This window comes from Aythya fuligula, chromosome 4 (genome assembly GCF_009819795.1).
Source record: "Aythya fuligula isolate bAytFul2 chromosome 4, bAytFul2.pri, whole genome shotgun sequence".
Lineage (NCBI taxonomy): Eukaryota > Metazoa > Chordata > Aves > Anseriformes > Anatidae > Aythya > Aythya fuligula.
The window spans coordinates 37,154,084-37,298,262 of NC_045562.1; positions in this window are offsets into that span (position 1 = coordinate 37,154,084).

Consider the following 144,179-nt stretch of genomic DNA (forward strand, 5'->3'; position numbering starts at 1 on the left):
CTCAAAGATTTTAGGAAGTCATTGCCCCTAGCAATTTCTTGTACTAGTTCTTTAAAAATGATGGGATCCTTCTAGCACCTGCATCCTGATTTTATACACTCCAATCTTTTTTTTTTTTTTTTTTTTTTTTTTTCCTACCATTTGTCTTATCGCTTCTTTGTTTTATGCAAGTAATCCCTAGCATTTAATTCGCTGTGTTTCTGATTTGTGTGCATGGGCATGTAAGGCAGACCAAAAATGCTAGCTGTTTCAAGCTCGCTGTTCCTTTACTTCCCAGCGTGACTATTCGGGTGCTGAAAACTTCCTGCGAGCTGCTGTGCACTGTCAGATCCTATGAGCCCAACTACAGCTGAACCCCATTAATGACAGTAGGACTTGCGATGCACAGCGCTTCCCTGGAGATGCAGGGTGCCCTGCCTAAGAGCTGCTCAGATTTTAGTGCTCTACTAGACCATGTTTTCCTAGTAAACCTTTTTCCCCCCCTCCTTTTTGCCTTTTAGCTACGTCTGTTTCATTCTGCTTCAGTATTTTCCCCTGCTGGATTTTAATGCGAGAATAATGGCACTACAAGCAAGGAGCAACAGGAGAAATGCCTCTCTCAGCCAGGGCCTGCTCATTTGCTTTGGCAATGCCGTCTGCCTTCAAATTCCTGATTGTCTCCCCCATTGGTCAACACATGGACAAAATTACCTCACCTCTACCTGTTTTTTTTTCTGCTGAAGGATGACCTATTGTTCTCAGTCCAACCCCACATTTATTTGATTTCTGTTTTACTGTGGGAAAGATCCCAGAAAATTTTAGAGAAGAGAATTCTCCCAACAGTCTTAGGCATAGCAGCCTGTTTGCGTTTGTCACCACAGGGTTATATGCTCATGCCTTGGTCATGGTTGGATAGTTAAGCACCCTCCACTGTGCAGATGTGCTCTTTGGCTCTTCTCCAGAGCCCTCCCTGCAAAGAGGAAGGTCTCATCTGTAAAAAACGGGAGCAGCTGATGAAAAAGGAGGCCAAATACACTGATAAGAATATCCATAAAGTTGCATGTGTTTTAAAGGAATTTGCTAAACAGGACAACCAGAGTCAGGTTTGTACACAGCAATGTCCAGTGATTGCCAGATTTCTATTTCCAGCCTCTAGCACTGATTATACACTTCTGTTATTCTTGTTAAATATCATACTTGAATGGCCCCAGGGAAATCCATAATCTGAAACTTTAGGAATGCTGAACACAGAAGCATGAATATGGACATGAAAGCAGGCACTCGGAGGAGAAAAGTGCTTACCTTTACGTGGCCATCTTGGACTTACAGCTAGGTTTATCTCATTCTCACAAAATCTGTTTGCCCATTTGGCGTAGGTAGTTGCATGGAAAATGTGGCAAGAATATTCTATAAAGATGTCATTCTTTCAGTAAAATAGAGCTTTGGGAAACCTGGTGATTGATGATTAATACAGCTCATTAAATAAAAACTCCAGCTGAGCTGGCTTATTGGTGAAAAATGTTTAATAGCAAGCTAATGCTCCAAAAAATATTGTTTTCTAAGAAGCTGGGAGCCCAAAGGAGTAAAAGGTCCAAAAAAAAAAAAAAAAAAAATTGTTGTCCTTAAGATTATGTATGTTTGGCTGTGAAACCTTGAAGACTTGGACTATTGAGAAGGTACAGTTGTCACCTTGTACATTGTCATTTGGTATTTTTTGAACCACTGGATTTTTAGAAATAAAAACGAGGCTTGGGGTGGTGGTGGGAATCCCTAATTAATCAGAAAGCCTCGCTTTGCAGGTTAACTGCTGTGAGGACATTTTCTGTGTCTAGGTAATGCCAGAGTAAAATTTAAGGTGAAATTTCCCTTAAGACTCTTTCTCTGCTGGTAGCCTCCTTTTTTCTGGTCCTTTCTCTGGCAGCCTGCTGCCTTTTCCTCAGTATTTCCCTTCTCTCTTTAATCCCTTTCTACCTCTGATTTTGTGTGAGCTATCTGAAAGTGCATGGTACCTGAAGGCTTATGTTCAAATATCCCTTTAAACAAATATTGCTGAGTTCTGAGTTAGACTTGAAAATACAGGAGTTGAAACGGCCAAATAGTTCTGTGTTTTGGAATGAAAAAAAAAAATATTCTCACAGCTAGTGATACTATGTGAAAACCAGTCTTTTATTTTTTCCCCAATAGCTCGGCTACTTAGGGATTTACTTAAGGTTCTGTTTTTTATTGTGTGGAGGTAAAGCACAGTTTAAGGGGGATCAGATGCACACAAGAGGAAATGTGAAGATAGAAAAAAGAATGCTATGAAATGCATGAAGAAAATACTGAAAAAAATAGGAAGAGCTTTCTACAAGACTTCTAAAATGTATAAGCAAATATGCACAGCTGTTAAAAATGAACTTTCAAATTTAGAACTGTAATGGGGACCTGGGCTGAAGGATATAAGAGCAGAAATAATTTGAAAGGGAAAAATATTTCCCTTTAAAATAAAAGGGAGAATATATTTCCCTAAAAATAAAAGGGAAAAACAACAACAACAACATAAAACATGCTTTAAAAATGGCACCAAATCAATAAATGAAATATCCTGGGACAATTTCAAGAAGTCCAGGTTGTTTACCGAGTCCCAGTGACTAGCATGTATTTTCACTTGCTGAAATTTCTACAATGCAAGTACATAGCAAAAAATGTTTTGTTTTTACCTTTCTACATTAAGAATTTATTGAATGGATTCAGCATTTGCTAAGTACCCATTGGTAATCCTGTTCAAGCAGTATTATTTTTTGCTAGAGATCTGAATTGTTTAGCTGGTGAGTTCTTGCTTTGGGCTTGTTCTCCAGACACTGACTTTATGCAGAGGGACCTCTGCATGCCAGGTGACTGTGGCAGGGTTGAGAAGAGTGCACGGTCTGTATGCTTGTTTGGTAGGCAAAACCAGTTAAGCTTGGGTGTCTAATATGCATGGTGACACTTTGCTCAAAAATCTGAACATTGTATGTAGGTGTCCAGCTAGGATGCTAGATAGAAAAGGGTTTTGTTCACAAATGAAGGCAGAATAAAATGAGGAGGAGATCAGCTTTTATACCACAATGCTGCTCGTCTCTGCAGCAATTACAATGTGATGGACTGTAGGGCAGCAGCGAATGCACCCTTTGGAAATCAGTGCTGATTTCCTTTATACATGATTGTGTGCGGCGTAACGTCCTCGTCTGTCTCTGAGGCAGGGGTGAGACCTGTGAGATGGGAAGCAGCAAACAGGCCGGAGATGGGAGTCACTGGAGGAATCCCAGTGGAGGCTGCCCTGCTCGTGAGTCAGAGGTCTGCACTTCACCTACACCTACCCTATTTACAAGAAATTCCGTCCCTGCCTGCCTTATCTCCTGCACTTATCTTGGTGCATTTACCAATGAAAACAAAGAATAATAATCTCTGTAATGTGTGAAGTGCTTTGAAGTCTTTTCTGACCTAGAGGATCAGAGTGTTTAGTGCCTATTCCTGTGATGGGCCTCTGGTACTTAAACATGCAGCAGTGAGTCAGAAGAATCAATTTGGTGCTTCTGCGAGGGCCATAATTCATCCTCCCTGATTGAAATAATCAAGGATGCAGAGGCGGCTCTCTGCTTCTGAGTAAACACTCCTTTTATGTTGCTTTAACACAAATACCTGACACTAAGTGGGGATACACAAAAGGAAGTCAGGCTGCAGGCTTTTTCCTGAAGTAGGTGTTTTGTGATGGATTAATGGCGAATCACGATACATTATTTATCAGATAATAAGTGTGATAATTGTTCTTATTTATCATGAGTCTCGCTCAGCTCATTCTCCTGTCATTCCTTCAGTCAAGCTGCCCCTGGGGATTCACCAGATGAAAACCGGCCGAAAGGTCATGCCAACAATTTTTAGTCATAATGGCATGCTGATTACCTCCTAATTGAAAAGTGTAAACTACAGGCACTGTAAGTAATGCAAGTGACCCCTGTCCTCACAACACCACGTGGAGGGCCCCTGCCTGTCTCAGCCAGCCACAGAGAACAGGGGAAGAAGCAAACCTTTTCCTCATCACGGGAACATGACATTGATGTATAGATAAAACATTATGGAAGCAATACAGATATGTTTGGGACTCAATTCTGAGGTGCACGTTAGCACAGCCTTTTGAACATCAGTCAAAAACTCAGCTCTTTTTGTTGGCAAGGTGTGAGGATAATTATTGCAGTTTTGCTGCCTCTGTATTTATGCTTCTTGTCACAAGGAAGTGCAAAAAGAGCCACGTGCCAGGCAAGCTCATAACTCTAAGAGTGGAAGAAAAAAGCAGAATCCATGTAAAATATTTTCAAAAATTATTTTGTCAAAAAGCACAAATTACAATGCAGGGAACTCACGGATTTTATTCTTTTATATCTCTAAGGTATTCTGGCAGCGTGATGTTAATACAAAACTCTAACATGCTGCCTATGAATGAATGCAGCATTGCCATTACTTGGTTCTACAGTTTCTCCTCAAAGCCCGTACTAACTGTGCAGTGTCTTTTTCTCCTAAATGATGTTTTCCCCCAGATTCTTATCACGTATTCTTCTTATACCTCTCTTGTTGTCAGCCCCACAGTTCTTTATTTGGGATTGGTCTGACTAGAGTCTGCAAACAGCAAGTTTTTACGTTGCAGCTGTATAATCTTTGGCACATACCTTACATTATTTTGTCTCCCAACCTTACAAATAAAATTAATACATAAAGGAGTATAAAATACATGTCTCTATATAGGTACAAAAGGAGTGTCAAACTGAAGAAAGCATTTCTGAGCAACAGATAGAGCAGCCCACCTGTGATTCCTAATCTGTGGTGTTCCCCTTGAAAATACCGTGTAACTGCTGGCCAGCGTTAACCTCACTGAACTGATAAATTCACATCCTCACACCAAAATGATTTCCTCTGGATTTACTCTTGGAAGCCTGAGAAATACTCTGAGCATACCAAGCCTCAGAAGTAAGTCACCCTAGTGCCAGAATAACTATAAGGCAGCATGTCGACTACACAGTTTTTATTAAGCAAAGTTCCCGAGATCAGCTATTAGGACACAGTAGGCCTGTTTTCTTCTGCCTGGGTTATTCATCAAGGTATCTCCCCTCTTTTAAAATATTAGAAGAGCTTCAAGTTACCCAGACTAGGGAGAGCAGATGATTTAATGCATGCAGCGGTGACTCCTGTTTCTATTTAGAATAGGCCTGAATAAATATTATGGCTAAGCAGCATAAAACAGCTGTTCCACACTGTGGGTTTTTTATTACACTTCATGAGCAATGCTTTGTACACCACAGATCTTATCTGAGTGGAATTTAATTTTATTGGCTTTATACATTCACAAGGCAGTTGTCTACATTTGTGTTAGTTTGCCTTTCCAAGGAAAATAGGTGCTCTTTACTTAACTTTCTTTAGATGCCTTCTTTAGTATGAATTTAATTGTGCCATAGAGACGTGCCTGCTTAATTGTCATTGATTTTGATAGGAGTCTGGTCAACCAGGTCAGATACTGATGTTGAAATATGATCAGATGAATCCCAATCTTTTAGTCCAAAGTAAGTGCATCTTGTAAAGAAATGAGAATGACATTTAGATGGCTATAGGATTCATACTTTCCTATTTTTCCAGGAAAAAAAAAAAAAAGAAAAAAGAATTATTTGAATAATGGAACTATGTCTGAGTTTCAGATGTAGAAGTTGTTCAAGGTCAGTTACACTTCTTCATTGGCAAGGCAGTTTGGTCCTTTTTAACCACCAGTTTTAATATTTTGCAAAGCTTTATACTCTACAATTTTTTTTTTTTTTTTTTTTTTTTTTTTTTTAAGACACTTTCTGCAAGGAAAATCAAATGGTTGAACAGAGCCCACTCTATGTAATGGCTTCCAGGTGTGGTCACAACCACAAATGATCTGGTCAAGATTAGCAGCCATTTACTCCTGAGAAGCAGTGCCTGGCCTTGTGTACTCCTAGTTCATTGCAGAGAGGAAATATAACAGGTAATTCTAAACCACAGTAGAGATTACCAGCAGCATATAAAATAAAATTATGAGGTTTCTCTCAATGTGATTCCTAGTATTTAATCATGTTGGGAACATGCCTGTTACCCATTGCCACCTCTTAGCTGAGACTGGTAGCGTTCCAGGGGCAGGTCAGCGGCTTTTTTGAGGTACATTAATATTATTCCCTGTAACAGGGTGCTTTGTCCTCAGATTGCTGGGAGCCTAAGGGGATGTGTTTTGATAGCAGAGTGCAAACTTGTACCACTTTGAATTCACATTTCAGAAAAAAGATGAGTGGCGTAAACTGAGTCTGTTCTAAGATTATTTTTTTTTAATGTATGAACAAGTTAGAGGATTTTATCAGTAGCCCATGAAACAGAAAATAGGATTTTTGACAAAGTGACTACAAATTTATGTCTCTTCTGAATTCTTTTTGTAGACTGACTAGTAAAGAAAATAGATCCTGCAGGTATTTGAGCTGACATCTAATTTGTTTTAGCAATAATGTCCATATTTACAACTAAATCCTTCTGAGAATAAGTGGATCTGTCCTGTTGACTCTTGGTTTAGATTAGGATTAGCAAACACAACACTTGTTAACCTTAATGTGTTTATTTCTGATCAATGAAATTACTGAAGAATCTTGTAGGCCAACTCTAGTACAAATCAAGCTGCAAACTCAATCTCTTTTACTTCAGAAAACACAGAATATCTATTTACCTTCTTTTTCTTAAAATACAGTTGAAGCAGATATCTGGAAATTTCATAACTGAGAAAGCTCTGAGGGGCTGCAGCTGCTAAGGTGGCTTTATAACTTTATTTCACATTTCAGTATTTCTTGAGCACGCTGATTAAAATACACAAAATTCATTTGCTATACATGCTACTATGTAGCTCAAATCAGTACTTTTCCATGTGTTATCACTTTAGTGCTGTTATGTTGATACAATTCATTTGCTCCCGTTCTTCATTACTATGCAGTAATGGACTTAAAAATAAATAAATAAATAAAGTCTGGGACATAACCCTGCCAGAGCCCCCAGGCCTGTGGGCAGAGCTCTGTAAATTGTCACAGCTCCATTGCCTTCAAATGGCTAAATGTTAATGCCTCCCACAGCTGAAGGTTATCTGCCTGCTGTGAGATACACCAAGAGCTTTTTATTTATTTATTTATTTTCCAGTGGCTTATTCTCTGCAGTGAATGTAATAGCAGCCTTAAGGACCGCATCCAGCTGACCTAAATTTGGTAGGGCCTCTTTGGTCGTTGCCTCCCTGAGCTTGGGTGATGCATCCAGCTCTCAGGGCGAAAGCATGTTAGTGGTTCCTATCTGAAAGCAGGGACTTACAGCTACTTGTTGCTGGCTTCACTAGCAGCAGTCAGTAGCCCAAATTCAGGGTGTGACTTGGAATTGTGCTGTGGGAGCTCTTAAAACATCAAAGGTACCTTACATCTGTGCTTTCCTTAATAGGTAGTATACCTTAGTGATATCAGCTGGTGTAAACAAAAATTGTCTGTAAGTAAAAGCTATGTTTTATTTATTTATTTTTAGTGGATTGTGTGACTCAGTGAAGAATCATGCAGAATAAGGAAAATGGATGTAATGCTTTGTTAAGGTGTAAGTGTTGCCTGGTATTCTCTGCTAAGCAGCTGCATTGTAACAGCAGTTGTTGGATCCCTTGAGTTTCAGAAAAACCTGGATTATTACGAGATAATGCCTTATCTCTGAACTGATCCAAGTTCAAAGGCATGCCCTTCTATTTTGTGTCTCTTGAAAAGTTAATGATATCTCTCTGTGAAAGAGCTACGTGAACTGAGCAAGAGAGATGTATTAATGTAAGCTGGAAATGTAAGGAACAATGTCTTCTTGAAGGTAAATGTGTTACTAATGCATTTGTTCTCCTGCTTCACTTACCTCCAGTAGCTCATCTTTAGTCTCAGAGAGAGCACAAACATTACACGTTACAGACCACAGACGGTTGTAGGCACTCAGCACCTCTAAAACCTTTCCCTTTTTATCTTGCAAACATTAAAGGTAATATAAAGGTGACCTTCAAACTTGGATTTAAGCCTGAAGTAATTTCCAAGCTATTTGGTTTTAAAACCAGCTCTCAGACTGATTTGCCCTTTCTGTTGTTTGTTAATGTCTCTGGGGGATTGGGGATGGGGTGGAAGGACTGTATGGCCAGGCAGAAAAGCCTCCACATCATGAGTCCTGTGAAGAGGTTTGGCTTCTGCTCCATGTGTATGGTCTGAGAGAAGAAGGCAGGAATGAGCTGAAAAAAGGGCTTGAAACTAGAGTTGATGTGGATCTGAGCACAGCTGCAGGGAGTGTAAAGGCTTGCACATTAATGCTGAGAATCAACTACTGTGCTTGGACCTGTGTTTGTACAGGACAAATTTTCTCCAGTCCTGCTTAAGGGGCAACCTCAAATCCCAGTGACTTGGGTTTTGTGTGCATTTTCAGAAACATACTGTCAGGACAAATTTATTATATTTACAATAGACAGTTCAAACTAGAGGAGCGTAAATGCATGATGTGAATGCAATTTACTGTGTTGTTTAGCTTGATAGACCTGTGACTTTTAGAAAACCCAGGGACCGGTGAGTGTCAAACAGATCAGTTGGCATTGTGAGCTCATGTTTTGGATGGCTGAGAGATTTTTTAGGATCAGGAGGAATTTCTAAGCAAAGTTTGGTTTTGATCACATTCTGTTCTGGGTTTTCAGTGTCCTTTTAAGCTGTTCTTCCTCTTATCTCCAAACCCTGCTTCGAGTCCTCAGAGTCCCCAACCAAAGGGCAGTTGGCATTTCAAGCCAGTCTGTTTCATCCCAATGCTAATCAGCCCGGCCTCCTCCAGGTGAATTAGGTAGAAACATGTCTTTGTGAAAAACGTGGGTTGTTTTGATAACTAGGGCTTGTGAACAAAAATGGGGTGCTCTGAATCTAGCAGATCCAGGATTATGCTTATGGTTGGCACTGCCTCTAAGGTGGTGTTGTATCACGTTTGACACTGTTGTAGGTGTATCAGACAAACTGCGAAGAAGAGGAAGTTTCTCATATCATTTTTAATAGTGCAGTAAGTTAGAGGAAAATGTAAATTTCCCATATTTAATGAGAAGTCTGGCAGTGAGTGAGAACCTGAGATTTTCCCTTGTGCCGTACAGTCTGCTGGTAAGTTGGGACCATAGTTGTTAGACATAAGCTGATGGAGACGCCGATAGCAAACAACAGGGGAAGGTGTGCTGATTTGTCACTAGAGAGATAACTCCAAATAAATAGAAGCTGAACCAAACTCCTTATCAGCACTTTCCTTCCAGTCTCGGTGAGAAAGGGCTTTTCTTTTTAAGCATAACATCATGCGCATACAGACCAAATAATGAGAAGACAAGCGGTCCTTGGTTGTATGGGGGAAAAACTATCTCAAGCTGAGTTGCATGCAGGTGGATTTGCACTTTCTACTCTATCAACACAACCATTTAAACCTCACCAGGATTTAGCTTTTACTACTCTATATTGCTGCAGCTATCCTCATGGAAACTGCTTCTGCCTGTTTTGTCATAAGGATCAATCGCTGTGCTTACGTTTTTGTTGGAGTGGTCATGTTTGGCTGAAGGACTACTGATGTCTCAGTGGGATCTGCAGAGGTCTGTGCCCATCTCTCCCTGTCTGTAGAAACAGGCTTCCATGCTTATTATGGAAGGAAATGATTGCAGCCTATATTCCTTTGCAGTATGCTTAGGCTGAAGTTAATCTTTGCAAATCTAATGAGGGGTTCGGTGGAATAGGAAGGATGGGAACTTAACTGATTCCCTCTAAATGAGCTTAGTAACAACCAGGAGTTCTGCACATGTATCACATTGCCTTCAAGTGTCAGGCAGCTTTAAGCTTTGGTAGTGGGGTAAAGCTTTTCTGGAAGCTACGTTGTTTGATTGGAGATGCTTGCTTGCTGTTCTCGAGGAGTTATGTGTGAGGGGGAAAGAGCCTCAAAATTGCTGAAAGCCAGTGTTAGAGGTTAATGTGTCTTTCTGCACAAACCTGTGATAATTACTGGTGAAAAGGGAAGATGACCATGGCAAAGAATTGTACCTGCCTCTCATGAGCAACATGCTTGGTCTGCAGTGAGAAGATATAAGAAACTAAGTTTTGTGCTTCTGCATGAAAAGTGCACCAAAAAGACAAAAGCTGAAGTTTGGGGGGAACGTGTAATTTAAATAACCAAATTCAGACATCTGTCTTACAGTATTGAGGCTCTGTTATTACTTTCATACTTGACGGTGCATGCCTCTTTGCTTTCCTGTACTTAGGAACTACTTTAAAAATTTGTTTTTGAAACTGTAATTGCTTGTGTTAGAGGAAACTTTATTTATCTCTTCCCTAGTTACCGAAATAGACTAGCTTACCAAAGATAACACTGAGGGCTTGCATTTCCATAGTGTCCTCTCTTCCAAAGGATGCAGGTCACTGATGGGTTATAGCCATCCCATGGCTGTAATGGGAAGCCATGACACGTAGCAGCCAGCCAGCTATACTCACTGGCAGGTGTTTATAGCTATAACTCACTTTTCTATCACCTGATTCAGAACAGAAAGGTTCCTACCATGCATGTGGCAGGACAAAGTCTGGAAATAAAAAAAAAAACAAACAACAAAACTGTTCTGAAAGTATGGAAGGAGTATATAGGTAGGTAGCATGCAATTACTTAGCTGGCATTGAGTTGAGTGCTGCCCCTGTAAGAGCCAACGTTTCACTGACGTATAGGCTTTTTAGCTATGCATGGTTTTGGACGTGTCCCTCATATAATCTAAGTCTATTTTGTGCTGTGGTCTTTCTCCTCTGCCTCTCATACATAAGCTGCCTTTGGCTTTGGCACTAACAGCAGCATAAGTTAATCAAATTCCACGCAATTTCACCCTTTTGTGTGATGTTTCGCTTGAGAGCAGGCTTTGGGGTATGAGAGATTGATACAGCATGTGCACAATTTCAGGGAGAGAAGGGGGAAAATCAGGACAGACTGATAAGTGACCCAGCTAACCTCCCTCCCAGTATACAACCCCTGCTTTTTTCTTCAATACACTCTCTTTCAAAGCAATCTCAGTCTTTCATCAGAGCTTTCCAGTGCACTCCCAATGGGTTTACATAAATCTCACTGTTCTTGCTCTCTTTTTTCCCCCTCCCCCCAAGTCCGTGTGTTTCCATTTCTTTAAATCTTTTATCCTCAGGTTGCTACCGATGGCAATACGGATTACCTATCGGCACCTCCAAATATTTCACAAAGTCCTTGCCTGTTCTCACCCTGCAGAGCTTACAGGCACAGATGTGATGAAAGAAATTTGAAAGGCACAGCTAGGCAATCCTGAGCCAGGCTGAGTGCATTCCCCTTTTTACAGCTTATTGCTTTCTGGATGTTTCTTTTGACCGGTCATCAATCATTGTGGTGGTAACTCTGAAGTTATTCCTGAAATATCTGTTCCTCTGATAAAACTTAACAATAGCACATACAGTGCAAGAAAAGAAAGGCGTTTGGGGCTTCAAGTTAAACAAGGGCTTTGTTCTGACTCTTGTCCACCCCTATCCCCCTCCCTTTTTTTTAAAGTGAAAGATTTTCCTCAGCAGGACCCCACTAGTTAGCCTACGAGAGACCTCTATGTGCATAAGTGGTGATCAGAAGCAGCAGAGAAGCAGGTCTGAAGACAAATGGGGTGCACACAACCTCCTACAAGAGAGCTCCAGGGCATGGAAGAGAAAAGCAGGATGCCAGCTTAGAGCTTCCTTTCAGCTGCCAAACCTTACCTTTCCTGGGAAGTTTTTTAGAGTGCTTCAACTCTGAAAGCGCCTGGTGAGCCCAGCAGCAGAGGCAGATCGCTGCCTGAGCGATGGAACAGGCCCTGGTGCAACCTTTCAAAAGGCAAAGAAGAATAAGGAGCTCCGTGCAGCCCAGCTGTCCCTTCTAGGGCTCAGAGGCACCGTGTGAGAGCTTGTGGTTACCTCTGGATGCATCAGGGGCAGTGGGGTGGCTGGTATGAGGCAGTAATTTGAGGGACTTTATCCTTCAGGAGGTGCTGCAATCCCAGGTGTTTGCTTAAACACTTTCCCTCTGAGCTGTATTCATTTTTTTATGGGGTGAGAGGTAGAAGTGAGTAAAAATAACTCCTGTCTTTACCCTGTTCCTGTATTGGTAGGGCTCTTCTCAGAGCTTTGATTTGCTCCTTTCCTTTGCTTGGATTATTTCCATTTTAAGGCCTTGGACGCTTAGAAGTGAATCACCCTTGTAATTGAGCTGCAAGCTGTGAGCCTTTCTCCGTTCTTTGATTAATCTGGCCCATTGATCAGAATCATTTTTGGGAAACTCTGGAAGCTTCTGAGTTGCTCTTGGTGTTTAAGATGTTCCCGTGCTTTTGATTAACTCAAATAAAAGAGTCCTGGCAGGACTGATGGATTCTTTTGCCCCAGTAGTGATGCTGGCAGTTCATTCTTGTCCATCATCTCGATGCTTTGCAAAGAACTTGCAAATGAAGAAGTTTTTATTACCGGTGGATAGAAAGGCAAGGGAAATGGGTCTAGATTAGTCAGACTTCAGTGGCTATTTGCAGCAAAAGGCAGAAAAGTTCAACAACCAGATTAGAAGTGGAAAAAAAAAGATTCTTCAGATGCCAAAGAATCCAGTCATCCGTCCTTAACCTCTAGAGTAAAACTCATCTCTAGAGTAAATACAGGAGTTACGCCAGGGATTGAGTTAGCTGCAAATTTACAAGAGGCAGCTCTCAGCAGATTGACATTGCACAAAAGTTTCCTATAGAGCCCACAGTAATTTATCTATGAAGAAATTGCCAGGCTTTGTAGCTCTTTAAAAGTTCAGACTACCTCATTTTTGCTGGAAATTGTTTGTTTAGCGTCTTTAGTTCTACTTGTCCGAGTAGTCGTTCACATGACGCAGATCTTGTGGTGGTGGTTGGCGGTATAAAAAATACCTAGGTAGAAAGGTTTAGTTTGCCACGGTTTCATTGTAAGAGAACTTAAGCTTACAATGGATCTGGCATCAAAATGGGCAGGAAAAAATGGGCATAAATTGCAATGGAGGAAATCTGGATAAAATATTAGGGAAAACTTTGTGAAGATAATGATGGTCAGAGCACTGGGAAAAAACATTGTGGCCTCTGCCTTTCTGGAGGCTTCCAGGATGGGGTTTGAGAAATATTTGTAGGGAATAACATGGGTGTAGTGCAATTGTCCTTGGGGCAGGAGCCTGCAGCCAGTGCCTCAGTGTTCCCTTGCAGCTCTGTGTCTCGCAGAAACCTGGCAGTGAGAAGGCAGTGAGCCTGCTGCAGGTTTGCTCAGCTCAAGTGGAAGAAAGGAGAAAAGGCACTGAGGTTTGTTTGTGTGCTTTCTTGTCTGCCTCAAGGCATTGGCAGTGTGCATTTCCTGCATTTAGGATCAATAGGAAGGACACATACAAAAGTCTTAATTCTCCTTTCATTTTAGTTAACCACAAAAAAGGTCAGTTTATTTTCATACATGCGTACTAAGCCATAAGTTACATTTTTGTAGCTTTAGCTAAATGCAGTGCTCTAGGCTGTCATATGAAAAGATCATTTAGGATTAAAGGTAGTGTATATTTTTATTTGCCCAATCCCAGGCACAAGCAATTAGACACGTGTGATTTCTTGCTCAAAAATAAGCTGAAAAAGATAACTGCAGGCATTTCTGGGAACTCTTGAATGGCAGTGCCATATGCTGTGCTTATATTGGAATAGAAAATAAATACATTTCCCTGCCACATTTCTCAGATTATTTTGGGTGATAAACTGTGGGAGATCAGTAAATGCCTATTACTGATTAACGCTATCAGGAGTGCTACAGGAGCAATTCCCAGCGCCCTGGGGAAGGGAGTGCTTGGGGGGCCCCCAGAGCACTGGGAAGGGGACGCTGTCCAGTCCTGCTTTCTGTGTTTATCTGCTGGTACCAGGTGGTAGTGCAGGACCAGGTCTCCTACCACACCAGCTCAGGTGGCTTTATGGGGGAAGGTGGGCAGGATAAAGACTTTTACATCTTCCTCTTGTGATTCTGTGCCACCGGTCTGTGAGGCGCAGGCTTTTGTGTCTCCCGATGATGCAGTTGCAGCTCTCTCTCTCCATCTGTACAACCATCACCATCTGCTAAATGGTACGTTTTTGTTTAGGATTTGGGCAGAAGAGCTTTTGAGGTGTGTTTGGCTCCATAGGGAGGCTTCTAAAGAACCATACCTGTTTTTCAGGCTGTCCAAGGTCAGAACTGGATAGGATTTTTGAGATCACTGGCATCTAGCATGTATTTATGGTTCTGGCATTAAAGCAGATTACATTAGTCTGTTATTTCCCTTGTTTTCTTGCATTTATGCTGTTTACTTATTGCTTTTCGCTGCCTGGGCAAGTTCAGTAACTGTGTGCAGTATGCTGGCTTCAGTAGTTAATGATTTATTTGTTTTAAAGACAACTTTTCTTACAGTGTTCTCTTTCTCCTGGAAAGCATTCTGCTAGTATAGATGAATATTGATTGATTGTATTTGTAAGGCTGAGAGAACAGATTTGCTTGGGATTCATTTGGCTCTCTAAACTATACTGTGGACCTTGTACATTATCTCATCAGCAGGCAAAACCACTTCTCCTGCATCTTCCAACCTGAGATAAGGGTTGGACTTTCTTTTTGGTTTACGCTCCTGAGCATCAGATTTACTACTGCCATAAAAAGGGTTTACTCAGTGTGCCCAGTGGAGCAGTGTCTACCAGAGGTTAATCCAGTGGTGAACATCCTCTGTAGTGTGTTTGTGGCAGCACAGATCTTACGGATTTCTGCTTTCTTCCTTGTCTGTGGTACTCCCGTTTTAAATGATGAAAGAGGATTTTAAACCTGTGCAGAAAATGGCATCTTTGCTGAGGGCACAGTAGATCACGCAATTTATAGCACATATCTGCTGCAGGCTTGTTAAGCCTGGGAGTTGCCTACTGGAAAGGAAAACTGCCCTTCCTTACGGGGTGTTGCAACAGCTGAGTCAGCAGGTAGGGTTGAACTTGCAAGTCCCCAGGATTTATGAAAGAGAGGGCTGCCAAGATGCAGCCATTCATCAAGGGCCTTCCACTTTTTTTTTTTTTTTTTTTTTTTTCCTTCCATAACCATCTATTTGAATAAAACTTCAGTTTTGTATTAGATTAGGTTTTACCATTGTCACCAGGTTTTACAAAATGGGTTATGGAAGCTTAGCGGAGGGGGTTATTAAGGTGTACATGAGTAACCACAAATTTACAGGCTGTGCTTTCTGTGGGTTAGTTTGCTATTTGTGAGATCATGAGAGCAAATATATATGTTAGTGTATTAATAGGCAAAATAACTAAAAACGTTACAACCTGTACAGATTCTCTTGTCACTGGGTCTTTTTACCTTCCTTCTGCAGTACTGCCTTGTCAACTGTACTTTTTGTTTTGTATTTCTTCCACTCCGTTTGCCTGAAGGCCTGTCTTAAAACAACAAGAGAAGCAGAGTGGTTGCTTTCTGTGTAAGAAATGTTCTGTTTTTAAATAGAATTTCAAGAATCGTAATGTGTTCTGTGAATGATGGAGCTATCGTTCCCTGAGATAAAGCGTCATTTCTTTTAGCATAGAAAAGAGAAAACAAAAGAAAGGTCTCTGCAGTCTGTTACTCTGACATCTTACTTACTATTAAACCAAGTTACGTGTCTAGGCTAAGCTAGGTGTTGTCACTCCCTCAGTAGTAAATGAAGAGAGAGAAGCACCTGAAGGGCTTGGTCCATCTAAAGAGAGGTTTCTAAGACACAATGCGCTTTTGGAACAGCTTCTTCCAGTGACTACAGACAGAGCTCAAACAGTTGATGAAAAGTAAATGCCTTTTAAATGGTTAGGATCAGTTGGATAAATCCAACGCTCGTTATGAGAGTGCTCTCATCTGGGAAAGTCGAAATAAACAAAATCATTTCATTTAAACTTCCTATGAGAATTGTGACTTCTGAGCAAAATCAAACTCTGAAACATATGTTTGAAATGATCTTTGTTTGGGAATTGTTTTGCAATGTGTCCTTTTCCAGTGTAATGTGAGCCTTCTGTGGTATGGTATGTGAGACAGCTTGGAGAATCTGAGTTATAATTGGGGAATAAGGGCAGGAAATAACCAGGTGGTTCTTTATTTAAATAAAACATTGAAGTAGTGTATGGAGGGGGTGCTTGTATATTTTGTGTCTTCTCTGTTTTATTGGTGGAAAACTGAGACATGCCATGGAAAAAGACTTTGGGTTTAAAAGCAAAAAACCTTAGTTTTCTGTCATGATGGTTTAGATATTTTTTTTCTTTTTTTTTTTTTTTTCTTTTCAGTCTGCCTTACAGATTTCTGTCTATCTGGAATACAAGTAGTGTGGTTTGTTTGTTAAGGTATGAACTCAGGCATGTGTGACTGACTCTTAATTCCAGGAGTTTGCAAAGAAAGAGTGAGGCTAGGTAATGTATGTCTGGGTGAAAGATGACGAGCTCTGTGTTGTAGGTCTGAATGTTTTGTTTTTTTCTCTTCTTTTGTCTGTAACTTTAGAAGAGCACGATGGCTCTCAATATACATCACTCTGCTGGTCTCTGTTAAGGAAGAAACTTGGTGGTGAGCTCATATGGGTCAGTCCTGATGACACAAGTCAACAAGCAGGCACTGGCTGGTTCAGGCAACCTGCTGAAGATGAAACGAAAGAGAGCACACAGAGAAACAATTCCCATGCAAGGAACTTTGCTGCTCAGCTAGGATTATGGAGGAAACAAAACTGCTCTGTAATCTGCCATAATTGCAGCAAACCAGGCTAGCGGTTCTTCCCACCTTTCATCCTTTTGTGAGGACTTTGCTTAGCAGAGACACTGTGCCTGTGATGCACAAAAAGAGAAGTGTCATCGGGCTGCTCTGTGGCCATTGTGCCTGTGACAGACCCATCAGAACATGTGTCTGCAATAAATGTGAGCCACAGACAACTTAATTAAAAAAAAAAAAATAAAGAAAAGAAATGCCAGCATCTGGGCAGTTTGATGCTCAGCTTTACTGGAGCTTAGGGATGTTGGATCTCCTGTTCCACGTAATTGTATAAACAGACTTCATCATCTCCTCCCCAAGCAGGTCCTCTAAAGGTAGTGCAGATGAGTGAAGCATTGAAGGGTGGCAAACCTATGACTTTCCATCTCTCTCTTTTTTTCCCTTTTTTCCCTTTTTGTAATGAATAGGGGTGTTGTCAGCTGCCTGCATTGTGTTCATCACTGTCAGGGCTGGCAGTGTAACAGATAACTGGATGGATTCAAGGCCACCCAGGGAATGGAGCCTGACAGGACCTCATTCATCACTTCCATTTCAGAGGTCTCTATGGAAGAGCTGGCATCAAAGAAGTAATCAAGGCTCACAGGACCATGTGGGGGTTTGGGAGGAGTGCTCTGCATTGCAAACAAACCGAGCTGTCAAATCTGTTTTGTAAATGAAGTGTTTTTCTGGAGACTGTGTTTATAACTGTCACCCTAAGCATACTCCCCATAATATACAACTACTGTGGCAGCCCAGGGCCACAACCTGGTCTATTCCCAGCTTCCAGAAAAAAAAAAAAAATAAAATTGCAATCGCAGGGAGAAGTTAAAAAGCTGTGTGTGGGGAGGTGGGGGCGTTTAAAATATGGTTCATCCTAATGGTTTGTTTTATCAGGTGGCCTCTCTATCTTCGGTTCTGGTCTTGGCACCCGAGCCCCATTCATCTCATGTAATTGGCCCACTAAGCATGATGCCTTGCCTTCTGCAGGCCAGGCACATGGTGCAATTTGCCACCGGCTATGTGAACTTCGTGACAGCAAATGAGTTTGCCCTAAAGATAAAAAATATCCAAGGGGACAAAGGGAAGGCATTTGTCAGCAGTGAGAGGCTAGTACTGATAGCCCTTCCATATGAAATGATGCCAAAAGCTTTAGGTTTCCAGCGTGACAACAGGTGAGCTGTCTGCTCAGCCTGGTGACTGCTCACCTCTCAGTCTCTCCTGACAGGCAGGATAGGTAGCTCTCTGCACATACAGCACACAAGGAAGGAGGAGTTCATGAAAGGAAGAGTGTCTGTACTAAAATTTTATGGTACACTTAACTACTTTGGACTGGCAGAGTAGAAACTTCCTATTGGATTACCATTTTTATTATTAAATACTGTAAAACACTTACTGTGACTTATGCTTCTTAGAAATTATGTGTGTGCGCTAAGAATAGCTTTACATAATGCAGTGGATATTTTCTTTTAAGTTGCTAAGTTTTTTTCTGAGTCCTAAGCTCTCTTGAGGCAGCAAAAGCTTAGTAAATCCTGGAAATAATACTGATTGAATGCAGCTTTAGATGACAGAATGAAACAAGCAGAGGTAGTGCAAGGCCTTCCCCTGCTTCAGTAGCCTGGGTTACACTCGGTGTTGGCTGCCCAAACTGTTCCTAAAGGACAACCCATGGCAAAACATTTGCCACACTGAGAATTTCATAAGATGGCAATGATCTTTATTCGTACAGCACTTTTCACCCAGGAGAAAAACACAGCGCTTCACAAAGCGATTTTTACAAGCTGTACACCACTGAAAAACAAGCTCCTCCAGGACGAAATACATCAGCTGCTTCACAGCAGCACCACTGCATGAATAAAATAATAAAGCTATTTGGAGAGGAGTTAATGGCTGCCATCGAGCCAGTCGGTGACTGACAGGCAGCAGTAGGTTTTGCTGAAGGTGATGGGTGTCCTGAACTCCTCCATTTCAGGAGAAGAGAGGGTGCAATTCAGTGTCCCTTTGCACAGCGAAAGCTGGAGGGAGCAGTGAGCCCTCCCGTGGTAACAGGCTGGGTGGTGAGGGGCTCCTCAGATGCTGAGGAAGGAGGTTGATAAAGGAGGTGAAACAGGGTGGGGAGGTGATAGCCCACCAGCTACATTGACACATCTCGGTCTCATTCACCTCAGAGCTTTGTCTTTGACATCCTCAGCACCAGACAGTGCCAACGATCTTTGCAGACAAAGGAGATTTCACCAAAGACTACCTGTATGCATACAGCTCCCCTTTGCAGGCTAGGAAATGACCTGACAAGTCTTGCAAGATGAACTAGGTACTCAGGCCAAGGGGTTAATAATCTAGTTCAGTGAAGTGGTGCCAAGACAATTGGAGCCACGGAGGCTGAGGAGGCTAAATTTCTGTGAAAAGTGTTAAGATATTTTATATGTCTCAGCTATCTGCAACTTCTCCTTCACATGTATTTTTGGAATGCTACCTCTGGAGACAAATCATCTCCTTTTCCTGGGTGGTGGAAGGATGCTTCGGTGCAGAGAAGTGCGCTGCTGACCAGACCTCCTCCAGAACCTGACCTGCTTCCCAGAGGTAACTTTTTTTTTTTTTTTTTTTTAATTTCACTAACTCTGATTGTACATCAGCTTCAGCAGTCAGATGGTGAGAACTTAAGAAGATTTAACAACATGTAGAATGTGAATTTGCTCAACTGAAGAACTACTTGCAAAATTCAGACACAATTGGATTTGGTTCTCAAAGTGGGGGGTATTCAGACCCAATGTTGTAATTTAGGACCATCTTTTGTTTACAGTTGTACTTATTACTGCCATGAAAACTTCAGAAATTTTCTGTGGTACAGTGGAAGTCTCAGTGAGAATCACCGTGTGAAGGTCAAAAGGAACATTAGAGAAATTTGGAGGCATGTTAGGGTCTGAGAGGAAAAAAAGAACTGTGAGTAGATTGAAAAAGAACATTGGAGAACTATATTGGGTCTTGTAGTGAAGGACACGGATTCCTAGTTAGTGGTTTCTGTGACCATGTCACTGTTAAATGAACAGCTGGACCAGCTGCTATATAGTAAAAAAAAAAAAAAAAAAAAAAAAAAAAAGAAAAAGTCTAATTTGCAGTTATGATACTATAAAAATCTTGTAATCCCTCACTTCCAATTGCCACATGAACATGTCTTTTTGGTATGAATAATTGGGTTCACTGCTACATAAGAAATAAGAAATGCATGTATTTCATTTTATTCAACATGGTTGACCCTGGAGATGTTCACAAAATGTGTCAAGCTATGCAAATCAAGTCAAAATAAATATAGTAGAATCAGATGTTTAGAATTTGTTTAAAAGCAAAAACAAAACAAAAACAAACAAACAAACACAACAGTGTAACGGAGAAATCTGGATGCACATGTTGACCTTGGCCTGTGACTTGAAGATGAGTCTGGTTCTGGCCATATCATGTTGCCTGAGAACTGAGGTTGCTCCACAGAAAGCAGCTATCCCAATCATGCAACTCCATGAAAAAAATGGAAGCAACATCTTCAGTATGTTGTAGGAGTTATTTTTGTAAGGGCATGGGAGTCCCACATCTGATAAGTGTGTTAGCCTTACAGAATTTGAAAACAAGTAGATGTTTTGGATTAGGTAACATACTTGTTCTTCATGTTATGTAACCAAGAAAATCAAAACTTCAGTTGCTTTGCTAGTATTTGGAAATTCTCCTCTGTAAAGAGCCTGTCCTCCATTTCGGTATCCTTATTTCCTCTAATGCTGAGATCAACTACACTTGGATGAAATTATAAACCAAGAGGAAAGGTGAGGACAGAATTGCAAATCAGGGATGAACGCTTTGAGGTTACAAAGCAGAGGGAGGAAAACAAAGTCTTTGCTCCTCTTTATTGCAGTAGAGCCTGGAGCTGTGCTTGTGCAGAAATAGAAGCACAAAACAGAAAAAGCAAGTTGTCAGTTACCAGCAACTTGTTATGGAACTGGATTTGATATTTATAGTACATGGAATGGAAGGGGGAAAAGAGAAGCTTTTTTTTTTTTTTCTACTGCAGAAGGCAGACCTGATGGTGTTGAAGGTCATGCAACTTTGCAGTCTCTCTTATGTAGTAAGTAATGAGCAACCAACTTGGGGGGAAAAAAAAAAGACTTTTTATCTCATTAAGAAAACAGTGCGATCTAATTAGCATAGCCTGTTTTTAATTAGTATGTAAGATCAGCTATGGTAATGAAAGGGAAACAAGAAAGCTGGACAGAAGTTTACTGGGGTTCAACTGTGCAAAAATAATTATGATAGAGCAGCTCCTAAAACATAAATAATTTGAAGCAATTCCTTTTGATAAACGGTATACTAAAGATCTGCAAAATGGTAATGAATGGTAACAGCTGAAATAGATGTCAAGGCATGTTTGCCTTCATCAAAGGGGTAATAGAATTATTTATGTTTTCTGGCATCTGTAATTTTTACCTATTGAAGCTGAAGAAAAAATTGTAGCTCCTAAACTATAATTGCAAATATGGTATTTCTGCTGTAATTAATTTTTCTGATTGTGGCTGAAACAGGCTATTCCTTGTGATACGTCTGATACAAGCAGCCTCAGCTGAAGGAGGCAGCTCTTGTAGGTGATGACTCTTTGTGGTCTTTAAAAAGAAATCTCCCCTCTCGTAGCCTTGGCGGTGTTGTGCTTCCTGTAGGTGCTATTGTGTAGTGCGAGAATAGTCTTTCAGCTATTGTGGTTTTAAAGCCAGCTGAGGAAAGGGTTAGAGAGCATGGTGCTAAACCCCTGCAGTGCCCATTGTTAGTGGTGCCCTGGCGCTATTCCAAGGGACAATTGGGCCCTGTGACAAAGTGATTTTGCCAGGTGGTGCTGAGGAGGGATCTGCAAAAAAAACATTTCTGACTTCTGTACCAGCTGCTACAGCACTGCACAAGGGATCTCTGATGGACAAAAATGACCTTTAGGGCATGGTGAGGCTCTACTGTCAACAACCTCCCCATGTAGTACAAACTCTGTGCCAACTAGCATGCTTCATCAGTGCTTGTGTGGCAGCAAAACCTTGTGGGTATGGGCTATCCAGGCCACTGTGTCAAACCACTTCCTTGTTGCCTTTCAGCAGTCTTCGTTTTTAATGTTATGGTATGGATCGATCCTCTTCCTTCACATTTGTTTTCACCACAGGCACGGTAGGTGGTTTCATTTCAGCTGTTATTTACAGGGTAGTCCAGTAGAGGGAATAGGCTGGACTCTCAAAAGTGTGTCAGTGGCAGCTAAATAATGAAAGGTGGTGGCTTGAGTATCTGTGGCTGAGCAGTAAACACAAAAATAACATCAGTCCATGGCAGGATTTGTACTTGCTCTCTTCTCTGCTGCCAGCCAGGCTTTTGGACCCTCTACGCACCATGTGAAAGCAGTATCTGGTTGTCCTGGTTCATTTCTTTTAAACCTTTTGGTTTAGAAAGGGAGGAATTGCTTGCAGAGGGAGTGGGGAAGGAAGAGAAGAGGGAGCACGTTCAGCAGAACAGAAGATAGGAAAAGTCTGAGACTAAACATAATTCAAGGCAGAGGCTTTAAGGTGCTCCATGAGTTCAAGGTGATAGCCTCTACTGCTGAGAACCAATCCTCTGATTTTTATTTTTTGTCTCCAAATACTCTTACTGCATGATGAATAGGGACTCTGCCTAAATTAATGCCTAACTAAAGTCAGTGCAGCTCTCCTGTTTCCTGATAATGTGTTTTTAAAGTGCCTATAGCTGGCAGATCTGGGATGCTGCAAACATAATAGAAATAAAACTGGACTCAGTGGCCTAGAACATCAAGCTCTCCAACGACCATCACCACAAAAAGGAAAACAGGCAAAACAGTCTGGGGAACTATGAGCACTTGAAAAGAGCCAAAGCAGGATAAGAAGGTGCTGTTCTGATGCAGCAAACAGACAATTCAGAGGGAAATTTAGGACAGAGAAGAAAATAAATGGCAGTTGCAGTCACATTGGCCTAGGGATCCTGTTACTCAAGTACTTTAGGGCTAACTATTAAGGGCTTTCATGTGCTATCAGCAAGACGTTGTGTCAATACGCCTCGTATTGGTGTACTGCCAATTCTTTCTGGATAACATGGAAAGTGAAGTATGCATTTATAAGTGTCAGGAGATAAACCTTGATTTCCAAGTTATGTTTATGTTTTTCCATTAAAATTTGTCATCGGATTCATCTGTTACATAAACATAAATATGGGAACACAGTGAGCTGGGCCATCAATACATTTCATGGTAACATTGACATCATAACCCACAGGCATTTTGCTCTTGCGGTTTATTTTGCTAGTCCCAGAACTGTGGGAAGTATTTATGGTCTTCACGATTCACCGATTATATTTATAATCACTAGAAAGACTCATTTGTATTTGGTAAGAAGATTTTTTTTTTTTTTTTTTTTTTTAAGATTTATTATTTTTATTTCTCCAGACTACAGCTTGAATTAAAGCTAAAGTTCAGCAATTTATAAGTGCTTTTCTGTCATACACCCAAATAGGATTCACCTTCCACTGTGGTGGGAGATCTGTTAGTATCCTGAGCAGGTCTGAATACTCTGGCAGTGGCTGAGCTGGGAGAGGAGGAGAGCTGGGTGGTTTGTTTGATGTAGTCAACAGTGTGTGAAAGAAATACTGCATGCTCAAGGTCACGCTCGCAACCCTGTATCACATAGCATGAGCAGCGTCATTTGAAATCTTATGTGACGGCTGAAGCTGCCAGAAATAAAAGAAGATGCTCCGGAATAGCATTGGTTCAACTTTATTCCTCAGCTGTCAGAGATTTCTGTGCTTATGAAACCCTTTGGGCCTCCCCTTCCCCATCTGGCTCTGTGTTGGTCCCCTAGCAAGTGTGTTGGGGTGGCTGTAAGCTGCTTGCCTTGGAGGGCTCACTGTCACGTAACTTCAAATAATTCCCCAGGATGGAGGTGCTTGTGTTTCCCTGCAGTGAGTTAGAGCTGGAGGCCTGGAGGGCTCAGGCAACTTCAGTGGGTTTTGGATGGTATCTTCACCTTTCTCTATCTGAATTACTTTCTTTGTTCAGGGTACACTTTCACCAAAGTTAGTCTTCGTCTTTCATGGGGTCACTGTCATGTACTGACCTGAATATGCTGGTTTGCTTCTGCAGTACAGGATATAGCAGAAAGTGTAGTAAATAAAAGGAAATGTTTGTCCTTGGAAAGGAGTCTTCTCACTTGATGCTAAAGCAGCCATTGCTCTGCTTTCATTCAGTTTGACTTTTGGGAAAGAATGATGCTGTTCAAGGAGGTTTCCTCCGTGAAGCCAACAATAAGGAGTTCCCACCTTGGGAGAATAGGCTACAGGAAAGGGGTGTAAATAAAACACAAATGAGATGGGGCCCCAACCCCTCAGTTTGAAACCCAGGTTAGTAACAGGAACTTCACTGGAGAGATTCCTGACCATGCAAGGGTGTAATCTACATTTAAAACAAAATCTGGAAAAAGAGAGACAAAACTTCTGTTACTATGTATGGCTTTGCCATGCCCCATTTTCCACCTGCCCTAGTGCCCACCAGCTCGGAGAGAAGTTTTTTTCAGTTAGCAGGTGTTCAGGGGGAGCTGCCATTCTTTGCTTCTTCTTATATAGACTTTGTTCTTTCTTTGCCATGTTTTGATCTCGATGGCTGGGTTAGCTGCACTCTTGATTAAAAAAATATATATTTTTGTGTAGGTACAAAATGTCTCGGCATTGCTGAGGTGTGTGAGAAGAATAGTGTCAGCTGATTTTTTTTTCCTGCTTCTCAAGCCAATCTGTTCCTTTGAGCTGGCAAGCAAGAAAGAACACAGCTCTTCAGAACCTGTTCTTCCTAAGTAATAATAATTAAGAAATGCTTTTGCTGCACTGTATTTGCCTAGTAATTTTACCTTTGTTAATTCTAAGAGCAAACCCTCTAGTGGCATTAGTGATCCTGAACATAAGAAGGATTTATACCAAAATCCCAGTTCTTAATCTCATGCAGTCTGAAGCGTTTAATGTTTGATGAGGTTTGTTTTCTGAAGTTTGATATCTGTGCCTCTGGGAGTTTAAGCGGTGTAGTCCCTTCAAAATTAGGAATTTAGAGAATTAGGTCACAATGCAGACAGCACGTTTTCTACAACTCTTATTTTCTTCACCTTGTGCTGTCCTATATAAATCCATGTAAAGTAGTTGCGAAGAGCCTTCTTCATTGCTAAAAAGAGGATTTTTATTATTCTTTTTTTAAAGTTAGAATATCTAAGGTGTGAAAATCCCAAAGTGAAAACACAAGGAAGGTGAGGCTTCTTAGCTTTAGCACATACTAAGGAAAGAAAATTGACCTGTGTTTGGGTAAATAGTGTTGATCTCCCCTACTTTTAATGTTTTCATCTTCCTTCTGTAGTAAAACCAACTTACTCTACCTTTGCACAGGTAAAAATTGATCCATGGTGAGCGAATGTTCCTGGTTAGCTACTGCTGACATAGCATACCAAATGTAATCTCCACAGAAACCTGTTCTTGAGGCTTGGGTCCGAATCTGCTTTGCCCCCTCATTCTGCATAGTAATCTGAAGAAATTTGGTACAAGGATGGCTGGTGTTGTGCTGATTACTGGCACAAATGTCTGCATGTCTCCCAGGAGAGGGAAGAATGTGCTCCTTTATTTCTTTCTGCCTATTCAGGTCTCTCACTCACTAATTAGCCTGAGCATTCTCCTCACCTTTGCGCACTTACCCTCTTGATTACCCTGCTGCAGCCTTCCAGCCTGAGCCTTTACGTTTCAGTGCAATGTTTTTCCTTATAACTCAGACTGACCGCTGTTTGAGGTTGACAGGGCTATTTAGTACGTGCATGCTTGGGGTTGCCTAGAAGGCATTGCATTTTGGATCAGAAAAGTTCCGGAGGGTGTGTAATGAAACATTAAGCTAGATAAAACCAACGCTTTCCCCTTAGATATGGGAAAGTTTTCGTCAGGAGGAGGTTTTTAGCTACTACAAACAGATTGGTGTAAGTCATCAATGAGAATTAAAGATAAAGTCTCGGAATATATGACTATAGAGCTCCTGGTCTGAGAGGAGGTGTCTAGTTTTCTGATTGTTGTAACCTGGGGGGAAAAAAATAAATAACTTCAACATATCCAGATTTGCTGCTATCATGGCTCTGACTGGGACTTCTGGTTTAGCAGATGCTGTCAGCCTAAGAGCCTGATAGCCCTTTTTCTTTGTGCAAGTCATACACTGAGGACTGCAACCCTACGGCTGCTTTGCTCTCAGCCATGTTATTAACTCTGGTGGCACGTCTCCTGTTTTACGTGATGTTCATGACTGCTCTTCAGACTCGATTCTCCTGCTCTTTAAATGATGTAATTATTGCAGTAATGTTTGGGTTGTGAGGTGCGAAGATTGCGAAGAGGTATTTACAATCTATTGAATGCTCTATTAAAAAAAAAATAATATAAAATGTTGTCTGTAGAAACAAGAACATTCAAGACAAACTTTTTTTCTATAATCTCTCTTGAGGAATAAGATACCAGTTGCCTGGGTGTCTTGCTGTGTTCTGAGGAGAGAAAAAAAAAACAAAACATTACAATGAAAGTAAAAACAATAAAACCAAACCCAGTAGCAGTTAGTACATGGATTTAAAAGGTGCCAGTATTTTGGTACAAATTTGCAACCAAAAGGGTTGAAGTGTGCCTGGCTGAAATTGTGAACATTGTTCTCTTATCCCACTTAACTAAGCTATTTCTAAGTGAACAAAACAATTTTGAGATTAAAGGTATCCTGTGATGTATATATGGGAGTTAGCACAATGTGAGGGACTGATCTGAGTTGTATGAAACCTAAGAGGGGCTCATTTGCTTAGTCCAGAGAAGTTATTCCATCCTAACAGCAGCGTTAAGACTAATAAATGAACTAATACTAAGGATCTTAACAGCTTCTGCTAAAAAGCATAAACTACATTTTCCTGGAAATGAGAATAAATCAATGTGATAGACAAATTCAAAGATTTATTTTAAACTGAAAACGTAGTGCTTTAATCTGTGATTATGTGCATATTTTATTTTATTTTTTTTTCAGAATGAGTATAATGACTTGCCTCTGCTCAAGTTAACTTCATTTTCCTGGTGGTGCTGAATTCAGTAGCTGCTGCTTCTCAGCTCAGGCTAAAGGCTTTTTGCTCCCTCTTTGAGGGAGGTGATGAGTGGGTTTCTCACATGAGACCAGAAAAAGTGGGGAAAAGATGAAGGCTGTACAAAGAGTCTACTGTCTTCCTCCATCTAGAGACCTTCTACATTGTTTTCCTTCTAGACATTTAACAAAGAAGGCAGCCACACCCTCGATAAGCTTTAACAGTACTCAAAATGTGCTCCTGTGATCTTTCCTTCCTCGAGTGTCTTTGTGTTTGCCTTGTTAGCTGTCTCTTCTCATGAGTCGTTGATCTGTGAGTAGGTGTGCAACAAAGTTCACTGTAATTACAGGGACTTCATCGTATGACAGGATGTTATCAGAACATTGCTAACATGAGAATTTAATGCCTTTCTACTGTTTTGCTTTGTAAAGTTTCATCAGGGTTTAAGACAGCACCTATCTCAAATGTTCCATACTCTTACATAGAGTTTTAAATAGAAATGAAGCATAAATAGGTATAAATGTAAGTTAATATTAAAATTGTTAATAGTAGTTAAACGTCAGCTCTTTCACAATACTTTGAACAGGTACCTCATGCCTTCTACGTTTAGTATTGTGGCTCTTTCAAAGTTTCAGAGCTTTAACCTTAGATGGCCTCCTGTATTAGTTGCCACTTACAATGCAGTCATGCTGGTGATTACAAGCATTTATCTAGTTTTGATATCAAGAAACTGCTATATGTAATCCTCTCTTTAGATGAAAAATATTTGCAAAATGGTCTTCAAGAAATTAAACCACCTTTAAATTTCTAAGGAGGAAATGAAAGTTTTCATGTTTAAACAGATAAAAAACAATTTAGAAGTAATAAAGAACTCCATCAAATCATTTTATATATGAATTTCCTTCTTTGATATTAGAATAAGGAACATTTTAGAACAATTACAAAAGACTTTTTTGTGTGTGCAAACTTTTATTGGGATTTAAATAAGGTTTTCCTGTGAAAAGTTGAGACACTTCTCAACTTACTACTTGAACATCAACTCTGGTGAAATATGGATTTCCACTCAAACACCCCCTTTGAAGTATTCTGAGTACAATGCAATCTCTTTTAATAGCCCAAAAGGGCTTTTCTAAAGTGTCTTATCAAATTTGTTTTTCAGAAATAAAATTCTATTTGTACCAAACTTACATCTGAAAATAATCTCTCATCATGCCCTGGTTGTGCATAAGATAATTTTGTTTTTCCTTTTTTTTTCCTTTCTTTTTTTTTTCCCAAAACTGTGTTTGTTGATTTATTTGTCACTTGCAGTAAAAGAGCCTTATACGATATACACCTTAAAAGATGAATGTCATCTTTCAGAATGCACTAGAAGAACAGATAATATAAAAGGTTAAAATAGAAATTATCTGCTATGAGAGTTTCTCTCTACACTATTTGTTATGGCTGCTAAGTCTCATCTTCTGATGTGTGAGGTGATCTTTAAGAGCAAAAGGAGAAATCTCCAGGAGTGCCCTTAATTTTCCTGATCATTTTGTTAACCAGAACATATAATTGCAGACATCAGCGAAGATTGTGCCATCTCTCACCATCTGTGTATAATTGTGGATAACCTATTAAGAGTGCAGCAGTGGCAATTACAGGTGGGACTGGAAGCTTTACTTTTTACTAGGGTTGTCTAGCATTTCCCATTATAAGACTATTTTCTGTTCAATTTAATAACTTTCTAGGATTTGAACTCATGTTCCATGCTGGGTGACTGCCTCCAGCTCGTGTGTGTGTGATTTTTTTATTTTTTTGAAAAGGAGTGAAAATGCTTTTTCTTAAGGAAATAATTATAGTGCCCCTTTTCCCTTAGAGGCATGGCATTTTCCCTCTTTCCTCAGCCCTCCAGAGTCCTTCAGAGCAGAACTCATACAACATTGTGCAGGAGGTCTCCCTTCCTGAGCAGGGTATTTTTGTTGTGCTGGTTAAAGCCCTGCATGTTCGGGCCACATTGCAAGCCTCAAAAACCCGGAGAACTTGCTGTGGCTTTACAGCCCAAACCTCAGAAGGTTGGGGTGCCCATGGGCCACTGATGGCCAGCAATCCATGAGTGAGCATGGCCAGGGACATGTGTCCAGGCTCTGTACTACGACTCTCAGAGGAGGGTATAAAAGGGAGGGTATATCTTTAGCTATAAAAGAGCAGGATGAAGGCGCCCTTCTGGTTTCTCATGACAAGGGCACAGTGTTTGCTTCCTGAAATCCTGTCTGTCTTGTGACGTGTTTGACACCTCCTCTGTAACTGCTGTTGGGGTATGAGAAATGACAATCTTTGACTCTTGTGTTTTTTCTCCTGAAGTGATCATCTATCCAATTCAAGGGATGCACAATGGAGGCAGAATTTGTTTTGCCAGCAATATTCCTTTTGTTCCCAGATTTTTTTTTTTTTTTTGTGTCTCTACATTCTCTGAGATGTTACAGAGGAATGCCTGGTTACAGCAGTTCCTAGGCTTGCCCCCTGTAGATGAAGATGGTTGCTCAGGTCCAGAGATCAGAAGAGAATGAGGAGAACCATACGGCCACTTATTGTCACATGGCAAGAGTCTTCAAAGGAAGCAAGGGCTGTACTGAAATTCTGTTTTCTTTGCTTATCCTACATGCTGGTTGCCTGCAATACATAGAAATGTCTAGCTAGTTGTGAGCTGTTCACCTGTTAGTGTAATTCAGTAGCACAGCCAATAACTGTTAACTTTCTATGCCTCAGGTTGCAGCACCTAGAAAATGCAAGCCTGGTTAATGCTCTTCCTGTACCAAGGACTTCATATTCCTCCCTGTGAAACAAAATATGCACTTACTAAACCCTACAATTTTATGTTGCTTAATTTCCATTGGTAATAGTGAAAACAAATAATTTAAGTGTGATTATAGAACTCAGTCTGCAGCATGTATTATTCATGACTCACCAGCACTCTTCTCTCCTTCCTTGCTGTGCTAATGTGGCCAGTCCATAAGTTGTGATATTTGGCAAACAATCTGTACGTGGTCTGCTTTGAGCTTTATGGTCTGCATTATGTGCCGTGTTACTTGGAGCCATTTGCAACGCAGCCGGAAATCGGATGAAAACAATTTCTCTGTGTGTAAAGGAGAACTGTAGAGTCGACTTGTTTTTCAGGACATCTGCTGTTTGCCAGGAGTGCGGGGAGCTCAGTAGCTAAGGATGGAGCCCAGGTCTGGTGCTGCCCCCAGGCCAGCAGCCCGCTTTGTCCACTGCTGTACAGCTGGAGAGGTCTCAGGTAGGTCTGTGCCCCAGGTGGGAGCAGCAGCTCAGCACCACCTAGGATCAGTCCCTGCAAGGCTGGTTCTGCCCTGAGTCACACGTGCTGCCCACGGTTCCCGATTGCGCTAGGGGGGAGCGGGGACTAGTGAGGAATGAACTGAGCAGGGGAGTAAATAATGAAGGCAACGACTTGCAGGTCTTGTGTGCTGACATGTACAATTTGCCTTGTGCGCTGAACATGTACCTATGTAACTAGGTTCTTGTTGAAAGTGATTTAGTTAGCTGGTAGTTCGAGTGTGGGCACTTTGCAAGAGATTAAAGTGCAGTTAATATCTGAAATGAATTAAGTTTGCTAGGAGCCAGAGCCATAAGATTAGACCCAAACAGGGATCTCTCCTAGAATGCCAATCTAAGGGAAATACAGTGAAACTTACTCCATACTAGCACGCCTTAATTTAAAGCTTTCACACTGCTGGAGCAAGTGGTACATGAGGCTTTGAAGTAAAGAAAACACATAACAACTGGTGGAGGTGATTACTGGCTTTTCATCGTCTATTGATGGTTATATAAGGCTGGTCCCTGGCAGTCCAATAGAATGGGCTGAAAACTCTGTAAATACTTATTCATAATGTCTGCCTGGTATCTAGAGATAGTTCAGCAGAAAGAGAGAATTTCCTCAGCTCTTTCAGACTGTGCTATAGCATGGTGTTGTAATGTGGATATATGGGACTCTTGGGGGAAAAAACACTTTTTTCTTATTTCTTGTTGGATGCTCTGGACTGTGGGGAAAATACTCCTTCCCTGCCCCTCCTATTTCTTCTGCAGTTCAGAGCCAGTGAGGCTGCATAAGCAATACATCTGGGGATTGTTCTGGGTGAGAATAGATCGGACGTGAGCTCTGATATCTAATAATTTAGGGGTGTGTGTGTATATACACACACACACACACACACACACACACATATATATATATATAAAATATACACTTACACAAGCTGAAAAGCTGTCATTCTGGAGCCAGATGGCATGACATCTCTCCTACCTAGTGCTGAGCTGTGCCAGGTGGGCAGGAGGGTCGACCAGCAATAGCACCCTGGGGAGCAGCAGAGTGCCCTGGCCTAGCCTGCCTCTCTCCTTCCTTCCTCCCGTGCCCCTTTGTTAGCTCAGGCTTTCTGCAGGAGCTCACCCTCACTGCCTGTGCTCTAGAGAGATCTGCCACTGTGGGAGTTAGGTGGGGTATTTCCAGCTGTGCTTTTTCACACTCCAACCCCTACAGATAGCATTTCAACCCTTAGCTTGTTGCCTTCATTTCATGTGAAAGCCAGAAATTCTGCTTTAACTACTTAATTGGCTTAAAAGTGAAATAAATGGTGTTTTGTTGGCAGGCAGTTTTATGCTGTGTTTACTTCTTTCCCAGACATTTTACACTAGTGAACTGGCCTGATGATTTTTTTTTTTAAGTGTGTTGAATCACAGTTGCTTGTTTCTGTATACCAGTCAGGATATGACAGTTTTAGAAAAGGTTCCTTGGAGCACTGCATTTCTCCTTCTCTTTGGCTTTCTTCCCTAACAGTAGCAAAGAGTTATCTTTGCTATCTCAGTTAACTGTGCTAACAGCAATCCTCAGTACATATTAAATTTGGATTGCCCAATTCCTTTGAAGTGCTATTAGGGTAATAACAGTGAGTCTGTAAATAGACTCCCTGGTCAGTACAGTTTCTTCCTCACTGAACACTGGCCAGGTCATAGCCACTTACCTGAGGCAGTAACAAAAAGTTTTGAGGTATTTTGACACTCTGTGAAGCCAGCACAGTTTAGGATATCCTAGCCTGTCTCTCCTGATTTTCTGAAACCTCAACCAAATTGCTATCAAGGTTCCACTAAAATAAATTTTATACTTGCTAAGGTCAGAAACAGGAAGAAGCTGGTTTCACTCACGATACCAGTTCTTGATTGAAAAGAACAGCTCATGTTTTGTATCTGTAATCCCTTCTCTTCCTTTCTGCCCACTTCAACTTGTTTCAACTCAGTTGTTCTGACTTTTTCTTACATATGTAAAAATGTTTTGGGGTTATGCAATTTGCATGTGGGCACCAGACTTGAGTGAATTACAGGTAACAAAAATGATCAAGTAGTAATAGTAAATTTGACTCCTGGATTCTTCATAGTGGCTGCACAACTGTCATTTTTTTTTAATTTTAAGACCTCCTTCTGCTGTTACCCGCTTTAATCTACCCAGACATTTGCTCCTACCAAAATCTGCTCATCCAAAACATGTTCCTGACAGTACTTTTTGGGAGTTGCTGAATGACAATGGATAGAAGGGTTAATTTTTAAGTGTTTCTGAATGTCATTTTTCAGATGATAGACACCTTAAAATCAAAATGGATTCATCATTATGCACCACAACCATTGCTTCCCTAAATAAAAATGAGTAAGTCACCAAAATTAATCACTGAATTACTTGGTATTTTAAATAGACCACAGTCATGTAGGTATGGGTTAAATGAGTGGGTTTCCAGAATAATGTTTTTTATTATGTCTTTGTCAGTCAGGGCAATTTATTCTGGCATTGTTGTCAGAGGAGAGAGCGTGAATAGGGTCACCCTAGAGTATGAAGTAGTCACTCATGTCTATCAATCACAGATCTAAGCACATTTAAACTTGCTCGAGAAGTTCATTCTCCTGCTCAGGATTTATCTGATTCTTAATGCAGAAGCACTTTAAATACCAAAATGTATATAGAGCTCCATCATGTACCTAATTAATCTTTCATGCTCTCCTGTAGCTGCTTTGCAGCTGTTTCCAAGAGATTGCTCTGCACAAGGCTTGGGCTGTGTGGAAGAGCCTAGGAAGGGATGCTGCGCTTTCCTGAAAGGAAATGGAATTTGTTCATCATTTCTGGGTTAAAATAAATTAAAAAAAAAAAAAAAAAAAAAAAAAAAAAAAGAGAGAGGAAGACTTTGGGTGCATGGGGACGATGAAACATAGCAGAGAAAACCAGGCTGCTTTTATATTGTGTCCCAAAACCTTGATGAGAAGACTTGGGGAATTATGGTGTCGGAGATGAGCAGTTGTTGGTCTCGCTCACGTCCGATTTGACATTATTCAGCCTCCTCCGCTTCAGTTTATGAGGCTGCTGGTGCTGGAAGGTGGCTTTATGAATGCTGACTGGAATGTCACCTTGGGTTTCAGCAGCGGCCAGCTTAGCGTGGCAGGCATAGTCAGTGCCCATGATGATACCAGAAGTCTGCCTCTGGGTCTACGTGGGGCTTGAGTCCCCTTAGCAGCTTCTGCAGTGGAGAGAGCTAACGGTGCCACTAATCTGTGCAGTCCTGTACTGATCCCTGTCCCCAGAGACATTGAGCCTTGGTCCTCCTGATGGTTTTCCTCTCTTCTGCTCCTCTGCTAAGCCTCGTGAGCTCTTCTCACCCTGCGTGGGGCTGGCTGAGGAAAGGATGTGCATATTCTGTTTCTATTCAACTCCTGGGAAGCTATCCTTCATTATCGGTGCCTCCTAATGACTTGCTGTTGCTGGTTCAGGAACGTGGCAGAGGTGCCTAAATGATGCGGCCCATGATACCTGTGCTGACCCTGCTGTCGTAGGCTACAGACTATCCTGCCAGGGCTTTCAAACTGTGACAGCCCTGATGTAAGGGCAGAGCATGATATTTTCCACTCACAAGCCCTGAAGTGGTTGCTGTTTCAGTCTGGAGTTGAAAGTGTGATAATTTTGTTTGCAACTAAACGTAACTATGGGTGCACGATAACCGGCACTTGTGCAACACGTCTTAATCATTGTGTGTGTATGGGGGGGAATGGGAGTAAATGAAATAACAGCTTGCTTTTAAAATATGTGGACTTTTAAATATCCGTGTGCCATTAATATTACTGTCATTTATTAGGTAGATTATTATTATTATTATTATTTATTATTATTATTATTATTATTTTCAAAGGGAATTTGTTTGTCTTGTTGCACTGGCCCCAGCAGTGTGTGGTCCCTGTTTCCAAGGTGAGGAAGGTCAGCAAGACTGCTGAGTGATGTGGTAATTCATGAGTGATGGAGAAGATGAACTGCCTGGTCCTGCCCACTCACCTCCATCCTTTAGACAGAGATTGACTCTAGGACATGCAAGGGCTGCCAAGTAGTTAACCTGCTGGAAAAAAAAAAAAAAAAAGTGCAGCTGCAAACAAATGAACTGCCTTTGGAGAAAACATCTTAATGCTTCCTTAATTACACCCCTGTAGGGTATGCACATCTTAATAGCCAGCAGTGTCCACATGGAGATGGCAATTCAAACTTAACTCTTGCAAAGTTGCAGACAGAACGGATAAATAACCCCTTTACTGTAGTTTTTGAGAAGTCTTGAGGGAGAAGAAATTGAAATGGATTGGAGAAATGGGGTCTAAAGCGTCCGATATTATTCTCTTACATTTCCTTTCTGCCCCCACCACAATAGCGATATGCGGTATAAAATCATCTTACTGAACAGATTCTCACAGCTTGTCTATTTGCATGGGAATTTTTTTTTTACAAATTATTTCAGCAAAGCTGTACTAGAAAATTGCCTTTTGTGAACAATTCTCTTCCAGTGCAAACACATCTGCATGAGGAGGCAAATACAACTAGATTTATTTAAATCCCTGCTTATGGCTACACTAATATCTGTCCCGCTTTGGGCAAGACTGAATGGATATCAGATTTTCAGATGAAATGCAGAAGTTAAGGAAAGGGTGATTACTGAAGTTATGTATACTGGTTTTCCCTTTCATGTCTCTGTTATAAGCAATATAATCTCCTGTCATGTATTCAAGTATGGGAAAATGTAACAATTTGTCTAAGCCCTCAAACTATGTAATTTGAAAGCGTTTCAGGTTGCAGATAATAAAAAAGAGATGCTTTTGCCTGAATCTGTCCAGATTTTGCCTTCAAGTCACTGAAATATGCCTACATGAGGTACTGCTGTACTGCCTTCTGACAGCTGGCTAAGTGGCTTTTGAGCAGAGAACCACCAGTTTTCTTGCACCTCAGGCAGTTACATGTTAGGCCCAATATTTAGTGATATCTGAGTATATAATTAGGTGGCACGGTGAGGATTTCTCCTTCTGTTTATGTGCAAGTAGGAGAGATTTAACCTGGAAGCAGTAGGATATGGAGTTATGGGAACCTGACAGCGAAGCAGGTTTTCTGCTTCAACAGATGCTCAGCAGGCTGTTTATTTGGGTCCTGTGCCTTGGGACCCAACTGTACTCTGCAGTTTCTTTTGCCTGAGGTGCTGCAGTACTGGCTGGCTCTTTATTTGGTGGTTTGCACACTGCCATCAATGACATGGGACCAAGCAGTCTGGATGCCTTGGGGTCTGAGGGCTTGTCCCTATCCCCCCTTTCTCATCTTTCCTAACTCTCGCTCAGATTCCCGGGTGGACCAGTAAAAAATTGACTTTTTGTTGAAGAAAATGAAAAGCCGAAGGGGGAAAGATGTTCTTGGATCAAGTATTATCTTTGTGAACTCCTTCATTTTGGAAATGTTTTCGCTTTTAAGTATTTACACTTGAGTGCATTTTTAAATGAAATGTTTCCAAACAGTTAGATGGTGTCAAATTGAAAAGCTTTAAACATAAGACATATTTTCAGCCAAAATGAGTTGCCAGATTTGGCATTAAAATAATCAGTAGTTTCAGTTGCCTTAAATTCATGCTTTTCAAGAGCACAATACATGGGGTTGAAATACTGCCTGGAAATGTGCCCTGATGACTTCTGCATAGCCGTCTTCGAGGGCCCATTCTGGGACAGCATGTGGCCTTTTGGGCAAAATTGTCAGAAAAGCCCCAAGGTTGATGTGAACAAAGATTCAGAAAAGATTGTGTTTGTGCTAACACAAGATTTTAGCATGTCCAGCAAAACTGTAACCCCCTTCTTCAGTTCCCTTGTTGGTTTTGCATGTCCTTCACATGAGTGCCCTGTAAAGACCATGCATTTCTGCCTGCAGAAAACTCATCAGCTCTGACTCAGTTTCTGGTTGTTGTAAGTGTAAATACTGAGGGTGGGGACAAGGTGTATCTCAGCTGTTCCGGAGAACACTTGGTAACACCCTGTGTACCTAAGAGAACCTTGAGATCCTTTTCCTTACAGCAGTTCTTTTCTGTGTAAGTATTGTCATAGTTTGAACATTCTTTTTATCAAAATCATTAGCAATTTGTTTTTTCTCCTTTGTTAAAAATGATACAGGCATGCCCTTTGCCCAGGGCAGCAGAGTTTTAACCTCAAAAGGCAGAAAAGCCAGTAACTGAATATTTATAGTGACTCTGCTATTGCTACAACTGGGATATACATATTTACTAGAGAGGCAGGGAAGTATAAGGCCTGGACAGAAGTAGTATGTATGAGGCAGCGGTCAGCATCTCTGCTGCTATCGTCTGGGAAAAAGTTCTTCAAGAAGAAGCAAAGATTAGTCAAGACTGGAGAGATTAATTTTATAGTCCAGACGAGGACTCTCCTGGCTTTTCAGTGACTGGAACACGGTTTTCAGCTTGGCTCATTTCTTTTAAAGACAATGACGATAGGTAGGAACAAAACTTGCATCAGGCTGCACGTGGCATGCCAGGCTACACTGGTTATGTCTTTTCAAGCGTTGCCCAGAGGAAAGATGCTGGTGTCAAAAGTTTATTTTATTTTTTTTTTCTCATCTTCAAAAGAAGAACTCCAGGTAGGTGCAGTCAGCAAAGGATGATCACTGCTGAACCGCAAATTAGATTGGAGTGACTCTGAGTAGGCTTTGTAAATTATACAGCTAAGACTGAGAGCTTCAGTAAACCCTTCAAATTTAATTTGAATGTGGCAGTCATCAGTGGATGAAAGATTTCAGGACATCTGAGCTTTAATTCTTTTATTTATTTATTTATTTTTTAAGGAAATGAAAGAGAGGGAAAGAGAGGCTCCCATCACAATAACGTAAAACATTGGCCTTCGATAGGTTATTCAGAGCAGTTGACACATTAAAATGAATGTAATATCAGTATTATAATCAAGGCACATAAGCCTCAGAACAGTGCGGGCTCACTTTTTTCCCTCTGACTCATTATTTATACAAATCTGCACTGCCATTCTGCAGTGCTTACTACAGAAATACTGGTTTCCCTTGTAGTGCTGGCTCTCAGCCTTTTGCATGCTAATGCAATATTCTATTTCTAACTTGACGGTAATAGATTAGCAAATACATGAGGCTATCATTTCTCTGCTAATGTGATTCCAGCCATGCAGAAAACTTGAGGTTTGTCTTAAACAGGCCAACTTCTGAGCATTTTTCATATGAAATTCAATTTAAATAATTTCTAATTTAAGTGTCTACTTTGTTTTCTGCCTTTCATTTATTTTTCTTCCCAGAAAACTGGAAAGAGTTTGCATTAATGGGGGGTGGAGGGAAGTTCTGTTTGCCTTAGTCAGCTAATTGTTTCAACCTTTGTTATCCTCTCCTTGAAGGTGAGGTGTATTTTAAGTTCTGCATGAAAGAGATGTCTTGATTAGAACAGGAGAGCTTCAGCCCCCTTCTGGAGGGCGGATGGACACTTCTGCTGTTGTTTTGCTTTTGGCTCTTGTTCTTTCTGGTATATCTGCACAGATGGTGGTGCAGTCCAAGAACCTGACAAAGAAACGTGTGTACCAGACCCCAATTATATTGTAATTCCCCATGTTTTCAAATACTGAGTTGTGGGCAGCATTGTGAAACTCTTCATGTATGGCCTGCTGGGCTGACGGAACTGTAACTCTGAGAAATTGAAGTAATTTTATTCTTGTTTTCAAAGTGAAAGAAGAAGGGAGAAAGCTATTGAAAGGTCTTCTAAGAGGGCTATTTTGTTGAAGTAATCAAACCAGGACTGCAGAGCTCCTTAAGTGCCACAGTGTGGGATGTGCACAGGGTATTAATAATGCCTCTTTCTGGCCTTCAAGCCCTGGCTATAGAAAGCAGCATACCTGACTTTCCCTGCCTGGTTCCCAGGTACCAAAGCACTTGTGAGCAAATGCCACCTGCTTCCTACCACTGAGTCACAAAGAGGCTGTGAGAAGGGGAGTTTCTGGTGACATGCTGGCCCGAGTGACCACTGCTTTCTTGCTTCCTCCCAGGGATGGGATCTGGACGATCCAGTGGTGCCCAGTGCTGCCAGTGGTCAGGGAGGGAGTCCTGGCACAGAGACAAGTTGAGGGTGGTTATTACTTGTTTCTGTGTTGCGTGACCTGGAAATGCTGTGTCACAGTCTGAAGCCTTTGGGTTGTTTTGGCAGAACAGGATGGTGACATGTAGGATGATATTGAAATTTGGGATAGGCTTAGGATGTGAAGGGGAGGATAGTCCTTCTGATTCTTTTTTTTTCAGGCGCAGAGCAGACACCACAGTTACAAGTCAGACATTTAGAATCCAATCCTTTTCCTGCTTTGCGTTTTATAGCTTTTAGACTTTGCACTTCTATAGTTAATTTTTTCATCAAGGATTGCTTATGCTGAGGAAAAATTGCATTTTTAAAATGTATATCTATTTGCTCTGGGCTAATCTCAGGATGAGATACAATAGCTTAGGGATCTGGGAAATAAGATATTAGTCAATGCTATCTTTCAGTTCCTTTATATGGCATAAGCAGATTCACTTCACTCGTAAAATATCCTCATACACTTGTATTTTAAAGATGATTTTCTTTTTGTCTGTCTATTTCTATTATTCACATTGCTTTGATATCTGCATGTCAAAGCATTCCAGAGAAAAATCACCTTACAGCTGAGAGCAAGTGTGGAACATTTTAGCTCAAAAAGAGAATTTTTCATTAAGATATAAATAAATAAGAGTATGGATTATATTTGAAGGTAGGTCTTATTTATTCAGCATCTACAGCTGTGGTTGTGTTTTACAGAATAATGTAAAATGTATCCCTTTGTTTTATAGAACAGTTTCTCTTTGCCTCTGTAGACATCAACAGTTGGAGTGAATAACATTAATTTGATCCTGTCTCTTTTCACATTTATGGGAGCTTTTCCATTGACTACAATGAAGCCAGAAGCTGTTCTAATATGTTTTAACTTAGGTGTCAGACAGAGTTTAAACCTGAGTAAAGCTGTTTTCTGCCAGAGCTGTATTACTTTATTTTTCACTTATGTGTGGTTCTCCGGTGTGTAATGGGATGTTTATCCAGACTTCCAGGTGCCTGCATGAGAGTTAGAGAAACAAGAGCTGTCTGATCTTACCCTTCCCCTCTGGAAAGGTCTCTCTCCCTATGCAAAGCATGGTAAGAAAGGTTTCCTTCTATAGGTCAAACTCCAGCCCTGGTGGGTCTCCATAAAACTGCTCTGGAAATCACCCTGTTGGGGGGCCACATGTACTTGCTAGGATGCTTCCAAAAACTAGCAGGGCTTCAGCATTGTCAGAACCAGAAGAGCAGGATTCATTACAAATCTTGTTTCTGTGTTCTAGGGAAGGAGTTTAAACTTGAGGCATTTTGGTTACTGAAAGACTTCCAGTCTCTAAAAGGCGAGAGTTTTTTAGAATCAAAATAAACTTCCCTGGAGTGCTTGCAGGCCTAAGGTCTCATATCTTGTCTCTCAGATGGAGAAGTGGATTGAGGCTTGACTTGAAATGTTAATATCACAACTGAGAAGGCTGCTGCATCATTCAGTCTGACTCCAGAGGGAAAAGACCAATCACTTTAGAGTTAAGATGCATGAGTGAGAGAGTGCACATGGGCCAGGAATGATTGACATCAAGAGAGAGTTTTTTTTTGCTCCACTGGTTGGTACCTGAGAAGCTCCCTAGGCTTAGAATAAATAAGGGTCACTGAAGAACACTACTCAAGGCTGCTGCTGGCACATAATCTATGGGTATGATAACGAATTTCCATGCTCTGGAGAATGGGATGCTAAATTTAAACTGTTTAAGCCATGAACAGGTTTATACAACAGTGGCTTCCTTTTAGCTAGCAGCTGTGTAGGATCTTCCATGAAATTTGCTGGAAAGAGTAGGTTAAATAATAGTTTAAAAAACAAACAAAGCAAAACAAAACAAAACAACCACCAGCAATATCCTACTCTCCACAAGCAGTCACCACATAATTTAGGCAATTGAACCTGTCATTCCAGTTCCTAATCTGATAGTGCAGTGGGAATCCTGCACTGATGTAGCCAGGCAGCCAGGGTATGGTTTGGGGAGTCTGGATTTATTATTGGGTTATGTTCAATAAAACATGTCAGAGTAGATTTCTGTTCAGGAGGTGATATGTAGGCCTAACTCTGGGTTTTGTAGCTATTCCATGAAACAGTTTCTTGAAAGAGTCTTAAAAACTTAATGCAGTTAAGGTTTTGCTCAGCCAATTTATGGCGTCTCCAAAAATAAATACGGTTTCAATAGAACGATGACTCCCTTGAGAGCTGAATTCATCCGTCTTGAAATTTAGTTTTGAAACGAGAGCTGACAATTGCTTCAACAGCCAAAGTGTCTTTGGTTTAGGCTGAGGACAGTCACCGTGTGACTTTTCCTTTCTAGGCTACGTAAGGCAGAAGGTCACAGGGAGGAGGACTGTTTCTTTCCAGCATCAGAGCTGGCACTAGTTCTCGTTGTGAATACAAAGAGAATTTCCTATCTTGGCTTTGGCAATGCCAGTGGCAGGCTGTGTAATTAATATGTACCAGGGCTACTGGGAGGGGGAGTAGCATGGAGGAGAACTGAAAGATAATAGTGTCAAAGCCCTGAAGAGTCACCCAGTGCACGAGTGGTATCTGTCTGAATGAAATGTCTTTATTTGGTAATTCCATAGTGGAATGGTATTTTGGGTGTCAGCTGTATGGCCAGCAAGGCACCAAGCTGCTAGGCAGGCATAAAATGCAAATCAGGGCTGCTATCTAGCTTTGTTTGGCTAACTTGAATCTCTTTGATGAATACATACTGCTTTTTCATCATGTTTCTTCTAAGAAGAATGTCTATGTTTTTTTCTTAAATTGGAAATAGTCGTATTGACAGATATTAATGATCACATAAGAGACTCATTTTAGCTATTGTGCTAAAGTGATTTTTGAAAAAATCAGCTCCTGAAGCCTAAGTTTTCCAGTGTTATTACTTGAACTTGAATCTCAAAGGCTTGAAACTCTGAAGCAGCATCTGGTTTGATTTAAAAATAAATAAAAGTTAAAAGTCGAATCTGCTTGTTTCTCAAGTTCTCTGATAGTAGCTCCAAAAAAAATCCCCTATCACCTCCTATAAAGAGGTCTTGGAAGGCTTTAATGTCAAGCTCTACAAAGTACATTGCTTACAAAATACCGTATTCTGTTGCTATAATAATTTGGTTTCCACATCAGCGTTTAAGAATTTATTTTCAGAATTGTCTGCAGAGGAGTGAATGAAAAAGCAAAAACAAGATTTTTCATGCTTATTTTAACATATATGAAAGTAGGAATTAAAGCATTCCTTTAATATTAATGATGTTTGCTGCTTTGCTGGCAACATGTAAGTATCAAAATACATAGATTCTCTTTTATGCCTGGATTTCTGATCATGCTGAGAAACTATTGTACTGCTTGTGCACCAGAGAGGAACATACACGTACGCATCCCATGCGACTAGGAAGAAAGGGTTTGTGGGTTCTCTAGCATTCCCAATGCTGTTAAACCAACCTCTTGTGGCACCGTGCTGTGTGTGTTGTCATCAGAGGAGGTGGCCAGCTTTATAGCAGCTTGTTACGGAGAGGACTTAATAGCTTAAAGTATACCCAAATCACTTTTGAATTAAGTGAAATCATATTTCTTAGTAATTTCATATATATTGAACTCTTCATGTTGAAGTGCTTCCTCAGTAGGATTCTAGGATGACCACGACAGTTATGTTACTAGGGCAAAAGCGCAGCACCCTGAGTTATAGAACTGCTATCACAACGTTATGATAACTGGTAGCACTGCTTATGCATTTTAATTTTGCTATATTTCTGAAGAGCAATCATACTTAGAAGGGGGGTTACCAAGGCACTGCGTAAGGCATAATTCCACGCCTAAATTCTATAGTAAGATCTTGCAGTTTTGGTTCAGTTTTGGCACGCTGGGGCTCTTTTTACATATCTTAAAGAAGTGTGCCTATTTTTCAACTGCTGGAAGTAGTTTGTGCCAGACAGAAATCAAGCCTAAACAGTCTCTGTCATGGTTAGATCTACGGCTCTGTACCCAGCGTATGGACTAAGAATAGTGGTGCTGAGCCCAGTCGCCTTTGTGTGCTTTATTTGTTGAGTGTTGCATTAGCGATATATTCAATCCACTCTTTGCCTGGTATTCGAAGCATGGAACTAGACACTCCCTGGAAGTGGATTTTCTTTTTTGAAATGACAGCCAATTTACAGTAATTAATGTGATAAGGACAGCAGCTGTAGCAGTCTCTAATTCCTTAATCTTAGAGTAAGAGCTAGAAATGGATTAGTTAGAGATAAATATAGCTTATGGCGTTTTCTCCTGAGAACAAGCCCTTTAAAAATACTGCATTCTTGTAGCAGGACTGGCCAGTGGTGATGAAAGCAATTTTCCTTTGCTGGAGGGAATTATCCATGCTGGACTGAATGGAAAGAATAAATGTTGGCTTACTTTGAAGAAGGCAAATACAATTTTGACTGGAGGCAGTGAAGATAGTTTTGTGGGCTGATCTCGAGAGTGCCTTTGCCCCAGTAAGAAGGGTGTCTAGGTTCTGTCTGGTGTGCAAGGGCTTAATGCACATGTCAGCCAGCGACTGGGAAACTGGAGGAGAAGAAATTGGGGAAGGGATACTGCTGTTGGTGTTTCTGCTGAGAGGCTTTTTTGTCCTTCTTGTCCTTCAGTGCTTGAAGAAGTGAACAGGAAACATCACAAGCATAAGGTGAAGAATATTTTTAATTAACCAGAATGTGTATATTCCCAATTCATGTATGTTTCCAAAGGTCACATAGGATTTTTTCCTCCATTAAAGAAATCATCATTGTATTCATAAGTGAAACTCACTTCCAGAACCTGTTGGAATTGTTTAAATGAAATGTACTATGAAAGAGAAGTCCTAAACTGACTCTAATTGAGGTACTTAGACACACCTTGACTTAATCATTTGCAACCCCAGTGTATTTAAACGTCTAATCTGGAGGACAAGCTAATTTGATCTCTTTACTCTTATGACCTTTGCTGAGACAACCAAGAAGACTGTTGGAAAGTGCTCGGACTGTTTCATCTAGGGGGCGTTGTCCCCTAGAGACTAGTCTGAGGTTGTTATCTCTGACAGATGAGATCAGATTAATTTTTGGTTGCTGGATGAAGTATTAAAGCAGGTTCAAACCAAACCAATTTCTGGTAGTTTTTAAGAAGGCCATGATTTTAAAATCCTTGCTAATTGAAAATAAATTAGATCCTTAAAAGTTGCTGTGCAGTTAACCTGGTTTATTATCCTTCCCAAAAGCACAACATCCACTTGCCAGAAAATAGCTAATAATTTAGTGTGCATAGACTTGCTAATGGTAAAGCTTTGCATTGGTCTGCGCTGACCTTTCTGTCTGATTTAAAGTCTGTTGTGAAAGAGCTCTGAGGAGAATCCCCACATCTTTCACTGCAAAGGTGAAAGCTTTGATGTGAGTGCTCAAGTTAAAGGATGCTGTGGGGGGAAAAATGAACAGCTAATTCCCTGGTGAGGTTGGCTGGGAAAAAAAAAAGAAAGCCTCTATTGAGCACAGCCGTGTCAGGGTGTTATGGATGTTAAATATAATTTTTGTGGTGGTGTTGTTTTGGAATTGTAGTTTTGGAAACTGAGAGAGAGCTGCTGAGGAAAATCAGCATATGTTTTAACCTATTTCCTGTTAATGGTGTGGGGAGCTTGTTGGTGTCCCACCAGAGATGTGCTAAACCTTTGAGGAAGTCCTTTCCTGGCATTTGAGATCCCCTCCTGTTGCATCCATTTGCAAGCCAGGTGTGCTAGCATCCAGCAGACTCCACATCTCCCATGTCCTGTCTGCTTTCCAGCGGGCTGCTGGGGCATTGCAGAGCCACCAAGGAGAGCTCTGTGTGGTCTCTGGTCACTGACGAAGTGTCCTGTGCACAGCAATGTGTTTGCACCTTCCTGCTGAGTCTGGGAGGAGAGGTGGCTGACTGCGCTCCAGAAGGGCAACTCTTCATCACCTGCACTTCAGGTGATCACAGTGTAGGTCTTGCTTCAAGTGGTGCTGTAAAACTGTTCTGTCGAGGTGGGATTGGCACCTTATGTGAGCAGGTACTTTCCTGCACGTTTCCTTGCCATATTGTGCCTTTTCATTGCTGAATTTGGCCATTTCTTTGAGATGAGATACATCAGTATCTCATATCTTAGAAGTGAATTGATTTTTTTCCCTAGTTCCTGTTCAATAAGAACTTTAACAAAACTTTCAGGAAGAAGAGGTGTATTTTCATTGCTCAAGTGTGCTGGAGCGCTTTTCAGCTATTTCCAGCCTGATGGTGTTTGTGAAAAGTTACGAAGCTGCTGTTCTCACTCATGTGGAGTAATAGTTTTGCAGAAATCAGCTGGACTATTATTGAGGCAAAATACCACTCAGCATGAGGAAGGCTGGTAGGGGGAGGCGATGTGCAGCACAGAGCTTTAGGTAGTGCTTATAATAACCACACTGTTTGTTCTCCACACTGGTGTCTGTGCTGTGACAGGGCACTGGAGCATCAGTGATTGAAAAATTGATGGCATGTGGCGATGTGTATGTTGGCCAGCTCTGAGGATGTATTTGTCATGGTGTGCCTGTTCTGTGAAGCAGCAATGAAGCAGTTAAGATAGATGGGAATCGTGTGGCTAAAAATCCCGCATTTACTTTGAAAACTCATCCAAGGTGCTTACAGACCGTTTTTATTGCTGTCCCTCAGGATTTGTGCACAGTTTCTGGAAAACACAGTGTATGCTGCTGATAGAGATATGTCTCCTTTTTCTGCCATCCAAATGCCAAACAAAGAGGAATGGAAACCAAATGGAAGCAGAGTGCTTTTGTTCGTGAACTGAAAAATTTATGGATATTTGTAAAAATGCAGAAGAACTTGGTCTGCTGCTGAGAAGCAAAGATAAGAAGTAGAACCTGTCACTGGCAGGGTATTTTGGGGTCAGCTTCAGGCAGGGTGCGTCAATCCCTGGATGCCCACGTGGTGAGTAGATTCCTGCCTAAACAATGGGCCTGAGGTGCCTCCTTTTTAACGTGCCTTTGACTTGACAGAGCTGGTCATTACTTTGGATGATGGAGGGTTCACGGACTGTCTCAGCTGAGTAATAAATAATGAGTCTGATTTCACTGGGACAGAGCATCTGGGCTCATGATTAAAAAACAAGTGCTGCTATTATATATTTTTGGAGTTACTTAATTGCGAATACTTAAGCAGAAACTCAGTTCCTTCACTGCACAGAAGACTGTTGTGTTTGAAACAAGTTATTAGCTTCTGAAAACATAGACTTTATCTTCATTTAGAACTGCCTATCCAGTGCAGCAGCCCTCTCCCCTTGCATCCCTGGGCCCTGTGTGGCTGCTTTTGGGAGTCTTGCTGCAGTTCTAATCTCGGTGACCTTTTGGAAGGCAGAAGGGGGAGGTTTCACTTCCCTCTGACAACTTGGAAGAGGTTGAATGAGATTTATTGGAATCACTTGCTCTGCTATTGCTCTTCCTCCTTCCATATCAGTATTGTGCTTCCCTTTTCCCCGTCTTCCTTCCTCATCAGTGTTTGCCAAGGATGTCCTTGGGGCTTCTTAAATTTATTTTTGAGAATCAGAGTGGGAACTTTTTGCAGGAGATTTTACAAAATGCAACAACCGGAGGAAAAAATAAACAAATTGTGGCCAGTGAGCTCTTCCAGAACAATCACTGCTGTTTGCAGGTTACATCAGAGAATGGTCATTTGTTGGTGTGCTCAGTAATTTGTAAGTAACAATTAGCAATGTCAGGTTGTCCTAAAGCTTGCCTGGCTGTTACCTGGACTTAGAAGTACAGAGTCCAGTATATATGTATTGTTTTTATTTAAGTATTTTTGCATGTGTGTATAGGCATATCAGATAGGGCTGAATCCATGTCTCCAGTTATACTGTAACCAAAGCCACACTTGGTATTCCTGGATATTGTAATTATGAGGTCAATGAATTACTACTGGATGCCTTCTAAGTCTGTGTAATGCCTTTTATAATCAAGTACACACAGTGCTCTTGCAGCTGCGATTGTCTGAAGTGAAGAAAGGCTTGTAGAAAGAGATTTGGCTTTTTATTAGCTGGAAAAATCAGAGAAGCTTTCAGATACTTATGCCAGCTACATTTTTTTTTTTTTTGCTTCTGTTTCAGCAAGAAGGTCAAAGTAATCAAAGTATCTAAAAAGCACATCACAGTAATGTCTTGAATGTTAGTAGAAATCTGATTGTGTGGACTCCAGGAGCAATCATTTTGTATTGAGCAATACTTCCTGCATCACCAGGTAAATATCCTTTGGATCTTGGCTCTTCGTTTTCACAAATGTAAGAACATTTTTAAGCCTTATTGGGACAGCCTGGGGGAGGCTGACTGGAGGGACATGAATTTAATGTGAATGGAGGCACTTCTAATGCTAATATACCTTCTACAGCATCAGTAATAAATGCTGGAATAGGGCGTTGCTGGCAAGTTTATAATGACAGGCTGCAGCAGTGTCGTCTTCTGTTGCCATTATGATCTGGTCCCGCTAACTGGGCTGGAGTGCTTTAAGACTCCGTGCTTTCTTTGAATTATGGCCTTTGCTTCTCGACTCTTCAGGAATCTTTCATTGCTGCCTCTCTCGACATCTATTTGCAGCTTCACCATTGCAATGAAAGGGATCAACAAACACAGAGAAAATTAAAGAGGCCATTGCATTAGAACACGTAACTATTCACAAAATATATTGGGCTATAAAATTGGTTACTTGTTTTCATTACAAGGACTCCATGGCTAATATTATATTATACAAATTAGACCATTCTTTTAACAATGACTGTAATGGGGATGATGTACTGAAAGCCTTAGTTTGTTCTTCTAACAGCATCAATATTGAAAGTTTATGTCCTCCTCTTAATAGCTCTTTTACTAAACAGAACTTACATTTGAGGCCCAAAGACTTCTTTAATTGCACTGTGCTAATTAGAAATGACGCGTTAGTAGGAGTTTTACAGACGCTATGCAGCTGGCCACAGGAGGGCTACTTGCAACATAGCATGAGTTCAGTAATGTGGCACTTCCAGATTATGATGGGTATAAAAATTACTTTTCTAAGTTGTGCCAAAGCAGGCTTTTTGGAGGGAAGGATAAAGTTCTGAGGAAAGCAAACTTAATTATTCTAATCTGAAGAGGTTAAATTGATGATGATGGCTTTTTGGGGAGGGGCCAAGAGAAGAGGGAAGAAAATCAGGTTACAAAGTGAGAACAGCTAAGGAACAAAGAAGAATACTAGGGTGGTGTAGGGAGTGAGGACTGAAAAGGTTATAGTTGCTAAAGGTATGATCTGCTAGTGTTCAGAGATTATCTTTTTGGGCATATTCCCCTTTGCTTTTTTCTTATGTGAAAGAGCACATCTCATGCAAGAAAAGGTATTTATTTTTTTTTGTTTGTTTTTGCATTGTGCTGACTTGGTTGCTGCTTTCCATCTAGTTGGACCGGATGGATTTATGTTTATTTTGGCTGAAATTCACCAGTTAAATACTTACTGTTTGGTGACTGATGTCTACCAGCAGTGCTGAGGTCTGATCAATTTTAACTTCTCTTTCCACTGTACTTGGTGGTCCAAGTGATGAGAAGGCTGTTTTTGCATGTAGCAATTTATTATCCTGATGTTTACATATTTTAAATCAAATCCTGCATGTGGGTTCAGATGTAGATGCACGCGTAGGCTTCTGGTAAGAAACGAGGATAAATGTGCATTCTACTAAAAAGTGAAATGCCTAAGATCTCACATTTTCATGCAAAAACGCTGTGATACCTTAATTCTCTATTCCAGAAGAGCCTTCAGATCTGCCATCACTGTTCTGGTTGCTTGGGATGCAGGCCATGTCCAGTTATTGTGGGGAGCTCTAACAACTGACAAAACCTTTATCTAAACCTCCATATGGCACATCACCGAAGTACCTAGACATGTGCACTTTTGTCTTTGGTCATTTCGTACAGAAAATACAATTAGGCTTGGCTGTCAGACAGATGAAATCTGTCACATTCCTCCTGTAGGAGCTGAACTTGGTCCAGCCCAATAAATAGGAAGAATACTCGCCCATAAAATTGCAAGTGGCGCCTGTGATTTCAATGCACGTGGTCTAAGATTCTGTGGAATCTGGCACATGCCAATTTCTGGCTGAACAGCCTGTTTCTGGGATCAGCGCTGCTTCCCTGCTCCGCCACACTAAAAACCCTTGCAATAAAGCTGCAGATGGCTTTGCCACACCTTCCCTAAAAGGGCAGTTTCCTACAGAAAGTGGGACTTTGTAGCTTTCTGAGGAAGAATCTTACCATCGAGATTTGCTCAAATCGCCTTACTAGAAAAACCTTATGAAGTGATTTGCTTTGTATTACTCCTTCTTGCATCTTCATAGTTTTTAACATGCCCTGCCTGCCGTAGACGTGTCAAAGAGGAGACAAAAATTACGACTCAGTCAGAAGTTTCATAATGTCTTGTTTTCCTGTTCCTGAGTTTTCCAGCAGCAGGTCATATTTCACAGAGCCATTTGTTATTTGCAGTGGTTGAAATCGGGCTGATGTTGGACAGACTTGTTACCCTCAGGTGAGCAGTCACAGGTAACTGCGTGCTGGGAGCTGTGCCTTGGGTTAGGTGGGGATTTGGGCTGTGTGGAGCTGAGCCCATTTCTTGGCTGCCTGGTTGTTATGTTATGGCCCCTCTTTCAAGGATGGAGGGCTCCAGATGCCCTTTACTGACAGCTATGGGGGAAAGCTTGCAGAATAATTATCACCAGTGGTATAACGGACAGTATATCATTGTCTTCTTTCACGTTATTTCTGACAAAATGCCTTTAGGTGTGCGTGTGACAATTTTATTTTCAAAAGGGCGCAGCCTTTTATCACGGCATTTCTCAGGGCAGCAGCTTGTGTATTAGAGCATCTGCCAGGGGGAATTGAGGTATTGCCTGTATTTTTCTTGACACAACACTGTATTTCATACTGTAAACCTAACAAGTAGGTGGAATTAACTGATCTTTGCTTGTACCATGGCTATGTGTTATCACACTTGATTATCACCTGTGTGCACAAAATCCATTTTGTAAAGTTGTCCTTTAGGACGCTGTATGTCAACAAAACATTAAATGCTCTTTTCTTGTCCTGTCCTGTACAAATACTGTATGATGGTTACCAACTGCTTGAGTTTACTGGTCTGTCTTCTGTTTCCATCTCTACAATTGTCCTGCTATTGCAAACAATTTAGTAATTGTGCTGTCTGGTCCCAGTGGTTTCAGTACTGCATGTTGTTCATTTAACTAATTGCATGGAGCCCTGACTCTAGCTGAGAGAACAATGGTGCATTAAATCAATAGTATCACACGTGGGGGTATTTGCTCTATCTGTCAAGTGTACTTTCCAAACACTGCTCCTCACCTTGTGTTGTGGCTGCCAGAGCCAGCCAGTTCTGTGCTCCACCAGCACAGTGAATCACAGAATAATAAAGATTGGAAGAGACCTTTAGGTTCCTCTGGTCCAACCATCACTCTACCACCAATACCACCCACTAAACCATGTCCCTAAGCACCAGGTCCAACCTTTCCTTGAACACCCACAGGGATAGTGATGCCACCACCTCCCTGGACAACCTGTCCCAGTGCCTGACTGCTCTTTCTGAGAAGAAATGTCTCCTAAATGTGAGCTCTCTGGGTTGTGACAGGAAGTGGTGTGCTAAGGACCCTGTGCTCAACAGGCTTGGGACCACATTTGCTGCTGCCTGCTGCTGGGCATGAGGCTGTGTTTGTGTGAGCAAGGTCTTCAGGAGAGGGGTGGTGATCACTGGACACTTCTGCAGTCTTGGGAGAACTTGCTCATGGTGTTGTTGGTCCCTGCTTCAGATTTATTTTCTTCTTTGCATCCTGGTCACTTAATGGTCAACTGTCCGTATTTTTTAATTCTAGGGAGCTAGCTGGGAGGAGGAGTTGCTAAAGAACTGCTCCTTAGAGGCTTTCACGGGCACCAGCTTTACAGCTTATTTCTGAGCAGATAAGTGCCTGGACTACAGGCAATAGCTGCTACTGTTAGGGTCAAAAGAGCATTACCCAGTGGGGGGGCACTGCCAATGGGCTGAATGGGCATGAATTTGTATTGCTGTCCCAATTCTAGGTATTCAAGACTGAAGTCTCCTGGAAAAACAGTCAGAGGTGAAGCATTACTTCTGTGTGTTGATGTGTATGCTCTGTGGAAATAAAGCTTTGCTTTTCAGGTGCTGTTAATATTTTCCTAAAATTCTATTCAGTAATAAGAACATTAAAAAAAAAATGTTTTAAAGAACTACTTTCTTTTTTAGCATTCTGTTCTTGTTGCTCAGCATTCATGTTTTTGACAGTAGTCTTGAATTGTAAATATCTTCATTTGCAACGCTTCTTTTCAGTATGAGGCATGTCACTTTGACAGGAGGTCATTCAGGACTTTCATATTGCATCAAGGAGTCCAAGATTAATCTAAAAAGGTGTCTAGAAATAATTTAAGTGAAATACATCTCAGGTACTATCAAGGTAAAAGTCAAACAATGGCAGGATGCTGTACGCCAGTGACACATGCAGGGCGGGTAGTTAATTCACAGGCTTTGTCTAGTACTTTATCCAGTTTATAACAGAGCATACTGAAACTGAAAGGCAGCTCCCAGTAATCATTTGAAGTCTTTGCTACTTTACAGAAACAGCTTCAGCAAAACTGAGAGGCTGGGAGAACAGTTCAGTAGCAGATTGAATACAGGGCAAGTGTAAGTGTAGGACTGTAATGGACTATCTAGGACACTAAGTCCTGTACCAGGAATCTTAGGCAGCTGTATAGTAAGCAAAATCATATGTTTCTAGAACGGTTTCTCTGATAAGTGTGCTTCACATTTTGCCTTGAAGTCTGTTTTCTGTTTTTTTTTTTTTTTTTTTTTTTTTTTTTTTTTTTTTTCTCCTTTCTTTTCCCTTTATAGCTGTAACTGAAGTCTTTTGACTTACAGTGAAACTGAGCTGATGGCTTCTCCCCCATCAGGAAGACACTTGCAAACAATTGCTCTCCTGTGCCTCTCTTGCTGCTGGAAACATTTTTAAAGATTAGTAGTCTACAGTGCCATTTCAAGATTCAGACATTCATTCCATGCACCATTACCCATGGAAGAAGGAAAAATAGACTATTATAACTGTAAGTGAAATACTCTAAGCTAATGGACAGTATAAGAGATGTGTACTTTGCACATACACTCTATTGGTTTAGAAAGAGAGTGCATGACTTTGACATGCCTTCCTCTAATGGAAAAGCAGTTAATAACATAGAATATTCTTCCTCGGAAGAGACGTGATTGTCACCCACCTATCTTACGTGGGAAGAACAGGTTTGTGAGAGAGAAATATATTTAGGCTCAGTTAAGAGACTTCATGACACTAGAGAGCTAGTAGTAAAGTATAGTAGAGCCATTTGCTTTTTACTGCTGACCAATCAAGATGGAAAATGTATGAATTGAAAGTCCTTGCTAAACAGCAACAAGAAAAGATCTCTCCAGTGTGATAATTGTAAGTAGTGGAGAGGGTGCTCTTGTGATTTTTCTGCCTACAGTCTCTCTTGGTTTTATATGCTAGCTTTTGAGGCAGTAGCATGGATTTCATACACACATCTGTGTTTATATATACATACACACATATATATATAACTATATATAAAAATATACAAAACTTTGTAAACAAAAAGGAGGGTCAACTGTCAAATAACTTGCTTGGCTACATTCATATCTGTTGTGTGAGATTTGCTTTCATATCATGAGCCTTTCTTTCCAAAGCTCCTCTTAGATTTTTTCTGCTTAATTCACATGAAAGCCACCCAGTTCCATCTTTTGAATACTGTTTTTAGTTGACAAAGCTTCAGTCCTATGCAAACTTTTCCCCTCTGTCTCATGCTACAAACGAAGCTAATCTTTCTGAGCAGTGCTTAGAAGTGTCTGCTTTTAACTAACACAGTATGTGTCAGGAGAGTACGACTAAAAGGCTTTATGTGACTGGGGCCTATCTGCAAACTGTTTCAGTCTTCAACTATACTGTTTCTTTTCTTTACTTACCTGCTTGTTGATGACCACAGTTTATGCACGTTCTGTCTCTTTCTAAAGATGTTGGAACTGAACTCAGTTTTCTCCTGGTGCTGTATACAAGGATATTCCTGGAGGCATTCAGTCTGCTTTGGACTGGACCCAAAAGATGTAAATAACTATGTCCTCCTTGCAGAAGGGAGATATAAAGGAAACGAGATGCATAGTTTTCATGCAAAATTTTTATTCCACAGATTCTTTGTAGTGCCCTTTCTAGGGCAATCTATAGATATAATCATATACCCTGAATTTCCAAAACTTTGTCTGACCTTACTAATGACTGAAAAGCTTAAAAAGCCTTTGGGTCAAAATAACTCTTCTAGAATTAAATAGTGACATTTTGAAAAGGCACAGGTGTTTGAATTGCTGTTTGAATTTTCATTTTCTTTTAGATTCTCTGCACACTACTCAGAAAATTCTCCTTGATCTAATTACCAGCTTTTCCTTAAATGTTCACAGTCTGCCCAAATCCGTGTCTTTCTCCTACTTATCCTGATTTATTTCAATCCCTTTCTCCGTCTCTTAAGGTGCCTTGGTCCTTGGTTCACTTCCTTGCCAACTGTAAATCTTCTTGTTCTTCAGTTCCATTTCCTTCCTAAAAGATTTTGGTCCTCTGGTTCCTCTCCTTGTCCTGACCAGGTACTTCTGGATGTCTCAATTATTTCTCCAACAAATCCTTTACTACCTTGTGATGTTGCATCTGTAAGAGAAGGATGCCTCGGCAGGTCACTAGTTTTCTCTGCTGGGTTTTCTCTGACTACTAAAGATTTTGCATGGTCTTATCTTTCTTTGAGTCAGTGGGCTGTCGGCTCCATGGCTTACTTAATGCTAGGCACACTTCAGATCTCTGCTAGTATGAAAAGAGCAATTGACTCAACTCAGATTGCCATGCCATGCTGGGATCTAGACAGTTTTTAGCGAAAGTAATGTGGAGATGGGGACTGTCTTGTACAAGGGAGGGATGGCTTTAGTCCAGTGCACGTAGAGGAACTAGCTTGTGTGATAGCTGGTTGGAGAAAGTGGTTCAATAAACATGATTAATAATGATACTTTTATCATACAAAATGGAATAGCTGTTCTGACATAATATGAAAAACTGTCTGGCTTGCAAACTTTATCATTGTATTTAATTGATAAGCATGGTAGGAATACTGATCATAAAACAGCAGGCTGTAGCCTCTGAGATCCCTATGAAGTATATTAATGAATTGTGACATAAATTATGTTCTTTTTAAAATTTTGTTATACATTATAACTCCAATTATTATTTGGACTTAAACAAACAAAAACAACACAAAACAGAAATAACCCCAAACCAATAAAACCCCATGCATACAGAACTTTATAAAGTACATAAATTTTGTTTCATTTTGCTTCCTTTGAAATCAGTTGGAAAATTCCTATTGACTGTGATAGGAGCAGAGGTTTTTGCTGCACTGAATGCATTTGAAAATTCCTTTATTTGTATCTATAGTTAGTGTTTAGGGAAAAGCCTAGGAATGCTAAGATCTAAGGATGTGGTTGTGTCATCTTTATCTGATGTGGAAGGGGCTTTCTTCTAAGTGAATGGAAGATTAAAGTTATCTTTGATATTGGCTTTATTGCAAATCATAAGGTTATTAATTAAATGGCCAAGACTTATTAATGATGAGAGAATTATTAATTAACAGAGAATTATAGCTTCATCAGGTTGTTCTCTTCTGGATCTGAATTGTAATGCCTCCTAACTTTGACATGGGCATTACCAGCTTAAGCCTGTCTATGTTTAAAAAAAAAAAAAAAAAAAAAAAATTTGATTATTTCTGTAAGCCTAATTGTTTTCAGAGTTATTTAATTTTAGCTGAACAAATTGTAGTAAGGTAGGAGGGTGTTTGTGGAAGGTAAGGAGAGGGAAGCTTTGTGGCATGGCTTACTTGAGCATTGACCTTTAATTTCTTGAAATGTCAAAATATTGGGGACTAGAACATGGCACTGTCTAACTCTGGTAATAGACCAAAAAGCTTTTGGCTTATGCCATAAACATGCATGTGTGGCAGACCAAACAAAAGAGTTAATGTACCTTCAGATTTACTCACAACTCTTAAAACACTGATGTGCTGTTCTCCCTTTGACTACTGCCCCTGCAATCCCCTTTGCTGGTTATCAGCTGCTTCCTCTGAGCGTGGCAGGTCTCCCTTACCACTGCTGCTCAGCCAGGAGGCTTGGGCAGTTGCTCTCACTCATACGGTCATCTTTGGTCAGCAGCCTCCCTCAGGAGGTATCTGCTTCCCTGCCCTGGAGCCACGCTGGTGCCCTGAATCTCAGAGAGATGCCAGCACACCGTGTGTTCATCTTCCATCCCAGCGGGATCACCCACAAGGGCGGTAGCAGAGTTGTTGTCATGTTTGCTTAAGTGCATTGCCTATGGCTGCTCCAGAAGTCAAGAGTTAGATTCCTTAAACACAGGTCTAAGTCCTGTGTCTAAGACTTCTCACTAGTGGTTAGGCTGAATGCACACTCCCTGAGGAAGGTAATGGATGCTAACTGATCTCCAGCTATTGTAGATTCGAGGCAAGTGGCACCTTTCTACTTTCTCAATCCTTGACAAAATACTTGACGGGAGTTGAAGGGAAGCAACGTTCTTGGTTTAGACATAAAATTGCCAGTGCAAGTCAGAACTCAGCTTGTAAAGCAATAATACATGAGAGAGAATTTCACTAAGAGAAGTGAAAGAGTGAATACTACACAAATTCATTTGAGAAATACATCTACAAAATACCATTAGGTACAATTCCCTTTGCTTAATATAAATACGGCTCTGCCTAAGCCTTTAACAGGTCTGTAGCCATGGCATTTAATTGCCAGCTGCCTTTAAACCTTGAGCAGGTCAGTGGAGACACAAAGCCATCAGGGATAATTTGTCATTTATGTATTTCCATGGAGTGATATATAATGTCTTGCTGAGAAGGGTCCTTGTGGGTGTCAAATACTGCTGCTGCCTGTAATGGAAATAAAGGAAAAAAATAAAAGGCTGGCAAATAGATGTTTCTGTAAATGTAACTTTTAGTTTGCAAGTAACCTTGAGGCTAAAAGATAATTCCACCTCTGCTGGGGGGCAGTAATGAGGTGGCAGGTGAACAATTCAACCTCTGTGTTATTTATTGATTGAAAACAACTCCCAGCATGTGTGCTGCTTCTGAAATTTATTGAAGCCAATTGAACATACAGTGTGTGATATACACAGACTTGCTCTCTTCTTCCCTTTCCTCATTTCAATTTTTAAGTGCTTCCTAGAGACAGATATAGAACCAGTCATCATGTCTGGCATGTGGTGTGCATTTAGGGCTGGAGCCAAAACCTATTGAAGTCATCGGTTGTCTTTCAATTGACTTCGACTGGCTTTGGCTCAAGCCTTCAAGACAAGAGGGGAGGAAAAAAAAGGAAAACAAAAGGAAAAAGTATGTTGTATGTGGCTCTGTCTAAAAGAATAGAAGTTTTCCAAAAAAAAAAAAAAAAGTTTCTCTTTTAATCAGAAAAAGAAAAAAATGTATTTGAATGGCATTCAAGGTTTATGCCTCCTAAATTGGATTTTTACTGTGCTTGCACTTGCTTGGAGGGACCTGCTAAGGTGCCCTCTCTGTAGGTGTTTCCACTGAGCCCTGCAGGCTGTGCTGTGCCAGGGCAGTGATGTTTCCCTGAGGGAGCCAGTGCTGTCCCTGCTGAAATGACGCCACAAAGAGCCTGGAGGGAGGAGGCTGAGCTCAGGTTCCTGGCATGGCTCTGGGCCCCAGGCAGCTGAATGTGTGATAACAGCCTTTGGAGGGGGAAAAGGTGAAAACATGGAGGAGTTCAGCACAGGGCAGCCGAGCTAGCTGCAGCAGCTGGGAACAGAGGGCTGCAGTATCAGGAGATGGGGAGATACAATTTAGGGATACCATTTTAGATGAGATATTTAAACAGTTACAACCCCCAAGTGTGATATGGAGTATTGTCTCTTATATTCTGCAACGATGGACAAGCTCTCATGTAGTGCAGGATGTTTTTTACCTCACTTAGTTTTCTGTTGCTATAACCCCCTCACCCCTCTGCACTGGCTTTCTGCCTCAGAGTTAGCATTTCTCCTCTTCCACAGAGACAACTTGTGCTGTTTGTCTAAAACCCCGGTATCATGCACTTGGCTCAAGCCACGACAAGGATCTGCTAAACCATTTTTCTTCCAATGCCAGCAGATTTGGGTTGGCCTCGGGTTAATAATGATCAACGGGCCTTCAGTATAAGACACTATTTTTTGTCTATCATGTTCATGAAGATTGCACCTTTTTTTTTCTTTTTTTCCTTTTTTTTTTTTTTTTTTTCTAAGACTAAAGTAATAAAATGTGGCAACTCATGAGGGATGGTTGTGAATGATTTCTTTCTCTTATTCCTAATGGGATTAACACTACATCATCTACTTATTGTTCAGAGAGATTCAAGAAATTTATCTCTTCCTGCATCTCGGTGACAGAGAGGATGTGCTGTGCTGATTTTGTACTTGGCAGGTTGTATAGGACATAAGGCTTTTGCATTGCATTATTGCTGCTGGCAGAGCAGAGCCAAAAAGATGGATGATTTGTTTGCAGTATTGCCTCCTATTCATTTTTCTCTCTTTCACCCAGCCCCATTTTCTTCCCAGCTCTGATCCTTATAGACCTGCTTCAGCTTAAGCATCTCTCCTGGTAGGAAAAAAAATAAATAAATCAGTGTTGCAACAAAAAATTTCCTTAGACATCCTTTAAGAAGGCTTCCAAACAGGCTCCAGAACAAAATTCTCAAAAATACTATGTTTCTGCCTAACAGGCAATGTTTATATATTTTTATATATGGGCAGGATCTTATCAGGGAAAAGATGAGCCCATGCATTTCTGAGCCAAGGCTTTTGGTTTGGTTTTGTTTCTTCTGTAGGAAATGTCTGGGCAAAAAGGATTCCCTTAGCTGCCACGTGTCACGCTGCCCCTGTTGGGGCCGTGCATTGTTTCGTTGCTCACAGCCCTGCTTGGCTTCTGACTGCATTGCTGTAATTTATGGACGCTAGGAATGCTGAATCTTGAAATCCTGGCACTACAAAGCTTTATGCTTTATAACACACACTGATCCCACATCATTTCAGGCTGCCACCTCTTCCCTTTTATGTCAACTTTCTCATCCTGGTTGTCAGGCATTGCAAAGGCATACTGTCACCTGCCCGAGCTGCTGTGGGTTTTCCAAAGCTTTTTTGGAAGGAAGGAGAAAATTGTTAACTCCACTTCATTACCTCCCACTGTATTCCCTCACTTTGAGTCGCTGGGAGGGTGTCTAATTGTCCTCGTGTTGGTTAGTCCTCCGTAACTTCTCCATAGTGCTCCTTCACGTATGCTTACTGATGCTTGTTCTGGAGGTGCCACTTTTCTGCTGTTGCCCCTCTGGCTGTAGCAGGTACCCATTGCAACTCTGGATAAACACGAGCTGTCAGACACCCTTTCCTGCTCCCAGCCTTTTTTTCTGTCTGCTTTACGTGCTCCCCATGTGTCCCTGCTGCTGCTCTGGTGCTGAGGGACCAGGCCATGCTCAGCCCAAGGCTGAGGAGCCCTGAGGGGATCTCAGTGCAGTCTGCCACTGCCTAACTACCAAGGTGGTTGGTATCTTGACTGGGAGGTTTTGGGGACTGGGGACCTCTGGCCACCTCTTCCAGCCCCTGTGGATCCCCAGATCTTCTGATCCCTTCTGCTTTCCCATGCACACCTGCAGTCTGACCTGCTCGCTCCCTTTCAGTACCCTTTGAAGGAGTATCCCTCTGTCCTCCTAGTCACACATGGCATCAGAGTCTGTATGCTCTTGAACTTTTCAGGATTTTCTAGAAAACTGTGGTGCAACTGTTGACTCCAGAGCTTGAGCCATTTGGAGTTTTAAAGAGCTGGTTGCTGAGGATCACCTGTGTTGTACTGCTGTGGAAGAGGCTACTCCGTTCCTATAATCATCTCGCTGTTCAGTTGCTGTATGATGAGTTTTTCTAGCTATAGATCCCCAGCTTTTCACCTATTTGCACGTTATATTCTGGGGAACCCACCAAACATCAGCTGAGGACCATATCATACAACACTACATGTTCCCTGAAAACTGGATGTGTCTCGTAGAAGGGAAGGAAAACTGGGTGAGGCCCAGGCACTGCAAGAAACACTTCAGAAGCCATTAATCCAGAAGGGGTTACAAGATTGGACCCTGATTATCTAACATAACACCAATTTAAATAAACAAGCTTTTCTTTTCATTGGATTATTCCTACTGGAAGCTGTTTATAATTTTACTAATATTAGAGTTTTCTGAAGAAAACCACTGCAAAACCCTCAGTGAAGGGAATAGGTAAATTGGCTTTAAAATTCCACCATCTGGAGACAATCTGGAAAATTGGTCTTTAAAACAGACAATAATAATTAAAAAAGCTGTCATCTATTTTTCAACTCCAACTGTTGTTCTCGGTGGATTGTAGGTTGGAATATGGCAAGTGCTTTAATTGAATTCTAGTCCCTCTACACTACATACAATACCCTTGGTGTATGTGCATGATTTGTGGTTTTACAGCAAGCAAATTTAGCCATACAACATTTCGTTTTAAGGTTTCATAGCTAACAGAAATGCCTGAAATGGGGCGAGAGAGATTTAGATATTGCACAAACTGAGCAGAAAATTTAAATTAAGTAAAAATGGAAAAAAGTATGATGGAAGTAAACATGGCAGTGTCCAGACTTCAGTATTACAGTCATAAAACGATTCTCAGAGAGCTATCAGCCTTGTCCCATTGCCTCAAGCTATAGATAAAATACATTCCCATAACACTAATTAAAATATTTCTATGGAAGTTGATTGCATGTACTCCTAGATCCTAATTGGTTATAGCACCTAGTATGCAGGTACACAGGATAAAATGCCTAGCCTCTGATGTGAGGGGTAAGCGACCAAAAGGCATAAGGGAGTTAAATCATGGTGTACAAAACCCTCTGAGCTCAGCAAACTGTTATCTGAATTAAAATTTAGCAGAAACTTTGTGTTCTTCAATGGATAATCAACAATCAAGACACATCCTGCTGTTCTTGCTGTTTGTCTTCCAGGTCTGCTTGTTTAATAGCTTTCTTTCAGAGATCTTTTCAGTGCGCTGTGGAGGTTGTGTAGGTATTAACAAGCATTTTCCCGCCCTGATTGTGAAGATGGGAAGACGGAGCTGCAAAGTGCAGCAGAATTAATCCTGGGTCACCAAGTAGTGCAGCAGCTGGGAGAAGACTGTGCAAAGGAGATCTCCTCCTTGTCTATGCCTGGTGAGCTGGGGCCCTTCCCAGCCTTTTCGCTTGCCATATTCAGCATTGAAATCTAGGAATAAGGTTGTGAATCATAAAATGCCTGTGCTGGGCTCAATGTGTAAATCTGGCCTCCAGGGTAGCTCAGATCACCTCTTGGGATCTCTCTGCCTTGATGTGGTGTCAGGATGTCTCCACCTGGAGGGCATCCTGCCTGTTCCTCTGGTCCCTGCACATGAAGAGCTGAGTATTTGTAAGGGTTGAACACTTGCTGGGAATGACAACAATTGTCTAGATGTACTTAGCTCAAAACAGCAGGGAGCTGTTTGCCCAGGATTGCTGCTTTCTTGGGTAAAAACAAATGGGGCTGTAGTCCCACCTGCCATAACCAGGCTGTATCTTTTAAAGTGAGCTGATCCACGCTGGTGAGCATGATGCTGACCTATTGCAGCTTGGTGGCAATGGAGCATCTGCAAGCTGATGAGAGCTAAGCCATGAGCTGTAGGGTTGGTGCTGTCAGGAAGAAGGTGGCTCTTTTACCTTGTTCAGTCAGAATGAAAAATAAATATGAACTGGCTGTGAAATTGCTAGTGCTTCCCCCCACCAGGTGGTAGCCCTGACCCAGTCTTCTCCCTTGCTCTCCTCTCACCTCCCCAGACTGGAGCAGTCCTGAGCTTTCGTAGAGTCCAGATCAATCCCAACAATGAGTTTGGATGTAGCCTTCATGGTGACTGTGTGTGGCCATGATCTAACTTCTCTGCAGCGCGACGGGAGGGCTTGGGATCCACATCTATATATTAATGCTTAGGACCCTCTCTAGACTTTCTTCATCAAACTTCAGAGGTGAGAGAAAACAGTTTGGAAATCACATTATTTGTTGTTGCTGTTGCTTTTTACCTCCTGGAAGCTGTTAGGAAGTGATATTAATGAATAGAGGAGGGAGGGCTGCTCTTTGTGGTGATGCATCTTTTAAGTTAGTGAAAATTGCTGACTTGGAACCTGGTGTTACAGAAAATGAAAGCTCCTTGCAGGTTGTACATTACGGTTTTGCAGATGATAAACAAGGCAGCTCTTCCAGGCAGAACTTTAACAATATTGTTCCAGTTGTGCATTTTTTTTTTTATTATAAATCACTGGAGTAATTTTATTCTCTAGTTATAGCCAAAATTTTATCCCTTGTAGAAAACAGATGCCTGATATGATTTGATACAGCACCAGAACCATCATTTTCAGGTGTGTGTGCAGGAACATCTATTCCCAGGACTAAGACTGAGGAATGATCTAAAGTCAAATACTTTTTTTTTTTTTTTTTTTGATACCTGAAGTCTTGTCAGACCCAGGATTTTTCTGGAGCTTTTCTCCTCAGTAAATTTCTGTCGAATGAGCCTTCCAGTCACGATTTGAAAAGTTTACGATCATTCCTTATTTTGAGTGACTTTAAGAAGCGATGACTTAATTTATTATTTGGATTTTTTCCATGATTCTACTACACGGGAGAAAAGTTCCTTGTTTGCTTTGCAATCAGCGCACAGATCGTATATTTGGATGAGCTGGCAAAATGATTGTCAGTAAACCAGGCTAAGCCAGATAACATGTCTGTGCAGACTGGCTTTCAATCCAGAGAATAAATATGAGACTAGCTCCAGCAATCTCATTTGAACGACTGCAGTTTACTCTGAGATGCTTTCATGTTTCCTGAAGTAATTTTCTTCCTGACAGCTCTGGAGGGCAGCATTGCACTTTGAATGAGAGGATGCTTGCTCTTTACTCCCTCGTTAATGGAAAAAATGAAAAAGTGAGTAAAATAAAATTATATAAAAAAAAAAAAAAGTGTGTGTTGGGGGCAGGGGTACAGGGACAAAAAGAATGAGAGAGGAAAAACCCAAGGAAATAGCAAAAGAAACACCAGCCCAGAACACTGGTCAAGATGGAGGGCAAAAAAGGTTTTGCGTGTGTTTGTTTGTTTTTAATACATCATGGATTCCCTGTCACAGCGTATAAGGTCTAGTACTAAAGCATCGAGATATTCCAGGATATGCTATGCTGGAAAATTAATCACCTCCTGGAAGGGAAAATTGCTGTTTTTCCATTGTTCTTGTGTTATTTCTGATTATCCCATTATTTCTTGCTTATCCATCTCCTTCTCACCTTTCCTGTTTCTAAACAGCCACCTGGAGTATTCATTTAAAACAACTGCTAAAAGATTAAATTGGAGGCATGCTTTGCCTGCAAGTTGCCTCTTACAGCAACCTAAGAACCCTGAAAGTCAAGCTGTGCCTGGTAAGAGCTGTATAAGCAACAGTTCAAGGCTACAGGGAGGAGTTTTAAAGCCATTCTTTTCTTTCCTTCTATTTCTTTCCCCCATCTTTTCAGTTGCTGCCAGTCATAGTCGACCTTATCTCATCCAAATTTGAGTCCTATCTTCAGCCAGCTAAAGCAAACAGGCAGCCTCAATGCCGGGTTAGATAGATGAGGGCTTGGTAGCTCACAGTGGTCTGCGCTGCATTCCAGCAGGCTGGCTGATGCAATACGTGTACAACATTTTCCTCCATGTTCTTTATTCACTTCTGTTAATAGCATCCCTGGTCCAAAATGTGTTCTCGGACTTTCTGTAAGTGGGCTTATGTGACACGAAGCTACGGTGCCTCACAAATAGGTGGCCGAAGTGTTCTTAATCCAGTGTCAGGTCCAAACACTGATGCTCAAATCCACTTTTGTGTAAAGCTTGCCTTGATATTGTAGCTGGCATTAACTATAGTTCTATCCCCTTGTGATAACATTCCCTTAGTACGTGATTCTGAACCCCTGCTTTGGCTCAGGCCATGTCACATTAGTCGTGTTTGTCTAATACTTGAGAGTCTTTGAGTGCAATGGGGCTTGCTGTTGCAGTGGGAATAGCAGTGGAATGAGCTCTTGGGCTCTTGGGATTTGTGACTGTCTGCCTGTATATTGTCCAGTATGTCGTGGGCATCACAGCATCAACTTATGCAGCGCAACCAGAGTCAACCAGAAAGCTGGAGGAGCAGGTTTTGTACCCTGCCAACCAACCCACCCTCTTCTTCCTCCCCAAAGCCTGCTGCTTTTTTTTTTTTTTTTTTTTTTTTTTTAATATCTTAAAATATGATAAGCTAATTATCCTGGAAATAACATACATGAAAGAAAGAATCATCTTGGCTGAGACCAAGGTGTAAGTCCATGCTTTACCAATTCAGTAAGGAGGTTTGGATCTAGTATTCTACATGGCTGGTAGGGCCTTAAGGCCTGGACTGTTGATTGTCTCCTGCTTTTTTTTCTCTCTCTCTCTCTCTTTTTTTTTTTTTTTTTTTTTTTTTTTTTTTTCTGTAATTTCTCTGGAATTTTTATCCATAACCTTTTAAAAGTTTCAATACTTTTTCAGGAAGAGCAAACCAGAGCTTATCCAGCAATACGCTCTACGAGCATGTGTGAAAACTCACACAAGGACAAGCCTTTATGTTTGAATAGCAACCTTGTAAATGGCATTGATTTAATTTAAATGAAAAGTCATTCTTTCTTCATATATTTATACCTTTCGGAAAGAAACAGGCAATATGAGGAAGTGTTTTACTTTGGTTGAAAGTACAGATAGGGCAGGGTATAAAAGACCACATGAAGATTAATTACTCCTGTTGAAATTTAGCTTGACTGTACAAGGTGAGACAGTTTAATTATTTAATCATAGGGCTGCCTTTGGCTTTCGAGGCCAGGAATGTAGTGATTTTGTTCCCTTCCCCACCCTCCTAAGTTTAATTTATGTGACTTCTTGTATCTAACCTTCCTGCTCCCTGTTTGAATCGGAATAGGGATTAAAATTTATTTCTTGGAGTGATGGTTTATCTTTACGCCTTCTGTGTGTCTCATGTCACTTTTAACTGATGGACTGTACTTGTTACGATTGATGGAGTGCAGTGATTTATTGAAGGCTTTGGCAGTTGGTGTAATTGTTTATTCACTCAAATTCCAGAAGAGTCTAGAAGCTTTGAAATGGGATCAAGGTTTGGTTCATAAAAGCTATATAAAAATGACGTGTGATTCTTCTCTGTTTCAATGTCTTTTCTCTTCTTTGGTAGATTCCTTCCTCCTCTGACAACTAGTTCACTCATGGTTTCACTCAAGCCTTAAATAAGACCTCCTTCCTTCCACTTTGAGTCTATTACAAGGTTTCATTAAAAGGACAAAAAGTATTCTTTTAAACTCAGCGAGAGTTAAGGGGAGATTGTGCTGAACTCACAGAAAGCTTCCCATTGACTATGGTTGGCCTACAGAGTATGTGCCAGACAGATGTTTAATAGAGTGCACTTTTGTAGATGTGTAGTCCATTGCAGGTGATGTTGCTCTGCTTCAGCTGACTGCCTGGTGAGCTGAGCTTGCTCTTGTTTTTCTAATGATCCTGCCTATTTTTTTTGTCTGTGGGCTGTCCTGCTGCTTGGTCTTGTTCTTGTGCTCTGGCTTCTTTTGCTTGGTGATGTGTTTGATGATGGTGCCCTGCAACTCTTGCTTTCAGGTCCATTAATGGCACACAGCAGCATTATGAAGTCTTCAGAAATGTGTGGCACAGTTGCTAGTAGGTCATAAAATCACCTCTTCCTGCTCATTGAAGAGCATTTCTGGTAATAGCTTGTGCAGCTTTGCAAGCTGTGTTTCAAAACATTGGCTTATGTACCAACTGGTAATTAACTGGTGGCAAAGGAGTGACCGGTTGCAAGCCCTGTTCTTAACTTGCATCTCTACCATGGACAATGCTGGGCTGTTGGTTACCAACGCTGATCTGGCTTGGCATGGAAACGTGCTGTGGTGACAGTGCTGGGCAGTGCCTAAAGCACAAGGGAAGAGCGTGCCAGTGCAGTAGCTGTTGTGTCAGGCTGAGTGACACATGGAGATGGTTTGGAACCCCTTGTGTGCCCACACCCTGTTAGGGCACACCTTGCTTCTCTCTGGTGACAAGGGCTGATTTTTATTTATTTATTTTTTTTTGTCCCCTGAGTAGTTGTCTGCCTGCATGTCATTCTTGGGTTGTGCCTCCCAGGTGATCAAACCTAGCTTGATGTTTTCCCCTTACTGATTACTTTTATGATCCAGAATTGAACTGTGGATGCCATTCCCCACCGTCTTATGAAATATCAGCAGTGCTGTATGCGAGGTCTTATTGGATCCTTGGCTGCCTTCATAACTTAGAAGCGATCTAAAGATTTGCCTGCAGCTTGAGAGTCAGGAACAAGAGGGGAATGAAGCAATCTAATTTCTGTGATGCTGTATCAGTAATGTTTGCTGCATCTTGACTTGCATGGTGTTGTTCATTCATCAGGTATGCACTGAATGTTGATGGCTGCAGGCTTGTGTCAGTCCAACAAGGCAAAATTTGGTTTCTCTCTTTAATAATTGGTTTTCTACTTACAACTTACCTTTAACATATACTTCCTGATTTCATCAGCACAAGGGATATGATTGCTGCAGTGGTGTTATTGATCGCACTTTGTCTACCTTCCAGAGAAATGGTATCTTTAGCTAAAAAGCAATGCTTATTGATAGTCAGTGACCTGAGGATTCAAAAAATGTACTTCATTACAGGACTTGAGCGTATTGCTTCAACATGTTGCAGGTTGTCTCAGGATGTTGGTCCAGTGTGCGAGGCAGAATTATTTTCTAAATGAAAAAAGCATTTCTTCAAGTGAGATATTGACCAGCTATTGGCAGCTAGTATCTAAAATTATCCCTATACAGTGGACACAAGTGAAAACGCAAAGCGCCTATCCAAGACGAAGGAATAATATTATTCTTAATATGTGTTCTGGTTGCTGGGGCAATAAGTGACCTGTCGTACCGGTGAAATTCCCTTCAGATAGCATTGGAAACAATAGCAAGGTTCAGATACCTCCAGGGCTCCTCTCAAAGCATGCTGACTGGTGAGTGCCTGGAGACCTTGTTCATGCAGTTAATCCTCTGAAACTCTAAGCAAATATTCTATTCTCACGAGTACTGGTGCTGTGGGAAGGCAAACAAAAATCTTCTTGTGGAAGGAAAGGCACACAGTTAACAGCAATGAAGCAGTGCTATGTTGGCAACAGTAAGTCTCACCTCTCACTCTCCCTGTGACACTAGGGTTGGTGTGGATCTGATGCCTGGTGGCCCGCTTGCATGTTGGATATGCTGACGTGGCATTTTCTGGGCAGATGCGAATTCACTCCTGGCCTTCGAATGGGTACAGACCATTAATTTAGTCACAGCACGATGCTCATGTTATCCCATGCAGAAAAGGCTGCTTTGTGCCTTTTGACATAGCACTTCCCTACCTTTCTGATTAGCTTCACTTGCTGCTTATTACCAGTTGACAGTGAAATCCCAGGTGCATCTGGCAAGTCCACATCCAGATGCGAAGTGTTGCTTGCACACTGTGAAGAATGCTTCAGTGCTTGGTTGTGTTGGTGCCTCCAATGTCAAGATAGCATCTGTGCTACTATCCTGCTGCCCAAGAGTGAAGTCTGTGATGCTGCAGCCCTATGGCACTGCTGTTCCAGCTCCTGCCTGAACCAGAAACCAGCTTATTACTTGAGTGGCATGCCCTTTTTAAAATGTGATCCTCACATGGGTAACCTCAGCCCAGCTGGCATCTTCTGCAGCTTCAGTAGGAACCCTGAACTTGACAACCACCCATCCATATCCAGAAGCAGCTTCACTGTTTCCATCTTGCTGTTATGATGGGGATATGGGGAGAGGAAACTCCATGGGTAGATGGGGCTACCAGAAATTACTGTCTCAAATGGGCAGCCAAGTTCCCAGGCCTCCTCTTGTGATGTGTGCACACTGTTCTTCAGGAAGGTGTATCCCTTCAGGGAGATTAGGTACAGTTCTATTCTCCTTGCTACACATTGTGAGGACTTCTTAGTACTCTCCACCCAAATTTAAATACCTTTTGACTAACAGATGCATCTCTAAAGGCAGATAACAAATGTACAGAACAAGTTCCCCTCCTTTCCCAAGGGAGGAACCTTCCCGTTTGTTTCCACTGCCAGTGCCAGCTGTCAGAGAGCTTCTTCCCTGTAACTCCTAGACCGTGCAACTACAGGAAGTGTTGCAATATGTTTTGGGGCTGAAAGCTTTTAGAGAGAATCCTGTATTTTATTACATTTACTTTCTACTCCCCAAAATCCTGGAGTAAAATGTTTTGAAATTATTTGCTCCAAAGCAAATAAAAAAAAAGTGTGGGTTATAGTGGGGTGTGGAGTAGTGTCCACACTAATGAAACTTACTTGAAAACAGAATTTTTGGTTTTGTAGTACTGTGTGCATCTTTTTGCCAGGTCGAAGTATGATCTGAAACTAAATATGAGGGTTTTATGAATAAGAAGGTGGGGAAACGAGGTTAGACCTTACTAGATTTACAGTCCTGGGAGGCAATAAAGGCAAGAAAGAAACTGTTTTCTGCTGCAGTGGTGCTTCCCTCCTGTCACTTAAACCCATCAAGGTTAAAAAGATTGCCCTGTCTGAAAGAACATGCAGCCATTTCTGCCATCCACATACACAGAGAGGGTAGGCAGCTGGGATGAGAATAAGAGGACTAGAGGCAATTCCTCTGCTCCAAATAAATGGATAATAAATCAGAAACTGGTAACCAGAGCCTGTAGCAGAGGATGAAGGTTTATTTTAATCTTCTTCAGAATGTGTCCAGCAGCTGAGCAGATATTCTTCTGAAAACCTGAACCAGAAACCAGCTTATTACTTGAGTGGCATGCCCTTTTTAAAATGTGATGCTTCTTTAAAGCTCAAGCCTTGTTTGATTTCTGGGCCTGTTTTCCTACGTTATACTTTGAGCTCAGATGGCACAGAGATTTTCTGGAAGAAAACTCCTTAGTTCCTAGGGAATTCTGACTTTCTGCAACTTAAATTGGGCATCAGTCCTCTGTGTCAGCCCGCTCAACAGCAAGCAAGATGGTTGGTGGCATATAAACCAGACACCAGAGTGCTGCAGGACTGGTAGGAGGTATGTCCCCAGGGAATGGCTGATGTGTATAATGTATCTGTAACAAAATTTGCTGAACCCTTTAATGAATATGCCTGAAGTATCTGTCAATAAAACAAAGGGAACAAACAGAGCATGTCATTAATTAAAAATTCAGACAAGTATATATTTTAATTATTATTTGTTTGCTTCCTGTGGGCTTTTGGCACAGAAATAGAAGCATTATTACCAGAGTGATAAGATGGGTTTAAAAAAATGGATTTTGAAGATTTGCATAGGAGAGGAACTTGGAAAATAGAAAGTGACCAAATTACTTCAGTTTGTAATCAAAATAATTGCTCCTGGAGACCTACAAACAAAATTTCATTTGTCAAATCCTTTAGTTCATTGTGAATAAACTCCATCAAAAGTTACTTACTAGATTGTGGGATCTTTCATAATATCTGTTGCGTGAATGGGTTGTGTATGTTTGCGGTAGTTTTGTGGGTGCTTCCATGAGTAGGAACAACAGCACGGGGAAATTTTTGTGATAAACTGCAGACTTACTGTCCAGTAGTTCCTGCTTGGAAGTGATGGCAAGGTTTTTCAAATCCTGTTTCTTGTTTGCTTTGCAAAAAGGTGTGCAGGTATCTTTTAGAAGGTGTCAGTGTTACCCCTTTTATCAGAGCTCAGCTCCAAGCATTAGCACTGTGCCGTGTCTCTCTGGTGGGTCGGTGGGTGATGATTCTCTGCTGGCTGGTCCATGAGGAGGCTATCTGAGGGTAGCTCTTGCTGTAGTGTTACTACTTCTTGCTTTCTGGCCAAGCCTTTATGATCTCTAGATGCTCTATTTCTTCCAGTGTTTAACTGGTTTGCTCAGGAAACAATGCTGTCATACCAGGTGTGTACATGTGAACATTTGTCATTGTGGAGCCCCGTAACCAGTTTCAGCCCGACCTGCCAACATGGTCGAAATGGCTAACCAAGAAGGGACTCTCACTAGATGGAAATAGATGCCTGGCTAGGGAAGTGCCACACTGCTGTACCCTGCAGTGCAGCTGTGTGAGCTTGGCCTTTTCAGACTGGTAGAGAGGGGCTGGGGGGGTGTCCTCTGCTCTGAAGGAAATGCTGACCAGAACCCATGTGTTGTGGGGTACTTGGGAAGCCTGCTCTGAAGGACCTGCCTGGGCAGAGAGGCAGGGTCCCCTGGTCCAGCTGCACATGCTGGTTTAAAATCCATGGAAATAAAGACCTTCTTTTTGGTTGAATTGCAGTTCAGACCTTAAAAACTTGCACTCTTCAATCTTTGAAATCCAGAGGAAGTAGTGTAGGCTGCTCTCATGGCTCACCATGATGGCCTGGACAGAAGCAGTTGTTGGGGCACAGGAATGTACCCAGTGTCTGTGAGGAAAATGTGAAATCGTCTGGAGCGTTTTTGGGTCAGCAGCCTTCTGGCCATTCCCCAGTCCCTGCTTTATCCAGCTCGTGGTCAGCTGCTCCTTTGGCATTGCCAGTCTGGCATCAAACACCAGTCAAACACCTGAGTCCCAGCTCAGGTGAACTGATGTGAAGCTGGGTATCCCTGCGGGCTATGAGTTGGGGAGCATATGGGTGCTGGGGACTTATTAGGGTTTAGCTGTAGAAAGGTGGCTAGAAATGTGCATGTAAGCTCATTAACACTTTGAAATAGGCTGGTGCGGGGGTTTTTCCCTTGTTGCTGATATTGATCCTGAATGTATAGTTCACTGATTGCTGGTTAATTATGTGTCATTAATAAGTCAATGAACTACTTCAATCCTGATTTGATTTAAACCATGCAAGATGAGCATTTTTTTCCATGTCATGCAGTGCTGCATCTCTTAGAATATACGTGGCCAGGGAGCTTTGGCAGTATTGTATCTCATGAATGATGGCAGAAAAGCGAATGACTGCAGTCTCCACAGTTGCATAAACCTTACAAAAACACCCTTCTGTAAGCAACAAGGCTGTTCTTGGGCATGGTGCAGCACTTCCTCTCATCTGTTCCTGCAAAATAAATTTGTGAAGTATGTCTCCGTTTGAGACACTGGAGCAGGCTGTCCAGAGAAGCTGTGGATGCCTACCCCTGGATATGTTCAAGACTAGGTTGGATGGGGCTTTGAGCAACCTGGTCTGGTGGGAGGTGTCCCTGCCCATGGTGGGGAGTTGGAACGAGGTGATCTTTAAGGTCCCTTCCAACCCAAACCATTCTATAATAGGCTATTAAATTAGCTAAATTATCATTTATTGCTTATTTATATCTTTGTTTCTCCTACTGTGCAGTGAGGAATGGTTAGATCATGCTAACCTACCTGGTTTTACATTTGCATTTTCTATCACTGCAGTGGTCCTTCCTTATGTTCTTTTTGTACCAGGCAGCTGAAAGCATACTTGTAGACTTCATAGACACTGAAGCCAGAATGCTATATAATTTGTATATTCCCACACAATGTGCATATGTGTGTGTTATGCTGCACTGAAGTAAGAGTCCGAGTGCTGGTGAGAATAGCTTCAAATGCATTGTCTCTACTATCCTGTCATCTAATGAAATTGCCTGTAAATTTCAGCGTAGCGATTTTGCTTATCGAAAGGTTTTGACATTTCAGTAAATCAATCAACTTTCTACTTGAAGTATTCTGAGCTATCTCCTCTTTTTACTCTGCTTCTGTGGTAGAAAAGATAAACTCAAATCCCACTATTCAGGCCACGATATTGCAATGGCAGTTCCCTTTGAGCCTCTTGGCAACAGGAGTGTTTGCTTTAGAGCTCTACATCATATTGGAATCTATGGAGAACCATTCTTTGCCTGACAGGAGATTTATAAAAGGCAGCATTAGCTGCAGCTTCCAGTCAATATGTTTCCTTCTCATTGACACAAACAAAACAATAGTTTTGAAATATTTAAATGCAACATTCCCTTTAAAAAAATCATTAATATTTCTATCACTGCTGGAAGTGATAATCTGATGAAAATAGATTTCAATAGAACAGCAGGACCTGGCTGAAATTACTGCTTAATTTTCTCCATCAAATTAGAAATAGCAGAACAGAATGAAAAAGAGGGATGCACATGTATATAGCATTCATGGGAAAGATAAATGCCCTTGGTTCAGATTCAAAAAACCTTCCTTTCTTGAAGTCAGGCCTCTGAATCCCAGTAAAGTTGAATCACTTTTTTTTTTTTTTTTTTTTTTTTTTTTTTCTTTGAAGTACTTCTTTGCCAAACTTAAAAGCTTATGAATTTTTTACAAATGGAAATGTTAAGGAGAGGAAAGCACTTTTCCAAACATGCAGAAACTTGGTCCTCCTTTTTTTACTTTACCACAGCTGGAGCTTTCTTTCCACTGCTTGCCATGGAGTCCCATCAGTGGCTGTGTTTAAACCAGGCAGTGCCAGATAAAGAAAAGCATGGCTCTATAATCAGAAATGACTTTCTAGTTGTAGGAAAATAACAGTGGCTGTCAGTCTCTTGCATTTAGGATATTTACTTTCTTTCCCTGGGGACTAGCAGGCAACAGGAAGTCCATGGCTTCACAGTATTTTATTCTAACTTCTGTTTTGGCTAAGTTTTATGTTAGGTTATTCTACGGTCTGATTTTAAAAGCAATTGGCAGTCCTGCCTATTTCATCCAAGATTTTGCCAGGATTATTTTTAATTTGTTTATATAGGTTTCACTTCACCAACTTAGTGTTTCTTTTGGTTTAAATTTGCATTGTGGCATGCACTTGAGCACACCACTTGTTCACAAGTCAGAGTTTTCTGACTTTTCCAGGGCACAATGTGGAGCTTCCTGTTTGCCACGTGGCTTCCAGATCACTCAGCAATTAGTCCTCTGCACATGCAGGGCTTGCACTAGAATGGCAGATGTGGCAACTTTTGCTGTTGTTAAAGATATAACGAAGATATGGTAGAATAGTTTGGATTGGAAGGGACTTGTAAAGTTCATCACATCCAACCCCCAGTATGTGGTCTTACAAACATAAGACTGCTGCAGATTGTACTTTGCTCCTGGCCTCATTACCAGTAATAATTACCTAGTAATGCAGGTGTAACTTTTATTTCAAAAGAGGCACCAACTGGAATGGTGGTAACTGTAGTTAATTTTTCACCAATATACTGTAACTTTTTCTAAGACATTTTTGAATAAGTTGCAATCATAACATGGACTTTAAAGTAAATATAAGTTATTTTTTAAATACATTTTTGTATTTTGTTTCATTGGTTCTTATGATACAGCATGTTTGTTTTGCTAGGTTTTATTGAGAGAAACGTCTGGAGAGAGCTCCTCTGTTGTTGGTTGGACTGCTGGTATTTCATATGATTGTACTGGAGTCTTCAGTACCTGCCAGGAAGAAGGTGGAATTCCACTTAATAGTAATGTATTTGTAGTAACACCTTCCTCTGACCCTACTGAATGTGTCTGTAGCCTGTGACAGGCTTTACTTTACAAACGGAGCATTGCAGTTGGAGCTCTTGTAAGAGGAATCCTGGACAAGTGGGTATCGATAAGCACTTTGAGACCAAACATGTCCTGTATTTCTGTGATAGATTATTGATGGTAGCAAAAAGATGTCTGTTGACTGTGGCAGAGGAAAAGTGAATTCTTAATAAGAAAACATCAATGTTTAAGTCTACAGTGGTGCTATTCTGGTTCCGTGCTATGTGTCTAAGGTGATAGTGGGCAGAGAAAGGGCCCTGGACTCTTGCTGTAAATAGGCACACACGGTAGTTAGATGACTAAAGGCAGAATTGTTTAATTAAGGATTAGCCTTAAGGACCAAAGCCTTTTAATGTATTCCAGAGCAGCATAAAATATGAGGTAAATAATGAGGCACCAAACTTTTTTTTTTTTTTTTTTTTTTTTTTTTTTTTTATGGCTGTGCTTGGCTTTCTTCTAGTTCTCTTAAACTACCACCTTCACTGATATAAAGTTAAGCCTCTTTGTGTACATGGGACCCTAAATTATATATGAAATATATACTACCTCTAGTATTTGTAAGTTTCAAACAAAACTTTTTAGGTAGGGTGGGAAATTTACAGGACTGTGTAAATGATTTGAGTTAATTCTTGAATTAAGCTTGTTTTGTTTGGTACAAAAAACAGGGCGCTTTTTTGAGTGAGTCATCAGGATGTTTCAAGGCTGTTATATCTTCTAATTAGGTGTATAGTAAAGTTTACTACTTACTGACTGAAAGGATCAGACTGATCAGTGCTTAAAAGCAAAGTATAAGAGTTACTGACCTTCTTACTGTCCTACTGTGAAGATTTGGACAAGTCTGTGCTGCTCCTCAAAGTGATTTTTGATGAGCCATTTAAAGCAGATATTGAGCTGTGGTTAGAGAAATCCAACAGATTTCTGTGAACTCTAATGTACTGTGTGGTATGACTTTTTTGCTGAAGGTTTTCATGTCTCCTTTGACTGCAAAAAATAGGATAAACTCTGTATTCTGCCTACTAGATTTATTCTGTTGATCTCGCTGTTCTTCTATTTGGATTCATCCTTCATTTAGCATCACTCATACGGATCAAACTGTACAGGATATACACATGCTCGGGTTCTCTTTCTATAGTCTATCCTTGCTTTTGTTGAGAAGCAGTAACCAATGTCCAGGTTGGTATGTGAATCTAAGACATGTTATATATAAGTGTTTTTAGGCAGGTTTCCTTGGGAAATAAGGCTTTATTTGATGGTGCAAATTGTCTGTCAATTTCTTATCTTCCCTTGGTGGAGGTGTCAGGAGAGAGCTGATGTGTGGAAATGGAAGAAGACTGAGGGGCAAGAGATGGTGGATACAGATGTATCGTGAGCCAGACTTTGTTGTTTTTTCTTCCACCCCGATAAGCAGAACTAATGGTCTAGTTTGATTATTACTAAAATGGTAGCAGAGCAAATTGCCACATAAAATAAATGTTGCTCTGAACTGTGCTGAGGACACAGCCAGTGTAAAATTTAAGCAGCCACAAACACCTTCTTTCTCTCTTCTCCCCATCTGTTCTCATGCTTGCTAGTGCACAGTGTACCTGAAGTCCAACCCCAGATGTAGCAAACATCACCTCATTGCACAACAGGGCGAACGTGTTGTCATTAACATCAGCTATGGTCTTCCAGTTGGTTAAGGCTTTCATTAACCCCCAGGCACAGGCAGCGGTACCACCAGGATGGCAATTTATATACCTTATTATTAGTACTCCTGTAAATGGTCACTGAGGCTGAGAGCATTGTGCTTCTTCTAAGAACTACAAGAAAGGATCACATCTATGCTTTTGTGCTGCCTTAGCTGGCCTGGGTTGCTTGTTACAGGTTTCACCGTTAACATTTGCCTCAGAGTGCATTAAAAATTCATTATTACATGACCAAAACAAACTCCTTTCCTTTCCCTTCCTACAAAAGAGCCTTGTGTTCCTCTTGCCTTCCTTCTTACATTCATTTATTTCTATTCTTCCCACTTGAGCTACCTCCGGCTCTTGCGTTTTCAGACCGTCCCACTGTGTTGTACAGAGCCGTCCTTGTTTTTGCCTTTTCTTATGGCCAGCCTCCAGCTGCTTGGAAATTTTTGTTGGAGACCTGTTGTTGCTGCAGCCTGGATTTGCTACAAACATACAAGAACCAGTAGAGGTGAATTGTTCAACTGAGCCCATAGGTGGGAATTAAAAAAAAAATCCTGTTGAAAGACCTTGAGTTTTTTTTTGTAAATGTTATTCCATGGTAGCTGTGAAACATTTTAAATTAATAGAAATCTTAAGTATTATTATTATTATTTTTATTTTACTTTTTTTCTGTTGATACTGCTTATCTTACAATTGCTGACCGCCACCATGGGTGCTAATTAAACAGGACAGTGTGGGAAGGCAGAGGACTGTCATTAAGTATAACTATCTGTGGTGTGTCAGTACTGCTGCTCAGGAGATGCAACAAAGAAAAGCAGAACACAAAGCAAATAACGTGGAAAAGGCAGCTTTATTCTCCCATCCCCTCCCCCACCAAATAATATTTTTAAAGAAGTGGCATCGCTTAGCGCTCCTGGAATAACCCACGATGTTCCTCCAGGCTGCCTGGATTTGGGGAATCTATCCATGTTTGATGTGCAGGTCTGCAGCGAGGGTTGCTTGTGATGGCCTTATCTGAACATGTTCTGCAATATCTGCACCTAGTCATGTTTATTACCTACTTGTTCAGCTCCTCGAAGCACCTGGAGCAGTCGGTGCTGATGTACCTCCCAAGCGGTTGCCCTAGCAGGCATTAAACACAATACACAACTTGAACTGCATTTTTGGAAGAAAATGGAACACAAGCAGGGTGGTAGTACCGTATTTTTGTCAGGTCTTCAAAGCGGTATTGAATGTGAGATTTCAGAATGCCTTGTCCTGTAAAAGTAAAGCCCTAAGATTAAGCCAGCAGAAAATTGAAAGTCAGAAGATGAATTTGTATTAAATTGAGAATATAATTTAAGATTCTTCTTGTGATTGTTACAAAAACCTTTATCAATGAAATGATCTAAACAGCTCTGTGTAAGAGATAGCAGACAAATCTGCTATGGGCTAAAGCAATATGAATAGTAAGTAATAATTAATAACTACATTAAAAAGATAAAACACAATTTCCAATCTTGTTTTAGAAAGAATAACAGTATTATCTTGACATTTACTTCAATGCAAATGTCTGTCTGTCCTTGGTTTCTGAATGGTACCTGCTTTTTTTTTTTTTTTTAAAGAGTCCAGGCAAAATTGTATGTCCAGTACTTTGTATTTTTCTGAAGGCTTCCTCTGATTTATTTTTTTTTTAAAGCCAATGATGATTTTATTTCTGCAAGCACACAAATACCTATTGACCAATCAGTTAATCATGGATTGAAGTTATCTGAGTAATTACAGCAAAAGGGACCCGAAAGAATTGTAGGCTTAAATAAGAATATATATGGCAGGTTGCACAGTTTCAAAAAGAACCTGCTTTAGTACAATTTTCCTTATGAGGCATTCATGAAAATCTAGCAGAGCTCTGAATTAATACTTCTGTCTCTTTCCTTATTTTGAAATGAAGTTTCATGTCTAGTTCAAGAGGTTACAGTTGTATTTATTATTTATATTCATTAGAAAATAATCCTCATCAGCTAAGTCATTTTTCTTCAGTAAATGTGACAAATTCATTTGTGCTTATAAATTTTTTCCTAATTAATCTCTGACAGATGGTGCAACTGGTTTTGACAAAGCTAACCTGTAAGATCATTCATCTTCTTGCATAATTAACAGGGGGCTTTAAGTTTAGACTCTGAATATTGATTCAGTCACATAGGAAATGAATTAATAATCAATCATAATGTAATCTCGATAAATATATTAACAGCTTGTTTAGAAATCTGTATGCTGGCCAAGTGCATGCTGTCACAATTATGCTGTATTGTACATCAATTGAAAGATTTGGGGTTAGCAAGTCCAGCTTCAGCTAATGTAAGCTTTTCTGTGTTTTCCATTTTAAGAAGCAACTCATATGCTAATAATTAACTGCAAAGCTGTGCTTTCTTATGCAGCATGGTTTGTGCTGTGTAGTACACAAAATCCCCCTTGTAGTGGGTGGCTACTTCTCTAACAGAAAAATAAACAAAATGTAAATGTTGCTATCCCTTGAAATGCTTATTCAGTTGACTAAATCTGTCATCAAACATAAGAAAGAAGACATTTATACAAATAGCAATTAACAGTTTGTGCCTGTAATGGACCCAGGAATCTCTAGAGATTTCAGGAAGTTTGCTTAGGTATCGCCACAACTTTCCATCTTGAAAGATTGGATTTCACCATTGCACAAAGTAGTGTAAGGGCCCTATACAGAATCATACAATTATTAAGTTTGGAAAAAAACTCCAAAATCATCTGGTCCAACCTTCCCCCCCCACCAATATTACCCACTAAACCATGTCCCTAAGTAAATATATGTTCATATTTACTGCTGATGTTCCAAATTTATTCTGAGTATGCATCGATCCTCAGGGCATGTTTATCAGTGCCATCCCAGGGTCCTTTGAACTGCTGCATAAATCCATGTAAATAGATCGGTATCTCTCATTTTCAGCTGGCCTTTTCCTTTGTGTGGAATGAGGCTGCTCCAAATGTGAAGTTGTGCAATTTTCTTCAGGTTCAAGGCTATCTGGGGGAAAAGGTTTGGAAGCCAGCAGCTACAAGTGTTAGTGCAACTATTAATAGATTTATTTAAATCATCTACTTTTTTTTTTTTTTTTTTTTTGTAATTGTTTCTTACTGCTTCTCCTTGTTCAGTTCCTTTTGCTTCCCTACCCTTTTGAAAATGCTTCAGTTGAAATCATTTTTGTATTGAAATATTAAAAACTAGGAAAAAATATCTCAGTTTTCTTGTAAAATTACCAGCTTCTCAATTTGTGAAGAAACTTGGACTAAGAGCATTCTTCACAATCCTGCTCCTTCTGTGTAAACTCCAACGAAAGCTTAATCTTTGAGCCCCCCTTTGATGTCCTAGCCTTCAGCTGTGGAAATAATAAAATTGGCCTTAAGTATATGAGAGCTATAGGTTTAAAAGCCTCATGCTAGCAAGAATGGGGATTCTCTGGGGCTCTAACAACCTGGGGGCTGTACAGCGGTGCTGGGGGAGTGACGATGGCTGTGTAGGAATTGGGCTGGATTTTGAATAATGCACCTTGTGGTTTTAGTTCTTGTGCTCATTAAATGTTCAGCTTTAACTCGATGAGGTGGGCCCACAGTCCAAAGCAGGGCTTTCTGCAGCCTCAAGCACTGCTAAGGATGGCCTTGTGCATGCCCCTTTGCAGAGCAGGGTGCAGCCCTTCCCTCTTTCCCCTAGAAAGGAAAGGAGTTTAACAGGGCTGAAGGGTTTCGTTTAAGCAGAAATTCTTTGCTGTTTCCATGCTTGTTAGAAATGAGGTAAACTGCTGTGTGCGGCAGTGCTGAAGCTGTGCTGGCCCCCCTCATGTTCTGCCTGTCCTGCCAGCGTGCCGCCGTGTTCTTTTTGGGACAAACTGCACCCTCTTGAAATGTCCTTGGGCCTTTTGTGGGTTGCACAACAAGTCATTATAGCTTCTTTTGCAAGTGCGTCAGGGGCTAGCCAGTGACTCTTCTTACCTTCTGCCGTTAGGAACATCATCAAAACCAAGCTGCTCATTTTCTAGCTGCATTTACAGCCTATAAATCAGGTTTACACTTTATACCCAGCTGAGGTGTATTTTGGAAACCAGCCTAGAGCCTGCAGTAACATCTGATGACCAGGTGCTGCTGTCCACACAGGAACCACAGCACAAAATTCTTGTTTTAGAAGGAAACTGAAATAAACCCACAGCCATTAAATAACCCTTGTTTTGTTTGTGTTTGCTGCCTGAGGGCATGGATTCTCTCTGTTCTCCCTTAAATGCTGTAATGGCATGTTTCAAAGGTAGTCGTGTAAAGCTGCTTCCCTCCCTCTTTAATTGCAGATGCTTATAAAGCACATACATGGGAGAACCAAGTTTGAGTTTCTCATACATCCAAAATCTTACTGAAGTTGAAGGATTGGTCTGAACTTGAAGAAGGATTCTGAAACATGTTTATTTTCAGAGATCAGCCTGTGCACCCTGCAAGCCAACTGAATTCAAACCCTAGAAGATCTCTATAAGAACTAGTTAAGCTGCTTATAAAGGTTTTAGTTTTGCTCTTCTCTTCTTGTAAGTTTTTTTATGAAGCATGAGAGCAGATGATTTACAGTCGAAGAGCAATAAATCTGAGAATAAAGAAGAAATAATTCACTATAATTCTATTAAAGTTAGTCTAAACTCTCGCTATTTATGGACTAACTGATTAGATCTAAGGCAAACAATAACTGGCTTTTATAGATTGTTTGTGAGAAATGCTCTGGACTTTTTTGTTTGTCTAAATATTTTCAAAACTATTTTTAATGTAGTTTCAGGGAAAGGGCTCCAAGTCCCTCAAAGCTGTTCAGAAAGCCCTCAGTTTTGCTTATTTTAATTATTCTAGCACACAAGGAATCAATTACTTTCCAGGTCTGGCTTGATCTTGGAAACAGTTAAATTATCAGTGAAAGACTGCCTAGGGTCTGCTGGCAGGAGGCACAGGGCAGGCTTCAGCTGGCTCTGGGTATGGCCTGGAGTTGCAGCCAGAAACAGCGCAGTTTGTAAATACCCTCTGGAGTCCCATAACTCCTGGCAGAGAAACTCCTATTTTTGTTGTTGTTGTTAGCTTGCTTAATCCTGAGTAGTAAAACCTGTTGTCTTAAAGCTTGCTCTACATTGTCATTTTCAACTGAATAAATGTAAGTGTATGAAGAAAGAGTGCAACCCAATTATGTTAATCAAAGACAACAAGGTGATTAGGCAATGAAATAGGGACAAACTTGTTCTGTGATACGACAGCAGAGAGAGGTGGACCTGCTCTTCCACAGCCACTTGTTTCTCAACCCTAAGTGCCTTCTGAGAGTAAAACCCTAAAACAAGTTCTGTAGAATGAACAGTTAACACAAAAAGACTTCTTCAGACAATAACTTGAAAGAATTTCTACACCATGAAGGATCTGAGGGAAGCGGATACAGTGCTGGATACTGGCTACCCGGGGCTGTTGTAGCCAGTTTTTTCTGACAATGATGTGCTGCAGGCTGGGGCAAAAGCAGTTTAGGAGAGAAATGATGAGATCTGGAAGGGAAGTACAGTGTCAAATTGGAGAAACAGTCATCAGTTGGTAACGTAAAAAGAAAACTGTTAAACATTGGAAAAAGCCAGAGAAAAATGCAAGGGCCATGGCATTATTGATCTTGAAACCAAGACTACAGAATGTGATATACTGTGGACGTTTTGGCCTTACTTTGATAGAAAACACCCTGCCCTACTTGTGTAAAACTGCATTAACAAAGTCCTCAACAGAGAACTGCAGAAAGACTTTCCTCCTTTGGGAAATGAAGGCACCCAACGACACATGAAGTGAACCCAGGAAAAGCATCCTTTAGGGGATGGTACAAACATGGCCATGTGTTAAGAGTGTGTGTTGAACTAGGGTGATCCAAACTCAAGAGAGAGAGTTAGGGAGATTGAAGGGGCTGTACAGCAGGACGTTTCCATAATTTCCTTTGAGAAATCCTGAGTAAAAATGTGTTTACATGTAATGAAGTCATGGCATCAGCAGGCCAACTGCACTGTGCATGGCTTGTACTTGGGAAAGAAGCTGGAGCTGTAACTGCAGGTCTGTAGGAAGTGCAGGTCTGCTGGTGTCCACTTAGCCAGAGCCTGTGGTGTGCATGGTGCAAGCTCAGGATGTGTTGCAGCTGCTACCCAAATGGCAGTCTTTTGTCTGGGGTGCTGGCTAAGCTGCTGGGAGTCCTGAAAAACAAGGAGCAGCTAAGGGCCCTTTGCACAGACAGCGAACCAGCAGTTGCAGTGTATCTAGTACTGACCTCTGCAGACTTCAGTACCAAGGTTACAAGTGTGGTGTCGTCCCCCCTCCTTTTCGACACCCATTTGGATGGGGGACAGAAAATAATGTTGAGAGTCTGAAATTAATACCTTTTCTTCTCTGAAAACTTTTTCCTTCTAACCAGTTTTGCTTGATACGTTCATTCCTGGAAGAGAAGGAAGCAGCTCTAATTAGCTGAGCCCCGATGACCTGACAAAGTGTGCTCTCTTTGGGAAGCGAAAGGCCTTTCTAGTCATCTGGTGAAATTAATTTCTCATGAATTGCTCCACTTCTCTGCTCAGGTCAGATCTATAACAGCATTCAGCTTATAATGGCACATCTGATACATGGCAAGGCTGTGATAAAGCTGTACTTCTGTCAGCCTGTCTTATTTCTACTCTCTAAGTGAATAAACTTGGGTGGCCTGAGTGGAGTTTTGCCACAGCTTGTGTCCTCCCTGCCAGCTTTTCCTGACGTCCATCTTCTGGTTCCAGATCACGTTCCTGACAGACACATATACGTTGGCAAAAAATGTGGAACAAAGATTTGGCTGAAAAACTGTGCTGATGGGTGCACACAGCAGAGCTTCTGCTTTATTATATTTTTATTGTACTAGTTAAGAAAGCAGTGTTACATATATATGTGTGTGTGTGTGTGTGTATAAAAACACACAGACATTTAAATTGCTGAAGGAGAAGAATGATTTTTGAGGCTGTTTGACTGTATTGGTGAGGTGCTGGGCATTGTAGACCCACTGTCTTCAAGGCAGGGGATGCACTTAGATTTTAATGGCTATTGTAGGGATAGGATTACCTGAACTAATTTCAATGTAGTTGGTGTGGGTAGTAGTTGTATCGTAGTCCTAGCAATGCAGAGTTGGCAGAAATAAGATTTTGCCTAGCTGTACCGTACTCAATGGGACCAAAGCTGGTAGGACTGCTGCTGAATACCTACCATTATACTTGATCAATAACGTGTACGGTGTGCTGAGTGAAATAGCTTAATCTGGCCTTGCTGGGTTCTCCCCTCACCTTTGCTGTGCTGGTGGGAGCAAAGCCAACAAATGGACAAGGAGTGAATAGGGTACAGCAAAGACACACACCTCTTCTTCCACCACATGAGCATGCACATTGTGGTGAAGATAAATCCTTAAAGCTGGTATAACTCCCTTGCTTTGGAACTGGAATTCCTGTGAAGAAGAGTATTGAATGCATTTTCAGTACCATTTCAATAACGTATCCAAAACTCCTCCCAGAGCTTGCAGATAAAGCAGCTGTGGGTGTCATTTTGTCACTCAAGTGCTCTCCTCTCTGTTCTGTCCTCAAGCCTCACTGCTTTTCAGAAACATGATTGTAGGTGTCATGCAAAATATTTGCAATCAGTCATTGGATTTTCTTTGCTTTTTCCTCTTTAATAATGCCGTGTTTTTAAAGCTGTGATTTTGTGGATACCTGCATACACTGATACAGTTGTTTCTGAGTCAGCAAACTGGTTCATAGGGTGGCCTGTGTTTGTGGAAGCCTTATCTTTCACTTCCTTCATCACTTGAGTAGACTCTTAACTGAATTAGAAGTGCTGACAATAACAGTCATTATAAAAATGTCTGGCAGAGATTTTTTTCATGGCTTCTCTTGTCAGCATTGCAGGAAATAATTCATCCTAAGCACTGAGGTGCAAATTAATGACTTATCACTTACACAGTCATTTCATTCCCCATCCTCCCCAACATTACTTTGCACTCGGCAGCTATAAGTTTCAAATGACACTACTCCCTTTTCGGTCAGCAAATCATTCATATTAATGTGCTTTCAGTCTCCTGAAGAAGGATAAGTTGCTTAAAATTATCATTAGAAAATATTACTCTGTCATATGCAGAACTGTGTTTACATTTGCTATTCTGTGGCTGCTGGCAACAACCTGTCTGCATAATGCTTTGGGAGCTCTTAAAAGCAAGTATGGAAACCTCCGTTCTTTATAAATGTGAACTGTGACTGAAGACTAACAAAGTGTGGGTTAGGGAATAGTCCCGCAGGCTGGATAGGGATATTTGTTCTGGTCTTCATCATCCCCCAGGATCACCTCCTTCCTTGTGAGAAATGCTTTCCTGGGCTTCCAGCTGGCCTGGCCTGGCCAGATGGCAGCTTTTATCTTCATGCCTCCACTTCTTATGGTTCATGAATAAACCTGAAGCAAGGTGATTTCTGCCATGCTACAAACAGGAGACAAGAGAACTGTCTCCAAGCTGAATTTTGCATCCTTTGCCAATGCAATCGGACTGAGAACAGAGTGACTCCTGTGCACAGAAGCAGTCCTGCTGAGTTTTGAGCACCAATGCTTAGCTTGCCGGTGTTGTCACCCCCTGGTGAAAACTGGACATAGCTCTATTCAGGACATCTTTTATTTTTTTTTTTCCTCTGTGCTAGGCCTGTTGAAACACAGCCTGGCTTGCCAGCTGGAGTATGTTGCATTTTTATTCATCCTACAGTTCTTTTTCTTGTTTACAGAATATGTCACAATAGTAAGTAAAACAACTTTCCCTGTATCCCCTTAGAGTTCAGATAAAACTTAAAAGAATGGAGACAGAGCTACAGGTCACCAGTCACTGATATGATCAAGCTTAATTAACTTGATGTCTTATTGTGGAGCTGTCCCCCATGTGAGATTATCCCGAGCATGCTCCCTAGCCATGCATCGGATGCTCCTTTGTTGCTGCTGCTTGTGAGATTATATCTTTTGAGAGACTATTTAGATGGCACAGTCTCTGCCTGGTGGGAAAAGCTTTTCAGCGCTTGTCTATTGATCTTATAGTTTTGTAGCAGTGGGGAATGAAACATTGAGTGTGTTTATATCCTTAGAAGCAAAGAGCAGTCTCCTTCCCCCTGCTTGCCTAAGATGTCATATCTTGAAGGAAAGCAAAACAGGAAAGGAACAAATTTATTCTCAGAGCTTGGAAGACCATGAATTATTTATCTTTTGAAAGCCTCCGCTATCTTTGCATGAAAGGAAGCCCTATTATTAAAAGCGAGGGTTTCTTTTTCTGCATGTCAATAAGACGGAGATCAGAGTTGACTGATGATTAAGATGTCTTTTTCCTTAGAGAGCTGGACATCTCTAGCTGGTTGGCACCAAGAAGCCGTTCTTAAAACAACAAAGTTCCTAGATTTGGTATTAATGTGAGATGGAGCCCTGCTAAAAGGCCTACAATGATCAAAAGATGAAACAGAGCCTTGGAGGGGTTTATGCATGACCACATAATCTGAGTGTTTCTCTATCAGTTCAATATATTTTCCCTGTGTATCCAAAGTTTTTGGTTCAATTTTCAGTCAGGATGTGTTTATTTGGATTCCTTCCCTGGATTCCTGAATGTCTATGTATATTAGCGCACTTGAAAATAAACTTCTCCGCTGAAAGATGACCAGCATCCCATGCTGTTACTGTTTTTTTCTTCTGTCTTGGCTTCATGAACTGGAAAACATATGAAAACATATTTTATTTTTTTTTCTGCTTATGAGAACAAAATCCTATAGATTGCAGTACCCTATTTTTAACTTGGGTATATCACACTTCAGTATTTATCTTTGTTATTAAGTGGGCTTTGGAGAGTGAGGCATAAGATGAGATGCACCTTTTATTGTTTTCAGACATTCCCTATCTATTTTGGCCAGTAAAACACTCATTTCTGCTCAGACTTGTAAGGTTAAAAGTATACACACACATTGCTTTCCAAAATCTTGTTTCTGACTGTAATTTGTCACTTGTAATGGCCTGAGATCAAAACATTAGGCTAGGGAAATATTTTCTTTGGGCAGGTTTTGCTGTTGGAGCTGGCATCTTCTGTCTGTGGTGTTTACAGAGGATCAGGATTCCCGAGCTGGGATTGCTGCACTACAGGTAAATCCAACAGCGGAAACTGGGATTTACACCTGACTTCACTCAGGTTGTTATACAGGTAATGAAATCATGTAATTTGGTCTCAATGATGTGGTAATTCTGAGGGGAACGTACATTTGTGCAGTCCTATTCCAGGATGTTGATGGCATTAAAAGTACTAGCTCCTAGAAACTCTTCCCTTGGTGTATGGAATAAGGCTTCTTCCCATTCCTGCTCCTGAACTATTGGGAAACAATACCTAATAAATTCTGTGATTACACCATGGTAGGAAATCAACACATACAGAAGTCTCCAACAGACCCAGGGCCTCTTTCCTGGCCATGCCTCCCGCCTTTCCCTTCTGGTTTTGATGTGATTTCAGTTCTACCATCCTGCCCTCTGTGTTGTTGTGTGGTGGCTCGCATCACAGTAAGTTGTGTGGACCTTTAGATATACAATTAGGACAAGATTCAATTACCCCCTATTTAACTAGAAATTGAACTTTTTTTTTTTTTTTTTTTTTTTTTTTCTGTGTCCTTGTCAGAGAGCTGGTAATGGAGGCAGTTAGCAAAACTTTTGCTGCGTGCCTTTCTTATGTCTCTCCCCATATTGATCAAGAGATGGAGGTAGAGAGCTCTCTTCCCTCAAAAGCCTTCTCTTTGCTTCTCATGCTTACCTTACCATGTGCTTGCACCAATTTTCCATCTGTGCTGATCCCTCTTTCTGTACGAATGAGAGAGAGGAATGTAGCTGAACAGAACTGGAATAACTTTGGTAACAAGAACTGCTTTGGATGGAATTGCTTATTTTTAAACAATATGCATGCACTGAAAGCTTGTGTGGCATGGTAGGCAGGATGTAAGAGAAGAGTTCTAGTATACAGATGGATGTTCCCAGTTTGTACTGTAAAACAAAAGGTGTGCATGTGCTTTCATGGCTATTGTTTGCAGTGAAGGTAGTAAACTTAGTCTCCCCATGTGCGCTCCCTGTGCCATGGCACTGTCCCAGCTCCTCCCCATGTCTAACAGTGGAAGTAACCATGGGGTTGTGCAAAGTGGGAGACTCTTCTTGCAGCAGACTTTCCTCTGAGACCTTGATTCAGAAGGTGGCTGCCCTGAGGGGTGTTGCTTGTTTTGCCATGATCAGTACATCTAATAGCTGCAGCAAAGATGGGATGACCTGCATGCCAGCAACTTGTACGCTTCTGGGGAAGCCTGGGCACATTCTTCCTTTGTAAAGTTGTGCAGAAGTCCTTTGCTTCCTCTGTTACCTCTGCTGGCTAGATTAAGTGGAGGAGATGAATTCCTATGGGTGTTGGAGTCCCGTTTCCATCTGCAGTGTGTCTGTATATACAACAGTTGTGCATTGCATCTTTGCTGCATGTATTGATTTGGGGCAAACCTGTCAACTTGATACTTGGCTCATTGGAATATAGTTAAAAAAAAAAAAAAAAAAAAAAAAAGGAGGAAGGGAAAGGTAAAAATTCATTTCAGATGGAGGGAGTTGGTTGGGTTTCCCCAAGCATCTCCCCCTCTTTCAGGGAAGCAGGAGGCACATACCATTTGTCCTTCCTGGGCTCTCATTTCAGGGCAGCGATAAGTACAACTTCAAGTCAAACTTGCATAAAACTCCAAAGGACAAATCCCATCAGTGATCACCAGCTAAGTAAATAAGTGAAAGCCCTGGTAATTTTAGTACTGGGTAGCATCCAGCTATTTAGCAAGGTGACTCTCTTGCTGTAGTTAGCTATTCTGATCACCACCACGACCATGTTGTTTCATTGAGCAGGCACTGTAAAATCATCTCCTTTACAGCTTGGATTTCTGCTGTTACCAGACTCAAATGGTTTTAAATGTCACTAATATGGGCTTGCCTCATTCTTTTTGTTGAGTGACTGCAGATGATGACAGGTCTGTCAGGTCTCCTGCAGTTTTCACAAAAATCCAATAATGAAAAATAATCACAGAATGTTAATTATAAGCGTATGTGGAGCTATTAAAAGCTGCAGCCTGGCAAAATATTTTTGCATATGCTCAGCTTTAAACATACGAGAAGCCTCAACCTCTTAAGATGCTTTGCTGGATTAAGATCAGAATTCCCCCAACGAGTCCAGCACCCATTTAATTACTCTTTAAGGCAAAAACAACTGCCTCCAGATACTATTAATAATGCTTGTGCATTAAATCATTCTCAAGCACTGTACATAGAACAAGATGTATAAGCAAATAACACTAGGGTTCAGCTAAAGCTGACAAAAATAGGGCTCTGAAGTGATAATCTCGCATCACTGCATGTGCCATGCAGCAGGTGATGCAGCTCAATCTTATTTTGCTTGTCTTTACTTGAGCAGAAAGAAGGCTCCAGATGTCTGGGGATTCAAGCTGCTTATATCTGATTCTTGTATCATTGTGGCAGCATAATGTTCTCAGGGGCTGGAACATGCAACTGCCCTTGTTTTCTAAAAAATGAAAAAGCGAAGATGAGATGAAATCGATGAAGAAGGTATTTGCTGCCTCACAAAATGGAGGATGCAATTCAACCTGTGCAGTGTGTATATATCACATTGATTTCCATCAGAAGACAGACAGAGAAAAGGTGCCCTGAAGGCCCATTCTTAATGTGGCTCAATACCCACACCATTGTATCGCCAGTGTGCAAATTGTTGCTTGTTGGAAAAAATATGTAAGTCCCATGACCTTAATATTTTTTTCCTAAAGACACACTTATCCTTCCCCCTTTTCTTCTATTTTCAGGTGCTTACCACTTTTGACAGCACATGCCAGGGCACTCTTTTGAGCTCAGGACAAGCCCTGAACCTCAGTTTTAATCTTTCTTGGCGGGAGGCAGGGACATGCACATGGCATAGCTGACCAACTCCTGGTAGGTGCTGCATAGCTGTGCCGTGTGGCTGGGACATGATAGGCACACCCAGGTGTCCTTACAGGAACTGGGTTTTGTAATGCTTAATCTGTGAATCTCAGTTTGATTCACAGAGAAGATGGTAATGGGGAAATTCATGTAGCCAGCTAACCTGCATTTTGTCTGTTTACAGATTACCAGCGAGATGAGGTACATAAGTTGTGTTTAAACACAGAAAAGTTGGTGTTTGTGGTTTTTGAGGATTGCCGATAGAAGCAACAGGTAGTAAGGACTGCTGCACTGCACACTGACAGAGCAGAAATAAACGCAGGCCCCCTTTCATTACCCCAAAATGTGCGGGTAGATTCTGGGAGCTGTTCTCAAAGGTGTTCTTTATAAGAAGATCAGAATAAAGCCAGATGGGTCATGGAGGTGATTAAAGAAAATACACAAGGGAAAGGAGAAACGGGCTTCATTTTTATTGCCAGCTATCTGTCTATAGAGAAGTAGTCAAATACTTGTGCTCAATGCAGATGGGAATCAATTAGAATTGTTTAGAAAACTGTCCGCTGCAGGGTAAGGAAAAAAGGAGTCTGGCAGGAATTGAGATTCCTGGATATTTTGGGAGCAAACTTGTGACTCGTGTGGATCATGCCATATTCTACATTTATTTATGTAAATGACACTAAAAGTGTAGACTTCTCACCATGACATATTAGCTCAAAGTAACTGCCCATCTATTGTAGCTGTAAAAATGTGAGTATACCAAAATGAATGTCAAGTTTCCTATGTGTAGGATCCTGATCATGAGAAGAAGCATATGTTTAAGACTTCAAATAGTACACTTGTTTGGATTTGTATGGCTACTAGAGGGGGGGGTTGGGATTGTGCCTTTATAGGATAGTATGGAAAACATAATTTGTCTTGGCTTTTGTAGGAATTGTGAAGGGAAAGAGAAGTAGCCTTGTTTAATAGCAGTCACATTATCGCCTCCTTTGACTATGAAAAACAATAATGTGAGTTTTAGCTTTCTGGCATGAAAGTTACTGCTGACTGTGGGTTTTCAAAGTAAGCGGTAGCAGGAAGTTGTAAACTCCAGAACTCCTCTTACTGTATGCCACAGACACTTTCTGCACTTTATAGCCTAACAGTGACAATTCATCAAATTAACAAGTTCAGTCCTGCTACCAGTGTCGTGCAAGACCTACACATTTCTTCTTATTTACTTTGATTTCTTTTTGAGCAGAACAAAAAGGTTTTATAAAGCATCACTTTAGCATTTGAAAAGGAAAGAGGAGGATATTGCTATTGTTTCAAACTGTATTTGTGACAGGTATGAATTTGGAGGTCCTAAAAAGTGATAAGCTAATAATCGTAAATGCTTTTGAAAAGTTTACCTCTAGAGCTCTGATCTCTCTAACTGTGTGACACTTTTAAGAGGTAAAAACTTGTTGCATTAAATCCTTTTACCGTAGAATCTCAAATTATTTCCAGAACGAAATGCAAGGAAAGCAAAATGTAAGCTGTATCATTTTATACTGTGGCACAGAAACATGGCTTTTGTAATGCATTTTAGATAAAATGGAATTTATATCACATTTAGCATGACAAATTGGATAATTACATATAGAAATTTTGTGAACATCTAGAGCATATAGAGTTAACATAATTTTTATATGCTCATTCTAGTTTGTGCACAGAATACATGACTATTCATGTGTTTAGTTGATGCATTTAATTAATTTTGCCCAATTAAGATTTTATAAGGTTTTGGATTGCGTAGACTGGCTGTTTCTACAAGAAATGCTCATGAAGTTCAAAGCAGAATGTGTTCAGCTTTGTGCTGTTTGCTCTCTCTTCTGTTTGTGGAATGCCTTTACGTTAGGGAGAAAAAAAAAAAAAGAAAAGATGTAATTTCATTAGCTATAAAATATTCTGGCATTTTCCATAGCTTTAGGGGTTCACAAGAGAGCTGTTCATGCACGTGCCCTTCTCTTCTCCCTGTGGTTTGAGTCCTTTGATGCCCTTCAGGTGAGAAATGATATGGAGACCTTGGGGGAGTCCTACACGTGCTTTGAGATCCTTCAGGGCAGCCTTGTCACGGGGAGGAGAGAGCTTTTGGTGGTGGTGTGAGTTCAGTGCTGATGAGATGCTGCCGAATGCTAGTCTGAGCAGCAGGGAAGGACACAATAGCAGCAAGTCTTGGGGTTGCATTGAGGAACAACAGGCAAGCCTACAAGTAGCAGGGCAGTGGCAGACGTAATTGCATATGAGTTGGGTGCATGTGTCTGTATCTAACAGGTATATTTCCCTAGGAGGAGAAAGACAATATCTTTGCTACTTTATGTCCCACCATTAATACAGAGTTGTGTTCAAAAACAAAACAAAAAAACAACCCAAAACACAAAAACCCAATCTTAACAAATATATCAGCATTATTTCTTGCCTTGCTGCTTTAAACAAGCAAAAAAACAACATCAAGACACCAAAACCCCACGTTAATGGTTTACTCCTTCCCCCAGTCTTACTTATGTACCAATTTTGCTATTCCTAATTCCCTGCTTGTTAGTGGCAGAATGTATTTTTAATATATAGGTGTGACATGCGATGGCCACTTTTAGAAGCACAAGCAGAAGCTCTCAATTTTAATGTTTTAGCCTCTATGCTAAAATCGTTTTTAAATGACACAGTCTTCAACATGGTGCCCTTGGATCCTTGGTAGCTCTGTAAGGAACTGGACAGAAGCTGTTAATCTAAAACGGGTAAGCCTATGACCTAAATTTCTGTCACAGAAAAATTGCCTAGAAAGGGTGTGAGTATATATTTAGATCTACTGTAGCTGTACACAAAGGCTCCAATTGCTCTTGGGGTTGTGCTGCTCTTGGTGTTGCAGAGATGCACACAGAAAATGGTTTCCATTGCAGCATGCTGGAATTTTGGGTCTTTAAATTGCTCACACTTCTGTGAAAAAGATGTATTAAACTTAAAAACGAATGCAATAAAAAAGTGGTCATTGTAACTGGTGGTTTTGCTGCCAAATCCTTAAATGAGTAATTGGCAGTGTGGGATGTACTGAGGTTATAAAATATATACGTGTGCATGCTTGCATGTGCCTTGTTAGCCTGTGGTCATCTCTGTGATTTCTCCCTCTGTTTAATTCTGTATTGTCCCCATCTGTTCCACCAAAGCTGGGAGTAAACTTTGTAATGCATAAAGGGATGAGTGCATTAAATTCCAGCGGGGCTGATGCTCATGATAACGAGGGAAATGTGTTTTATTGTTTTGTTCTGCTATTCAGTAAAAGAGAGATCTGCAGATGGGCTTCCAGAGTCTTTAATGTATTTGCACTTGGTCCTGCACATGGGCTATTTCCAGCATGCAGGAGAACATGCCTCCTGCCTGTAGAACTGAAGGACCAGAGAGTGCTGCACAGGGCACGGTGTGGGGCACACGTTCCTGCCAGGATCAGATACTGTTTATTATTTATTTATATAAGAGGCCCTCTACTGGGGGGGGGAACATGATTCATTTCATGATTATTAGCTGGCCATAATTTTCCACATCTAGATGAAAGATGATGAAACTTTATCCAGAGTTCTTTTCATCTTTTCAGTTGTGTTCTTTTGTAGCAGACTCTGGAGCAAATAGCGTGCTTACATTAGCTGGGAGCAGGAGTCCTCTGTTGGTGCAAGCTGTAAAGTTGGTTTGGTTGTTTGTTTTTAGGAGTGTTCATAGGGACTTAGTGTGGGGTTTGTTGATACTGAGCTCTGTGTAACTGTCTGCAGCTCAAAGACCTGTCTTTGAAAACATTGAGATCACTTTGGTTTTGTTTCTCTAAGTTTATAAATCATCTTTAATAAGGTGCTAGTTCTCTAACATCCAAACTACAAATATCACACATAATTATACTCTTGCCTTTACTTGGAAAACATCATATAAACGTATGCTTATCTCAGATTAACGGTGTTAACATGTCATCCTCTATTTCCATCTAGCATTCAAGTACAGAAATTGTGTCCTGAATCTTTCAGGTCCTGTGTGAACCACAGGACAAAATACTTCCTGCTGTGTGCAGGCCTTAGCAGAACAGTGTTCACACACAGCCTCTGGACAGCAGAAGCAGGCTATGCTCCACCATTCCTGCCTGCTCTTTCTTTCATTAATAGTTATTTGATGCAACAGGTAAGAGATGTAGAAGCATAAACTCCAGAAGCATAAACTCCTTGCACAAAAGCCTGGCTTGGGCAGAATGACCTCCTTGCCGCTCAGGCCTCCCCCAGGCTGGTGTTGATGTCGTGCCTTGTCTCAATGAAACCTTGAACAAGGCTGCTCCAGAGCATCCGCCATGGAGAGGTGTGTGTACATGCACAGCTCTGTGTGCCTTCAGATATGTGGCTCTCTGCTGGGACTGCCAGCCGTAACCCAGGACAGCACTGGCTCTTTGGGGCAGTGGCCTGTGGCATGGCAGTGCTGTGCAGGGCCAGGATCTGGCCCTTGGCCCACCTCTGCTTCTCCTGCTCGTGCTCCCCAGCTCCTGTCTGCTGCCTCAGGGGCTCTGTTGCTTCCACTGAACACGCAGTGCCACCCTTCACAGTGGGCACAGGCTTTCAGACGGGCAGTTGGTATTTCATTATATGTGAAAGTATGGGTATGAAAGCAATGCTGTAAACGTTCTTACAACAAAGCCTCTGTGAAGCTTACTTAAACCTCCTCAGCTATAGTTACTACTCAGTTATGTTCTATCCTTAAGCAAAGCTTGAAAATGTGTTTGCAGGGTATTCATATCCTATTTCTAAATAGGATGTTGAGCATTACCATGTTGGTGCAGTGAAGGCTTTTAAGGGATTGTGCTATTTACTGCAACTTTTAATTGATTTGCTGCTGCCATTTACCACAGCCATCTCCTGCCACAGCAATAGGACCCTGTGATACAGCCTATCACTGGAGTTAAATTTGGTACTGAAGCTTTATAGAAGTTTTTACAACGTTACATCTTAGCCTTGCAGTGAACTGTCTGCAATTTATTGCTGTGTTTTTCAGCAAGAAACTGGAAAAAGAGATTGATGTTGGAATCATTTTATCTCCTAAGTTCTGCATAGACATAGTTAACCAGTGGCATCACCTTGGCTGTGGTCTCACAGCACTTTTAAAAATGATGTATGGAAAATGAATAAATCAATCAGAACCGCTGATTCCTACTCTGGGAATGGATGGGGAGCTTTTTCACGTGACTTTTAAAAGAGATTAAGTTACTTTATGCTTTGTAAGGAATCTAGGTTCATTTCCCTGTCTGATTTGTCTTGTTCAGTTTCAGTAGACCTTGGAGTGGGAAGTGATTGAAGCCTTCCTGTTCTTGGCCTTTGGCAGCTGATACTGTGCAGGGCTCTGGTCAGTTTGTAAATGTTGTCCCTCTCAACACCACCAATTTTAAAGGCTTTGGCTTCTTAGGGTTTTGTTTAACCTCTTCTGTATGACCTTTGTTTTTTGTTTCTTTGTTTTATTATTATTTTAAATTATTTTTTTTTCTTGCTTTCTACAGGGAATGGGCCCTGTGTTTTAGCTCCAAGCCTTTCTGAGTGATATGAGAGCTGCTGGACCACATCTTGCCAGAGGGCAACACCGTCAAAGCAGCCTCAAGTCTTCCTCTGTGGTGAGCGGATCGCAGGACAGGCAGGGAGTCGATGCCAAATGGGCAGCAGCTAATTTCACTTGCTGCTAGTTACTATTACTGCATTAATTTGTAATATTTTATATTTTACCACATTACATTTGGAGAGAGGGTCCAATTAGATAGTCCAGTAGGCATAATTTCCTATGGGGAAAATAACCTGGATGAAAAGAAGCTTGGAAAACAAGCAGCTCTTTACTTCTCCTCCTCCTCCTTCTAACTCTCAAGTAAATCCCAGGAGCTGCCTGACAGGAAATTAGCAAGCATACTGGATACTAATGGTACTTTGTGTGTAGGAGGAAGCCTGTGACAGGTGGCAAGAGGGAAAAGAGAACGATATGGGAATTCTTGCTGTGTATTTCATCCAAACGTAGGCAGCAGTTGAAGCACATACGGTGTAAACAGTCCAGGAAATAGCAGGCAGTAAGAGAAAGGAATCCACAGGCTCTATGTATTTATACCATCATATATGAGTGATTCTGATTTTTTTATTCTTTTTTCACCAAAAACTTGGTTTTGTAAATTAACCCTTTTATTTGTTGCAAGACTTTTTCTGGTTCAAATAAAATACAATCTTTTACTATTTTTTTCTAATCTTTCTCATAGCACTAGTGGCATATTCTTTTGTTTGATATTGCTGAGATTTAGATAATAATGCATCTCTTCACTGGGAAAAACTGTTATTCCAGAGGCAGTAGAAACTCCAAGGATTAGAGGCTGATGCCAAAAAAACACATATATTGATAAGAATATTTTTAAACCCTGCAGTACCTTTCAGACATTATGCACTGCATGCAGCATCAATAGCATATTGTGTCAGGAGAAAAAGGACATCCCTGTGAAGAATATAAGAATAAATGGAAAATGAAGAGATATTCCTGGTTTTCTCATATTATGCACTATCAAAAAATATTTATCTTGTCTTTCTTTCCAGTACTAAATAGAAAATAAAATGGAGAGGTGGAGTGGTTGTTTTTTTTTTTTTTTTTTTTTTTTTTTTTTTTTTTTTCTGTAGCTATCTGAAAAATAGAATGACAGAGGTTAGACAACTGCTTCTTGGATAAAAGTGAGGTGGGTGGATTATTAGGACATTGGCATTTATAATTCTACTAAAGGAGTATGTACTGAACCTTTCCATAAATATAGGTCTTAGTGCATACATTTCTGTATTTCCTGTCAAGTAACCAATCAACACTATCTAGCTACTACACATTTCTTCTTACAGTATTTTGCATTCAGTGACTGTTGATGATGGGATTCCTAAAAAAACAAGAACAGGATGGAAAGAGAGACCCATAGGACTTCATCTCTTTTGTTTTGCTTCATGTGACGTGTTTGGTTCAAAATGCCCTGGTTAATTTTTTACAACCTCTATGTTTATTTCTCCCCCTTATTCTCTTAGGGAAATTAGAGTAGCCTGTGTGGCCTGGTGGCTGAAGTGTTCATATGATGACTCTGAGGAACCTGCCCAGCCCAATTGTGCAAGGCCCTTGACTTCTCTTGTGCTGCTTTGCCAGCACCCAACCTTTTCTGTTGTTGTTAGTCCTTAACTTACAAAGCAGATGTCTGTCTCAAAGCATATATAAGGTCAGAATATATGTACGAGCTTTTTTGCTGCTTCCCAACCTCACGAGTTCCTAGGTGTTCTTGAAACTTAACAAATTTATTTTCAAGGTTAGTCAGTACGTTTTTTTCTTTTGTTCTTCCCCCCCCTTCCCCACGTTATAGAGGAAGGTACATGGGTTGAAAAAGGTAGTTCAAATGAAAACACCAAATTGACCGTAAAATGCTGAATGTTAGCATTTTCTGAACATTTTTTTGCTGACGAGACTCAGCAGTCCTGGAAAGAATATGAACAAATCTGATTAGAGGACTTCCAATAGTGCAGCAGTGACTGGCTCAGCAAAGGAGAGACTGCTACACTTTCCATCTGCTAGTTTGTTTTAGAGGTGCTGATAGCAGACCTGCAGAGGGTATTTTATTTGTCCTTTATACACTAAAGATGCCTTTATGCTGCATGTGGCAGCCCAATTCCAGTAAACTGGTGGCTTCTGCGGTGTCTCTTTGAACGAGTGATGAAGTAACTGATGATAATTTGCATAAAATGAAGAAATGGTATAGAAACTAGTGATTTTTTTTCCCCCATAGAGGAATTGAGGTGTGAGAAGTCAAGCTGCTTCATTACCTAGTTTAGTGCAGACCCAAGGCTGTGACCCCCAAATGCGTTGTTACAGTTAGCTGAGAAGCTGTGGCAAATCCAGCAGCTTGGAACTGCAAATCCAACAAAAGTGGAACCTGCATCCAGAAATGGGGTTTCTAGCACAAAAGTCTGATGTGGCATGACTTGGATTTTCTTTTTAAAATGGAGCTGGCCACAGATTTCAGCTGTGCTTGAGCTATAGCCTGTGTTGCTGAGAAATGAGTAGATAACCTTTCAGTACGGGTGGCCATTCCTTTCACCCAGCCACAGATATCAAGGGAAGCATTTCCCTGATGGGATTGAACTCCACAGCTGAATCCTGTGTCTTCATCCTGTCTCCTGGCATAGGTATAGATGGATAGGTGGCATGGTAGATCCTGCTGTCTGAATGGCATTGCTTGCATGCAGTAAGTAAAGATAACTTGTCTTTATTAACAACCATGCAGCAGCAGCAGATTTTAATAGTTTTCTCAGAACTTTGTGATGTGACCACAGCTGGCTTTGAAAATCCATTAATTGAAGGTAAAATCCTGTAGACCTTAGAAATAAGAGTATTGCAAGAATTAAGAAGACTTTGTACGTGAAAGACTTTATGTAAATAATATCTTCTGATGAAACACTGTTTTCTCACCTGTGAAACACAAATACTTACAAGGAATGCTTACATTTATTCTGTGGCAAAGTCTGTAATATAATGAGAATTTACTTGTTTGAACAGCTCGATAGATTCTGCATACAGGAGTTCAGCTCACTTCCATCAAGCTTTTTTTGTTTCTGTACTAGTTCTGGAACAAATCCTTTATCGTGGAGAATGCTGCAATGGTATGGTGTTGCTTTTTCTTATTTTTTAAAGTACAAACATAAATATTATCATACATTTGAGGTTAAATCCTCAAGTAGGTCTTACGACAGCATTTAACATTAACATTTATCAAGGAGTTTTTTTTTTTTTCTTTAAGCAAAATAGTATCATGTAAAGTAATTTTTCCTTAGGCTTTTCATGTGCTTTTGATTAATAGACTAAAACATCACTCATACCAATGCATTATGTTTCATGGATATGAAAACAGGAAAAAAGATGTTGTTCCCTTTTTTATGATTTTCCTCATGTGGCTGTATGTAAAGATCAAAGCTAATTGCTCTGCTTCTAGAATAACCATGTGTGTGGATATTGAACATCAGGAATTGTTTAAAATATAAAGGTTCAAGTAAAGAAGTATTTGTGGTTAAATTATCCTATCTTCTGGCTTCTCTGCTCAGTCTCCTGTGCTCAGAAAACCAGCACCCAGGTAGGAGGGCTCTGAGCTATAGATAGGTAGGGGCTAAACCTCAGAGCCCTCTGGGAACCTGTAACACCTTTCTCTCTCTCCCTTCTCCTTAATTAGGATAGAAAGGAAAGCATACATCACACTAGACCTCCTATCCCTAAAGCCTGTATTGATGAAGGTTAAAGACAAAAATTCCTCAGCAATGATGGAGTTTTCTAGGCATTTGTGAAAGTAGCACTATTGCCATAGCATCTTCCTGTGTAATGAGTGAATGGATAGTAAGGTGATACTCAATTTCAAATGTCATTGCATATTGTTAAAGGCATTAAAGGTCTGTCTTTATTGCACAGCTCCAATAAATAAGGACTGATTTGGAGTGCCCAGCCTTTAGTATTTATGTTCTCTGTTCATGGACTTATTTGTCAAACTCTGGGAAGCCAGATTGGTCCAAGACTTTAAATCATACTTGGATAGCTATTTGTTACTTACTCTTTTGCTGGAATGTATGGTAAGGTGTTCGGAGACAACTGCTGTACAAATACAATTGACATTATTATTCTTCCAAGATTTGTAATCTATGAAGAAATTGTTGTTTCAGCTGGAAATCCCTCATATCTGGTGATGTGAGGATAATTTTTTCCTCACTTCTTTGAATGTCAGGTCCCCAGCTGGCAATAGCTGTGAAGGAACTGGCTGAACTGGGAAAGGACAGTTTTTGTCTCTGGAAGGTCCTTTCTTTCTAGAAAAATAGAAAATATTAACTTAAACAGCATAGGATTTTTTTTTTTCCTATTTTTTCTCTGATTTTAGTAGTTAACTTGGTCAACAGATTGTCATTTCCCAAGATGTCATTTAAGCTGCTGATCAAAATACAGGTCTTTGATGCATGAAATACCTGTCTGAGCTCACCGCAGTCCAGGTTGTCTTAATCATCCCCAAGGAGAGTTTAATGCTGTTGGGTCCTCTAGCAGAGGGAAAAGATGGAAACAGGAATAGAAGTGTCTCCTTGAGTGTTTTATCTTCAGTTCAGGGGTACAGCACTTGGATTGTTTTATTGTCTGCCTTTTGTGGGCAAATAGAGGACAGGTATCTTTTCATAACCATTAAGATAAATAATGACTAAACCCAAGAATAAATTCATGGAAATCTGTTTCTGAGCCAGATTTATGTGAAGTTTAATAAAGACAAAATATCATTTATACAGAAGCATACTGTCATTCCATGGGCCTAGGTCTAAAAAACACATGAAATAAACAACAGCCTACACTGTTTCAACTGAAAGAATTTTTACAGATTTTTGTAGGGAGAATACAAATTTCAGTTAAATTTTACAGAGAGACCAATAGAATTTATTTATTTCCTGTACAAATTTTCCATGTAGAGAAAGAAGGAATTACTTTGGGGAAAAAAGGTAAAAAAAAAAAAAAAAAAAAATCTATCAAATAATTTTGCTAATTTGTGTGTAAGGCTTAATATTGTGTTAAGAAAAGGAAACTGCAACTGGATTATACCAAAAAAGCTATGATATCTGATATTAGGATAATGCTGCCTCTCCCCAGAATTTAAATATGAAGTATCCCTCTGTGTGTCCCAGATGCTGTCAGATCCTGTGTAAAGAGGGGAAGTTAAACAAGGACCTCAATAGACAGAGAAGCGTAGGCCTTCCCAATGGAATCCAAACAAAACATTTTTGACTTTTACACCACAAAAGCACCACCATCTTCTTGCAATTACTTGAAGCTCACAAAGCTAAAAAGGGATTAAGTCAAAAGGGACCAAGTAAAATGCAGTAACTTGTTGACATTTGTATTCTCCTTGCTCCACTTGCTCAGGAGAACAGGCTGAAGAGACATCAAAATGCAGAAATCGCACAACACAGCAGGGATATACTTTCACATTTCTCTGATCAATGGTACCTGGGGTGCCAAGGTAATTCTGTTTTATCCATTGCATTGGTGCCCAAGACTAAACAAAGCAAAATTACAGACAGCTCTCTCCCTTCTGTGTGAGTATACATACAGTAATTGTGTGTCTGTATATGAAATATATTCATCTGACACTGGTTTTAATAAGAACTTACGTTGTACTTTCTGGGAGGAGGGGAGAGCTGGAAGAAGAAAAGGAGGGTTCTTCACGCTATATAATTTTACATATTTCTACATGTATGTCTAAACCTCCCTATTTAGGAGCTATTTCTATTTGGTGGTAACAAAAGAAAAGAAGAAAGCTGCCAAACTTGGAAAGTTAAGTACCTAAAATTAGGTGCTGTGAATACTTCCCTAGCCCCTATTTAAATACATAATTTTTGAAAAGCGCTGTGCACCTGCCTGCTTCCACTGACAATTTACAGTTTGCTACCTAGCTGATGGTTGCTTACCTACCATGGCTAACAGCCATTGCAAAGGGAGCTTCTGAAACCTTGCCCCTTTTTTGATATTTAAATGCAGAGCTAGAAGACTTCACACAAAGGAGCTTCAGAAAAACAGGTCCAGAGATGGATTAAGCACTGTAAATGTATATCACATGTGTCACATACAAATGTAAGACTTGAGATGTGTATGTATTATATATCCCTGCCTATATAAATGCATTGTTTAAAATTGGTGTCTTTGAAAGGAGATTTCATGAAATAGTGTTATGTTTAGGGTGAAGGTGAAGTTCAGTTATCCCTCCTTGCAGCAGACTGCTACCTGAACTCTCTGAGAAGAGCTGTTTTAAATTTGGAAGAATAAGGTAGTTACTCTTGAACATAAATAACATACAGTCTAGCATGTGAATCTATTTGTAGAATAAAAGTAAAGTTAAAACTTAGACATTAGAAAGGGCTAGGCAGCCAGTGGACCTGAAGAAGACAGCTTGCTGGTTCTACAATCTGCAAAACCCCAGGCAGTGTGGTTGGAGCAAAAAGGTGACTCTGGCTTCTCTTCCAGGATGAAAATCGGTCACATCTTGCACAATCTCTTTCATGTAGCAGAGGAGTTGACAAAATGCAGGTAGGAACATTGGAAAACTTATGAGCAGGAAACAAAGCCAGAAATGTTAGCTGCAGGAGCTCTTCATCTGCTGGTGAGAATGGCAGATCTTACCGTAGGGTGCTTACTTCATGTATGCTACTTAACACAAATACTTCATGGTTGGGCAGCTGCCAGAGCTGTTGAAGGTGCTATCACTGTAAGAGAAGGATTTAAGTGCTTTGATTTCCCTTCCTCCTTAGGATCAAGGTGGAGAAGGGTGTGAAAACTGTATTAGGTATTTTTGTGACAGTGAACATGAGGGACACGAGAAGACTTCTATGGAATCTGAATCATGAAGCTGACCTAGGTAGAAATTCCTTTTAGCAGTGGAGACCCACATGATCAGATACTGTGCAGTCACCAGTAGCTTTTGGTAGATGTATAAAAGAATGTGGTTTGTGAGCAGTTATCCATGGGACACTCACACCACTGGACTGAGAGTGAGTCAGATGGCCAAAGGCACTGCAAGGAGGATAGGAGGATTTTAAACTGGCTGCATAACTTCCCCTTTACTGCGTTTTTTTTACTCAAACATATATATATATGTATATTTGAATTAATTAATTAGAAAATATATATATATATTCTAATTGGTACAGGGGATACGGATACTTGTTTGGTACTCATACAAATGAGCAAGGAAATTCCTTCTATGTACTGAATATATAGAAAGGGCATTTTGTTTTCCAAGTCTGTGAAACTTGTTTGTGTGTAAAGTATCCTAAATATAGGCAACCTGCATTTTGACTGGCCTCCTAATAACCTGGGATCAACTGGTTATGTGTGTCACTCAGTGGTGGAAATGGTCCCAGTTTGGGGTATGCACTAGATCTTGTTATGAATGTTCATATTCCTACGCATTTCTGATGATTAGTTTGACATCCTGTAGGGGTGGTGCCCCGCTAGACCTTCTCTTCACAAACAGAGAAGGACTGGTGGAGGATGGGATTGTCGGGAGCTGTCTTGGGCAGAGTGACCACGAAATGGTGGAGTTCACTATTCTTGGCGAGGCTAGGAAGGGGACTAGTAAAACCTCTGTATTGGACTTTCGGAGGGCTGACTTTGAGCTGCTCAGGACACTAGTTGGTGGAGTCCCTTTGGAGGCGGTTCTGAAGGTCAGAGGAGTCCAGGAAGGCTGGGCGCTCTTCAAGAGGGAAATCTTAATGGCGCAGGTCTGTCCCCACGTGCCCAAAGACGAGCGGGCGGGGAAGAAGACCGGCCTGGCTCAACAGAGAATTGTGGCTTGATCTTAGGAGAAAAAAGAGGGTTTATAATCTTTGGAAAAGTGGGCAGGCCACTAGGGAGGACTTTAAGGATGTAGCGAGGCTGTGCAGGGACAAAATTAGGAAGGCCAAAGCTCATCTGGAGCTCAATCTGGCTACTGCCATTAAAGATAACAAAAAACGTTTCTATAAATACATCAACACAAAAAGGAGGACTAAGGAGAATCTCCATCCTTTACTGGATGCGGGGGGAAACTTAGTTACAAGAGATGAGGAAAAGGCGGAAGTGCTCAATGCCTTCTTTGCCTCAGTCTTTAGTGGCAATACTGGTTGTTCTCTGGATACTCAGTACCCTGAGCTGGTGGAAGGGGATGGGGAGCAGGATGTGGCCCTCACTATCCATGAAGAACTGGTTGGTGACCTGCTACGGCACTTAGATGTGCACAAGTCGATGGGGCCGGATGGGATCCACCCAAGGGTACTGAGAGAACTGGCAGAGGAGCTGGCCAAGCCACTGTCCATCATTTATCAGCAGTCCTGGCGATTGGGGGAGGTCCCAGTTGACTGGCGGCTAGCAAATATGACGCCCACCTACAAGAAGGGCCGGAGGGCAGACCCGGGAAACTACAGGCCTGTCAGTTTGACCTCAGTGCCAGGGAAGCTCATGGAGCAGATCCTCCTGAGAGTCATCACGCAGCACTTGCAGGGCAAGCAGGCGATCAGGCCCAGTCAGCATGGGTTTATGAAAGGCAGATCCTGCTTGACGAACCTCATCTCCTTCTATGACAAAGTGACGCGCTGGGTGGATGAGGGAAAGGCTGTGGATGTGGTCTACCTTGACTTCAGCAAGGCTTTTGACACCGTCTCCCACAGCATTCTCCTCAAGAAACTGGCTGCTCTTGGCCTGGACTGGCGCACGCTTCGTTGGGTTAGAAACTGGCTGGATAGCCGGGCCCAAAGAGTCGTGGTGAATGGAGCCAAGTCCAGTTGGAGGCCAGTCACTAGTGGCGTCCCCCAGGGCTCGGTGCTGGGGCCGGTCCTCTTTAATATCTTCATCGATGATCTGGACGAGGGCATTGAGTGCACCCTCAGTAAATTTGCAGATGACACCAAGTTAGGTGTGTGTGTCGATCTGCTTGAGGGTAGGAAAGCTCTGCAGGAGGATCTGGATAGGCTGGACCGATGGGCTGAGGTCAACTGCATGAAGTTCAACAAGGCCAAGTGCCGGGTCCTTCACCTGGGGCGCAATAACCCCAAGCAGAGCTACAGGCTGGGAGAGGAATGGTTGGAGAGCTGCCAGGCAGAGAAGGACCTGGGAGTGATGGTGGATAGTCGGCTGAATATGAGCCAGCAGTGTGCTCAGGTGGCCAAGAAGGCAAGCAGCATCCTGGCTTGTATCAGGAACAGTGTGACCAGCAGGGCTAGGGAGGTGATCGTCCCCCTGTACTCAGCTCTGGTGAGGCCGCACCTCGAGTACTGTGTTCAGTTTTGGGCCCCTCGTTACAAGAAGGACATCGAGGTGCTTGAGCGGGTGCAGAGAAGGGCGACGAAGCTGGTGAGGGGCCTGGAGAACAAGTCCTACGAGGAGCGGCTGAGGGAGCTGGGCTTATTCAGCCTGGAGAAAAGGAGGCTCAGGGGTGACCTTATTGCTCTCTACAGATACCTTAAAGGAGGCTGTAGCGAGGTGGGGGTTGGTCTGTTCTCCCACGTGCCTGGTGACAGGACGAGGGGGAATGAGCTTAAGTTGAGCCAGGGGAGTTTTAGGTTAGATGTTAGGAAGAACTTCTTTACTGAAAGGGTTGTGAGGCATTGGAACAGGCTGCCCAGGGAAGTGGTGGAGTCACCATCCCTGGAGGTCTTTAAAAGATGTTTAGATGTAGAGCTTAGGGATATGGTTTAGTGGGGACTGCTAGCGTTAGGTCAGAGGTTGGACTCGATGATCTTGAGGTCTCTTCCAACCTAGAATTTCTGTGATTCTGTGATTCTGTGAGTTAATTGTGTGAAAATAGCTGCTGAAGTTCAGGGCTGCAGTTCTGCTTGGTATTCTGTTCCTGCCACATGAGTTCCTACACTCCACCATCTCATGGTTGCTGCAGCCAAGGCTGCCCTCAACCTTCACCGCTTCAACCAGCCCCTCCTGGTTAGTGAGGAGCGCTCCTCTCCTAGTTGGCACGTCCACCATTTGCATCAGGAAGTTATCATCAAGACACTGAAGGAACCTCCTGGACTGCAGATGGCTGGCTGAGTAGGCCTTCCAGCAAACGTCAGGGTAGTTAAAATCCCCCATAATAAGCAGGGCCTGTGTTCATGAGGCCGCTATCAGCTTCCTGCAGAAGGCCTCAACTTCTTCATCCTTATCTTCTGGTGGCCTGTAATAGACACCCACAACAGTATCCCCCATGCCAGCCTGCCCCTTAATTCTCACCCACAGACTCTCAACTTGCTCCTCCCTTCTTCCTCAACATCTTACTTGATGTCAATGTACTTACAACTTACTTACTTTGCTGTCTTGCATGTAACACGAGCACATGGCTGAGCGTTATGACCTTTGGTGTTTCAGCCTAGCCCTGTGTTGGTGTCCCAGGCTGCCTGGTCTTAGGCTGCAAGTAACCACGGATGTCAAATGCCCTTTATTTTCATTACATCTTGCGTGCGACTTCGTGTTTATGGAGAAAACAATGTCTGCCAGTGAGGACAGGGATGGGGGTGGTGAGCAGCATGACGCACAGACCTGTAGGAGGAAGAGCCGCCGCCCCGGCAGCTACCATTTGCATGGCAATGAGCACAAACTCCAGCTTAAGGCCCATCAGTAAACAAATAAACAAGTGCAGCTTCAGGCCTCAGGTACGGCAGTAACCTGCTGCACCCAAATCCACCTCCGTGTTTGCTCAGCATGAGTCAGAGGCCGCCACTCCAGTGAGGCTTTGCCAATCTTTTATTTCTGCCCACACAGGGGGAGAGTTTCATACACAAGTGCTTGTAGAGGCACATACAGCCTGCAGCCTTGAGTAACATGGGATCAAGAGCCTTAGGCAGGCTGTCTACTTCCCCAGGTCAGTTAAACAACACGCTTAGAGATTTCTGTCAGACGCGTGACTCTTTGCAGAGCTGTCTCCTGCTGCCACTCTCACCTGGGGGTTGGCTGCCCACAGAGAGCTTGCGGAGCTCCGTGTGAGTAAATGTGCCGCTCCTCCCAAGGTACGTGGCCACGTGCTCTAGGAACAAGGCTTAGGGGTAGCGTTTCACAGGTTTTCTGCTTTTTCATGTGATGTTTTTCTTTTGCCCGTGGAACGGAGAGGAAAATTTTCAGGGTAGTGGTGGGAACCTGAAATGTGCGTCTGCCAAACACAGCACACGGATGTGGATCTTCTTCCTGTCCCACAGCGCTGCACCTTCCTACCCCTACCAGTAGTGATGCTCCATTCAGCAACCTGGCAACTTTGCTGCTAGCTTGACCTCTACTTCTTTGTTGGTAGATAGATAAATTTCTAACCATCTCCTCTGTTTTTTCACATTTCTCTTCCCCCCCCCCCCCCCCCCCCCCGTTTTCTCTCCTTTTCTTGATTTGTTCATGGAGTGAAGTAAGAAAAATTACTCCCATTGCAAGTGGACTTAAAGAGAAGGTGAAGAATAAGCTTCATAATGGAGAGAGTGTTCAAGGAAAACTGAGGAAATGGGAAGAGACGTTTGGTTAGAAAAGAGGAATAGAAAGTGGCTCAGCAGGGCTGGAAACAGCCTGGATTTGAGCGTGGAATAAACGAACAGTCAGATGGGGGAGAAGTATTTCCTCCCCATTACAGTGGAACAGACTACAAGCTGCATATGTAGTTGCTATCATATGGAGGCTGACATTTTAAACATTTTACCTGTTTTTTTTTTTTTTTTTTTTGGTGTGTGTGTATTTGTAGATATGCTGGCAAAAATAGAAATGACACCTTAGCAACTTGTGTATTGAAGATTTACCTTATCCTTTCAACGGATAGTAGAAAGCAAGCAACTATGAGATCCTGGTGGGTCTCCAAGCCCACTCACAATCCACAGTGTGTGAAGAACAGAGGGGTTTTTCATGCTTGTGTTCTTTTATTCAATGGTCTCTCTGCAGTTAGGAAAACAGACACAACAGGCAAAAGTACAGCTGGCACACAGCACAATAAATGACTAATTTTCACTCAGCAAAGTTCTCTAAATGCTGCTATGTGCCAGACTCTGTGGAGCCATTTCTAAGATCTCAGAAGAAAGATTAAAACCGTCTCAAATACACAGAATTGACAGGAAAGTAAACTTTTCTATGGAAGGGACACAGGAAGCCAGATGGTGAGTGTTGCACAAAGCCAAACAAATCCAGTCTCTGAATTCCTAAGGAGTATAAACCTCTGCAGAGAAATTAAATTTCTCTGAAGGAAAGTGAACTTTATGCAAATTCACACTCTGTCATAATTCTGTCATGCAGAACAAAGATCTTGTAATTTCCCAAAGTTGTCCTTTCCTTACCCTTTTGAAAACGTGTTCAAAAGCATAACATAAGCAGCGTCTTCACTGAAGCAAACTGGTAAGGAGAGGGAACAATTATACTTAGCAAAGGGGAATCAATTGGTAGTTAACTGTGTTCCTATTATTATGGGTTGAAATAATTCTGTATCCACACAAACGTTCATCTTTTGTTGCTGCTTTTTACAGTCCTGTTACGGTTGTATTATGATGCAGCCAGCTCTTAAAAGGAGAATGTGATGGATGGTCTGTGGCTTGAATTCACAGAATTTCAAATATGTTCATACATGCTTAAGAAGAAATTGATCGAGGTATATTAATACACACGTTATTTAAATTCCTTGACCAGTGAGCAGCAGTAATAAAGTTTAATAAGATGTTGGCTTGCATAAAGTGGGCTGTAAGTCTAAGAGTGTTATGCTGTCACTTCACAGAACTCATTTTGTCTTCATCTGACATTTATTGCCCAACTTAGTTCACTCTATTTTGAAGAAAGATGTACTAAAATTGTAGAGCATGTGTCCTAGAGCATCTACATGACAAACAGAGTGGAAGGATTTATGTATGAGGAAAAGGATTACACAAGTTTAGAGGGCTGTGAAGAAACCATCTGTAGGGACATAACTGACATAAAGGTAGAGGGATTATAAACTTAAGATGTTGTGTTTAAATATTTGTTATTACATTCTGATTTTAGCTTAGCATCTAGGACCCCATGATGGTCTTTTCTATGCATGGAATGGCACACTCTGAGAAGATTAGCGAAACAGAGTGGAAGTTGGGAGAATGAATTAGCTGTAAGCGATTTGAGTTGTTCTAATCACACACAACTAAAGTGGCAATTATCTTTATCTGCTTCCTAGTCTATATATTAAAGTTCATTTCTCAGTCTTAAATTAGAATTGACTGTAAAAGAAAAAGTAGCTTTTTTTTTTTTTTTTTTTTCCTGGGCAAAATAGAATCGGCTGGTAGGCTAAAAATTAGCAGATCAGGGGATAGAAACAAATATTATTCACCTTATTTGAGGCTGTGGCCTTAATTATAGAAAGTAACTTTTTTATCCTTTGAGTTGGGAACCTGGAACAGACCTTCTGTGGTGTTTCAGGTCAGTTTCACCCCTTTCTGGCACAAGTTGCTCAGGGAAAAGTTAGGTTTGGCAGTGGATGGCCAGGCAGTCAGCTAACTGTGCCAGGCTTGACGGGTACTTGATCTGACCATGTTGATATGTAATTATGATCAATAAACCCCAGATAGTACTGCCTCTGTTTTGATGGACTGATAATTTCTGTAATGCTAGATTTGCATTGACCTTGGACTGGAGAGGTTTTGCTCACTGGCACTGTTATATCACCATTGTATCTTCTCACCCTTGCTTATGCTATCTCTGTGAAGGACTCCTAGTGAATGCCCAGAAACCTGGCATATAAATGCACTCATCTCCTCTGAGTAGCAACAAAAGCAGGATAACTTTCTTTCCTTGTCTATCTTTAAGTGTAGAAATGTAACATTTTGGATTAAATGTTTACAACCTTTCTGGGTGGCTGTTTTTTAAAAAATAGCCATGGAATATTGCTGAGAGGATACAGTTCTTCAAAAGATTTTCATTCGGGGATACCAAAGACATTTCTGTTTCCCCCTCTTAAAACATTACATAGGAATGATAAAAGGATAAAGGAGGTACTATGATGAAAAATTGTTGCATGTTTTTGTTAGACCTGAAGGTTTTATGTTTTAAGGTATGTGCCGAGGTATTTTCCAATGTCTGTAGTTTTCACTGTCATCAGCTGAATAAAGCTTAAGAAAGTTGCTCTGAGTATTAGATATAGTATAAAGGAACATTCAAGAGAAACTGGTGGATTGAATGAAAGAATTTATCAGGAAAAAAATTGAGGTAGTTGTGATTCTTTGTTCCTGGTTTGAGAAAACATTGTCACTGTTTTGGTATCTTTTACCATTAGCACAGAAGCACATGTTTATCACCCCGGATGATGAAATTTGCAGTGAAGCCAGCAACTAATGATGAGTGATGAGAAGCGATTAAAAGGGCAACCCAAAATATTTATAGTTCATTGGTGCTGCTGCACAGTGATTGGTAAGTAGTTAATGCTTGTGAAATAGAGCTGCAATTAGTCTGCAGCAGGTGACCTCCAGCTGTAAACAGCTTTGTGCAGAAGAGACTTCAAGAAAAGCTCTTTCAGACCTCTTCAGAAGAACCTGGATCTGACTTTCCTTTCTTCAGTTATATTGGGGGTGTTCTTGATTTATAGCTGGGCAGGCAGGTGCTGAATCAAATACAGGGTGCTGCAGACCCAGCCCAGGGCCTGGGGCTCTCAGCAGCAGCTCAGGTTCTCTTCATCAGCTAGAGAAACTAATGGAGCATGGGTTAATGGCTGTGTAACCAGGTGTGAGGAGAGGTGTGGAGAACCCCTAACTTTTTTTGCTTAGCTTGTTACTTAGCTTTTGGGAAAGGTCTTCTGTGAGGCAGCTGGTGGATGTGTTACTGACAATTTTCAGAAGTTTATTAACAAGTAAGTCAGACCTCCTTAGAAGTTTTACCTCCTTTCCTTTCTTGTTCCTTTGCCATTTATGAAATGACATGAAAATTGATGAAGTTGAGAAATAGGTGTTGCCTAAGGGTAAGCATGTATGGAAGGAAAACAAATTTCAATAGCGTCCCTGGAGGTGATACTGATGTACAGTGGAGAAAATCAACTATTTCCTCACAATCCATAAGCTTTGTGAGAACACTTGCTTCCTTTGTTTAGGAGGAATAATGGGAATGGGAGCAATCCTGATGGGGAAATACTCAGTTGTCATCATTTGATTTACTCATTCTGTATGCATGATCTGTCCTCCACATGGGAGCTTCTCACACATCAGACCTGATGGACCTCAGGTTTCTTTTTGTAAGAACTGGCATTGTGTTAGTGCTGCAGTAATAGATTGTTTTCCCGCTGCCTTTTGCAACAAAGTGCTTTTCTCCTTTCTACTCTTCTGTATAAGTCTAAAATTAAAATAGCTGGAACAGATTAGCTGAGATTAGTGAGAAGGATTTAGTGACACATCTTCTGTGATACAGAAAGCAAAAATGGATTAACCAAATGGCTTCCTCCAGGGCCTCGCTCCTGCGATTCTGCAACGCGGAAAACGTGCAAAACACAAAATAACAGTAGAATAGAAGGCCAAGGCTTTGTGAGGCAAAATTGTTGTATAAAACAAGTCTACAGTCACTAATAAAATATTGTAATCTGTAGAAACTACAATAAAAAATAGCTACAGTAAAATAATTGTGTTTGATTGATTTCAGAGACACTTATTACTTGCTCTGTGGGTGTTTTGTCACATGTAATATAAGATGGACTTCCACAGAGAAATCTCCTGGTGGGAATGAATTGTTCAGCCTTAGAGACCTGTTAAAACTTTTCAGTTGTTTTGTTACTCGAATCTTTTAAGTGCCTTCTCTGTGGAATTGCTCACTACTTCCTTTGGGAGTTTTTATCAACTCTCAGAGCAACATTTTAAAACCAGGGGAAAATGCTCTTTTTTGAGCAGCTCTTGTTTTGTTCCTTTTTGTAGAAAAATCTTTTTGATAACCTGGATCCCAGTATCTCTGTTATGTGCATTTTATCATTAGTCATTAGGAGATATAGGCTATGTACATAGTTCTTCCAATAGCCTGTTGAATTCCTTTGACTGCATCCATCCAAGCTCAACATGTTACAAAATCAAGAAAATGGATGCATTTAGTCAACTTAAGAAATAAGAGAAACAAGTCAGAACTGATCCAGAGTACTTTTCAGAAAATACCTGGTGTGTTACCTAACGGAAAAGTAAACTCACTTAGAAATTAAAGGTACGAGGTCTGGAAGTGAGAAGCAGAACACATCTCACAGCTGTACAAGAGCTTTAATGCTTATCTCATACAGAACAATCAATGAACATTTATCACCAGTTAAGCCAGCAAAGTAAAACAGAAAAACTTATGAGTAGGTGACCTTTGTAGCTTGTATGATGTCTTTTATTTGGAAATCTCAGAGGACTATAAGCACTGATGAACAATGCATATAGCACAGGTACAAGGAAATATTTTCACTTGGAACTCACAGGATTTATCACAACTTGTCCAGTCAGATGAGAAATGAGCAATATAATTTAAGTCTCTGGGTTTCCAGTCATATTTTTACTACAGTGCCATGTTTTCTTTCTGTCCAATTTAATATAGGGTTCTCTTTCTGTAGTCTTGGATAAGCTTTTTCCTTAAGCTAGTTTGTACCTACACAAAATAAGAAAGAAGATGTGGAGTTCCTGAAAGAAAGACCTCTTTAACATGAACTATTTGAGCCTGTGTTAATAAAACCCTACTTTGGAATGGAATTGTCTTCCCTTGGTTGATGGAGAGGTGTACCAGATCAGTGAAATCATCCCATTAAAGGTTTAATCCTCCATAGAAAAAAGGATTGGGTGGGGATTTATGTTTTGGGCTATGAATCACAAATAATTAAATTGAAACTACTGAGGTTGCTTTACACTGTAATATGGGGCAACCGTGAGTGGCAAACTCCATTCCCTTTCTCAGGATCTCTTTATCTGAGTTTTGGAATCAGAGAAATCATAAAACAGAAGGAGCGGACAGTGTGAAAATACTTCTGAAGTTGAAAGACAAAGCAAAAATAACAAGAAAGCCTCAGGATTCATTCAGAACTTTCTATAGGGTGACTTTTTACTACTTTCTTGTTATTATCTGCTTAGAAACACTTTGGCTATCTCCTCTAGCAAAATAAAAAAAGAAAAAGAAAAAAGTTAAATTCTGAAGAGAGTGATCATTTGAACTTTGTCCGCGTACCAGTTTTCAAGGGTGGTATTGCAGCTAGACCTGAGTTAGAGCACACTTATAAGTCTCCCATAACACTTGGGGAATACTGGTTATAGCACTTAACAAATCAAGGCAGCACCTCTCTGCCACGCTCTCTGGGATCAGCTGAGACTTGCTGAGTGAAGTGTGCCCCTTGCATTCATTCCTTCCTCTTCCAAACAATGCCTTTAATTGCTTGTGCACTGCTTTTAGCTCTTATTCCTCCTCTTTTCACACTAACCAGTCCTTCTCAAAGAGGATGGTGTGTTTTGAAATGTACCCTGAAGCTTGCTCGGCTTAAGACTTACACTGCTATCTCTGTATAAAGACCCCAAAAGGTATTTTTTCAGCGTTAGCTTTACAAGTTTATAGTGGTGCCTGTAATGAAAAGAAAAATGAGTTCTTGAGGCAGTTATGCTGCTGAATCTGTGCAAGAAAAGCTAAGGAGAAGGTAGACCAGGCTGGATAAGGCCTTCCCAAAGACAGGCTTGGGGTTGAGGATTCAGGGAGGCTGACATGCAGAGGGCTGAAGGATCTGTTGCTGTACAAGGCTGCCAGGCCCATCCTACTGCATGCTGAAAATCGGGAGGTTTGGTCTCATCTGCTACCTTCAGGTAAAATGGAGTCATAACCACCTAAGGCTAGCCCAGCTGAGAGCACTCCATTTTCCTGGTGAAGATTGATGTCCAGTTTTTTTTTTTTTTTTTTTTTTTTTTTTTCCTTTCAGTTGTGGTTATTCTTGATAGCCATTGCCCTAGAGTTGATTTTTTAGGAGCAAGATTCTCCTTGTCATTGTCCCAGATCTTAGAGGGGAGAGTCTGTATTGCTATTCTCAGTTCTTTGGATAAATAACGTCAAGGTACTGAACGTATTTACGAAAATTGTCTTATGGCAGTGCTTGTAGTAATTGAAACAATCAGGTTTCACACTGGAAAACAAGATCTTCAGGAAACATTTACATATTAGTACATGCACATTTGCTTGTGTGTGTTTGCAACCTGTGACCTGAAGAAACAAGAGGAAAATGTAGTTTAAGCATTTTGGTATGGGGAAGGGCACTCAAGTGAGGTTGGCCAGGTTCTAGACTCTGAATTCTCAGTGATACAAAGGAGAACAAACCATGAAGAAAAGAAGTACACATTGCTTTTGCTTAAACTAAATTTTGACTTTGCTTGGGTTGATCAGTCTGCATTCAAGGTGTGATGGAGCCCTTCAAACTCTGGATGAGATCTGCTGAAATATGGCAAAGCAGCAAATTTCCAGTAGCCCTGTGGGGCCTTCCAAGTGCCTGCATCGCGGCTTTGCAGAGTCAGGGCTTTGGTACAGAGCAAGCAGCTGCTCTGTGGGCGCTGATGTGCGTGGGTATTTACAGCATAACATGCAAAACTGGATGGAATGGCTGAAGTGGGTAGTCTGTCCCTCTATTTCCCTTTTAAATTTTGTTAGCAATAAGCTCTAAATGTCATTAGTTTTGGTCAGAAGTTGTGTTACATTACAATGTTTCTGAGGCTGGAATACAGTTTTGAAAAGGGTTTGAAAATGTGTGTACCGAGGCTCCAACTTGGTCAGGCATTTTTTTAAGGATTTTTTTTTTTTTTTTTTTTTCTGTTTGAAGTGAATGTTTGACGAGTCATATCAAAACAGGAGCTGGTTCCTTAATCTGGTGTTGTTCACAGATACCAATAATGCTTATATGCTACTGCTGAAGCTGTAATAAATGTTATGTATTGAGTACAGCTATGTTAAGATGAACAATTTGCAAAAAAAACACAAAGATAAACTGTGTTTTTCCGTTTTCCACTGTGACAAACGTATTCCACTCTTGCTTCATGATAGCATTTAAAACAAACAGAAATCAGCAACAGAGCCTATCAAAGCTCACTGATCTTTATTTGAGGTTATGTCGAGCTTTTGCATTATGCTTTCCTTGGGGGCTGAGCATAGGCACATTTCTAAAGCTGCATAAATATGAAAAAGGAATATGTACATATATTAATGAAAATGCCTGTTATAATTTGCCAGAAAACTCTGTGACAGTTTTAGTGGACCTAATTCAATCTGGTAGAGAGGAGTAGGCAGTGAATAAACAAAGATATTTTTGAAACTTTAAGCAATAAAAACAGTGTATTAAATAAAGCCTGTACCTATAAAAGATATATGCTGTCTTTATGTAGCTCAGTAGAACTAATCCTACAGCATTTTTTTTTTTCCATTTTATTATTTAAAAAAATGAGATTAGCTCTGTGTGCTTATGATTGTTATGATGTGTTTAAATACACCAAAGACTGAATGGCAGCCACGTTCTGTACTTGAACAGCCTCAGCAGGTAGGGTCTTTGGATATGAAATGTTTTCACAGGTCTTATTATAGCATCTCTATTGCCTGTAATTAATTATCCCAAATGGCATTTAAAACCCCTTTGAACCAGTGATGAGTGACCGTTCACAGCATGCAGGTTCCAAATGCCAAGCGGATCTGATACGCTAAGCAGTCACAACGCAAACAGCAAGAAATATGTTTCTGGGAGATTTCCCAGCGGGGAGAAAAAAAAAGGTAGGGGAGTGGGGAGAAGTAATAGTCACTGTCACTTCATCTTCAACATCTGAAGTCTGCTGAAAGTGAGGATGATGGGGAGATTTGTTTTGGAAGGGCACTTCTGATCTGGACTCAAATGCTAAAACATGCATTAAGACTAGCTCGACCATAAAAAGGCTGAGCTAGCATACGAGATTCTAAGGGAAAAACTGAGAATATAAGTGAAGTGGAAGTTCATGACTGCTTATGTACGTTTTCTCTTGCTCTGTGAGGAGAAACAAATATTATGTCTAATTTGATGGTTGTTTTTACGTGCTTTTCATTTTAGTAATGTCGAACAGGTACTCATAGCTTGAGTGTAGTTCAGAGCTAGCACGAGATGTGCTTGCTTATATAAGAGGCCATCAGTGTGGAGGTGCGTGTTTGTCCTATCTGATACTTGGTGAAGAAGGTAACTATAAAAGATCAGAGGACGTTGTGAAAAGAAACTTAATTTGTAAAAATAAAAACAAATTTTAAGCAAACACTACTGGGCAATTACTTTATTTATTTATTTATTTATTTTCAGAGCCAGCCTGTTTGTCTGTTTTCAGCTGCTTTTCTTGTGACAAAGTGAAAAGCTAGGAATGTGAAATCCTTCACTTCCTGCAGGGAATGAAGTATTTTTCAATGACTTCACTGGGCTCGGTATTGAACACTTATCCTCAAAAATAAGGGGTTTGGTGCTCTCTGAAAAAGTTTTATTTCAGAGAAACAATGTTTATATTACTGTATAACTACTTCAAAACTCTGGCATTGAAATCTAAATGTGAAATAGATTAAGATTCCATATGGACAGATGTTGATCAGCAAAATCCTCATACTACAGTAATACAGTACTACGGTATAATACAGTACTCTCCAATTAGTTTTGGAAATGAGTAATTGAGAAGTGTGTTTAACAGGATTTTCTTCAAGCAACCAGTTTATTTCAGTTGACACTGAATGGATAATTCTTTGTTTAACAGGGGTGACAATATCTCTTTTGTGGGACAGATTTTCTGATTAGACACACTAAGCTTCTTTAAACTGCAAGTAGAGGTAGCCTCTTAAGCTTTGAAAGTGGTTTAGTCTAGGTATTAAGCTCACTATTAAGCTACTTTATCAGTTTACGGTGCATAGGACATTTAAGACATACACTGTACGGCAAAGGATCGGATTAGGATTCTGGTGGTCGTGCATACCTTATATAGGAACTGAATCCACTCACAGATGATTACTGACCAGTGCTGGGGAGCTTGGCAGCTGTTAGCAAAAATTAATGCGATGCAAAAGGAAGAAGATAACTTCTATAGTTGATGATGTAAGGGAAGTTGAAGGCAGAAAAGTATAATCACTCATTTGACTAAGCAGTCTTGGTCTTAGAAGTCTTAGTCATGGCTACAGAAAGTCCCATGAGAACTTTGATAGCTGGGAGCTGTTGTTGCCCAGTGCTCCAATTCTGCTGGTGAAAGTCAAAGTTTGCTAAATTTCTGCTCAGGACAGCAGTACTCTCCCTCTTCTCCCCTGCCTTTTCTGTTACTATCTGATTTATGCTTCTTGCTGCCTTTTATGTCAGAAGAGTTTGCATTTCGGGTATGAATCCTTCAAGCTTAGTTTTTTATAGCAGAAATTATATTAATGCATTGGAACAGATCTTTAGAAATGCCATCTCCAATCACGTATTAGGTCTAATGCTAAAGGAGATGCAGTTCCAATGGCATGCTACCTACTTTTGCGTGATTTACTGTCTTCTGAATCACCTCTGTGCCTACAGTAACCCAGGCTGGTGCTGCTTACCTAAAAGGCTGGGACACACTTAAGCGTGCACGTGGCATGTGAGTCTGGGTGCTGCTTTCTGTTTATTTGATTATGGCATGTGTGCTAAGGGAAAGGAGCCCATGTTCTTTGGGGATATGTGATTATACAGATCTGTACTACTAAGGGCAGAATTTTGCCCTCTTTGATCATTGCTTTTATTGATGGGCTTGCCACAAAGGTTAAAGGGAGCTTCTTGCTTTGAAAGCTTGGAAACAGCCCATCTGTCAAAGAAGAACCTTTATTTGTTAAAAGCTTTTCAAGCTTATAGACCTGGAAAAGCCCCAGTAAAATCAATGAAAAACTATCCAAGATAAACAGACTTACAGATGAATAAATGCTCACTACTATTTTTAGTCTGAGCTCACAAAATCTCTTTCTGACTGCCTGGCCTTTTTCTCTAATAAAACAGCTAATTCTCCAAATATTAATAGAGGTCTGTTGGCAGACTTGGGGCTTGCAGCTCTTCCTGAGCTTAAATAGAGGAACTGCAGTTAGATGAAACCTTTTCCAAATCGTTTTGTAAATACCTGTTGAGTAAAGTTCCAGTCCCACCAAAGTCTGTCCGCAAACTCCAGGCAGCGATGCATTAGAGAAATGGTTAGCAGCAGTGCAGCAAATGAAAGTGTTACTCTCTCATTCCTGTAGCCAGCAGGAAGGATTTCTGTACAAGCTGACATAAACAATCTCCTAATTTATTGGTGCAATTTTCCAGAGTGTTGAGCACTCAGAACTGCAGTAAAACATATGGTTTAAATGAAGCTTGGAAGGCCACGGGAAGAGAGGATGGAAAGTCTCTGGGACTATCAGACTTCTTACTCTGAAACCATGCTTTCTCATCTGCTTTATTGGTATGACAGTATTTAGATTTATGTGCCAAATGTGGGGAAAAACACCTTCCTAGGTTACATTTGCTAGATGTCACTCAGTTAAATGTTCTGCACTGAAGGTCCTCTCTGTTGTCTCCCAGGTGGCTCAGAGCAACAGAGTTCGGGGTGTTAGTTTGCTTCTTCATCTTGCTCTTGACCTGTGTATCAAAAAACATGGGCTTGTTTATGCGAGTATCTTCTTTAACTGCACTGCTTTGAAGTGGAGAAGCCCAGGCCTGCAGAACGCAGCCCCTAGCTGAGGCATACGGTCAGGAGTATACTCAGAAATTTGGCTTCCCTTTGAAGTGGGTATAACTTTGCCTCAAACAAGCTTATAACATAGCTGTGCTTACTGATTTGTCCCTTTGTACTGAAGCAGTTTGATGGTCCATTGATGGGCTGGTGTGACTTTCAGGAAGGGGGCCAGACTTCTGCTTTGTAACTCTCTTTGTAACATCTCCTGTAATGAGCAGCAAGACATCTGTGATGTGCAAGCACCATGAAGTTGCCCGTGTCTGCTAGAGGCCTTGAACTGCATGTGGCTAGGGCTTCTACCTGCTTGGGTAGAAGTCAGAAATACCTTTCTGGATTTGCCCAAACCTTCTGTGGCCTGCATCTGCATTCTTGTTGTGTGCAAAATGTCAGCTTATAGGGACTTTCTGGTTTTCACTTGTTCAGGAAAGAATTTTCTGGTTTGAAGTTCTTGGCCTGTGGCATTTGTCTGGGAAGTTGGCCAAGAGGAACAGAAGAGTGTGGAGCTGACATGATGCTTGCCTTGTGCCTCACACTAAAAAGCTTCTCTGCAACTTGCCATTTTGTGGAGTCTTCACCTCATAGTCTACACCCTGCTTTCATTAAACGACTGACTTCATGATATCTGAAGAGTGTTTGGATTTTTGACTAATAAACGCTTGCAGTACTTCTGGTTTGTACTTAATTCTGTGAAGACAATGCCCCAGCCCACCCTGTAATGACAGGTGACAGAGACGAGGACCAAGGGCCTAACTAACCTTGCTAGTGCTGGGCCCCAACAAGATAGCCTGCAGGGCTGTGGTGAGGCAGCAGGTGGGGACTGGTAGATCAAAGACCAAAGTGACAACTCTGGCACTGCTCTGCAGAGTTGGACAGGGGCTTGGCATGAAGCTCGGCAATGACCTTCGTCTCTGGAACAACATGAAGATAGCCTGGAAAAAAAGTAATATGGGTGGGAAATGTGCCTGATTGCCTGGAGCTGTGCTGTGGCTGGCGGCCCAAGCAAGGACCTGGAGCCCCAGACATTCATGCTGAAGCTGCCAACAGCCCTGTAGGGACTGTAAGTGAGCAAGCGTGACTGTGCCCACACTGTCTGTTTGGGAGTGCTTACAGCTAATACACGCTCTTGGTACTGGCATTGAGTGGTTGTCATCCTCTTGGACAAATGGGAGCAGATGGAATCAGCACAACTTTCTCCACGTAGCAGCTTCCTCCAATGCATGCTCAAAATTTCAGCCTTTGCAACTCTCCCCCACGCCCCCCTTTTTTTTTTCTTTTACTACATTCTAAAATACTCTCTTGTCAGTGTTTCCCTTTGCGTTTCTATCCCACTTCTCCCAGTGACTTTATTAGCTGGTGTTCCAACTGTCTTAGGCTCAGGAAAAGACTTCCTTAACAAAGATGTCTTTTGCTGAGCAGGAAACATTGTGCGAGCAGTCCGAAGCACCTGCTGCATGTTGATAGAGAGGGATAATAATCAGTACAAATTTGGTGAGGCTGCCCTCCAAGGTCTTGTACAAATTTGTGCATCCATAAATCCCAGTCATTTTCCTAAATGACTTTTAAATAAAAGTATATTTCATATTCTAAGAGAGGCTTTAGCAGAAATGTAATTCTCAAAGGCCTTTAAATATTAATCCCAAATCAGTTCAGACATTTGCTGTGAGCTGCTTTGCCTGCCGTAACTGCAGCAGAAGTAGGCTCTGCATTAAGCCCAGGTTGCTAACGTTTCTCCTCTGCCTTCCTCTGCTCTATTGTAACAGCCAGAAGCTCCATGCAGGGTAGCGCTGATGGTGTGAAGGAGGCCTAGTGCCTTCACAGACAATTTATAACTGAGTTCTGAGTGTGGGGTCTTATAGGGCAGGGTCACTTTTCTCCTGGCTGCTGGGTGTCCCACAGAGCCCCAGGAGCACCGTGGTGATGCATGTTTCTCCCGTGGTAATTACAGCTGGGTGTTGTCTTTGCTTGTGGTCTGGTTGAGAGGCTTAGTGTAAAGTGGGTATTTACAGATTAACTACTTTGGCAGAAACCCACTTGTTACTCTGAGGGAAAGCCCAACACACAGACAAGCCCCATGCAGTTTGTGTAGCTCTGTGGCATTTTTCTTTATCCTGTTGACAAAAGATGCTGGAATGTATTGACGAGAGAGCCATCTCTGTCCTGGCTGTATTTCGGTGAGGTGAGGTATACTTTGTCACCTAGACTATGCCAACAAAACTGGCTCTTGTGCTCACTGACCTCGATGATGTTCAGCCTCACTTTTCTGAGCTGTGAGGGCACCTGATCCCATTTTGCACATATACCTTTTCTTCTTGTGGTGTTTAAAAACAGGGCATGAGAGGGAGAGACGTATTCAGAACTTTTTATTGAGCTGCTTTGTTTCCATCATGTTTTGGGTGGCTTTGGGTCAGGAGGTGATGCAAGGACATTTCTGTCAAGACCAGCTGCTGAAAGACTGGTGTACAGTAAGGTACAGACTGAGCATTTAAAATACAAATTTGCTTGTTATTCTGCTGTACTTCCAGGTATGGATTAATTGTTGCAAATTCCTATGTTGCTTAATGTAAATATCTGCATTTTATGCAAGGCATTATTTTGATTTTTGGTAATGTATTACTAAACAACTGACAAGGTAAAACTGAAAGTTTTTTTCAGTAAACAGATTTTAGAACAAAGAAGAGTGGTGAGAAAAACATTCTGAGAACTTGTGAAGACCTTTTCCCTCCTTCAGTAACACCAGATCTTGTGGATGGAGTGTCACATCATGGTATGCTGGTTTGCAGGCAGGGAAGATGCTTTTCACAAACATACTTCTGAATTTGTAAAAACACTTAAGACAAAGAAAACCCTTTACTGAAGCACTAAAACCATAGAGAGAGGGATTCTGATGCAAGTCTTCAAAGGAAAAACACTGGGCTGCAGGCAACACAGTCGGAAGCACAACAAAAGACTTTTGAGGCTTAGCAAAGGCATGCAGGAGATGGGCTGGCTTGCCTGCCTGCATGGGGCTGGAAGAAAGAGTATTGGAACAAGATTAAAACATCGTTCTTAGTAGGATTTCTGCACAGTTTCCACAGCTGACTGGGAAGGCAGAACAGGCCCAGGCTATCAGCAGTTATCTCTTTCCCCAAGTGTTGCTGGGGTGGGAGAGTGGGAGGGTTGCTGCTGGGCTGGTGCATGCCTGGCTTTGCAGTTCTCCACAGCAGGATGCTTATAGGATTTCAAATATCTTCTCACAAATTCCTTACAACTACAAAAACACTTCTGCCTTCATTTAATACCTCTGGAATATATAATACAATGTAGATAGTAGTTTCTGTAATGCATAAATTGGAAGGTAACATGAGGAACCTTGCATCCATCCATAGTAGCAAAATAGATCACAAAACAAAGTACAGAACCTACTCTGAGGACTAGTGAAGCTGATTTTTTTTTTTTTTTATGCCCTAAACTACCAAAGCACTTTGTTTTGAGCAGTTTTAAACTTGGAGTCAGCAGAACAACTTGCTTGAAACTTTGCATGGGCCCTGACCTGCACGTTTTTTTTAGACAAAGGCAATGCATTGTCCTCAGGATGGGGTTATGTGTAGCGATGCTAGCATAGGGTTATGTCAGGATGATGCTTTCAAATTTGTACTTAAATTGTCTTCTTCTTGTAATAGACTTGTTACACAGATGCAAATTCTTAATCCTGCAACATGGTGCTAGTACTTCAAGTATTAAAATAGCTTGGCTTCTCTGGATAAGCATTAAAATGCATGTCAGTGAAAAGTTGTTGAAGCTTGTGACTAAAAACTACTTTCATCAGTGTGCTGGCATCATTCCTGATGCAAAGACCTCTGAGCTACTGTAGTGTGAGATATAACCCATGGTTCTAATCATGTATTGTCACTAGAAGTTCCTTGATACTTTTCTGAATAGCAATTTTATTATCTTTACTTACTTTTACTTTTTACTTTATTATTTATGTTTGAATAAAATCCAGTCTGGATAATTACATTCTAGCTACATGAAATATTGTGCCACTGTAGTTTCAGTTGGTAGCTCTTTCCAATAGTGTATGGTAGCCACTGTACATGATATTTTTCTGCAGCATTTAAATTTACTTTATCTGCTTCCATAAAGTTAAGGTCCATAATTTGTATGTGTCCATCATAACAAGCTGATGTGGTATTGAGGTCTATCAATAGGCAGTGCTGGGTGAAGTTGTGGTTTGTTGGGTTGAAGAAGGGGCTGGCTGATGAGAGACTGTGGGGTATGGAGCTTGTCCTATGACTTTTGTTGCCATGTCACAGCCTCCTTGCCTCCTTTGCCTCTTCTGAAATTAGTCATGATTAACACATCTGAAATTTAGTCACAAATCTGTGCAGATGTGCCTAAGAGGGAGTGGAGGGTTCTTTGTTTATCACCACTTCCCCAATTCAAGTTTTAGTCTTATGACTTGCTTCAGTACATCAGGTTGTGCAGTTAATTTATCCACTTCCTGCCTCCACTGAAACTTCTGCAGCCCTGTTGAGGTGCCTCACATTCACAACTGACAGGAACAAGTGATGATTTCTGAAAATTGATGTTGAGTGTCTGTAGCTACTTCTTGAGTTTGCAAAATCAAAGGCCAGTATTGCGTCCACTATGGCGTGTGATTATTCAGAGAATGACAGGGTGATTTTGTGGTTTCATAACAGGAACCCACACTACTCCTTTTCTGTTTCCAAAAGAGTGATCATCTTATCTTAATTAGCTGAATGCATGGTAGCTCCAGACTGCTGGCGGTGTCTGGAAAGGGAAGAGAGAAATGATGCTTGCAGTGCTTAAAACAATATTGGAACCAATGAAAGCTGCTCTTGATGATTATATTGGTCTATAAACCAGCATATATTTGTGTATTGCACTCAGGTGCTGTTGTAGGTGTGAATTGTGAATTAAATTGTGAAGGGTACAGCCCTGATATCCTTGAAAGCAGCTGGAGCTGACCCAGCTGTCTGCCTGAGGGTGCCGGGCCAGCAGCGAGCTCCCTGCAGGGAAGGGAAGGCCCAACCTAGGGAATATCGTGGTGTCTGGTTTGCAGAGGCCTTGCAGGGCATCTAGGATGTTGTACTGGGATGCTTCTGGGGTGGCAGGGGTGCACAACTGTTGGCAGGCTGTGTCCCTTTGAGCTGAAGGCGGCCTTTCTAGGGACACAGCACACACTTAGCCCTGCACTGTGGCTGGGGCTCAGCCCCTGGCCTACTTGTAAACTGGCCTGTGCCTCACCAAGGTGTTTAAATAATTCCCCTGGGACCTGAAGGCCTCCCCACATGCCTGCTTGCTAGTGTGACGTCTTGGCTGGGAGCATTCCCAAATCCATTTGGAGAGAGGACCTGGGTAAGAGAATGGGGGATTCATCCTTTTGCAAACATACCCAAAATGTACAACTGATGATGGGCATATAGCACCCACTGAAGGGGTATTTTAAGGAACATCCCAACCTTTGAACCAGCAAACCGTATTGACCGTAGAGGAGGTGAGGGTGCAGGGCAGTAGTGGGTTGAGGTGAAACCCTCTGCTCCTGGAAGCTGAGGGAGAGTTGTGTTGGGATCTTGTCGGTGTGAAGAATCCAGTGTTTTGTCATGTTAGCACCTTCTGGCATGGCATAATACATATATTTCAGCATTGAAGATAAGCCTTCAACGTCCTATAGCTTCAAAAACATTGGATTCTAAATTGGGTTTTGTTGGGCCTGGATTAATTCCTCAGAGTCTTCAGGCTGGCACGCCTCATCTAAACAGTCCCCTACTTTCTCCCAGCTTTGTATTTGCCCATGGCCTGCAATTCTGCTCCAACTCAGAAGGAAAATCAGATAAAATAACTGATTGAAAGATGGAAAAGGAGTATAACCTGATTTTAAGGCAAAGATAAAAGAAAAGCCCATGAAAATGTATTTGAAATGTGTTCACACAAGGTCTCTAACTTCAGACTGTGCAAGAGCTTTGGCATTCAATGTTGCCTGTATTGGCAGAGAAAAAACAGCGAGAGAAGTGAAGACAAGTTGAAAAGATAAGCATTGAAGTGCCTCTGATGCAATTAAAACTGAAAAATGTGTATTACTTCTGTCACCCCACTGTATTCTACACGTCTTTGAAATTAAAATGACCAAAAAGTTATGTTACTTCACTTTCTCCTGTAATCTACCTTTAAGGAAAAGTGACCATGCTGTGTTGTGAGTCGGAGAGCAAGCTGTTCAGCAGCGTGGGTTACAGACGGTCACGCTTTTAACGCTCTCTGTCAAGTCCAGTCTATTTGTCACCCACTGAAGAGAAGATACCAGAATGCAGAAAGTGCAGTAATATCACAGCCTCGCTACATCAAGCCAGAAAATTTGTTTACTTGACACAAATATAGAATATGCTTCAGGTTCTGCTCCCTTGATGTACTCTGTTTGAGGATCCTCTCTTAGCTGAGTTACCAGCATCCTGTTTTTTCTTTTTTCTCCTTTAGCATCAGGCTCTTCAAAGTGCATTCTTTATCTTTCATTCCTTCAGGTGTAAATGAGAAATGTGATTTTTTTTTTTTTCTTTTCTTTTTGGTGGGGCACTCCAACTAATACAGCTTTCATCTAGCACATTAAATGCACAGATTTCCACCCCTGCTTGCAGTGACCATTTGCCTGGTGTGGAGACACACCTCCAAAGCAGTTTCTTTAGTAATTGATTGTTTGGCTTCCAAGCAGTCTTTCTCATGTGGGAAAGTAGCTGCACTTTCTAGCAGTTATAATTATGCTCTCAGAGAAGCCTGTCACCTTCAAAACAGTGGGAAGGTGGGTAGTGGGGCCAGTAGAGACATACACAATTAGCATGTACGCTGTTTCCTGGCCACTGCCTCCAGTGGCACTGTCAGCCCTTGATTGCTGTGTCCTCCTGGGGTTGAGGGTAACTCATGGAGGGGAGATGGTGGCTTGAAGTGAACAGAGGGCAGGTGAAAGGAGTTGGAGTGTAAGCGTGCCAAAGCCAAGGGTGCAAGTGTTTTCCCCACAAATACAGAAGTGGATGGAAGAAGTAAGAGCACAGGTTATCAGAAACAAAATCTACTTCCTTGTAGATACAATTCCTTCCATCAGGGACCTTTTTATTCCCTGCTGTAGAAATATTGTCATCTCCTAGTTGTGCTGCTTTATTGCTGCCTCTGTCCAATTTGTTACTGGCCTGTGTGTCAGCTCAGGTTGAAATATTGAAGAGTGCCCCAGTGAGAGTACCTCTAGGTAGGAAAAACCTCATCACCCATGAACATGACAAGAATCAAACCAAAGTATTGTTACGTGTGGAAATAACCAGGCTAGATGATGCTGAAGTGGAACTTATTCTAGCAGTAGCTGGTATTTTCCCTCCCTTGAAGAAGCTGGGAGATCCCCTGAGCTTTATTTTGAAGTAGTCTTGCCATTTGCAGGAAAATCTTGGCGTGACTCACAGTTTGTGACCCCATGGCTTCCCAGTAGCTCTGGGGACTTGTTTTTCTGGGACTCCCAGACTGTGGTTACTTCTCAGACATCCCCTTGGAGGCAATTCCCACAGCACAAGGAGCCCTAAACAGCATTACAGGTCAAAGGGAGAACTTGAAGTCTTGTCATCTCCCCTGCTGCCTGCTTTCTCCTTTCTTTTTGTTTCGGGGCAAAGAATGAAAGTCAGAGAAGCAACAGGGTGCTATATGGATTTAGGGTGATCTGAACCTGCTTGAAATAAGAAGGAATTTGTTGGACATTTGAAATATGGTGGACGGGAAAGAGGTGTTTGGAGGAAAACTAGATTTCTTGTTTAATATGTCTATAACAGCAGTTCTAACAGGAGTGTTTTTCTAACTCAGAATTTATTTATTTATTTATTTATTTATTTATTTATTTATTTTTTCCCATCTTGACTGTCTCTCATATGTGAAGAATTCTGGATTTTCAAGTTTGTTTCTATCATTGGCTTCAGAGAAGTGGCAGACCTCCACTTGGTGTTTAATTCAGAGCAGGCTCTTCCGATGAAGTCCTCAGCTCACTTATATTATATTGATGTGGCTTCCATGTGAGCGCAATGGGAATAATTTGCTGGCTGAGCTTTGTTTCATTGCACAACAACCTCCAGCATCTCGCCATACTTAGACAAGAGGACAACACCCAGTACTTTCCAATAGTGCAAAAGCCATGTATGGAATACATTTATAGAAATTAAGATCTAATGTGTTTCAGAAGAAATAGATCCCTTAGTATGGGGCTGGTTTTGTGTGGTTTTGTTTAAGCAGAACTTAACGGACATCAGCTCTATTTTTCTCACATATATTGAAAGGAAACATTTTCCATGTGCTGGGGCTATAAATATATTTTCAGGTAAGGTGCCTTTTAGAGGTGTTTTTAATATCTGATGTCAGGGTGATTGTTCTTTGTGGCTTTACTCAGCCCTGAGGAGGTAATGCTTAATATTGTCAAGGCACGAGTTTGGATTCCACCTCAAGTCTGAGCCTGTAGTCCTCTGTCCTTTCTCTGCATTTTTTTTTAAATCCCTGTTTGTTTTGCCCCTGCAAAGGCAATCAGTGCGACTCTCATTAAAAGTGGGGTTGATGACTTTGGCAGGCTGGGTGCAGCACGGATCACCAGACTCTTACTTCCAGGTGTAATTCATGGATTGCAAAAGCTGGGGGTCAGTTTCAAATCCTCAGAGAAAACTTAAGATACTTAACTTGCTTTTCAGTTACATGTTCAGAAGTGACTCATTAAAATCACTATAAACATGATGATTCAGGCTATGTTAACAAGCAGGTCATGATCAGACATACAGATGTATTTAGATTAAGAGACTTCTTTTTAGAGTCCTGCCATCAGGCAGTATAGCTATGAGTCTAACAGAGTTAGAGTGAGTCTAGCACAGAGGTATGCAGTCAACTTTTTATCACATTGTTTTATTTTGAAAAATCTGTGAAAAAAAAATAAATATATATTTTTTAAAAGGCTGTATTTTGGTGTGTGTTGTCACTGATATATTCTCAGACATGACTAACCCTAACTGAAAATTCTGTCTGGCAAAAAAGTGATCCTCCGAAGTGTGATTTCTAACTCTGAGCTCATAAAAGCTCTCGAGACACTGGTGGAAAATCGTTGTTGCTTTTTTGTTTGCGTTTGTTTGACAAAACAGAGCAACAACAAACAATTCAGGTTCTGGCCTTTCCTTGAATATTGATATTCCAGTCCCTGTGATGGCAGTGTGAACTGGACCAAAACTGGTCATGTGCTTCTGCTTGAGAAGAGAAATAAACCAGCCCCATCTCTCTGAAGTTTCCCTAGATGCCTCAGAAATGTTGTTTCATGCCCTTTCCCTTTGGTACAGTCTGTGCTGGACTTGTGTTTCCTGAAGAACTTGTAAATATCTACAGCCTCTTTCATCCTGCAACTATGCTTAAGACCACCCCAGTCTTTACCGTGGGAAATTACCAGAGGGCTGCAGCCCCTCTGCTGGTCCATCCTGCCTCACCTGCAGGTGTTGCAGCAAGATGGGCTGATGTGCTGATCCCATCCAACCCTTTTGCATATGTTATGGCCTCTTATGAGCCTGTTAGATCCTTTCAGAAGTACAGGATTTGTTAGATCTGCCACAACAACAACAACAAAGAGTCACGTCCTTTCACACCCCTTCAGAGTGGCAGCTTCAAAGGGAGAAATGTAGGAGCCAGCACACTTTTAAGTGACTGGGTGATTTGAATTTTGCTCTTCTCTTGTTAAGTAGAAAATGTGGATGCAGCACTTACACCTGCAAGAAGACATAGGAATGGAATTCAGTTTTCAGCCATTATTAATGTAGTCCTGCAGAGGTGCAAGTTTTCATCAGAGTTTTGTTAAGAGGCAAAGCATGCTGGTTTTTAACCATACTTTAATATTTACTATGATGAATAGTCACTGTGCAATACGTTGGTTTTATTTGCTGCAGCTTGAGACTTGAATTTGAAATTTGCCGTTTTCAAGTAAAGAGGGGGCATCAAAGTGAAGAAAAATGAGCACCTCTGAAATCAGCTCTCCTCCTGACTGTTCCTTATGAACTATGTGGTAGTACAGGCTCCAGGCACACTCACATGGGTCAACATCATCCTTGGCACTTCCTTCCTCTTCCTCGCGGCGCACTTGAAAGCATGTGTCACCAAGTTCACAGGAGCTGTCAGCAGCAAGGGGCAGAGTGTGGGTGACTGCCCCCTGAGTATGAAAGGGAAAATTTCTGGGCTGGCTCCTCATGACCTTATCTTGTGGTGGGACAGCTTCAGAGACTGTCTTCCTGGCTTCTCAGAAGCCTCTGGTTGTCCCTATCAAAGCCCATGGCTTGCAGCCTTTCCCATGACAATAGCCTGTCTGTTCAGCAGTACAAGTGAGGAGCGGAGCTGTTTTCTTGCCAGGAAATCCTCTTGTTGCTTGGATGACTGGAATGTCTGTCTTGGATGAATGGACTGTCTCCATGGATGGGATGTGGAAAGGGTGTCACGGGAAAATCCTCCTGGGTCTGGCTGATGCCACACTTAACAGGGGGTTTCCAGCATAAGATTTGCTTGCTTTATCTATTCCTCTTCTCATTCTAATAGCCATTAAAATGGCTATTTTATTAAGCCTTTTGTTGCCAGGCTTTTCTGACTGGGATCCAGGAAGAGCCCTGTACCATCTCTCTCTCACCTCACCTCCAGCTCAGCAGAGCCAGGCAGCAAGAGTTTGAAATCATGATATTGTGGAAGTGTGTGTACTATGGGACTAAGTCTGGAGCACAGCAGGCCTCAAACACAAATAAAAGAAGTGACATCCAAAGTGTGGGGCCGAAGTATTCTTTCCAAACACGTGCATCTGACCCGTGCATTGACCATGTCCCAGTTAGCCTTCCCTTGTGCCCCAGTTTCCTTGAGGAAAAAAAACTTGAGCAAGCAGACTGCAAAAACTCTTGGCCCACTCCAGTCATATCCAGCCACACTAGTTGCTCTCATGGCTGGGAAAGCAAGCCTGTGGAGCATGATGCACAGTTCATCTGCTACACAGTACGGCCATAGTGACTGCAGTGGTATTTTGGTGATGGTTATCTGTTAGCTGTGGGGTTGTGGTTTTTAAGGAGATGATATTGCTGATATAAAAGAAAATTAATGGAGTTTTGCTGGCTTGCGCCAAGTGTCTGCACTTAAATCTCTGGTAGTAAGTGTGTTATACGGACAAAGCTTCACAGACTAAGTGAGGGCTGCAGTGTTAGAGATGGGTATGCTGTGACCTTTATCAATCATAACAATGAATCATTTGTTAAATATCATCAAACAAAGGGCTCAGCTTAGGAGCTTGATATGCTTTGCCAAGTACGTTCATGCAGTGCATACAACATTTCTTGTTTTATTTCCAGCTACTCTTACTATTCTAATGTGCTCTTTTTTCATCTTTTCTGCTTCACAAAAATATTTCCTATTTTGTAAGACACATGGTGGCTGTTGCTATTTTAGATCTCTGCCTGCAACAAGAATGTAAAGTTAGCGTGTTGTTTATATTGCTCCACAAAATAGATCTGATTTTACATACAGAGGCTTGGTTTGTTTGTTTTTGCAAGTTACTGCTTTGCATTCAAACTTTACAACAAATACAGAATGTCCAGGCTAAAAACCCAGGAAAAAATATATTCAAAAGCCACTTTGTCTCTTCATAGTAGGGTTTTCTCACCTAAGTAATTACCCACTGAAGAAATTCTAGAATAAATACCCCTCTGAAGGCTGATAACTACGTTTCTGTGTGGAGATTTCTGCTGCCTAGCCTCGTAGGCACTTTTCTGAAGATCCCAAATTTTATTCAGAGGAATACTGCCAACCATTAAGACTCCAAATTTAGAACTCTGTAAATGTTTAGAAGTTGTGAATTGTGCTAAATATTTGCTTAAATTTCGCTGAGATTTTCTTAGTTCTTATGAGATCAGTGTTGTGCTGAAAAAACATTACGTAATGCCCAGCTTCTTGAAAGGGCCATAATAACCGGAGGCATTTATATACTTTTTTTTTCCAGCTGAATTTTTTACTCTCCTTCCCCCCATGCCCCATTTGGGGCCTTTTGGTCCTACTCTGTCATCACTCATGCACACATCTCATGTGAGACCACCTGCAGAGATCCAGACCAGAAAACTGGACAAGACTCAAGATAATGATATTGAAAATGCTGAGACTGTTGTTTCAGTTTACTGTGTGGTCCAAGAAAGAGCTGTGAAGGATGGTATAATATAGGGAAAGGCCTAGGCAACCTAGACAATGGTGCAAGCAGGAGGGAATAGACTGGGGGAGAGGAGTTCTTCAAAGCCTCAGTTGCCCATGGTGAAGGCAAACTGTATCTTGATGCTTCAGTAGAGGGCATTGTACGTTTTGGTTGTGTTGACTGTTGTCCTCATGTAATTCTTGGGCGAAACTGCCATGGAAATTGTTCTCCATGCATAAGATAAGGAATATAGGACCATATCAGTTTTTATTATCAAGAAGTGAGACTCAAAAGCTTAAGCACTTATATTTGCTGTTTTATTTGGGGTGAGATTGAGAATTTCTCCGTACTCTGACTCAGACCTCACTCCCTAGTTAACCCAGTCTCACAAGTAGAGGCTGAGAAGGAACCTTGGAAAGATTTAATTCTATATTGGCAGCTGGACCACACAGGCACACTGAACTGATGTCCCTTTACTTAGCTCTTGTAGGAGACCACCCAAATGAAATCCCCCCTTCTCTCAGGACACACAGAATTTATGCATATCACACAGTATGGGACAGCAAGACAGGATTATTGCTGTGTTTGTGTCATCAGTGTTGCTAATTTGTCCATTGTTTTGTATTTCCTATACTGTGAATGTTAGTACCACCAGATGGTCAGATTAATGTTTAGAAAATAGTAAAGAAATGGCATCCTGTGTATGTATGGGAAATATGTGTGTCCTCCTTACAAAAGGAGAACCTTAGGAAGAAAATATGGGGACAAAGATCAGAGGGTGGTGTCTTGAAGGAGGTTTGCCTTTTCCCTCTGTTTCAATTAAAATCTTGTTGTTGTGACCCTGTTGTGAGTTGCGCCAGAATCCTGTTGTATTTTATCTAGAAGGGCAAAGTTGCAGCAATGCAGCCACAGTCTCAAGCACCACCTCTGCGGTTTTGATTAGGCCTGGAGCTAAATGAGGTGCTCCTAGGGATGGAGAAAATCTGCCGTAGGAGTATTATCTTCTGAGTGGCCCAATTTTTGTAGAAAGAAAGGTCAAGAAAGCTTTGAAAAGTGACAATTTTTATAATTTTCTGTAATTTACCCAGGACTGTTTCAAGTCATATGTCACTAGGACAACCATCCATTTACAAGCTTCTCGACTGAAATGACATTCTTCTGCTTACCTGCTAACATTTTAACATGAGCTGAGGGGTAATTAGCTGTTTTCACTTAACAAGTTTAAATGTTTTTGGTCTAGGAATTATAACAACAACAGCACCGTTGCACATTTTTTTTTTTTTTTTAATGATAGAGTAATTGACTGCTCAGTGGCTGAGGTATGAGGCCAAAGAAGAGGTAGTTTGTCACTAGAAAATTGGGTTACTGCTTTGCAGAACACCGGGGCAATGATGGCATCACATAATTGTATATTAAGGTAATCTGCTCATTGTTTCCTGGGTAGCTTTCCGAGGTGCAGGGCCAAATACAACCTTGAGATCCGTCACTTAAGAGCTTTGCTGGCTCTTGGAATTGTGCTTCCCATTCCCTGTGCTTTGTATCGCTTTCAAGAAATGCAGCTTGTCCTTTATTAGTTGCTTACTTTCATCATTTTATTGCTGGAAGGCCATAAGAAAGTGCTGTGTGCTCCCAAAACCATGATTCAATGGGAGAAAAGTAAAAGTCAAGATGGGTTTGAGTCATCCACTGGCCTTAAAAATCAGAAACATTTGAGATCCATTATAATACAGCATAGGGAACAGGAACAATGTTGGAAACTTGCCACACTGGCATGCAGAAGTAATGATGGAAAGAAGCATCATTCCTAAAAAAGCGCATAAAGTTTTCTTGATTATTAGCACTGTTATATTTTATGAAGGATTATGAACACATACACAAATGTGTACACACAAACACAGTTACCCCTCACAGTGAATAGGCATGATTATTAAAGCTAACATCTATGGTTATTGGCATGTTCTCACTTTCCTTTCAAGTGCCTTCCCTTAGCGTTTAGCTATCTTTTTCTAGGATATTTTTTGCCTCCCAAAATTTATGAAATATTTATGTCATCTTGAGGACAATGGTTATCTATTCCATCACAATCAAGATACCTGCTGTAGCTTTTTATTTTCCCTGTAGAAATTGAAGAAAAATCTATGTTAAGGAAAAACACAGCAAGTACTTAATATATAGTACATTTATTAGAAATCACTTGTTTGTCCAGATTTTAAAGGACATAGGACTGAGAATATACTACAAGATATAATAAAAAATCTTCTGTTTTCAGACCAGGTATACTAAAATCATGTGGCAAAACCAGCTGGGAGGAGTTGACACATTTTCATATATATCACAGGGACAGATGCAGTCTTAATGTATAATGTGGGTATGGTGGGAGGAAATGTTCACCACCCTCACTCTTCTGCTTCTTGCCAAATTGTTTTTGCTTCACAAGTAACTGTTCTCTTTATTGTGGTGTAATAATTCTGAGTTCTGCCTGAAATACATACAAATAGACTTGGTAGTTCACATGGTTCACATGGTTGTGCAGTAAATGTGTGCAATTATGAGGGCTTTACAGACTGCATGGTGATTCAGTCATGGTCCTGATTTGGAAGGAACAGGAAGCTTGAAGGAGATGGATCTCACCATAATCACATCCTGCAGCTCTTCAGAGAATACCACATGAGGGGAAGTCTTCAAAGGTTGGATTAAGTTCTTTGATGAGAGATTTTTTTTTAAATTAAAAAAAAAAATCCTTTTTGATCTTTTGGTGCATTTTGGAGCTGCACATCTAAGCTGCATTTCCCCCCATCCTCTCCCCCCCCCCCCAAAAAAACCAAACCAAACCAAAAAACAAACAAACAAAACAAACAAACAAACAAACAAACAAACAAACAAAAACACAGAAAAAACTGCTAAGAAATGGAATGCTGTGAGGCTAACCAACCCCTGTGTGTTAGGGGTTGGATGCTACTCCAGGATAGCTCTCAACAGCACCTTCATACCAGCTTGACAGCAGCATCTGAAACAGCTGTTTGACAGTATTTGGCACTGTATCCACATCTAGCATTTTTTCAGCCCACTGGGAACATCTTCAGAAAATTCTGCTATCCAGTGACGTATCTGAATGTTTTTTTCATTAGTATTTTGTGCGGTGGGTGCTGTCAGCCACGTTACTTGATACGGCTGCTTTCTGTAGATTATCTTGGGAGCAGGGCAGCATCACAAATTTTACAAAGAAAAGGTTGGACACTCATTGTGTGGGATCTGCCTGGCAGAAAATGCATTGGTGGTGACCTGGAGGAGCAGAATATTTATTTACTGCCAATTCCATTGACAGCAACCCAAGTGACTAGTCTATTTTTTTTTTCTATGAATGTTGTCTACAAAAATATTTTATTTTATGAAAAGACTTGGAAGACACTGGGTCCTATGCAGAGGCTGGAATATAGGGGAAGGAACAGATTTATTAGGTATTTATAGCAAATATCACTTAAATGGTATCTTTACAAATGTTACACTACTGTAGGAAAAACAGATCAGATTATACTTGTGCATACAAACCCTTGTTAAATGTTCTTTTAAGAAATGCACAAACCTGGACATGATTTATTCTGGTGGTTATTTATATTTTCTTTTTTCTTCCAAGTGTGATGGATTGCCTGATTAATAGTACCTGGATCTCTGCCAGCATTAAACATAAACTACACTTTTTTTTTTTTTTTTTTTTTTTTTTTTTTTTACTTGCAGATTTGTAAAGATTTACAAACTTTTTAGATATCAGCAGAATGTTTAACAAATGGATTCTGTTTTGAATTTCTTCTGCTGTACAGAATTGACTTGAAAGGAATTCAGAAACAAACATTTTCATATTATTTAATTCCAAGATACTCTAGCTGGCCAGTTTAGTTTATTCCCTGTTCAGTTTATTCCCCAATTTCTTAGTATTGTAATAGGTTGTATGGTCTGTTTTAACTTTGAAGAGCAAGCTTCAAGGGGGCAAATTGTTTGAAAAGTGATGGTCCTAGGTGTTCTCAAATTTATGAACTTGCTGGAAGCCCCAGTGTTTCTTTATCTTCCTCAAAATAAATGGAACATGAAGCTGAATATTTAGTGGGAATTTAATTGGAGTAGTAAACTGAAGGGAGTAAGCAATGCAATGTGGAATGTTCCTAAATGTGGGGACATTTTATTAAGCAAAGTGATTGTCACTCTAATGTGTTCCATTTCTTCAGAATGTTTTTTCATGCTAAAAATCAAAACAAACTGCAAACCAGTCTGTCAGCAATGATTGCATGCTGAATAAAATGTATGAGGAGTGATATGGACAGGGCTTTCAGTGACATGATCTAGTGAGAGGTGTCCCTGCCTATGGGGTGAGGAATGACTAAATGGTCTTTAAAGGTCCATTCCAGCCTCCAAATTCTGTATGTTTAGAACCCCATTAACAATAGTAAATTTCTTAATAGGACATTTAAAAGTTAGATACTCATATCTGCAGCATCACATAAAGTCACTGGCCTGGAACAAAAGTTAGGTTTCTTGGTATGGTTCCTCTCAGTAGTGTTTTGTGTACAGTTCCCGTGTCATGATTAAAACTTTGAACAAAACCAAGTTGTTTTCTGTCTTATAAATTGAGTTATTTTTCTAAAGAAAACTGCCAATTCCCTCTTGGAGTAACAAAATTAAGTTCATGTAAAGTGGAAAAATCTGAAATTTTTAATACTGATAGAGCATGAAAATTTGGGTTTCTACTGGGAAATGATAAGATTACTATCTTTTTAATCTGTGAACTTGCTCCACAGGCTGATGTTACTGGGAATATACATACCAGCCCAATAACAATTATTCGAGTACCTAAGGCAAATACAATAGGATTTCTCTATAATTTTAGTATTCTCAGAATCCTATGTTGAAGATGGCTTTGGTCATTCTGTCACTTTGGCATCCCCACTGACCAGCTCATGTGTGACTGATGATTCCCTCTTATCCCCCTAATCATGTAGGTCGTACTCTAGAAGCCAACCCAAAGTAGTTCAGGGAGGTGACTGTTGTGTTGTGGAAGTGCCGGCCCCACAAGTCAGTGCTGGTTGCTGAGGGACACAACCCAGCATTTTTCCAAAATAAAGTCCTGCACACGTTGATGCTGGAGCATGCTCAGTGTCAAGCTGTGAACATTAGGCTAGTGAAAAATCACAGGAAAAAATGCCTGTTGTTACTGTCAAAAACTTCTGCAGTGAAGCTTCAGTGCACGACAGTATTTCTCTCCTATTCTCATTGTAATCGTTTTCAAGTTTCCTAATTTCTGGGAGATACACATGTTTTGTTTTGTCATATATGACAAGATGTTAATGTTGCCTTACAAGAACCTCTGTTTTTCTTGTTGTTAATTAGGAAAAAACAAATCTAATGACTGTCTTCTAAGTTACCCAGCAATTAAGCAACGAAATGTTTCTCTTTCTAGTGCTTGTTCTTAGAAGCATTTGGAGAGCTGAAGATGGCTATTAATCTTTTCTGTTATCCTCCCCCTCCCCCCGTTTGATCTTTTTCTGTGGAACTGAGTGATGCCATTTTCATTTTATCTTCTGGGCTGGAATGCTGATGCTACGCTTTGAGACTTAGCAAACAGATGCATCAGGCTGACTGTAGCACTTCTCTTCAGGTTACATCCCATTGTTTGTATGGAAAAAAGTGTTTTGTTTTGAGTGATATGTGTCTAATACTTCCAAGGCATCTGTCCCTTTGCTGTACTTTTTAACTACCACTTGTTTTTTAGCATAAGGTTTGGGTCACTGATCAAAAGAATTATTGAAAGTACTAAATGGACATTTCAGAAACATGACAGAAAAAGGCAGTGTTTTATTATTCTTACTAATCTATTTTTCTTTAATGATAGCTTATTTGGCATTCAGTCTACAGAAGTGTCCTTGAATGGGCTGGTGTGACTTCTCCAGTATAAACTATACCAGTCAGCTTTCTCAAAATGAAGCAAAATGTTTATGGCAGCCTGCTGAGAGGACACTTTCAAATCCTGTTAAGATCTTATGGCACAGCACTGCTGGCTGCCTAAATAACAATTTGACAGGACAGCTCAGTTTATTATTTTCTGGGGATTAGTATTGTATCCCAAATGAATTAACCTAAGTGATAGATGCACTCAGGGAACCTATGGTATTTTTCAAGTGTCTGAGCTCAATCTTTACGAGGCTAGTATCACAATGCTGATGTGATAGCTGAAGATGCTCCAGCCATCAGTGGAATTAGGGAGAATTTCAGAATGGTAATTCACATTGTCTTGAGCTCCCCCAGCTAATCCTCTAGTGTACATGGCTGCTTTTGAGCTTTTCTCTGCATTACTTTTTTCTGGTTTAAATAAGCTCTGTGCTCTGGGTGCTAGTGGGATAAGTTAAGAGTAGAAATAGTATGAAAAATACATATGAACACTTTGCATAGTTTGGGCAGGTGTTTATAAAGATAGGGGACAGAGAGGAGTTGGCTAAGATGGTCTTAACTACAGGCCAGGTATATCCTGAACTGTGAGCCTGAAAAGCCTGTGTGCAGCTCCTGCCTGTCAGGGCTAAATCCCTGTAAGTTCCCCACTTCATGGCAGCACTAAGATATCGCAGGTGGCTACAATCTGTTTGTGCATATGGCTGGAAACACTCCATTCCTATCACTTTTTTAGCAACTTGTGTCAAAGACCTGTCTCCTTGAAGATGTTTGATCTGTGAGGCAGATCAAGCACATCCCTGGAAGTCTTCAAAAGACGTTTAGATGTAATGCTTAGGGATATGGTTTAGTGGGGACTGCTAGCTTTAGGTCAGAGGTTGGACTCGATGATCTTGAGGTCTCTTCCAACCTAGAAATTCTGTGATTCTGTGATTCACATCAGAACCTATCCAAACATGATAGCGTTGGCTATTCTAATACACAGACAGGGGAGCAGTGGCAATACTGCCTCACCCAACCAGACGGTGTTAGGAGTTATAATTACTAAAGACGTGGAGATGATGGGGGTAAAACTTAGTGACACAAAGTCTAACCATGATGCTTGATGATAAGAAATTAGAAAGAGCCCTATGAGCATCAGACTTGGGGAAGCTGTTTAAGCAATAAACTCAACGGACTCCTGAGAGCATGGCCTCAGTACCCGGTTGTGTCTGTTATAGAAGTTCTAGCAGTAGAACTAATATTTTTCCTTTCCTGCTGACCTGTGTTGAGGTTTTGTTCTTGCTCGCCAGCATACGACAGTGTAGCATGCACACTTTGTAAACTTGACCATTAATGTTAAATGTATTCTGGATGAGAATCTTCCCCATTCTTCCACTTGAGCACATTCTGAATCTTTTGCATGGAGAGATGCATTTGTATGGAGAGTAAACTTACTTATTACAAAGGTTTTAATGCTAATAGGGGGGCTAACATCAACTCACGGTGATGGAGCTGGCATTTAGTTTGGGTCACTGCATTAGCTGTTCTTGCCTTTTCAAGTGTGTTTTAAGCAAAACCTCTCCGATTAAGTCTAACACTGCTGTCACAGAAAAATAATTTAGAGGCGAAAGAATGATTTGTTCTTATGCCTTGGACAGTGCTGTGTACAGTCTCCCTGTTGGGTACGGTATTCCCTGGCTGTATAAGGTCGTCTTGCACTGCTAAAGCCTTTGCATTCTAACACTTCAACTGTGCGCAGAGCAAGTCCAACATATTTAACATAGTTGCTTTTATAGGTTTTAAACTGACTAGTATTTAGGTTTCTTCTTCATGAAAGGCATTATAAAAGCCAGACTGCTGCTAGTAATAACAGATGCGATCTACCTCTGGCACATTGCAGAGATTCGGTTCACTAATCCATTACATTACACCCTCTTATGTTGCAGTATTCTGCCAGTGGAAGACTCAAGTGCAAGATGCACTTTTATGTAATGTTTATTTAAATATAGAGAGCTTACCATTAGCTAGTTTTACACGCATACATGTATCCTGCTTTTATTTGCAGAGCAGGGTCCACAGCCTGGACTTGGGAAGGCATTCTTCTATGAGGTACAAATGCAGAATCAAAGTCCCCTACTACAAAGGTACCTTGGCATTTGGTGCCACGGAACACGTGCTGGGATGTGGATGTTAGGGCAATGTGCAGAGAGGGGATTCGGAATAGTAGTAGAACTTTACACTTGCCCAGATAGCTGTCAGATGACTTCTGATTGTGAAAACTGCAGTTTTGGTCTAACAGTTTATTAAATCCCATTTCAGGTACTTCTGTGTTCTTTATAATTTAGGACTTAGTTATTGTTGATGTGTACTGAAAGAGCATGTTAGATTTTTTATATAACATCCTTCTTTGGAGGAGCAGAGAACAGCAAAAATGTATATTAAACTAGATCTAATGCATGTGTTTTAAATAAGAATATATTTTTTTCCTTAAGGGAAAACCATGACCCAGACAAGATGTCATTTCCACTTGGGAAAACTAACTGTCTTACTTGGCAAAACTGAGACTATAACTCGGAGTGTTTTTTTTTTTTTTAATTTTATGTATTTTTTTTTCCCTGTGAAAACTTTTGCTGTACTTGTTCTGTACAGGGTTTCTCTGAGGGCAGAAACTCTGGAAGCCAATGGATAATCTTAGCAAGATGGAGAAATTGTGAGGACACGCTCTAGGGTCTTTATAAGGTGCTCTCCTGCATTTCTTCTTGTCTTTTATTTGCGTGTGCATGTGTGAAGGATTCAAGAAAGTATTGGATAGGTAGTAGGAGAAGACTTTTTGATTTTCAGCTTAAATTATGAAGCAGATTGTTTTATTGCATGTTAAAGACTAGTCTTTTCAAACTATAATCAAAGATATAAATGTTTTATTCATAGCTGAGACATAGTTTAAGGCCAGAAGGGACCATTATGATCATCATTTCTAACCTCCTGCATAATTACTATTTGCTGTTCCTGAGTGAAAGAAAAAAGTAGCTGTAGTTTCTTGGAGAAAGATCAGTATAAGCCAAACACATTTTAAACTAATTATGAATACTGTGTACAGTACATATAATAAAGCTGAAAACATGAATGTGCTTTGTCCTGGGCTGCATTACAAAAAAATATTTTAGGTGAGTCTTGACTTTTTCAAGATTGCATCAGAATTGTTTTTCAAATGATCAAAGAAAGGAAGGCAGGAGTAGGCTTGACATTTTAAAATCCTTTTTGTTGCTACTATTTTAGGCTTTTTGAAACTTCAAACTCTATAAAAAGGTAAAGACTGTGTACACATTTGGGCTAAAAAGAGAAGAATGTGATATTTGCATGATAGGAATTGATGCCATAAACACTGTACACAATGGTATTTCTCTGGGGAAGATCTTTTAACACAAAATGTTGAGCTTGAAGATTCCTGCTACTAAATGCTCATTATAAAATCAATATACTTACATATCATTTTCATTGAGTAAATGTTAAAACAAATGTCATAGAATCACAGAATGTTTTGGGTTGGAAGAGACCTTAAAGACCACTTAATTCCACCCCCCGTGCCATGGGCAGGGACACCTCCCACCAGACCAGGTTGCCCAAAGCCCCATCCAGCCTGGCCTTGAACACCTCCAGGGATGGGGCAGCCACAGCTTCTCTGAGCAGCCTGTGCCAGGGCCTCACCACCCTCACAGCAAAGAATTACTTCCTTATATATAATCAAAATGTGCTCTCTTTCAGTTTAAAGCCATTATCCCTTGTCACCACATGCCCTGGTAAAAAGTCCCTCTCAAGCTTTCTTGTAGGCCAGTACCTTTAAGATACTGGAAGGCTGCTATAAGGTCTCCCTGGAGCCTTCTCTTCTCCAGGCTGAACAACCCCAACTCCCTCAGCCTGATTTCATAGGAGAGGTGCTCCAGCCCTCTGATCATCTTCATAGCCCTTCTCTGGACCTGCTGCAACAGGTCTGTGTCCTTCTTGTGCTGGGGGCCCCAGAGCTGAAGGCAGTGCTCTGGGTGGGGTTTCACAAGAGCAGAGCAGAGGGGGAGAACCTCCCTTGGCCTGCTGGCCATGCTTCTTTTGATGCAGCCCAGGACACCGTTGGCTTTTTGTGTTGAAAGCGCACATTGCTGGCTCACACTGAGCTTCTTATCAACAACTACCCTCAGGTCCTTCTCATCAGGGCTGCTCTCAATCCATTCTGTGCCTAGCCTGTATTTGTGCTTGGGATTGCCCCGGCCCATGTACAGGACCTTGCACTTGGCCTTGTTGAACTTCATGAGGTTCGCACAGGCCCACGGCTCTGCCCTGTCCAGGGGTCTCTTATCTTATACCAAGATAATTTTATCATGTGCATCTACTGTCAAGTAGCACAGATTAAATTTGCATGGATGCAGCAGAGCATATGAAGTGAATATGCAGTGTCACTACATAAAATTAAGGTCAAGATTTATTCTAGGCCATCATCTTCTCTTACAATATTTTCAGTGAGCTGATTTTCATTAAGGTAGGATTTTTGATGAATACAATAAAATGTTTCTTATCATCCATACAAACCACTTAAGTTATAGAGAATCTTCAAATGTTTGTTTTCTGACAATGTGATAAGGGCACATATGTTCATTGCCCACAAGATCTGTAGGTACGAACTGGATCCATGGGCAGAATGTTTCAAGTGAAAAAACAACAAGAAAACAGGAGATTTTCTTGGTTTTCCAAAGATGTGGTGGTGTCAAAAGAATATTTCTCCATGAAGTTAACATTCAGGTGAAAGGTCAGTGGCATCTGCACTAGGGACTGTATTTCATGCAACTTGATCGACCTGTTTCTTCTCAGATGCAAATCCTCATTTATCAGTGTCACCCCTGGTAGGAAATTGTATGTGGCTAGGATTACTATTGGTTCTTTTTTTTTCTTTTTTTTTTTTTTTTCCTCTCTGCAGTCCCTGTCAAAGGAGGGAGCCAAGCTATAGCTTCCGCAGAGAGAGCCAGAAAGCTGTCAGGCTTGTCAGGCTGAGGTGTCCACCATGAGGATGAGAGGGTCAGCAGCAGGCTGCTGTTGTGTGCATGGAGCAGCACCACAGAGTTGAGCAGAAAGTAGCTCTGGAAGGGCTCTTTTGAGAGGCATGCAGGGGATGGAGGGGAACAGAGGGATGTAAAAAAGCCCTGTTTTGAGATTTGAGTAAACTCTACGTTGCAGCCTCATTGGCAGTGAAGTTGCTGACCTTTCCTTTTCACCTCATGGTAAAATGTGAACAAAGATGGGATCAAGTCCGATCCCTACGCATTGTTTATTCCTTCAGCTCTTTAGGTTTCCTGCCTCAAGTGGCTCAAGGCAGGGTTTCATACACCCATGTTGGAAGCTGCAGTACCGACCGCTCTCCATCTACCTCAGCTGGCTGTGGGTCTGCTGGGGAGGGGGAGAGGTGAGAGGCAGCTAGTTGTGGCAATTGTCACAGAGGGCAGAGAGATAGCAAGGGACAGAAACTAGACTGTTTCCACCAAACTTTTAAAATCCTGCTTATTATAGAAAGAAGAGAAAACGTTAGAACAGTGTCATCTGGAGTAGAAAATCACAGATAATGTGAACACAGGGAAGAAGCAGAAGGCTAGGAGTTGCCTCTGTGCTCAGAAGAGCAGAAACAGGAGCACCACAAAGACACTATGGGAAGGACTGATTTATCTGGATCGCAGTTAAGGGATGATTTGTCCTGATAGTCTGAGAATCAGTTGTCTAATGTCTAGCTGACTCAGATCCCAGCAGCAGTCTGTCATCCTGCTGCAGCTTGCTCTAAGGGTGGCTCTTGGAAGGTAGCTCAAGAAGTGATTCCCTTTTTTTCCTACAGATGATTTCCACCTGCTCTTTTATGAATGCCCACCAGATCAGTAGCTGGCATGCGCTTTTGTGAGCAGATACCTCAGTCAAACAAGAATCTGGCAGTCTTCAAATCCTTTCTTTCCTGAGTTGCTGCTGGTGCAGTTATTGAAGCCATGACACAGCTGTAAGCCTGACCTGAAGCCCCTTGCAGATGGTGTGCATCAGTAGGGTTGAGATCAGCATCCTTGAAATACCAGTGCAAAAACTGTTAGATCGGCTTAGCCACTAACTCTGATTTAGAGCAAAGTTGTACATCTACTTCTAATTATCCCAAATGCAGTCTGTTATAAGTCAGATAGATACAAATTAAATCATAGAAGATGATATCATAAATTATAACTCAAAATCTGAGGTTAAATCACACTGTAAATGGATCCAGAGAGCCCTAATTCTGCTCTTTGGTGGCAACAGAAATAGCCACAGTGTGCTAGTCACACAGTAAGCATGTGGAAAAGCTGTTAGCCTTTAAACAACTTGCAATCAAAGGGCAGGGTCACCCTGCCATCCCTGTTCATGGGTGTCCATGAAAAGGAAAGCTTCTTGGACCATTTCACTCACCCAAACAACGCTGTCTGCCAGCATTCAGAACAATCTAACCATGAACTAGTATACACAGTGCTGAACAAATAATAAAAAAAAAAAAAAAAAAAAGCAAACACCCCTCCAGTCAAAAAGATCAATCCACTCCAAAAACATTTAGTAAGTAGTTTCATATAGGCTATCATCTGCATCTGTCTCTTTGTGCTCCAGCCTGAAATTAATTTTCTCTTCAATGTCTTCCCAAGATTTACTTTGCAGCTATATATTTGTATGTGGAGGCAAACAATTTAAGAAACCATTTTCCCCACTAGAGATTATACTTTTTGAAAGCGCTTATGAGTTTAGTCAAGCTTCTGAAAAGCAGAGCAATTTATTTTGACTTATTTATTAGGGAAATTGATAGTGTAAGCGAAGCATTTTATTGTAACTAGTCTCGTTATCACTGAAATGTGAACAAAGTATGACAAGTTGCGCTTGAATTCTACATCCAGGTGTTAACTTGAACTGGAAATTAACCTTAATGGTGCTTTTTTTTATATTACTGGAAAGCAGAAAGAATTATATATATATATGTATATATATTAATATCTACTTTTCCTGTGGAGTTTTACATGGAGGTTTTCTGACAGTCTTCAGTGCTACAACAACATTCTGCAGCACTGTCATAGTCTCTGAAAATATGCCTCAGCCTCAGAATCAAGTGTAGATGAACTCAGTGGCATCAAATTAGTCAAGAACGAAGCCACAAGGTCCATACAAAGTTTAACATCTTTGACATTTACATTTCTAATGGTTAAAGTGACGTAAAGGAGCAGAGGAAATGGTGTATGGCATAGCAGAGGAAGAAATGGAGTGGAGAAGATGGTACCATGCTCATACTTTGGAAAATGGTTTGCATTGGCTGTGGAGCAGTTTGGTTAGCTGAAGAATGAAACAAACTGCTCAGGGGTGTATGCAGAAGTGAAATGTTTGCTAGAATATTTCCTAGAAAGATTGGAAACAGAGGACAAAGAGGGATCTCGAGGATTATCGAGTAAAGTTCTCTGTCGTTACAGGCTGTGTCACTTAATCCCTTCTAATCCCATAATTAGTTTTCTTTTGTATTTAGAGGTTTCATTTTCCCACTAATTTGCTTAATTCATTGTTTGTCTCCCTTTCTCTAATACATTTATTACCATCTTTTTGATATCATAGGTATGTTTTGGTTGTAACTGGTATTGGGCTGCTGGTTTATCCTCAAAGACCTACAGTCAATTTGTATTCAAGAGTAGTTGTATCTCTATAGCATAGCAGTTTTAGCTAGGAAATATACAGAGAAGAATTCTAATGTTAAATGGAAAAACCGATTCAAATAGGAGTTCTTTGTGCTCTCTAAGTTATAAGTATTATAAATAAATTACTTGATAAAGTAATTCTGTTTATGATAGCTACCAGGTGATGTGCTGCATTGTTCTAGAGAAAATTTAACTTTACAGTATTTTCTCTTAATAGTTAGAGCTTCTATATTATGGTTATCAGTTACTGCTTCATCATCATCACAGGGTTATAGATACTTTCTAAACTCTTTAATTGTGTTGGCAGACATTTTAAGGGCACTTAACCACAAAAGTATAATGCAGAAGACAGTATCTGGAAAGTCTCCTTTCTGTATTTCTACTCGAGAAGAAACAATTGGCCCCTGATAAGAAGTGCTGCAGTCAGAGCCACAGCAGTGCGTGGAAAGAAGCAGCCAGCAGCAGCAGGTGAAGCAAAGCTATTGGTGACTTTGGTTTATCCTTTTGTCACAGGTCGGGGTGCTGCCAAGACCGGAGTCACAGCTACTGTCCTCCCTCCAGTAGCCCTTCTGTTCTGACGACTGAGCTGCTGTTGAGCAATGTTTGTGACACCGTTTCCACTTGTAGTTACTATTTGGTGAGCCAAGATAATTTCTATTTCTTGCTACTTGAAGTTTAGGATTGCCTCCTGGCCACCTTTCTACTCATCCTGTTCTGATTTTAATACTGTGGCCACTTTTCTACTCATCCTGTACTGATTGTAGCAAGTTCCAAGTATGAACAGAAAAATGTCTGTCGGAAGCTGGTTGAACCATTCTTAGCTTTTTGTTCTTCAGTTAGTGATCAGAGAAGCACTAATGATTTGACGGTGGCTGATGACTGGTGGAACAACTTTCAAAAGAAGCAGACTGTCATAGGAAAGTATTCACCAGTAAGGAAAAAAGCAAAGAGTGAGGCTACTTCAGGGTTCAGAAGGGTAAACTATAATCTGAACTGGCTGACGCAAGGTCAGATGTCTCTGCTTAACGATGTCCTAATTAGTAATGCCTCTGATGAACTAGGAGAGCAATACTGCCAGTCTGATGTTAATCACATGAACCTCACTCACTTAATTGGATTGTGTTTTGCCACTTTGCAAATCCTAATTATACAAAGTGACTGTTTAGCAGCAAACATGCTTTAACTCTAAAAAATATATTTTTTTTTTCCTTTGTCATGCTTGTCATTAAAATAAGGCCCTTTCAAGAAGTATGCTTCTGCTCCAGTTAGATGGCAGCTATGGGGTTTTTATTTTTTTCATCTGAAATCAATATTTACTGGTAAAATCCCACCAATGGGGTGTTTCTACAGTTTCTAAAGCGATGATGCAAATGGAGAACATTGTCACAAAATAATGGTCTCCTGCTGGTTTGGAAAAAACAAAGCAGAGCAAAGTTATTGATTGCAAAGCAGGGAGACATTGACTGTATGACAGTGTTTTCTTGCAATGAGGTTGTAAGTTACTCTTCATTTCTGTTAGTCCTAATGAATAATATAGATTTATTTGTTTTGTTATGTGGGTGTTGGTGCAGGAGTGATTACTGCACTGTTACTGTCTAATTGTATTCTGTTTGGGCTATAAAATAGAGTGACTGATTTGGGTTTCTAGAGGTAGAGGACTTAAGACTCTCCATCTCCACTGTGTTGTTCAGCAAATCAGGCTACCTCTTCATGATGTTGTATTAAGAGATATGTTATCGTCTTATCTCTCTGGGGTGTACATTTCTGTGACATTCAAGGATCTGAGAAAGTTTAGTGGAGTCTGCCTCTTCTATTTTCCAGAGATGTCTCTTTCTTTTGCTTTCTTTTCCATCTGTGCATCTCATAGCATCTAGTCCTCCTTCCTAGCATCTCCTATATGGCAGCCATGGCAGGGACAGGCTATGAACTTTCTCTTCTTGATGGTGAGTAAAACAAATTAGAGGGTATTTCCCAGTGCCTGCTATATAGAGAAAATTGTCTCCTAACAACTAACATGAAATGTCATCTTCAAACAACTGCAATTGTTCGTGCAAATAAATGTCCTGCCTGATCATGGCTGCCTACAAGGTGGCTGAGTTGGAGCAGTCCTTTTTTATTATTATTTTTATTTGATTATTCTTTTAGGATCAGCCCACCCTAAAGACAAATATTTAGGAGTAAACATTTTTTTGGAGTAAAAAAAAAATATTTGTCTTTATAGTGGGTTGATCAAAACTACAAGTGTTGGCCTAAACTGGCTCCCACTAAAAGCAGTGATGAAGCTCCCATAATGGCAATGGTTGAGCTAAAACTGCCCGGTAAATTATGCTAGGGCAGCTTCTCCCACGAGCACAGCCTCTTTCTTTTATGGGATGTGAATACATCATACAGTGCTGCAGTAGGCAGACTTCCCTTGAAGCACTGTAGGCATATGTACCTTGTGCTCAACCAAAACTAATTGGTTCAGCTCATCAACGCTATTTCACTGTGCTCACATGATTTTAAAGACCCCCCGGTGCCTTGGTGTGTACATGTAACTTGTGGTGTGTCATTCAGTGCACCAACTTGCTTGGCATTTCTTCAGATGTCATAAAAGCAATACAGAGTGAATGTGCCCCAGAAATCTAGGTTTCATCATTTCAGCACTTCAGCACGTTTGTTTCTAGATGGCAACTGTATGCTTATTTCCACAATGTATTTTTATTCTGCAAAAATACAAATGAGGATGGCAGCTACCATAAGCAGCAGCTCTGATAGGATCCTTCTGTTCTCAGTAGTACCCAAATCTGTTTTCCCCATACACAAACCCCAGAATTCCATTTAGAGATATGAAGACGACTTTAGTGGATTCGTGAATATTTATGAAAGACAAACAGCAACAGTCAGCAGGTAGAAAACGACAAAAAGACTTGTGTTTTCTTCCTGACTAACGCACTTACTTCCTTTTTCCAAAAGTAAAGCTATTTTCTATGTTTTCAAAAAGTTTATCTTGTATTTTAAAGCTTATTTATTTATTTATTTTTTTAAAAAGGTGAAGATTTTTCCAAAATAGGTATTGGAATATTTCTGGTTACAAACAAGAAAAACAAACAAACAAACAAACAAACAAAAGTAATTAAAACCAAACAAATTAATCATCCTGAGTTCCACCAGTTTCTTATTAATGATTTAGCTTATCTCTTAATTTTTTTTTTTTTTTTTTTTTTTTTTTTTTTTTCTGAAGAAGGGAAAAATACTGCTTTTTAATGTGGGATCTTTACATCTGTAAAAAAAAAAAAGTGGCCCTATACA